Consider the following 144,179-nt stretch of genomic DNA (forward strand, 5'->3'; position numbering starts at 1 on the left):
AACGGAAAGAAATGTTTGGAGGAGTCACCCTAGTAAAGTTGAGTGACACCAAAAGGACAGTCAGAGATGGTTTGTTGCCCTGGAACACCCATCAGCATTTTCACTTGGTTCTGCACACCCGGAAGCGCCACGTCACGCTGCAGCTCTGTCCAGAAGCTTCTAATAATAGCCTGCAGTTGGAAAGGACCCTGAGAGGTCACCGAGTCCACCCCTCCCAGGAGGGAGTAAGTGCCCTCCTAGTGGGAAAACTGAGGCAAGGAGTAACTTAAATTACTAAATCAACATCGCTTTTCCGCCTCCACCCTGAAGTCAGCAAAGGGCACAGAACAATGTGCTGGAGTCCAGGGCCCTGGGCCAGCATGTGGAAAACTGTTTTCACGCTGCAGCCCTTTGCAAAGGAAACAACCATCCACCCCTCTTTCCCAGCTGCAACGCCTCGGTTGAAGGAAGAGTGATCCAGTTGGGGAAATGAAAGGGAGTCACGGTGAAGCCCCTTCTCCCGCAGCAGTGTCTAGAAGAGGAGTGGGGAGGAAGGCTCAGAACAGGCTTGGAAAGAGCAGGGTGTAAATTATTCTTGCATCTCTGGCGTCACACTTCTTCCCGCGACCCCGCCTGGCTCCATTACCACCAGAATCAGGCAGAACGCATTATGAATGATTAAGGGACTTGCAAGGGATTAACAGAATTAACTGTGTATACACCGTCCAGCCAAAGGCTGAAGGATAACTGCTGGGGATTCTCTGAGGAGCTTTACGCATGAAAAATAGAGAATTACTGAAGCTGGTTCTGGGGATTAGGGCTTTGAATAATGAGGATGTAATGAAGAAACAAGTTCTCTGAGCAAAAACTACTCCTCAGTCATGGCTAGTGAGTGGATTGTTAACAGTGAAGTAGGATTTGAATGAAGCTACAATCTGACAACAGCCGTCCAGGAAATAATCATAAGGGAAAGGTTAGCTTTAGGTCACTATTATGAATTCCACAACTCGCCTTGGGTGCGAATGTTTAAAAGACACCCAAAAAAAATCCCTGGACCAAATACGTTCTGAAATGTAGAGGGGCCAGCTTTTCCAATACATCAGCTAGTTCCATCCCTCTATCCCATATTATCGACAGCCCCTTCCAACGTGAAGGAGTTAGAGTGGGCATCGCCCAAATACCCCTAAAGAGTGAGAGAAACATCAAAGGTGATAGTGGAGTTATACAGAGAAGGTAGAGTTTAACAAGCAAGTATGACTGCTGAATCAGTATACTGATATTTCTTTTAGTCTCCGGTACCTTAGATCAGCTAAAAGCAAAAACCTAAAATTTTGAAATTGTAACCCATCTCAAACTCTGAAATCTGTTCTACAACTAATTGTTGCAGTGTACCTTGAAATTTATTCCTTTTTTGTATATATATTATTTTTCATAAAAAAGAAAAAAAAAGAGAAGGAAGAGTATAATAGAGAAGATGGGATTTAACAAATGAATGTGACTGCTGAATCAATATATTGATATTTCTTTTGGTCTCCAGTATCTTGGAGCAGCTAGAGGAAAAAATGAAATATTGTGAAACTGTAATCCATACTAAACTTTAAAAGTTGTATAACTACTTGGTAAAATGTACTTGGAAATTTATTGTTGTTTTGTGTACATGTTAATTTTCACAACAAAAAAAACTTCTAAAAAAAAGACAGTCCCCCAAAAAACAAGCAAACAAAAAAACAATGCACTAATCAAGATAAATAATATTTAGTGCAATATTTTTTAAAACCAAAATTAAGACAAAATGTTGAATAAAGGCCATTGCTGGGTCAAGGGATATTGTGCCTGAGGCACAAGGAGAGATGGGCACGCCTGGATCCAATGAAAGCAAACTCATCAGTCTAGTTTTGAGATCTGCTTCTTTCTTGATCTCACTCCCAATGGGGACCCTTGTCATGTTTGACAATATTTCTTAACCAAATGACAATCTTAAATGATTTTTAATTAAATGGAAGCAAAAATTACATTGCATTCTGTTTGGGTCCAAATAAAATATTTAAATCTAAAGTAATGTGAATTGTAATACATCCATTTTTAAATGTTCCAATTTTTTTTTCAAAATATTTAAATCTAAAGTAATGTGAATTGTAATACATCCATTTTTAAATGTTCCAATTTTTTTTCAATTACTTCAACATTCTGGAGGGGAAAAAAATCAATCATTTAAAAAATGCACAAAGACATGCATATAAGGGGCACAGTGTTCCATCTGCCTCAAGCTGTAACGTGACCACGCAGTCCTCATGGTGGATAAACCACACCCAGTGGTCTCAGTTGCAAAGGGACAGTGTGGCTCTCAAGCGGTGGCCGCTCTGCCTCTCTGGGGCCCCCTTCAGGACAGCATGTGCCATGCAGGGGCCATCCCATGTGGTGCCACAACTTCCTCAGAGGCCATGAGATTGCAGGATATAGAATGACATTGTCCTGCCTGGAGCGCGGGGTCCCTGACCTCTGGGGAGAGGTCTGCCTGGGTGGAAGGCCAAGGACACACAGCACATCCGTGACAAGAACCCATGGCTAACAAAAGAAAGAAAGAAAAGAAATGAACAGACAAAAAGAACCTATGGCTGTGAATTCTGCTCATCGGGTGACTTAAAGCCCTGGAAGTGCTTGATTAGAATAAACTGTCTGAGATAAAGTGGGCTTTTTCTTTTTCAAAATATAAGTGATATGACCACATGGTTCAAAATCCAAAACGATATAAAGATGTAAACACTGAGAAGCCTCTCCTCGAGCCACGCCCCTCTTGTCCTCCTCCCTCCCCCATACAAATAGCTAATGACTTAGCAGTTTCTTGGTCATAAAAAAAATGGCATTAAAATAAGTTCATGAATTAAGTTTCTGAAAGGGATCAGCTGGTGCAGAGTGCTGAGCAGAGTTGTCATATTTTTGCGTGTGGTTGGCACCGGTGGCCTCAAGCCGACATCACGCCAGGGTGGCATCAGACCCCACAGGCCGCGGCAGGCGGGTGTCACCTGCAGACGAGCGTAATGACAGTGCCACTGAATGCCCCCAGGGCCGAGCCAACGGGGGCTGAGCCGGAGGCAGTCAGTCTGATTGGAGTTTTGTCGTCTTTGACATCTTTGGCTTAATAATAACCCCCAAAGAAAAGGTGTCAGCATTTCCTAGAAACACAGGAGGGAGTTCGTGATCTGTCCCCCCACTAGACCGCGAGCAAACTTCTGCAGACTTGGGATGACACGAAACCTCACGACCGGAGTAGCATTCCAAACCACAAACACAACTCTATTTTTGTGGTCGCCGGGAACCCTCAAGATTTCAGTTGCTCCAAAGGAGACCGACTTTGAGGGCATTATTGGGGGAGGGGGTGGAAGGACCCCTCTTACAAGCGTGGGTCCCTCAGGGTCCGCAGCTGGAGTGGAAGCGGAAGCCAGGCTGGGAGACACTGCAGGGCAAACGGGGCAGAAATGCTGACTGAACCACCAGGCCACGTTAGCTTCGTAATGTGTCACAGGCGTCTTCTCCTCACGCCTCTCTTAGCCGCATCCCTAATCAACACTCTTCTCTATAAAGTTGTTTCCCACTGAGTCACCCCGTAGGGCTTGCTGGCAAACTCTCGATGCCTTTTGGTTTTCAGCCGAGGGCCCCTCCCAGACTTACCCATTCATTCCACCTTCCACAGGGCCCTGGAAACTTGACTGAAAACTCATGTGGTGTGTGACCTCCCTGGTGCCAGAGGATGTCCTGAGCTAAGTAATGGGGAAAGCAACATGAACCCCTGTTTTAGTTTATTAATGCTGTCAGAAAGGCAATATACCAGAAAGCGTTGGCTTTTATAAAGGCAATTTATTCAGTTACAAGTTTATAGTTCAAAGGCCATAAAAATGTCGAAGGCATCCAGAGAAAGATACCTTGGCTCAAGAAAGGGCTGATAACATTCAGGGTTTCTCTCCCAACTGGGAAGGCACATGGTGATATCTGCTAGATTTCTCTCCCAGCTTCTGGTTTCAAATGGCTTCCCCATGGACATTTTCTTTCTGCATCTCCAAACATCTCTTTCTGTGTCAGTTCTGAAGCTTTTCCCCAAACGGTTCCCTTTTAAAGGGCTCCAATAAGCGACTCACCGTGAATGGGTGGAGACACATCTCCACGGAAACCACCTAATTAAAAGGTCCCACCTAACAATATTGAATCAGGTTTAAAGAACATGATTTTCTAGGGTACACAACAGTTTCAAACCAGCACAGCCCCCTTGCTCTCTCTCTGCTCTGTCTTACTTAAATTTAGGAGAGCATGGAGGCTCTAAGATAAAGAAAAACAGTTTGTGGTCCACTGTAGGGCAGTGTATTGTTTCTTACCTAGCCTATAGACACATTTTTTTGCTTGGGTCAGCCATCATTAATGAAATATTCCATGTGTTCAGGATAGTGGTGATTGCTCCAGGGGCTGTGGGAGTAAATTTAAGGAATAAGATTCCTCTGTGGGGAAACAGTGGGGCAAAGGGCAGTAGTCATTGTGCAGGGAACCAGAAATATCTAGAGAGCTCTGGAGAGACAGCTCATGAAATTAGGAGGACGAGATTCTGAAGTGCTGAAGGTAATCCACATGTAGGAAAGAGGCGCTATGGGTTGAATTCTGAATGGAGGTTACTGTAAGACAAACAAGATCTCAAGTACTTTCCCCATTTTCCTCAAAGCCCTGGAAGCCTCTCTCCTTCTCCATGGGTTCTGTGCATAATTGTACCTACTTCACTCTCAGGCACTCTGCCAAAGTCATGCACTTCTCTGCATATTTTTTCGGTCCCCTGGGGTATCGCTTCCTCAATTTTTTGAGAAGAAATAACATGGTTTTAAAAATTCAGCTCATTTCTTCTCTGGAAGACTGATTTCACCATTAGTAATTCATTTTCAAAGACATAATACTGCAGGTAACATGTGCCATGTCATGTTATGTGTCATGTGTTTAGGAACACATTACCTAAAAAATTTTCACAAGTCATTTGTATTCTTGAGGGTTACTGGCTGTTCCTTCTGTTAGCGGGATTGATGGTAGGTTATTACTTCCTAAAATTAGACAAAAACAGGGCAGAGGAGTGTCGCTTTGGTTTTCATGATGCTGTTGGACTATGACATTTGCTCTACTTTTTCTAAAACTCTCAAAGATTTTGAGGCCTCACCGACTGGGAATGTTTCTTTGTACTCTTGCTGCTGTCTGGAAATATTTGTTTTCATCTTATAGATTAAAGAGAGCTCAGATTTCTGTCTACTAATAAGTGTGACCTAGATAGTATTACACAGCCCACACTTCACTTCTAACCATTTCCTATAGAACACGGTACACCTCAGTATGGCTTATGAAATTCTAATGAGCTCAGGACAGCTCACTTATAACCCACTGCCAGGAATCTTGCTATTAAAGGAGATTTCTCCCAGACTCGCCCCCACAGACAGAAACCACGGGGATGGGTGTAGGGGGTGGGGAAACGAATCAAGAAATATTTTCTTTTCACAACGTAAGTGGAATAAACCTCTTCATTCGGTGCATGCCACTGTTATCAAATATCTCTCATCTTACCAAATGCCAGTTCCTCCCTCCTAAGCTCTGGGTCTCCCGTCTTCCCAAGGGCTTCATTTCTTGAGATATCCCCTCTTTTTCCCTTTCATTGCCCCCATTTTGAATCATTTCCATTTGTATAAAAAGTAAATATTAAAAATTCCCCTTATTTCCTATCCCCCAGGTGTAACCCGACCACTGTGCTCCCTCTCATACCTATATTTCTGAACATGCCTCCTGCATCCACTCCTGTGGCCTCTGCCTTCACCATCCACTGAAATAGCCTTTCTCAAGGCCTCCACGGACTGCCCTGTTGCAAAATCCAATGTTAGGTTTTAGTTCTACTCTTTTCCAACCTGCGCCCTCCCTCCTCCTGGACTCTTGCCTTCTGGGACAGCCCTATCTCCCAGTTTTCCCCCTCCCTTTTGCAAGCCTGCTTGGTGTGCTACAGTTGGCTTTAAATGTTAAGATTCAGTCTCCGTGGTTGCTCTCCTCTCTCTACACCCTCTTACTGCATCATCTCATTGGTGCCCATGAATGGAAATTCCATCTTTATGCCATTGTAATAGGTAGAGTTATATACTCCAGAAAAAAACCCAAAACACACATGCTTTCAGTCTTAATCCCTGTTCTAGTTTGCTCATTGTGGGAATGCAATATACCAGAAACAGAATGGCGCTTAAAAAGGAAATTTAATAAGTTGCAGGTTTACAGTTCTAAAGCCGAGAAGATGCCCCAATTAAAACAAGTCTATAGCAATGTCCAATCTAAGGCATCCAGGGAAAGATACCTTGGTTCAAGAAAGCCAATGAAGTTCAGAGTTTCTCTATCAAGTGAAAGGCACATGACAAACACAGTTAGGGTTTCTCTCTCATCTGGAAAGTCACATGGTGAACACAGCATCATCTGCTAGCTTTCTCTCCTGGCTTCCTGTTTCATGAAGCTCCCCGGGAGGTGTTTTCCTTCTTCATCTCCAAAGTGTTGGCTGGCAGACTCTTTGCTTCGTGGTACTGCAGCATTCTCTGCTCTCTCTGAATCTCTTATTCTCCAAAATGTTTCCTCTTTTATAGGACTTCGGAAACTAATCAAGACCCACCCAAATGGGTGGAGACATGTCTCTACCTAATCCAGTTTAACAACCACTCTTGATGAAATCACATCTCCAGGGAGATGATCTGATTACAGTTTCATACAGTACTGAATAGGGATTAGAAGAAACGGCTGCCTTTACAAAATGGGATTAGAATTAAAACATGGCTTTTCTTGGGTACATACATTATTTCAAACCAGCACCATCCCATTCCTGTGGGTATGGCCCATTGTAAACAGGACCTCTTGAAGGTGTTATTTTTAGTTAAGATATAGCCCAACTGAATGGGGTAGGTCTCAGTCTGATTACCAGAGTCCTTTATAAGCAGAAGATATTCAGACGTAATCAGAGAAGGCCACAGGGAGAAGACAGAAGTCAGCAGGAACCCAGAAAAGAAAGGATAAGACATCGCCATGGGTGGGAAAGTCAAAGAACACAAGGACTGCCAGCCAACCAGAACACTCCTGACCTCGGGAGACCATGAGCTAGTAACTTCCTGTTGTTACACCAACCCACTGTGTGGTGTTTGTTTTAGTAGCCTGGAAACAAAGACAGTCACTGACTCCCAAACTTCTCGCCCCAACCCAGACCTCTCCAGCCTAAGACTGGCTGACAAATCTGCCTACGTGGTATCTTCCCTATCAATGTCTCTTGTCCCAAGTCTAAGCAGTTCAGGACAAGGGATACCATGCATTTCTGAGCATTTGGGAATTATCCATGGCTGTCTTCATGCTGGATGACACTGCCTGCTGGTATGAGCGTGTATGATGTCTAGAGTTCTAGTCCCACTCACCATTTGTAAGTATCCTTGTTTGCATCTGTATGCCATTTTCCCTGGGTTTATTACTATTGGCCTGTCTTTTCCTACTGATTCTACGATATTTTGAACCATTACCCCCACCCCAATACCAACAAAAGTCCACATCCTTCACATTTGCTGGAATGTTGAGAAATGTCCTATAAACTATAATGTTTACTTTGCTAAGGCCAAGGGACCAAGCCATACACTTTCGGGAAGGAGGGGTGGGTGGAAAGAGGATTTCTTCTGAAAAGGAAAGTGATGTTCTCACTGTCAATCAATTCTGGGCCTTAGATGTAACTGAGGAAAATAGATTTCCTCTCTGTGTTCACGGCCTGGAGAAATGAAAGATTCTAGTGGTGGGTGGATCTCTGAGTTGCATGAAAATAACAAAATATTTAGAAAGTTTTATTTGAAGGTCAATTTACTCTCCACCTATCCCCTGTTCTAGCCATCCAGTAAGGGGATTCCTAGAGGCCCTTCAGGCATGAAGTCTCCCATCAAGGGGGATTCTCTGGAGCAAGACCTCATGACAGAGGGGTTGCAAAACTCTGGTTGGTGCTTCCTAATCATGGCCAACCATTGGAGTCACCTGGAGACCTTTAATTGACTGGGACCTTCCCAGACTACATTTGGTCTAGAGTGTGGCCTGGTCTTTGAATGCTAAGGTGATTTTAACCTGCAGTCAAGGTTGAGAGCCCCAGCCTAGGCCGTGCCTGTACCAGCTTCACAAGGTTTTCTCCATTGCAGCTGATTTCAAGCAGTGTGACTGAAGATCACAAGAGATCCCTGGGCTTGCACCTACCATAAGACACCATCCCATGACGTTCAGCTTAGATCTTGTTTTCCCAATAAAAATAGAACCGTTTTCACAAGTCTTTGTAGATTGAGCCATGTCATTGCCCATCTTTATCTCCAGTGCCAAGAATATCATGGGAACTTAATAAATATTAGATGAAAGAAGGGATAACTGGCCCAAGCAAGGTGAAATGCATGGCCATACCATCCCCATGCCCTTAGGTTCACCTTCAGAGACTGCATCATCAATGGCACAACCAGTGCATACTTTATGTCGCAATACACTCTGAGCTTGAGTTCCCACACAGGGCACTGCATGTGGGATGGTTCTCCTCCACACTTCCCTTGTTCCTGTCCTGCTTCCTTCATCAGGGAAGGAAAATTCACTACAGTGTGTTGGTTTCCTATTTGTTACACCGAGGACTGTCACCCCAGAATGTTTCACCCAGATTTTCCAGGTCTGCTCTTCCACTGCCCGGGAAAGTGGTTACTGGAAGGTTGGAAAATCTGAATCCGATGGGTGGTTCTGAGAAAACTCCTAGAGGCCTTGGAAGCAAGTGTCCTATGAAGGATGGTGTTCTAGTTTGCTAGCTGCTGGAATGCAATACACAGAAACAGAATGTCTTTTTAAAAGGGGAATTTAAGGGTTCGTTTCCCAGTGCCTGCCCATTTAAAAAAAGGGGGGGGGGATTTAATAAGTTACAAGCTTACGGTTCTAAGGCTGTGCAAATGTCCCAATTAAAGCAAGTATATAAAAATGTCCAAATTAAGGCACCAACAAGAGGTTACCTTTACTCAAGAAAGGCTGATGAAGTTCAGGTTTTCTCTCTCAACTGGAAAGGCACATGGCAAACATGGTGATGTCTGCTAGCTTTCTCTCCAGCCTTCTTGTTTCATGAAGCTCCCCCCGGGACATTCTCCTTCTTCATCTCCAAAGGTATCTGATGGCATGGGCTCTGGCTCTCATCATTTTCAAGTCTCTAAAAAAAGGGATTCTTTTCAAAATGTTTCCTCTTTAAAAGGAGGAAAGGATTAGGAGTAAACTAATCAAGACCCACCTGGAATGGATGAGCCCGTATCTCCCAACATGCCGTTTTGAATAGGGTTTAAAAGAAATGACTGCCTCCACATGATGGATCAGGGTTAAAAACCTGACTTTTCTAGGGTACATAAATCCTTTCAAACCAGCACAGATGATTTCTCTGGGATATAGCACCAGTCAACATTGCCACCTGTCATTCTACATATCTCAGAATGACATCCTTCATCTCAGGACATCGGATGTGGTGACTGGTGGTGCCAGCATTGTTTGTGCTTTGCTTTTGTGCAGTTCTATTCCTTGAGATTGAATCCTTCAGAAAGGGGTGTCAGCCTAGGGCCAATAGATGGGTCTCGGGAGGGGGAATCCATGACCCCCTAACATAGGTACAGTGTTGCATCAATAGCCTCTAAGTGCATTTCTTTAAGGAGAGGGAGCCCCTTAGCTTTCCACAGATTCTGAATGTTTTCCCAGTTTCAACTTCCTGCTCTTCCTCGCTGACCTTGAGAGTGCAGGTTTCACCATCCTTCTAACACAAAGGTCTAGACTAGGATTGTCTAAGTTAGATAGGCCTCACTGGGTGTAGAAAGAGACTTTGGGTTTCTGAGAACTTGGAGTTAAAGGATGGTAGTGGCCATTCTTCATCATCCATCTTTGATACTGGCACCTCTTGTGTTTGTATGTGTGAATGTGTGCGAGACAGAGAGTGGCAGACAGATAGTAGATGTGAGTGGGTATGAGTGTATGTATATGAGACAATGTAAGAGAGTTGCATGTGTGTGTGTGTAAGAGAGAGAGAGAGTGAGAGTGGGGGAATATGTGAGTGGGTGTGTAACTGTGTGACACCTGGAGTTCTGCTCACCCCAAACGTGTGTTTAACATCTGGCTGGCAGCTGTCTCATTTTCCTGGACTCATCCCTGCTGGCAGGTCATGGTTTTTCTGTGCTCTATGGTTTTTTTCCAAAATGACAAGAATCTCCTCAGGGAGCTCAGCCTCCTGCCACCAACACTCCCACTCCCCTACCCATGTGAGCTGCTCGCACGATCCCGTTCTCCGGGGGCTTGCTTCATGTATTCTCAGCAAGATGCATGTGACTTTGCATTCTCTTTCCCCCTTTGACCAAAGCACCCTAAGAGCACCCTCTCCTCCCCATCTGTCCTTCACTGGGCAGGGGCTGCAGATGAAAGAAGCCTTGTCTTCCCACCCAGGGTGAAGCAGCAGCCTGTGGAGCAAGCGGGCCCAGTGCACGCTCAGCCCCATTCTCCTTGGCAGTGGAAAGAGTGACAGGCAGGGGCTTTAAACTGGGAAGCCAGCCCAGGGACTGCTGGGGCTCTAATAAGACCGACTCAGAGGAGCTAGAGTGGCCACACCTAGGACTGAGTCATGTCCAAGTCAGCATGGGCTGGCCTGGAAACTCAGAGGAAAACCTGCTCGCTCTCTGACAAGCTGCCACTGTGGCCTACAGCTGCCCCGGGGAGAGCAGAGCACGTGAGGGGTCTTCCCCACTGCCCACCCAGATAGGGTGACCCCCAGTCTTCCCCACCTCCTTCTCCCATGTCTTTGCTCCCAGAGAACTACCCAGGGTCTACTTATCAGACTCTAGGTGAAAAAAGCAGGGCTGGTACCTGGGCCAAAGGGGATACTTTTCCTGGTGGACATCTGCTCTGAGATGGGGAAGGTGGCTCCAATGTGAAGAGCACATGCATCCTGGGCTCTACTGTTAAGCTGATTCTGGGAACCCAAACCCGTTGTCTTTTTGCCAAGATTTTTCTACATACCAACCCCATACATATATGAACATTGACTTAAGAATATAAGCCACTCTAGCTGGTGGCCAACCGCAAGGCAACTGTAGTATAGCACAGAAACTAAGTCTGCACAATTATTTCAAAACAATAGCTAGCATTTATGAAGCAAGTGTCATGCCAGATACATTGCTAGGTACTGTGGACTACCCATTTTAATCCTCACAGTACACCTAAAGTAGGTACAAGTATTATGAAATTCCATTCAGCAAAGCAAGGCTCAGAGAAGTTAAGTAACTTGCACAAGGTCACACAGTAGGTAAGTGGCTAAGTGGAGTTTCAAATCCAAGTCCATCTCCAAAGCCTGTGTCCATCACCACTTCCCTGAGCTAGCTCCGCAAAGTTGGCATGGCAAGATGAGGGCCACGGTGGTGGTACAAATGGCACAGGATATAGCAATTCAGAAGAATAAAAATGCATGTGATGGAGATAAGAGGAAAGAGAAGGGGTCGATTGGAAAGGAGAAACATGATAATTCTGGAAAAGAAGGCCTTGAACCCTGCCATGAAAATCGATTGGTTCCACTAAAAGCTTGTCATTGAGAGGGATTACGGGGAATACCCATATTAACCTGAAAGCTGTACCCAATCTTTCCACTGGGACTGACCGTCCCTGCCGCCAGTGTCGGAGCCCTTTTCCTCCGCTCCTTGGCCTATTTCCACTGATTCCTTGGGGCTGCAGAAACTGCTTCTCCTCCACATGCACTGTGCTCAGCCCAGATCCTCTCAAATCCCTCCTCCTGGGATTTTGCTTTGAACCGCCAGCCTGTGGCTTCTGGGAGTGATCTGCTTTGGGGCTAATGGAGTCACTTCATCCTTCAGAGAACACAGAGAACAGGAAGTGCTGGGACTTTATAAGCCAGCACCTATAGTCTGTAGCCAATGACTGACGGGAGCATGACAGCTCAGCTCCCTTGACACAAGGTGGTACAAACCCTGGAATGTAATTTTTGCTGCAGCGCTCCCTCTCTGCGGGGCCAGGCTGGTGCCAGCTGCACCTGGGGGCATCCCCTTGCTTGGCTCCTTCTCCTCCTGGTCCAGCTTCCCCCACTTCTCCTGGGAGCCCTATCTTAAGAACTGCTGGGTTCAAACCCTCACCCCAGGGTCTGCAGCCAGGAAGCCAGCCCTACACAGTGTGGCTATGAGATTCCATCGACATCTCGGTGAGACCGGTGGACTGGCACTGAGTGGACACCGCACTAAGCCTGAGGCTCTGGTAGCCTTTGTTCCTTGGGTCAAAGAATCCCCAAAGGAAGAGGGGGTAGACTCTTACTGCAAGGGAGAGATTCCAGAGGGCCAGCAGTTTTCAACCTTTCTGGAGACTGTTTGCTACATGCAGTGACTTCTTGGTTGGAAATGCACCAGAAAAGTCCTTCTTCCCTGACCGATGGGCTCCTAGCCTGCTACCCCTGTGCATTCCCACACCAGACAGCGTGGACTGTGCATGCCTGGTGCCGTGCTGGACTCTAAGGGCCAGAGTCTTTGAGGAATGGGGGAGGTGAAGGAGGGGGGAGTGGGGGAGGGAGGGCATTATAGGGTGCAGGAACAGGATGAGCAGTGGGATAGGATGCCTGTGTGGGATTTCCACCCTTCAGTGGGTTAGGGCTGAGCCTCAGTAGTCCCTCACTGAAGGTTAGACCCCTTGAAGTCCACCTACAGAGCCCTTACCATGACACTGGTACAGCCACTCAATAGGAGCCCTTTCTTCCTCCAATAACTCCTACTAACCACAGAACTCTAAAGTGAGAGCAGGTGTGATACCCACTGGTGCTCGCCTCACCTGAGGATGTGCGATCAGAGTTTCAGATAAAGACGTTCCAATGAGAACACAGGCAATGCACGGGAGTCCCTCTATGGGAATTTCACATCACCTCCCACATACACACGCATGCACAACTGCAAACATGGACGCACGCACACACCCTCCTCGTCCATGTGCTGGCCTCAGTCAAGGTCTGCAGCGCCAACGCAGGTGACAAGTAGTTGAAGCCTGTTGTAAAATCAGACTCTGGGGCTCTTGCATTTCCCTGCTTGAGGAAGCCCCCGCTGGCAGTCTGACAGAGATAACCGCCAGCTCAGGTCACAGGAAAAGTGGTGGGGTTGAGAGAAAGTGAAGCTCCCCAGGGCCTTGAGACCTGCCCGACAAGCTATGGGTCACTCCCCTGCTCAAGAGTCATCTCGACTCTCACTCCACACCTGCTGGGGGAGCTGTGACCTGCTGCCTGGGGAATGCAGGCGCCACCCTCCCCAGCACCCTCCCCCCTGGTCACAGGAGAAGAACAGTTGTCCCATCTCTCAGGAGGAGTCTCTCCCATGGTTCCACAGGGACGCTCTCCGCCTGCTCCTTCCCCAGGCCCAAAGTTGTGGCAATTCTCCCACCCTGTGTGACGAACTCCCACGTACGGATGTTTCTCCATCACAGACCAGGAATGTGCTTCCTCCTCTCAGTGTGGGAAGGTCCTGAGGCAGCACACAATTTCCTCCTCTCCCCATCAGAACTTCCACTGTTGCTTCTCGTCCTCTCCATACCCAAGCTCATCTTCAAAGCAGCCTGAGAAAATCTTCAGCAGGGAAAGGTAAAGTTCCTACAGTATATATGCCTCCACTCAGAAAAAGCAGCAAATACAAATTCTCTCAGTAATAACTGAGTCAACTGCTAGGGCCACAGAGGACGGTTGTGTAGGCTGTATACTGCACAAATAGGTCCTGCTGAGGGGATGAGAGAGGCTGAAATACAACCAGAGCTGCACTTGCCATGCTGTGTACTGTGGTGTGGGGTCGTGTCCTTTCATTCTCTACACAGAGGCACCCCTTGTTCAGTGGGCCACTTACTATGAAAGGAGACCCCTTCTCCTGGTTCATACAAAGGCTCCCTATAGGCTCACCTTGGTCATGGTGACCTCGCTTTCCTCACCTTCTTCTACCTAGAGATGTTCTCATCTGTGGCCATTCCCACAAGGCAACATCTTTCCCTTCTCACCTCTTCCCCTTCTGTCTGAGGATAGTCTAATGGCATCAGGGATCCACAGTCTGGCACCAGCACTGAGAATGTAGTGCCCATGTACCTTCTCAAATTCCACCCTTGGAGGACAGCCGCCTCAGTTACTCTGGACAGAACTGTCAGTGCTTGTTTGCCCATTCCCTTAGCCTGGTCTTCCTTCCGAATCTTCCCATCTTCCTTCCTGTCCTCCCACAATATCCAGCAAGATCACCTGGACTTGCCCCCATCCTGCTCCTGACGCCACCTTAAGAAATGGCAGGTGAAGCTTGGTCCTGACCCAGCTCCAATTTCCCCCTGGTCTTCTATGTAATATTTCTTTATCTTTGCTGTGGCATTGGATCTCCCTCAGTGGGGCTTGGCTCCTGGGACCTGGGCCACTTGGTGGAAAGCATGTGTGCCCTGAGTCAAGGCTCTGCCAAGGTCACGGCTGGGTCTCAGCTTGTTTCCATATGGGGTTAGAGGGATGAGGAGGGGGACGGTTAATTTCATGTGTCAACCTGGCTAGGTTATGGTCTCCAGTTGTTTGGTCAAGTACTGGTTTAGATGCTGCTGTGGAGGTATTTTGTAGATGGGATTAGCATCGACAGTCAGTTGACTTTAAGTAAAGGAGATTATCCTCAGTAATGGGTGTGGGCCTCGTCCAGTCAGTTAAAAGCCTTAAGAGCAAACAACTGAAAGTTCCAGAGGGAAGAAGAAATTCTGCTTCAGGACTACACCCTTTCCTCTTCTCTGAATTTCAGACTCCAGACTTCCACAACACTCTTACCAGCATATCCCCGCCTGTGGAATGCAGCCTGCCCTATGGTCACACTTGTCAGCCCTCGCTGTCACGTGTGCCTGGAACTCTTATGCCAGAAAGCACAAGAATGCACTAAGAACCATGGGGATGTGTCAAAAAAAAACACTGAAACCAGTTTTAGGGAGCTCGCACTGGCCTTTCCTGGGACAATCTGACCATCAAAATAATGATAGGAATGGACTAACCCCCCTAAATAAATTAGAAACCAGTGACTGTCTCCTGATATAAATAAACAAATGAATGAACTGAATGTTTGATGGAATATGGCATATTTACACAATCTCAAAGTCCTTCGCCACAAAATACTTAAAAATACAAAGGGAAAAATAATAATTTGCAGCATAGAAGCCTTGCAGACACCATCTAAATCAAATGGTCAAAATTAACATCACCAGTGATGGGACCAGGGGAAATTGTATGCAACCTGAGGCACAGCAAGGAAAGGAACACAGCATCACTTCTGTGATATTACTGCCCGACGTGTGTAACATGCATTTATTTGTGTGAAAGCATGAGACAAACCCAAAGTCTACAAAACAAATAAATGGCCTGTGAGCTTCAAAAGATTTTCAAGGAAAGTTGGAAGAACTGTCCCAAATGAAGGAGACTAAAGAGACTCAGGAACTAAGTATAAAGCTAATCCTGAATCTTTTACTATAAAGAACATATTTTGGACAAGAGGCAAACTTGAATACGGTCTAAGAATCAGACAGAAGTAATGTATCAATCTTAACTTACTGATTTCTGTGGTCATTTCTGGTCATGCTAAAGATTATGCTTGTATGTAGGAAACACTAATATCCAGAGGTGATAGGGTATCATGTTAAAAATTCACTGTCATTTGTTTCCATGTAAAACAATACTGTTTTGCAACTTTTTTGTAAATTGAGATTATTTCAAAATGTAAAATAATTTTTAACTATTAAATGAAACCCTGTACCTAAAATCAAATACAGGAGGGGGACACCTGGTTTCTCAGATGTTCAGGTGAAAAGTTCAGGATTTTATTTGGAAATCTATAAAAACTCAACATCTATAAAAATGACAATGATAGAATCTAGGATAAAAAAAAATACCACTAGGCTGTGAGAGCAGGAAGTTATGTTTTACTTACTGCTACATTCATAGTATGGTATCTGACATTACATAAATAAATAATGTATAGTAAATGATATGTCCTCAGGTAATTATAATTATTGTCGTTACTAGTAAGAATGCAAGTAAACCATATGAGGCTGTCAAAAAGTTAGTCTTAGACTAGTACAAGGTAGATAGTAGCACAAATACACACCACAGTGATCATGCCAAATCTGGAATATCATGCTCAGTTCTGAATGCAACATTAAACAATTTGCAAGATACAATTGCCTTCAGCTAAAAAGAACAGAAAACCTGATTTACAACATCTTCAATGAACAGGGGTTTAATTTTCCCATGAGACTAGAAGTCTGGAAGAGTTGATGGCCCCAATTCTGCAACTCTATCATTTTGTTGCTGAAGTCTCTAGTATATCATTTACATCTCCCTCGTGGTCATAAGATGGCTACCTCAGCTCCAGCCATCACATTGTTTTCAAGGGGACAAGAAAGGATGAAGGGACTATGCCAGTAGCATCTATCATTTCAATTAGAAAAGCAAAAGCTTTCCTTTAACCTCCCATTAGGTCTCAGCTTACATGTCATTGACTGCAACTGGGTCACGCGGTCACCTCTCGTTCCAGTGGAGGTTGGGAAGGGAGTATTTCTTTACACTGAAGATGGTCAAGATGAGAGGACTGCAGATATCTGCTGAGTTAACCAGTGAACAGTATCTGCCACAGATGGACCCTGACAAACCAAAATATGTCCAGAGGAACACAGAAAGCTAAGGGGTATAACTATCATGTCATGTAAGGAATGGTGGAAGGAACTAAAGATGTTTGGCCTGAAACAGATGCTAATTAGTGACTTGTAACAGTCACCTCATAAAATTGTCTTACAGCAAGGAAATTCCCTCGTTCTGCCTGGCTAAAGAGAAGAAGAGGAGGACAGCAAGGGGGAGACAAGAAGAGATGCCCCATGCCTTAGGCTAGCCCTGCCTGAGACTGGAGTTGGCTCCACTGGAACAGGCTGTTTTGTGAGGGGGTGAAACCTGCTGTCAGGGACTGACCAGCAGCAGCTGGACTGTCACTTGTCAGGGGCATCCTCAACACATAGGACACTGGAGGGAAGATCATTGAGGCTCCTTCCAGTGCAAAGTTCATTGACTTTCCAGTGACCCGATGAGAAGCCAGACCCAGTAGGAAGCCGGCTGGTTTCTCATGGTGCATTACCACTACCTTGTCACTTTGTGTTTCGATAGCATCTTAGTACAAGACAGTGCCTTTTGCCCCTGGACCAGATAATCCTGAAATCCTGACCAGAGGGGCCAAGCCTTCCAGAACTGAACTAGTTCCACCCCCCCATTCCATATTATCGACAGCCCCTTCCAACATGAAAACATTAGAATGGGGTAGTGCAAATACCCCTAAAGAGTGGGAGAAGATCAAAGGTGATGGTGGAGCTATACAGAGAAGGTTGGGTTTAACAAATGAGTATGATTGCTGAATCATTATACTGATATTTCTTTTAGCCTCCAGTATTTTAGAACAACTAGAAATAAAAACCTAAGATTATGGAATTATAACCCATACCAAACTCTGAAATCTGTTCTACAATTAATTATTGTGATGTACTTTGAAATTTATTGCTTTAATATATATATATGTATATATGTTATTTAAAAAGAAGGATGAGTTTAATAGAGAAGATAGGATTTAACAAATGAGTATGACTGCTGAATATGGTATTGATATTTCTTTTGGTCTCCAAAGTCTTGGAGCAACTAAAAAAAAAAAAAGAAAAATTGTGGAACTGTAACCCACACCAAACTTTAAAATCTGTTCTATAACTCCTTGTTAAAACGTACTTGGAAATGTATTGCTTTTTTGTATATATGTTACATTTCACAATAAAAGAAAAATTAAAAAAAAAAATAACCTGGTGAGAATTTAGTACTATTTGTGAAAAATCTCACCAGACACCATAACAGTATTAAAATATACCATTAATCCAAGTTAAATACAATTTTATTTAAAATTAAAAGAATTTATATATCTCTAAAAAAAAAAGAGAGAGAGAGAGCCCCTTTCTTCTGAAGAAGTCAAAGCACTTATCTCTGCAGTCACATTCCTACTGGTCTCTTCTCTCCTGCTTATAATATTAGGAATGTTTTATCTACTTCTCCCCTTGGGTTTGGTATATAATTGTGAAAAGAGCAGCTCCTCATAACTAATAAATGTAGCAAGAATGTGCTGCTGAGCAGAAACAAGGATGAACACAATAGAGGACCTGTTGATTCCCAGGGTTGTAAGACCAAGCAATGCAGAAGTGCTCTGGAAGCCATCAAGCGCAGAACTAAGCTGTCATAATAATTAAAATTGATCTAATCATTCTGTCTTCCCTTCTTTCTCAAGAGACAATTGAGCGCCTGGATACCCAGCCGGGGAACCTTCATATTGGTAGAAAAGTCCATCTTCCCCAAGAATAATTGTTTTCTCCTCATTGGGCTTTCATTAGCCCAATTAGCCCAATTAGCAGTTGTTTGAATGTCTCAAGAGCTTTACTTTGAACCATCTAAATTAGCGGTGGTTTTTTTTCTGTCTCTGACTCAGGAGGCTTTGAGAAAATGATCAGTCTGCATCCCTCCTGCCTCTGAACTTGTAGCTACACCTCTGATCCTGTAACCCAGCTAGCCCACGGTCCAGACCCTGACCCAGAGGGGCCCAGGAAATCAAACCACCTTTAGGCAAAGTAGTTTGTCATGATCCAACAGACTAACATCACCTGCAGAAAAGCAATTTAAATTGCTATTGCTAAAGAGATGCAAGATAAGGGGGCTGATGTTAATTGCACATTTAGCATCCTGTGCCAGCCATTGGACTACGTGCTTCTGTGTTAATGCATTTAATTCTCAAAACGATTTGTACAAAAGAAAGAGCACAGTTTTTATATTACACAAAAGGAATTCAGAGCTTCAGTTAAGTAGCTTGTCCAAGTTATGCATCTTATGAGATGGTGATCAGTTTTGAAACCAGTGTTTTTGACTCCCTAGTCCACTCTTTCTTCCCCATTCATTGCACACAGTGTAGCAAGGCTGAGCTTGGACCTTATGAGTTTTAAGGCTGGAATGAAAGGAAAGGAGGCAGAGTGGGTACAGGCTGGGGCTAAGAGCCTGGAAAATGATCATTGTTTTTAAAGGTGCCGTAAGATTTCTTAGCCTCTAGAGACTTGCATTTACATTTGCACAAGAGCACACCTTGGTGTGGGGCCATCACCACGAGGATGGGCTGTTTGGTGCTGAGAATCCCGCACAGGAATTCAGGAGCAGATGGCAGAAGCTGGGGGGAATGGTTTCAGAGAGACTTAGGGACTTGGCTGTGGGCAGCTGCTTCTAGACCCAAGGGAACAAGCTGGGCACAAATCAGAGAAGGTACCAGCGCCACCCCTAGAGTGTGTGGGGTCCCAGGAAAATAGTTTTTTTGTGGAACCCTTATTTATATAAGCAGTTTGATGGAAAATTGTATTACAAAATTCATAGGCCCATATGAGATATGGTGACTTATCAATGAGGATTTAGACTAATCGATAGAAAAGAGATCGTACTGTATTTGTTTATGAATCAATGCATCTGAAGATTCTTTGTAATGTGCAAGCACCAAAGAGGTAGCACTGTTATTACTTATCATCCCATGGATCATTGGAACCCACATGCATTCTTGCCTCTGCAATTCTGGAATACTGTCCACTCAACACTGGTGCCACTGATACTCCTGACCTTGCATCCTCATCCCGGCCTGGCTGTCAATCACTTTTTTTTTTTCTTTTGTCCATCACTCTTGATGATAATGACTACGGATGTGTCTGTCCCAGACTATATCGAAAAACGTGAAGGATAATCAATTTTTTTGTTGTTAAATTTATTCATAGAAATCTGTCTCATGTTAAACAGGGGGAAAAAATCTGTTGGCATTGCAATTTAAGGGACTTTAAATCCCTCCAGGAGATAGGTGAAGCCACCCCAGGGGACTGTCTGACGCGTGGCCGGAGAAGAGGGTGGGGTGACTGTCCTGCGCATCAGTGATGAGGAGGGGGGCACAGAGGGTGCAGGAGGCCCGGGGGCTGTAGCTCCAAGGCCCACGCAGTGAAATGCAGCCCGGGCCCAAGTCAGCAGCGGCCCATGGGGGGCCCAAAGCCCCGACCTTGTCTTTTGTCCAACAGAGTAAGGATCACTCAAAATCAGCCTATCCACACCAATTGTGGTGTTCCAGGGTCCCTGAAAACAATTCTGCACTGGCTGCCGTCCTGGAAGCGAGGCTCTACGACAGGCCCGGGAACACCCCCCCACCCCCACCCCCGCGAGCTCCAGAACGGCGCCCGCGAGCAGGGTGAGGGGGCGGCCGCGCAAGGCGCGGGCCGTGGGGCAGAGGCTTCGCCGGTGCCAAAGGGGGTGGGAAGACCCGCGCTCCTGCCTCTGCCTGGAGCTGGGTGGGCACCGCCGGAAAGCGGCAGCCTGGAGGGGCTCCGTCGGCACGCGCTCGGCACCGGCTCCCCTGGTGGCGTGGAGGGCAGGGACCACTGCCCGAGGTGCCGAGCGGAGAGGAAACCCCCTCGGATCCTGCACGGTGATGGTCACCGACGGAATGGTTTGTGGGCACATGGGCAGTATCTTCTCTAGAGGCTCCCAGAAATTCTTGGAAGACACTTTGGAGTGGGCAGAAGTGATTGGGGAATAAGGGGCGAAGATCCAGCAATCCCCCTCGTTTGGGAATTGCACATTTGTCCTCATTTTATACTGAGCCGTCATGAGGCCTACAAGTTAGGTAATTTTTTTTGTTTGTTTTAATCATTCATGCTGTAGATATTCATCTATATTTATAAAATATGGGTACTTGCACAGCACAAAATGTTTCCAAAGGCTTTTAATGAAATAATACATCGTGATTAACTTCTGAAATCGTTACTTAACCATTTTGTTATATATGTTTAAATTTAGAGCTTGTATTAGTTTCCTTGGGCTGCCATAACAAAATACCACGAGCTGCATGGCTTAAAACAACAGAAATTTATTCTCTCGCCATTCTAGAGGTGAGAAGTCTGAAATAGGGTGTTTGCAAGGCTGTGCTCTTTCTGACGGCTCTGGGGAGGACCCTTCCTTGCCTTTTCCTAGTTTTTGCCCTTCCTTGGCTTCTACATGCATCACTCCAATCTCTGCCTCTGCCATCACGCGTTCTTCCTTCGTGTCTTTATCTCTGTGTCCAAGTTTCCCTCTTGTATTAAGGACAGCAGTCCTATTGGATTTAGGGCTCACGCTAATCCAGGATGACCTCATCTTAACTTGACCCATCTGCAAACACCCTATTTCCAATTAAGGTCATAGTCACAGTTCTAGGTGGACGTGACTTTCGTGGAGGGAGATCCTGAGATAAAATTCACACGTGGAGAAGTACTCAGATCACAAATGCACAACCTGATGATTTTAACAAATAGAGCCCTGTAACTACCACCCCAATTAACATGTCATCAACCCAGAAAGTTCCCTCATTCCTCTTCCAGTCAAATCCATGTCTGTGAACAACCACTGTTTAGATTTCTATCAACATGGCTTGATTTTGTAGGTTTTAGAGCTTGGTATAAATGGAATCATACATTATTTATTCTTTTATGGCTGACTACTTTCACTGAATATAATGTGTTTGAGATTTATCCATATTGCAGATTTTATCAGCAGTTCATTCATTTTTACTGCTGCATGGTACCCTTGTATGGATGTATAAAGTTTGTTTATCTATTCTCTGGTTGATAGAATTTGGGATTGTTTCCCATTACCTACAATTTTAACTATGTTTTAAGGTGCCTTGAGGACATTGTAGGGATCCTGGAAAGGCCACACTTTGCCCAACCCCTCTTCTGCTGTTAAAGTAAAGTTCAAAACCCTTGCTGGAAAAGGGTTGTTTAGCTTTTCAAGGGGCTGGGATTCCTTTGGCTTGTTGCAGCATCTTGTAAGGGATGGGCAATTAAGGCAAGACAGAAACTAGCAAACAAGGTGCAGTCACAATTGCTTGATGGTTGGCTGCCGAGTAGGCCTGTCCAGATATGCCGCTTCATCTCATCCTGGTGAGTAACTCTTCTTCTGGAACAATGGCCCTTCTGTAATTAACAAAGATCACAAACTGAATTGGACTCCAACCATCTGCCACATTCCAAAAGAATGAACCAACTGAACGCTGAGATTGGAACCTCAGTTTTAGTTGAAGTTTAGATCAGACACGTAAATACAAGGGAATAAAATAGAATCTGTCTGGAGCATCTCCTTCTCACCATTCACCCAGAAAGTGGACTATGGAGGATATACCTTTCACAGCTGGAAGGTGAAAAGGGGCCGCAAGTCTGGGGTTCCTGAAGGAGGGTCCATCATCTTAGTTTGTTGAGGCCTACCTTGGAGAACTGGACAAAATAGGTGTGGCCATCCAAAAAGTTGGATTTTCAAAGTTAGTCCTTCCTCTCCACCCCCAAAATATTGGATCCACATGAAATCTTAACTGGGATCCCCCAACATAGCTCCACAGTGGCCCACTTATGTTCCCCCACTCCCCACCATACTCCCCACTCTCCTTTTTGGGCTCTCACCAAGCTTCAAAGGAAATTTAGTGCCTTTCACTGTCTGTCACCAGCAAATCCAAAGGTATATTTACCATCCAAATATGTTAGGTAGATGAGACTTGTAGTCTTGACAATCTATTCTGGCTGGTCCTTTCCTTAGCCCTAATTTTATTCAGTATTTAAATTTCACTAATGCATTGTTCATTTCCTGTAAACAACATCTAATCCTGTATGGAATGAGGTGGAGTATGAATAAATAAATCACAAAGCCTAATCTCTGAGCTAAACTGAGACAACCCCACACCTCTTCTGTGCCCCCACCCAGCAGAGACAGCTGATACAATGGCTCCTTCTTTCTGCAGGGAGAGTGGGAAAAGAGGTGCTATTATCAGACCTTTTCACCAGTACTTTGAACATTTATTTATTCATTCATTCATTCAACAAATATTTATTGATTACCTAAAATATGCCAGGTGCTAGGAGATATAAGCGAGGCTTCTGTTCTCACAGATCCTACATTGTAGTGAGGGAGACAGAAAATAAGCACATGAACAAATAAGTCACAGGATTTCACTCACAGGATTTCTTTATATTATAAAGAAAAATAAAACAGAGTAATGTGATTATTGTTTTAGCTAGAGTGTTCAAGGAAGGCCTCTCTAGAGAGCTGTTGAACAAAGAGATGATTAGGGGAGAGAAATGACCTGGAATGTGCTCTGGGGGAGAGTTTTCCAGAAAGAGATGTGAGCCATGCAAAGGCCCTGTGATGAGAATGAGCTTGGCCCATTCTGGAAACTGTAAGAAAGCTCCAGAAAGTGTCTGGAGCACGGCAAGAAAGGGGCAGTGGGGGGTGGAGGGAGCGATAGGAGATGAGTCACATCATGTAGGGCCTTAGATGCTATGGTAAAGAATTTATAATTTATTAGTCATGATGGAACCTTTGAGCAAGAGAGTGGCATGAACAGAGTTATGACTTTAAAAGATACTACTGGCCGCTGTGTGTTGAATAGTCTGAAGTAGAGCAAAAGTGGAAGCAGGGAGATGAGTCAGGAGGCCACTGCAGTGATACAAGCAAGAGATGCTGGCTTGGATTAGAATGTTAGCGATAGAGATGGCGAGTACAGTCAGATTTCAGTATGGAAGAAAACTGCCGTCATTTAAACTCTAGCATGCCATCAATTCTAAGTTGTATCCTGAATTTGTAGATGTTGTATGTAGAAAAGAAAAGTATGCCTTAGAATCAATGAAACATGGTGTTTAGAAATTTGAACCCAAAGCTATGCTAATGGATTGAATGTGGAGGAGTGAGGGAAAAGAGGAATCAAGAATGAATGGAAGCCCAGAATGAGAGGTGGGGATGGGCAAAGGGATAGAGTGAGGGTAAGAGGTTGAGAAGTTTGGTTTGGCCAAGTTTTATCTGAGTTGTCCATTAGACATCCAAGTGGAGATGTGAGGCATGTTTGGGCAACTTAACCTGAATATGAGTCTGGGAGTTGGGGGAGGTAAAGGTTGGATTTACCAAGGAACAGCATGCAATTGCCTCTTCCTCTTTTTTTGGCATGCTGCTCAGAGACCTTCCCAGCCTCGGCTCACTGCAGGAAGTAGAGGGGAAGAGCAGGAGAGCCCTATGCCATGTTGTATCCTGTTTTCTCCCCAGGACCACCTGTCCTACTTGAGCGTCCTCTGAAAAACAAAGCCCAAGACAAGAGATTTTATGCAAGTACTTTATTTGGAAAAGTGAACGCAAAGAGTCAGAGTGGAGGAACTAGGATGATGAAATGGGGAAGGAGGGAAAGTCAATGCAAGAGTACTTGATGGAGCTGGTCACCTCCATGGGCAGCCTGATGTTTGTGGGAACTTCTGTGGATTCCTGTGGAATGAATCTAGAATTGTCTGCCTGAGTCTCTGGAGAGAGAAGTGTCCATGCGCCCTTCTCCCTGCCGCACTGGTCAACAGTGTGTTAACTCCGTCACACTTCCAGGGGTATGCGTGTACCAGCATGGCTGGACAGGCTCCCTAAGCCTTCCTATTCGGCAGGGGTAGGAAGCCCTAGAGTAGAAAGCAACAGATGCAGAAGCAGTGGAAATGAGGTGCTGCCAGGCTACACCTGCTCAAGAGGATTGCAGTAGTGACCTGAGCAACAAAGGATGTGAGACAGATGTGAAAGGCGTCTGGCGTGGTGCTCTTGAACCTGCTGCAAATCTGAGGCAGCATTTGAGGGAGAATGTCCACAAAGGTCTAGGGACACGTGGAACAAAGAGATGTCTAAAATCAGATGATAATACAAGATCAACTGAATTTTAATACTGTCTAAATTTCTGAGGCAGAAGTCTTTCCAGAACTGATTCACTTGTTTCTATAAAACAGGATTAAGATGTTTCATGTCAACCCCGTCTCCTCACATTAGACACAATGAACTTTTTTTCCAGGATGGAAACTCTCCTAGAGATTGGCAGAATCCCATATCCGGTTACCTGCATTTATGACCTGAGGGCGCGTGACTGTTGTTCCTGGTGTGGGGACCTTGGACATCTCATGCGGAGGAGTAAGTCGATGTCATCTTCTCAACCCAGAGGTGATTTCGTTTGGCCCAGCTCCAGGTCAGATTGCCCAGGAATCGACACTCTCAGTTCCAGCTTGGCTCTGTGCTGGGAACTGTTATAGTCAAGGTGGGGCTCAGCACTAGTGGGTGTCTCCAAGGTGCACTGGGTGCCCTGAGTGAGCTCAGCCCTGGATTGCAAGGACCTGCAACAGGGAGATGGGATTTCCAGTAAACTTGGCCTGATTTTCATGAACTCTTATGTAACCACTCGCTTTTTTTTGTCAGCCTAGTATCTTTTTTTCTGTCGGAAATAACCACCATGACCATGACTGTCCCCACCGTCCCCCCCATCCCCACTTCTAGGATAATTATAATATAGATATAAAGCACCCATTGTGTGCCAGACACTATTCTTGGCATTTTCCACATAATAGCTCATTTAATCCTCACAACATTATGGGGAGAGTACTATTTTTATCATCATCCTCATTTTATAGAATGAAATTGGGGCACAGAGTGGATGGTAATCTGCCCAAGTTTAATCAGCTAGTGAGTGATAGAGCCAGATTCCAAACCCAGGTGGTCTGGACCCAAATCACATGCTTAACCATTATCCGCTGCGGCCACGTTTCTGCCATGTGGCCTTACCACTGATGCCAGGGTTAATGGGCGTGATTCCTGTTCAAGGGAGGGGTGTGCCCTACATCTGCCCTCCCCTGTCTTTATGGTTAGGATGTGGATATAGTGGTAAGCTATCTTGGGCAAAGCAGATGAAGGTAACACCCAAAGTTCAGCAAAGCCACGAAATCAAAGGAACCTGGGTCCCAACACAGAGCCCCTCCATCTATCCTAGACTGCTTATGAGAAAAGGAAGTCAACTTCTGCCTTGTTTAAACCTCTGTTATTTGGGGGTCTTAATTACAACATCAGAGTCGATATCTGGAGTAATACGGTGAGCAAAGTCAGTCTGGAAAGGAAAACTTTGCCAGCAGCACAGCCACCTATCCCTACCTCAGAAGCTGCTGTCTCCAGCTTCAACATGCTGAGAAGCGAGTTCTGTCTCTGTGTGAGGTTGGCATTTTCTGGCTACTAGGGCACCAGGCTGTACAAACCAGCCTCACCAGCTGGAGGTGGGGAGGGGCCCAGCTCCATGATGCAAGATGGTGTTTTTATTTATGTAGAACCATAAATGCCCCGGTAGTTTTTATGAGTTTAAAGCAGAAGATTATCAAACCAGAGCAAGGTTTCCTAAGCAATGAGCTGACACTCCAAAAGAGGCCTCATCTCACAAAACAGGGTGTGTGTTTATTTGGAGAACATAAGATCACAGGAGAAACTAGACAGGCAATCTAATCTGATCTGAAGACTGGAAAAGAGAAAAGGAGAGAGCTGTGAAGAAGGACAAAACGAAGCTGAAAGGGATGAACATGGTAGTTTGGGAAATAAACCGAAAGATTCAACATGTTTTTAAAAATCTCTTTCCCATTAAAAAAAATTAATATAATGGTGAAAGAATTTTTTAAAGCTCTGTCATTTCAACAAAAAATAACTTTTTTCTTTTATGTATCCGTCCCTTATAGCTTTTGTACCCATAATTAAGTGGATAATTTTGTTAAAAATTTTGTTCAACATTTTTTTTATTTCGATGCTTCCCCATATTTCTGTATATTCACTGCAGTTGTTGGGGAAATCACTTAATCTCAAGACCCTTAGTTTCCTCATCTTTAAAATGGGGCTAATAATACCTAGAGGAGTTGTGATAAGGATTAAATGGAAGAAGAAGTAAGGTGCTTAGCAGAGTGACTGCCACAGAGTCAGTATAGCCCAGAGACTTCCCTTCTTTTTGGAGCATTAGATAAAATTTCCTCCAAACTCCAGCTTCAAGGTCCAAATGAGTCCAAAATATCCTTCCCGATTTTGTAAATTCCTAACAGTGAATTTCCTTAGCCTTCTGTCTGCCTCCATGTATGAGGTGCCTCTTTTCTGTCTACATCAAACCAGTAAAGGAGTATTTAAAGTCTTGGGTACATAAATCAATTATGGTATAGTCATTCAATGAAATACTAAACAGTGATGAAAAAGAACATACTATTGCTACACTGAATAATAAGGATGAAACACAGTCATAATGTTCAGTAAAAGACATTAGACACAAAATAATACATACTTTATAAAAAGTTTTATTAAAAGTTCCAAATCAGGCCAACCAGTGTGTGGAGAAAGAAGTCAGGATAGTGGTTATCTTTGGGTTTGGGGAGATGACTGGTAGGGGGCATGTGCTAGTTTGAAACTGTTGTGTACCCCAGAAAAGTCATGCTCTTTTCCTAATCCAGCGGGGGGCACACCTATCATTTGGGTGGAATCTTTTTGACTAAGTTGTTTCCACGGAGATGTGACCCACCCAATTGTGGGTGGGAATTTTTGAAAGGTGGTTTCCATGAAGATGTGGAGTCCTTTAAGAGGAAACTGTTTTAGAAAAAGTGGAGAACTGACACTGACAGAGACCTTTGGAGATGCAGAAAGAAAATTCTCCCAGGGAAACTGTTGGAAATCAGAAGCCAAAGGACCAGCAGACACCAAGCACATGGCTTCCTAGCAGACAGAGGTGTTCCAGATGCCATCGGCCTTTTTTAAGTCCAGGTATCTTTTTCTGGATGCCTTAGTTTGGACATTTTTATGGACTTAGAACTGCAAACTTATAATTTAATAAATGTCATTTATAAAAACCAACCAATTTCTGGTATATCACATCCCAGCAATTTAGCAAACTAAAACAGAGATCAAGAACAGCTTCTGGGATTCAGTTAATGCCCCATATCTTGATCTGGGTGATGGTTACATAGGGGTGTTTTCTTTATAAGAATGCATCAAATTGTTCACCCCTGATTTGTGCAGCTTACTGCATGTTATACTTCAATTAAAAAGTTTATTTACAAAGTGAGCATTGGAGGTTTTACAGGAAAAGATGCTAATGTAGGATATCTTGTTCGTCCTCATCATTCCAGCCCCATCCCTCTCTCTTCAACATCCTCTCTAGTATCCAAACCCATTTTTCCCATTTCTCAGGCAAAATAAATTTTCCGACACTGAAAGTCCTGCTCTTATATGTCATGTTGAGATGCTTCTCTCCGGAAAAGACAGTACTTTCCCTGACAGGAATTCTAGTGAAGATGGTTTTCTCTCTCTTCTTGCATTCTTAATTGGCAAATATGTACATGCATTATGTACTACAATTTACCTAATTCTCTCTGCAATAAAATTTTTAGGATATTTGCAATAGTTCTCTCATTCATATCATTGAAACTAACTCCTTTGTGTGTGTGTATATTTTTACTTTTGGATAAACACTCAGGATTGGGGGTACAACTCTATGACTTTTTTTATTCATGCAGCCACTTTGCTTTCTAATATTGCTACACCCAGTCACAATGCCTAACAAATTTTCTCATATACCCAACAATTAGTTTTCTCTAATGCGTTGACCAGGAAAAAAGTATGGTCCTGTGGGCACTGGACCTATTCTTAGGTCATGGGCCTGCCAGGAAAAGTTCTCCCAAATCATGATGTTTCTCAAGTCCTGAGGTGGCTGTTCATATCAAACATATCATCATCCACAGTCATACATTCCATTAAGTGCCTGCCAGGGGCCTGGCACTGTGCCATGTGCTAGGATAAGCGTGGCAATAACTTATGTTATGATGGACTCATGCTCCCCACAAAGACATGTTCATGTCCCAGCTCCTAGTTATGTGAATGTGAGCTCATTTCTAAACAGAATCTTTGAGGATCATATTAGTTAAGGGGAAAGCAAACTGAACTAGAGTGGGCCCTAGCGCAGTATAACAGAAGTCCTTATAAACACATGGTAGGAGACAGACAGAGGGAGAGGTGGCCATGTGATGGAGGCAGAGACTGAGTTATGGACTGCCTGCAAGCCACCACCCAATGCTACAAACCGCAGAGGAAGCCTGGTCCTGTGACAACCTGATTTTGGACTTCTAGCTTCCCAAACTGAGAGACAATAAATTCTAATTGTTTAAGCCAGTATTTGTTATAGCAGCCCTGAAAAATGAAGATAGAACATAACCAGCACGATGATCTCCACCATCTGGCAAGGTGACCCATGTACCGATAATCTGCTCATAGCCGAGCCTCCGCTTCCCTATACACCGTCATTAGAGATCTGTCAGACTCAAAGTGGGGTCTAGACTAGTCACCAGTGGCCACAGAAATGGAATGTTAGGAACCTGGGTCACCTGTTCATCTGGTTCGGGGAAGGTGTGGCACTGTAATTGGCAATCCTTCCAGAATCACGTAGTTGGAAGTTCAGGGAGCAGTTCCCCGAAGGGCGTGGGGTTCTGAGAACAAGAGTGAAGGAAAAGAGGGCAGAGAGAAATGACTGGTGTCCACTATACCTCTGCATCTCTGGTATATTGTATAATCCTTAAATATAAATCCTTATGGGTTATTCAAGTTCTTCATTTTTTCTTTCTTGTTTTCCATCTGGAACCTTACCTTATGGGCATTTTTCTGGAGCGGTGAATGAAAAAGAATTAAATAGGCATAAGCCGCTTTGCTTATGCCAGGAGTTACTAAAATATGTTGTTGGGAGATAAGATTGAAATTTTTGGCATTTTAATTTCTTCTGTTAAAAATTTTGTTTTGCATAGTCCCAGAGATTAAAAAAAAAATCAAGAGTTTAGCATTTTGGGTTTTTAAATTTCTTATGTGCTAAGGCTTCTCTGAGTGCCTAACATGTATGTTTAATAAACTTACCATATTTCTTGCCAATTTGAACATTTCATTATTTAGATTATATATAAAGGTCAGCATTTTAATGTAACCATTTATTGCCTATACTATATAACTGATCTTGTCTTCCTAAGGCAGGACTCAGGAAGAAACTATATTATCTTGATATGTTAGAAGTTCTGCTTTATTGGTTCTTAATAGAGCATTCTTATATGCAGAAGTAAGCATCATTTCTTTTTACATGGACAGGCACCAGGAATCAAACCCGGGTCCTCTGGCATGGCAGGCAAGCATTCTTGCCTGCTGAGCCACCGTGGCCTGCCCTCATTTCTTTTCTTGAAATAAATATTTGTCAGTTAAAAAAGAGGGGAGGGCCTAGAATCACAAACAAGACACTTAGAGATGGTGAATTACTTCTTGGCAAGAGTTCCCGAGAGGCTCGGCCCCTTTTCTCTTATAATTACAATTACAATTTAAAAATTCTCAGTTTTTGAAAGGTTCTTATTGGCCCTTCCTGGGTTTTCTTCTCATCTCCAAGACCAATCACTGAGGCCATGGTAGTGGAACCATGTCAGAAGACATAGCTTCCCTTTGGGCCACGCAGTTGTTGGGGAAGGAGTAGAGGCACCCCTAAAGAAGGAGGGTATTTTTTTCCAGTGGAAGGGAGGTGTTAGGCAGACAGAACAAGAAATGAGCTTTATGGAAGGATGAGCGTGGCACCCACATGTGCACACACGCTCATATCCACCCAACACACAGAAAGACAGATTCTGTCTCAGCCTAGGAACCTCCGGTAAGAAACCCTAAGACAAAGATTTGAAGGCAAATAGTTTATTTGGAAGATACCTCTGATGTCACAAGTAGGGGAGTAGGGAAATGATGCAGGGAAGGGGAGGGTGTATTTTGAAGGCAATTACCATGGAGGGTGACCAAGCTTAAGCCCTCTGGGAAACTCCAGGAGTCTGTGTAGGATAATCACTTCAGAGTTGTTTTACCTAAGGAGCTATTTCCACACCAGCTTCCATCCACCATTGGTAGAGGGCTGCTGCAGAGCTCTGGAGGTGTTAATTCTCTGGAATGTCTGGATTATCATTAGCACCAGCAGAGCAGGCTCCAGCTTCCAGAGAAGGTCCTCACACAGATGGAAATCTTTCTGAGGTTCCCACAGTGCTAAGGCCTAGAAAAATATTGTTGGGGGTACTCACATAGACACAGACACAGACACTGACACTGCTTCACACATGCTTACGTTTCAGAGGGAAACAACTATGGGAGACCCTCCCACTTTATATATAACATCAAGGGAAACAAGGAACTCAAGTTCTCTCTCAGGGTGCATAGGGGTGAGGCTCAGCTGATCATAGCTCTTGGGGGTGGGCAAAGGCAGAGCTTTTTTCACCTGAAAAGCTTTTGCTTCCATCGGAGCAGCCCACCTGTGGTGCTGCCATTTGCAATGACCATGAGCACAAGGTTCATGGGGGGGAGTCTCATATAAGGGTATACCTGAAAATTTCCTTCCCATGCCAGGTGGAATCCTAAACCTGGTCTGGACAGTCAGTGCATTTCATCCTCTTGGTCATACCAACTGGATCAAAGATAGATTTTTGGTCCAAATTTGTTAGAATTCAGAGTTAATCCTGGAACTCATTCTAGAATGATCGGGAAAGGGGTCCTCTCTTTCTGTAGGGCTTGAAACTAGGAGACTGTAAGCCTGGAGCTAAGGGTCCACCATGTAATTAGAGCCTGCCTGAAGAAAGCCAACAGAAAAAAAGAAAAGTGACAGGGGATGTGGAGAGACTGAGGGCTGATGACATCACATGAGCACTGGATCCAGTTATCCAAAGAACTTTATCCAAATAACTTCTATCATGATTATCATGGTTACATAATATGTGTTGAAATTTGGTAGTCTGAGTCCTCCAGCTTTGGTTTTTTTGTTTTGTTTTTCCCTAAGATTGTTTTGGCTATTCTAGACCCTTTGTATTTCCAAATAAATTACAAGATCAACCTGTCAACGTCTACGAAAGACTATTGAGATTGTAATTGAAATTGTGTTGACTCTTTACATCATTTTGAGTAAATTTGAGACCATGATGATATTGAATCTTCCAACCCAAGTGGTGTATATTTGCATTTAGTAGGTCTTTAACTTCTCTCAGTAAAGTTTTGTAGTTTTTAATGCAAAGGTCCTACACACTTGTTATTAAATATATTCCTGAGTGTTTTAGGTTTTGAAATTAATTCCCAATTTTTGTTGCTATTATATAGAAATGTAATTTATTTTTGTATATTGGTCTTGTGTCCTTAGGACTATCTACATAAACAATCCTATCACAAATAAAGACCGTTTTACTTTTTTGTTTCCAATCTTTAATCCTTTTTGTTGTTGTAGTTTTCTTGTCTTATTGCACTGGCTAAAACCTACCAGTTATAAGGTTGAATTGAAATTATAGAAGCAGGCAACCCATCCTTTTTCCTGATCTTAAGGGGGTAAGTTCGATAGTTCACTATTATATATAGGGTTAGCTCTAGGTTTTTCATAGATTGAGGAAATTTCCTTCTGTTTCTAGAGTTTTTATCCATGAATGGGTGCTGAATTTTGTCATTTACTTTTTCCGCTTCCATTTAAATGACTATAGTTTTTCTCCTCTGTTGTGTTATTGTGAATTACTTCAATTGTGTTTCAAATGTTAAACCAATTTTACATTCCAGGGACAAACGCCACTTGGTCATAATGTATTATCATTTTTATGCATTGCTGAATTCAATTTGTTAATATTTTGCTATAACTCTTATGCTTATGTTCACGAGATATTGGCCTATCATTTTCTTTTCCTTATATTTCATCTTTGAGTATTGTTGTCAAGATTATGCTGACCTCATAAAATGAATTGGGCAATTTTCCCTCCTCTCTTTCTGAAAAAGTTTGTGTAGGATTGGTACTTTTTTCCTTAAATGTTTGATAAATTTCACAATTGCACCAACAAGGCCTGAAGTTTTCTTTGTAGGAAGTTTTCAGAAAGGAATTCAAATTTCCTTATAAGATACAGATTTATTTAGATTTTCTATTTCTTACTATTTCAATTTTGGTAAGTTGTGGGCTTTTTCAAATAAAGTGTCCATTTCACCTAAGTTGTCAAATTTATTGCCATAGAGTTTTTCACTTAATTCTTTTACTATGATTTTACTAACTGTGTGATTAGTAATAAATTCCTCTCTTTCATGCCATACATTAGTAATTTATATTTTCTCTCTTTTTTCTTGTCCAGTCTTGTTGAAGATTTATTAATTTATGAAATTTTCAAAGAAACAAATTTTGGTTTTGTTAAAAACTCTAGAGTTTGTTTTCCAGTGTTTTTATATTTATTATTTTCTTCCTTCTGCTTTATTAGGTTTAATTTGTTTATCTATTTCTACCTTTTTGTGGTGGAAATTTAGATAATTTTTTTAAACCTTTCTTCTATTCTACTATAATCATTTTAAAGCAATTCTCTCTAAGCCCTGCTTTACCAACACCCAACAAACTTTTATATGCAATATTATGTTTTCATTGTCATTCAATTTAATCCCCCTTAAATTTTCTACTTTGATCCATGGTTATTTAGAAGTGTGTCACTTGATTTCAAGATAAGTAGGATTTTCTAGGTGTTTTATTACTACTCATTTTTCATTTAATTCCATTGTGGCTAGAAAACATACTTTATAAGACTTCAATCTTTTGAAAGTTATCATTATAAAACAAATGTGTAACTTACCTTGAAGAAAGTGCTAGAGAGATAAAGTGCTATGGGAATTCAAAGAAGAGGTAAAATGCCAGCTGGGATCAATCACAGAAGGCTTATGGAAGAAAGTGGCATTTAAGCTGGGTCTTGAATGATGTGTCGGATTGGAAATGAGATGGAGGAATTCATCTCCTGATAGGCTCAGCTTTCCTTAGGAGGTTGGTTGTATGGAATCATTTTGAGGACTTGAGTTTATGAAACCTACGACCTCAGAGTACTGCTACTGGAAAGTGATTACAGACCCACGGCCCCAGTACTTTCCTGTAAGCTAATTCTAAACACCTGTTCTCAAACGACCACTTAGACCTTTTGAACTCTGGATCTGGCATCATATACTTTAAAGTAACAATGATAAGGACCAGAGTTCATAACTTGAAAAGCACTTTTTATTTTTAGGGTACTCACCCTTTCTAGAGTTTCTTTTTCTTTGCCCAGATCTGAGAGAATAACAAGTGGGCTACATTGGAAAGTCTGTATTCCCAGTCATAGCCTGTACCTTCTGGGTGTTTAGAATTCACAATGACAGCATTGGAGAAAAGCTTCACTTGTGTCTGTGGTCATGTGGCAAGACTCTTAGAAATGTCATAGGAAGCAGGCAAGTGACATCTGGGGATCTATGTCATCTGAAACTAGCTCCTTGTCAGAGCTCTCTGGGTGAAGGATGCAAATAAGTTTAGGCCTGAGACCATTACCCTTTAGCCAAGCACACGCAGGCCACAATTCAGATTTGTAATCTTTGGGAGTGACACCACCCTCCTAGAGTTCCACGGCAGGGATGGTGTTCTCTTCTCCCCTCCCCGTGCCTTGGCACTCTCGGGTACCATTCATAGAAGTCCATCAAATGATTGCGCACAGCCCGACTGAGACTTCCTCTTCCTGAGCTCCAGCGCATCGCAGGAGCAGCCTTTACCCTGAACTTACCTCTCAGAGGTGAGATAGTTGCCCTGATCTTTGGTGTTTCCAAAGGGGGTTGAGTCCCAGTGTAGAAGGTTTAGTTTGGAATGTTTTCTCAGGTTTAATCTATGCCAACACCCAGATCCCCGCCTAAACTTAATATTCCTGGCAGCTCTGCCAGGTGTCACAGGCTCATATTGCCACAGATACACTGCGAGGAAAGAGGTGAAAGTCTGACCTAGAACAAACAGAAGCCTTTAATACCTGAATTTCAAAAGGCCAAGAAGCCAAACTAAGTAAAATGTGGCTATCAAGACCTCCAGTTCTACATAGAATCATTTAATATAATTCTCGGTGAGGAAAGAGTTGCCCAGTATTAGGCTAAAGCTTAGTCCTCTGTGGGTCTAATGAAGTCTCTTTGAAAAGATCAATTTGCCGTTACATTTGGCCTTGCTGAAGTCCAGTGTCTTTTGGCCAGAGGCTATGCACAGGGCACACATATCTACCTCTCTTGTGACACATTTCAGCCATTTGTTTGCAATGAAACCTGCCCCAACCACCCCATCTCCAATGAGTGGCTCCTTCCTGATTTTCATAATTCTGAGTCTGCAAGGGTTCTCTATCCAGGTTGATGTTGAAGATGAAACTCTTCCTAAAATGCACCTCTTCAGAAGCAGCCTATAGTTCCATGTAAGAGACATCCACAAAGTTAAAAAGCAGGAAGTGCATCTTCTGGGAATGTGCTATCTCCAGCGATGACATCTGGTTGTAAGACTTTCAAGGCTACATGGTCTCACCAAAATCTGCCAGGTCAGTTCTTAACACGGGGCAGAGACTGGGCATCTAGTCCTTCACCCTCCCGGTGAGGACGGGCAAAAATCCAGGAAGCCTATGGGCTGGGGGAACTCCGAAGCTGTCTAGTTTGGATGAGTTTTAGTGAGTTAAATAAATACTTCACACTAGCACCTGGAGCCTTCTCCTGATCAGTTGCTTTACGTTGCAATCCCATGTTAACTTGTCAAGAACTTTTCCACTGCCTCCTCTCTGATTTCTTCTCTCTTTGTAGAGGGGGTCAATATTTGAGAAGTACAGGAAGTAGGAGACATTGAGGCTGAGACTGGAAATAAAGCCCAAGTAAAACAACTAAATGCCTAATCAGGCCCTATGATACTTGTTCATCAATGGAGAAGAGGAGGGAAAACTGATAACCAGAAAAGCCAAGAAAGACCTCTGTGCAAATACCTCCTACAGAGTCTGATAATGTATTTACAAGCCCATCAAATGCCAGAGAGGAGAAACGTTCCAAATGCAATGGGTTTGATGGCCTGGAGTAAAGTCGATGTACTTACTTGAGATGTCTCCAACTTCTCCCCAGAATTGTGCCCAGAGCAACAGCTATTGCAACAGCCTCACCGAAACAGGAGTGCCTTAGAGTTCTCCACCCTCCACTTTGGGGTTAAGCTTTGTGCATTTGCATATATTCCTGACACTTCCTAAACTCCTTGGGTTCTAACATAATTGGTTTGCATTTAAATGCCCAAATATGATTATATAACCTTGATTCAATTAACAGGTCTGACTTGATTCAAGCCTTGCTCAGGAATGAGCCAAAGAGTCATCCAAATAATAATTAGAACCAGACAAACCAGTCTTACTCGTGTCCAATGTTGGGGACTGAAAGTATTTCCCACTCATCAGATAGAATTGATGGATCTAAAAGCTCAACTCCCAAGACTGTGCTCACTTGCCTTGAGGTCCAGAGGTGTGTATCCAGGGTTCTCCAGTAGTGGCCAACAACGGCTGTGACATTTGCTCCTTCTTTCCAACGCAGCTGAGAAAATGGCCTCCAGGAGAGGCAATGTTGCTGGTCCAGATTTATTCCGTCAGCTGAAAGCAGAGTGAGGACTTTAGTTCAGCACAAAACGTCATAGAGCTCATTTGGTCCAACCTCTCACCCAGTTTAAGAACCCCTGGCTGTCTTCCTGCCTCTGTTTGGTCACTGCCAATAAGAGGAAGCTCACTGCTTTTGCCAAACCCTTCCTTGTTTTCATCCCAAATCCATTCTCCTAAAACTCTCATCCAAAGGTCCTTTTATCCTTAGACCTCCAATGCCATTCCTTAACGTCCTCAGCTCTACTCCTTGAAACAAATTCTGGATCCCAAAATGCTTACCCTGCTGAGATATCTTGGCCAGCAGCTTATACTCACAAGAAACCCAGTCATCGAGTCACCCTCACTTCTGAATGTTTCAGAGCTGCCTCACCACTGAGCCCCACCACAGCCCCAGACCTGGTGGGGTCATGGGAATCAAAGAATCATTTGCTTTGAATGGAATCATTTTGAAGAATAGAACAAAGTTAGAAAGGAAAATGAAATAAGTATTTTAATCAAAGCTTTTGCCAATAGAGTGGCATATGTTGATGGGAGTTTTTTTTCTTTCTAAAAAAACTTCTGCGTCAAACTGACAGTGTAATTTATGATTAGGCATGATAATATAGGGTGATTTTCATAACATTACACGTGGATTCCACTGAGGGCCAATTTGGGGTAGGGAAAGCCAGTTAAGCCAATAACTTGATTCGATGTTCAACTTCAAGAGATTAGAATTAGAACTGATCACAGTTTATAGAACACCTGTGATGCTATACTATAGGGACTGTGTACCCACCACCATCTCTCCACTAGACCCTGTGTCCTTGGAGGCAGGAAGCGCGTCTCTTCATCTCTGTGTCTTCAGGACTGGCACAGGGTGGGTTCTCAGCAAATGCCTGTTGGACAAACTGATTCATACAAGATTCTCATTCCCTGGCTGGCTTACCAGTTTGCAGTAGTCAATCAGTGGTGTATTCTCACTTCAACCTCCCACTGTCCATCTCAGCACACCTGTATATGTATGTAATTGAACAAATCCTATGTAGGAAATCCCAACGTATAGATTAGGGAGTGATTGACAGTGCAAGAGAATTACTTACTTTAAAAAAGCATTTGCTTAAAGAAAGAAAAAAAAGAAAAACATACAAACAGAAAAAGCATTTGCCTGGAGTGTGCCAATCGCCGACAGTAAAATTTATGCTAAGACTTACTTTGATAGCACTCTTAGTGATAAAACCTCTTCTCCCATTTTGTGTCTTTCTTTATATATTTTTTCTTATGCTTCCTTTTTTATTTTAAGAGCAATACATCTTTTTATTGCGTCAGTTTCCTTTACTTTAGAGAATTCTAAATCTTGACAAATTAAAAATCCAACTGGCATTTGGCTATGAAATGCATGAAACATAGCCTTATTTACCTAATCCTAACTTTAGTTATACCTTTGTTTTATTTTTCTTCTGAGACTGCTTTTTTAATGTTTTCTTTCTGGGCTATTTTCTTTACTTTTGATCTGAGAGCTAGGCATTCTGCATCGTTAGAACTGCTTCTCTTCCTTTTTCCTGCTCTGACTTCAGATAATTTGGATACTTCAGTTCTCTCTCATTTTTTGTTTTTCTTTGAGGGTGGCTTTTGGGGTTCAGTAATTTCTACTTTAATAATTTCCTTTTACTTCACCTTCATTTATTTAAATATTAAGTAATCAATTTATATCTACTTTTAGGACAGGAATGGGCTTATCTTTTCACTGTCTAAGGAAATATTTCAGGTTTTCTTGATGCTTATTCTGGTGGAATTTTAAGAAAGTGAAATGATTGCAAATTTTTGTTACTATAATTGTTTTTGTTTTGTCTTTTTCTTAGGATCTGGACCTACTTCAATAGCTTTTGCTGCTTGTTCTTTTGTCTCAATTTCTACACGGGCCAATCCCTTTGGATCTCCAGTAAATTTGTAATGCAGGATGCTTGCGTAAACACTGCCACATTTCCCAAATACTCTTCCAACCCTGCTCTGATTAACATTTTTGGGAAGTAATTCCTATGATAAATGGAATGCAGTATTATATCATTTAATCATTACAGGCTTGAAATTTTGTTCACAATTACTATTTTAGAAGGTCAATACATTTCAATAAATTTTAATATAAAAATAAAGCATTTGTGGCTCGGTTCCTGGAGCCTGCCCACGCCAAAAAATAACAATAATAATAATAATAAAATAAGTAAATAAAGCATTTGACACATAGCCATTGTAAACGCTGAACTCTCCTATGACATATAAACTGATCCAATTTACAAAATGCTTGTAAGCAATTCTTGGGAGCATGTATCACAACTAAATACAACCCCACGCAGCTACTAGAGAAACAACAACCCTGACGAACTCAAGGCTCACCTTGATATCTTTTTCTTTTAAATTTTTTTATTAATTTTTAAATTCTTTTAAAGACTATGGCAAGAAAGAAACACAAACATTCTTAACATATGATCATTCTGTTCTACATATATAATCAATAATTCACAATATCATCCCATAGTTGCATATTCATCATCATGATCATTTTAGAACATTTGCATCAATTCAGAAAAAGAAAGAAAAAGACAACAGCAAAAAGAATAAAATGAAAACAGAGAAAAAAAATTATACATACCATACCCTTTATCCCTCCCTTTCATTGATCACTAGCATTTCAAACGAAATTTATTTTAACATTTGTTCCCCCTATTATATATTTTAATTCCATATGTTCTACTCATCTGTTGACAAGGTAGATAAAAGGAGCATCAGACACAAGGTTCTCACAATCACACAGTCACATTGTGACAGCTTTATCATTATATAATCATCATTAAGAAACATGGCTACTGGAGCACAGCTGTACAATTTCAGGCAGTTCCCTCCAGCTTCTCCATTACCTCTTGACTAACAAGGTGATATCTACTTAATGCATAAGAATAACCTCCAGGATAACCTCTCATCTCTGTTTGGAGTCTCTCAGCCATTGACACTTTGTCTCATTTCACTCTTCCCCCTTTTGGTCGAAAAGTTTATCTCAATTCCTTGATGCTGAGTCTCAGCTCATTCTAGGGGTTTTCTCAATCCCTTGATGCTGAGTCCCAGCTCATTCTAGGATTTTTGTCCCACGTTGCCAGGAAGGTCCACACCCCTGGGAGTCATGTCCCACGTAGACAGGGGGAGGGTGGTGAGATTGCTTGTTGTGTTGGCTGGAGAGAGAGGCCACATCTGAGCAACAAAAGAGGCTCGTCACTCAGGGGTGACTCTTAGGCCTAATTTTAAGTAGGCTTGACCTGTCCTTTGTGGGGTTAAGTTTCATATGAACAAACCCCAAGACTGGGGGCTCAGCTTACCTTGACATCCTTTGATATTTTCCACATTTCTGCTCTAATATGCCATCAAATCAAGAGGCCTGAAGTAAAAGCAAGACTTTCAACAGCTTGAGCGTCTTCTATGAGATAAGTTCCATTGCACGTCCCTGAGCTCTGGGCATGCAAAGCTTGGTGAGTGTGGTTGAGGAAGGCCCAGGCTCCCTGACTGTGGGAGCATGAAAGCTGCAACACTGTAATCCAAATGGTCTCTAGAGGCAAGGGAAGGAGACCTACAAGTAAATACCATGAGGCGTTCTTCAGTACTGAAGCTGAGGCATAGAGGGACTAATATCTCCTAAAGTCACAAATAGAGGAAGAGTGAGATTCAAACCCAGGCTGCCCAGCTCCCCAGTCTCAGGGAGAGAAGGGGCACGGCAGCCCTTCGTTTCTCGGGCAGGTAGCTGCTGCTGTTTTCTCACCACTGTTAACCTGCAATTCCTTTGCTTTCTGCCTCTCCTTGTAAATTACTTAGAAAAACATGTCCGAGAACCGCATTCTGGTCTCAGGGCCACAGGGGAGCCAGCTCTGTGTGGGTGGGCTGCCGCAAGCACCTGTCGTGGATGGCCGGACTGGGTTCTAACAGACCCTTCCTCCTTGTACTTGCTCACTCCACTGAGAGGGTGGAAGCCACGGTAGTCCTGGCACCCACCCCTACACTTTTTTGGCTTTGCAGGTGTTAGACAGAGACCTGGGCTTCCAGGCACCCAGCTCGGATTTAGCTTAGTCAGGAAAGAGGAGCACAAGCCCATTACTTACTGATGAGGGGAATCAGGGAAAAGGCATGTGCTCGGCTGGTCTGTGCCCTGGGCTTCACCTCGAGCAGGCCACTTGTGCGGCATCAGGGATGATACCAGAATGGCTTGGGTGGCCCCTTCCCTCCGGGAATGAGTAGGTTAGAACAACATGGGCTATAACTGATTTAATTTCCCATTATTCGCCCACCCAGAGGAAGCTCATAAAAGAGGGCTCTGCTAGGTGCTCCCAGTCAATAATCTCCTTGTTCTATCCACAGAATCACGGTCCTTCCTTCACTCCAGCCCTGCCCAGCCCACTCTTCAAGCCTCGTCCCCCGCCCTGTCCCCACCCAGGCATTGCCCTCCCCTCGTTCTCTTCAGCCTCAAACACACCAGGCTCTTTGTCATTCTCGAATCTTTTTTTTTGTCCTTTCTACATAAAATAAACTCTCCCCCCTCCCTCTCTTAGTTGTCTACACCCAGTTCTGATGTCACCGTCTTGCTGTAGCTTGCCACAATGTGTCACGTGAAATAGTTGCGCCTTCATCAGAGTTCCATAGCCCATTGCACCTCCCTCTGTATTGCTCTTCACGCTGTGTGAAGCTATCTGCTCACGTCCCTCATTGCTTGGACACTGTGCTCTTTGGAAGGGAGAGTTTCTTATTCCTATTTGCACCCCTAAGGTCCGGCACACGGGAGGGGCTCCGCAAATGTTGTTGAGAAGTGGTGGCAGCAGCAGCGGGAGATGTTCTTTGTGTTCCAAGGGGGTTCCTGGGCAGCCCCCCCAGGGCCAGGAACCTAGGACAGGCTCCCTCCCCTGCCACACTCTCAAGGAGGACACCGCATGCCAGCTCTAGTGTGATGAGGTCATTTGCAGAGGACAGAGTTTGGTTTGGGGGTTCAAAGTTTTCTTTTAAGGACTTCAGGGCTACTTTCCAATGCTGTGACGGTTCCCTGGGAGAGGTGTGTAGACAGAGAAATGACGTCATCATTTATGATCTGAGTAATTTGAGCAAGTTACTTAATCTCTCTGAGGTTCAATATCCTCTCCTATACAAATGGGGAAATAATACATACTTCATGTTGCTGGGAAGATTGACAATGACTATTTATTGAATTTGTTGTATAGTTAAGGGTATATATGTGAGTATCACTCAGCTGGGAAGTGATGGAGCCGGAATCATAACAGAAAAAAAGGCTATACAGACATCACTGATAGCTATTTATTGAAAATCTTTTGTCCTGGGAAAAGAACGACGCTTTTCCTGGGCTATGGTGAGTAGCTGTCACAGGAAGTACAAAGGTAAGGGCGTGATCCAAAGAGCTACTCGTCCACCAAGGAGCTGTGCTCTGCCTTCCGTAGGCTGAATTGTTTCTGGGAAGTGGGTGTCCAGCCAGAAATTACCTCTTCCTGCCCCCTTGCATCTAGGTGAGGCCATGGGGTGCATTCTCCTACGGAATGTGATCAGAAATGACGTGTGTCACTTGCAAGTCCAGATGGTTCAGAAGCAGGTGGGACTTTACATCTACCAGTTAGATGGAGAGGCCTTCCAGGTGTAAGGGCGGAAGATCCCACGGTGGAAGTAGTCTGCACCTCTGTTCACCACCTGGAGAAAAGCCACTTGCCAACTAGTGTGTTAAACTCCTGAAAATGGGGTTCACGATTCATTACAGCAGCTAGTAGAACCCTAACTAATTAACGTAACCTGCAGCTAATATTCATAGCTGAGATCACAGAATGGTAGAGAGTGTACAATGGCCCACTGAGAAAGAGATGGGGGATATTTTCAGAGCTTGGCTTGTTTGGTTTGGTGCTGAGGAGACATTGGTGCTGAAGGCCTGCCTTCGAGTTCAGCAGCTGTCAAACACTGAGTCACACCTCGTGGACTGTGACGTGGATTGCAAGGATTCTGTGTCTTTAAGAAACCCAGAGGACTTTTGTCTCCTTGAAAGACATGTCATCCATTCAGTGATAGAAACTGGGTATGGACTGGGAAGCAGGGTTGCAGAGGAGAAGGGAGCTGTGGTTCTCAATCTATAAGGGACAGACAAGGAAACCTGTCCCCACATGCTCTCCAAGGCAGGTCATGTCCCGGGAAAGAAGCTCTGTGGACCAGTTTGGGTGGCGGCACCTTAGCTGAGCACAGCGTTGAAGGGATTCAGGGACTGTCCTGTCTTGTGCTCAAAGTTCAGCTGCAAGTGGGGGTTGCACCAGGGCTGTCGGCTGTGACAAGAGCCCAGGTCCCACAGCCACACACTCCAGGTTTAGCAGCAAGAGGAGTCTGTGCCTCAGGGGTGTACCTGAATTATTCTACAGCTCTGAGGTGAGAGAGACCAGGATGGACTCGGAGGTTCACGCAGGGCTATGGAACTACAAACTAGCAGCAACTTCAGCAGTAGGCTGTGGGCCTTCCCCACTGTCCACGCTCTGCCCCCCTCCCCGTCCCAGCCTCCAAGAGTTCAGGGCTGACCCTTGGGTTTCTGAGAAGCATCCTGGGAATTTCTTGAGTTCATCCCAGGAAGCAACGCCAAGAGCAGGCCATTCTTGCAATAAGGAGATAAGGCTGGAGCCAGCCTGATGGAGCATCTAGAAGATATGCAACTTCGTTTCATTCCTCAAATTTGCAAATCATTTACTGTTTTGATGAGCTAAAGCGATTCAAGTTTACCCTAACTCACATGCATTCTTCCTATGCCTCTAAACTAGAGAAGAAGAGGTAGAATTCGGGATTGGAAGCCAGGAACTGCACACAAATTTGAGGGTGGTGTCAAAATGTGGAATTGTCCACAGGGGTGAGTCATGCAGGCAAAGGTCCTGTGTTATGTGAATTGCATTTAAAAAAAAGGTTTGCCTACTGTTTTTCATAGCTTTTTGTTTGTTTGTTTAGAGAGAGATTCGATGTTTGTTAAATGCATAAATGCCTCCCTGTCCCTCACTATAGCATAAACTCTCCAAAATTCTCCCCCAGTGGGCATCACCTCTGCTCTGAGCTCTTCCCTCTCTTTAGCTTGCCCTTGGCCTGCCCCAGGTGATGTGAACCCCGGCTCTGAGACCTCTCAAGCTGGGACAGCCAAGTAGTCAGAGAAAACATCAAACTCAGGCCCTGCCTTCCTGCACATCCCCTGGCTCTTGGCGTCTCTTGGAGCCAGTCCTCAACCCTCCTACAAGCTAGCATGTGTTTCTTTCTCCAATTCTGGGCCAATGCTGTATTTGTCTTCCCTAGGGCCAAGGTGGGTGGGTTAGCCCCCTGCCTAGGTGTGAGCCCTATCTAAGGAAAGCTATTTCAGCTTCCTAGGCATTTTCTCCCTTCCTCTTCTGCAACTTCAGCCTGGGCCTTGTACGAAGACCCGCTGATAAGACTTTGAAATGGTGCCAAGGTGCCGGGGGTATCCCACCACTGCTTCCTGGGAACTAATCCCAAGGCAGGGCTGAGCCACAGCTCCCCCACCCACCTGAGCTGGGCAGGGCCCCGCTGAGCACGGAGACCCTGAGGAAAGGGAGGCTGACTCAGGGCCGCCCATTCAGAATCCCAGTTCCCACAATTCTCTTCTCCACTCATGCCAGGGGGGCCCGCCCCTCTCAAGGGCTATCAGTGCTCACCTTTGGAGAAGCACTTACGGGGTCACAGAGATATTCCCCATCCTCTCTTCAGCACCAGAGTGGGTGGCTGGTTGTGGGGACTGGAGGTCATTCAGCAACCTGCCTGCTCAGTCTCCTCTATCCCTCCTGCCCTCTTGCTGCCACTCAGAATGGGTCCTGACCCCTGGGCTTGGGAATCCACGCTGGGATAAGCACAGCCCCACTACACTCATCATGTGTGGCAAAATGCAGCCCCACTCCCATGAATATCTGCATATTTTCGGGGTGGAGAAGAGGGCTTGGGATCTCGGGATTGCCTCTGGCTCCACGGAATTCTTTCAGTTTGAGTCACTTTGCCATCCTGAACTCGCTGTTCCAGGTCTGCTCCCACATGTGGTATTTGGGCCCCTTGCCTTGGTTTCTACCAAAACCAAATCCAGCACCTGTCCGAGACCTTTTGCGTCAATGGACTGTAGAGGGCTTTACAGGCCAAAGGGACTTACTCTGCAGCAATGCAAACAACTTAAAATGGATCATTAAGGAGCCTCTTTGAGGCCACCCCCACCTCCAGAGGTTTCTCACTGGTCAGACCACTCCACGTTGTCTCTGGGCTAACAGCAGAACTGTGGCTTATGAAACACCTGCACCAGAGTCCCAGTGAGGGGTAGGGGTCTGACAGGGGTGTATGTGTGTGTGTGTGTGTGTGTGTGTGTGTATGTGCATGCACACGCGTGCGTGAAGGGAAGTTTTTGCTTGTTTGTTTGGTTGGTTTGCTTGCTTGTTTGTTTTTATTTCATTTCTGCTAGGACAGCTGAAGGTAGGTAAACCTTTATATTTGGGGATATTTTTCTAGGCTCGAGCACCCACGCCACACCTCCATATCCACAGAATCCAGAGTTGAAAGGCACAGCAAGTGACATCCCCTTCAGGGGTCTTCAAGCATTTTGCTTGTGGATCTTCTAAGATGTTTTTGAAACATTCTGTATCCCCTCACACATTTTTATGTTGGCATCTACATATTTTCATTAAGTTTAAATTTCATTGTTTAAATGGCTGCATAAGATCAAATTTCCTCTGTAAATATTGACATTTAAACATAAACTAGTATGTCATTCATCTAAATGTCTCTAAATAAAAATTAAATAACCATAATAATTTGACATCTTCCGGCATCTTTTTAAAAAACACCTTGAACAAACTCTTCTTTATCAGTCAGAAATTTTCAATCATTCCCTTTTTCTCCTGGAATTTATATTTCCTATTCTCCTACACAGTACAAATACAATTTTTTTTTTTTTTTTACCATTTCTATGAGTTTTACAGCGGCACCGTCCAATATGGCAGCCACTAATCACATGTAGCTATTTAAATTAAAATTAATTAAACAACAGCCACATGTGACTTGGAGCTACTGTATTGGGCCATCATGGACAGCACTTGGTCTACAGGGTTAAAAGATTTTCCTCTGGAATGGGTTATCATTACAACGACTAAAACAAACAACTGGCCCAAACAACATAAATGTATTATACAATATTATGCATTTTGATAAGATATTATTCTAAAAAAACAAAATTTTATTGGATGCCATTCTTTATGAGATGTTCGGCACTTTTTTTCATTATGTATCCATGGTAAATATTTGGTTTTTAAAAATCGGATAATATCCGATTTACAAAAAAGACTTGTAACCACTTGTTAATTCGCTTTCTCGGCTCAAACTAATACTTTAAATTGTCTCTTTGATTGAAGCTCTGGGGATTTTTATAGCCAAGAAGAGTAAGTGTGAGCCACATCTTCCTTCTGAAAAATGGGCAAAGGGCCTTTATAAGAGCGGGAGGGAAAAAGAGAAGCAGCCCCAAACGGGAGCACTGGCCGGGAGAAAGAGGGCAGAGGCATTTGGAAGTTGAGTAGGTTGTCTGTACCGCAGTCCTCCAGGCTGGCTTCACGGGGCTGAGATATGCTTCTCCCAGTGTAAAGCTCATTGCTCCCAGAATTCCAAATGCTTCGCAATTCACCTCTCACTTTCCCCTCTTCGGACCCATAGGATTTTACCAAACACACAGATTAATTCAGCAGAGCTAAGGGTCTGGCACCCATTCCCTCTTTTTTTTCCTTTTTTGCCCCCATCCCTTCCTTCCTTGCTTGCAATATTTTATACCTACAAAAGACTATATAGCACATATAGTATAACACACATGTGGCATAAGTTATAATATTTAAACCAATACCTAGGTATTGATGGTCTGACCTAATAGAACATTACCAAGTGAGCCCACAGGGCAGGATTGCACCTCCCTACTCCACTCTCCCCCCCACCCCCCACCCCAGGTTACACTGGGCCGTGTGACTTGCTCTGATCAGTAGAATGTAAGCAGAAGCAACAGATGCCCCTTCTGGTGCCACCTTTAACAGCCAGGACATGATTTATCACTCCCGCCCCACCCCCCAACTCACTTACTGGAAACATCCCAATCGCTGACCCTATTAGGTGGCCCACGATGAGCCTTTATTGTGTTTAAACCACTGAGATTTCCCGGGCTGTTTGTTACTGTAGTTTAACTAGCTCATTATAACTGGAACACAAAGATATCGAAATTTTATGATATTCCCTTTCCTCGCCCCAGAGGTAACCACTATTCTCACTTTCCTTTACAGTTTTAATATATATTTATATCCCTAAATGATATATTGTTTTGTATGTTTTTGAGCTTTATAAATATGAAATCAAATGTAATGGGTTTTTTTCCTGTTAAGTATTATTGGTGAGGTTCATCTAGCCTATGAATATACCACAATTTATTATCCATTCTACTATCCAAAAACATTTAGGTGAGATTTTTGCTCTTATAAACAGCACTATTCTAAACACCCTTGTACACATCTGCTGGGCTCTAAGTATAAGCTTTTATCCAGGGCAGCAGTTCTCAAAATATGGCCTGGGGATTCCTGAGACTCTTGCAGGGGGATCTGTGAAGGCAAAACTATTTCATAATGATGCTAAGATGTTATTTACGTTTTTAAGTAAACAGTAGAGTTTCCCAGTAGCTACACATATCACAGCAGACTAATGCAGAAGCAGATATGAGAATCAGCTGTCTTCTATTAAAACCAGATTTGCAGAAGCATAAAACAATGCCACTTTTCTCACTAATTTTCAAAATATTTTTTATTTTTTTTGTATATAGTTATTTTCATAAACGTGTTTTGTTAATATGTATAATGGATTTATAACTGTTACTTACAAATAAATGAATAATTTTGGTTCTCAGTTTTAATTTCCAATATGATAAATATTGGGTGATACAAACTCTCCCAAACAAAAGTTAATGTGGAATCCTCAATATTATTTAGAGCGTAAAGAGGTCCTGAGACCAAAAGGTGTGAGAGCCACTGCTGCAGGACATGCAAGTAGGAATGGAAATGCCAGGTTGTAGGTTTTGCACATCTCAGAAAGCCTTGGGGGGCGGGGGGGGGGCTTTAGAAAGCATTCGCCTCACCCCTCTGCCTCTCCCTCCCCTACACAGGCTTTCCTGTGGACTTCGGAGGTGCCCCAGATTCACAATCTACTTCCTGAGACCAGGGGATGCCTTTGGCTCTCGTGGCCCAGGTGGGCTCTGAGGTCAAAGAAATTGTGGACCTCCACGAACCCCCTGGGGACAGCTGCGGGCTGGGGCTCTGGAGAACACAGTGAGTTGTTGCAGATTGGTGTTAATCTACTCTTAGTAGATCTACTCTGTTTATCTGCTCTTCAGCTTAGACCTTTTGATTTTAGACTTTTGTAGTCAGTAATGCAGAGCTATTTCCCCTCCTACTCAAGGCCCCTGGGTCCTCCCTTGGGCATTCCTTCCCTGAGTCAACCAGAGCAGTTTCTAGACATTCAGACCCTCCACCCCTTCCAGCCTCATGCTTAAAAAGCCCTTAAGAGCCCTTATGGGTCCTCTGGCTCAAGGAGGCTAAAAAGAAACTTCCCTCTCCAACCCTGTCCTAGGAGGAGAGTCCTAGGAAACACGAGAAGGTAGAGCTGGTTTTTCTATCCCATTCTTCCAGAGCATTCTCAGTCAGTGACCATGGACAGCTTGCAATAGTCTTTCTGTGAGTACAGACACACACCTGGAATTAATTGCACTCAGAGGAAGTGGGTGGGCCGTGTGCAAACATCCTGGAAGAGTAAAACCCTTGCCGATCTTCAGAAGCATGTTTACTTCAGAGCAGGTTCCTTTTAACCAGGAAAAATGTTGCTGAGTTGTGTCAACTCCCTCCAATGCCCTCGTCACAGGTTGGCAGGAGCTTGTGTTCCTGAGTCCCGGGAGGCCTGCCAGGGCCCTCCCGTTTTCCAGACAGCGTCTTTCCTGTTTCTAAGCAGAATTGTTTAAAAACCAGGAGCCCAGACTCCTCACACTTCATCCCCTTCCTGACCTCTGGCCCTCCTCCCTCCACTGTTCTTGGTTTTAGAGCCAGCTTCCTCCTGCAGGACTAGGGCAGGCTCTGGGCTCCCAGCCAGACAGGGAAGCTGCCAGAGGAAATTCCACTGGGCAGTGAGGCTCCAAGAGCCACGTCTTCTCTCAGCCCTCCCCTTCCCTCGTCCCCGCAGTGCTGTCCTTCCCGCCTCCAGCTGGCCCCTCAGACAGGGTCCGATAGAAACTATCGCAGACCATTGGGAGATATTTCCAATTAGGAAACCAACCAAAGTAGTGTCTAGAGCCTTCATTCATTTCAGTCTGATAGAGGGCTCACGGTGAGAGGTGTCCCTCCATACATACCTTCATTCATTTTCTGGCCAACAAAGTATCAACTGTTTAGTAATCATTGTTCTGGGTGCTGAAGATATGGCAGAAGATAAAACAGGCAAAAATACTCCTGTGGATCTTCTGTATGACGGATGTTAGAAATTTAATAGAAGGAAGGGAAGGATGGGGAGGCATTGGAAACATGATGATGAAGAGAGTGCAGAAGGCTGCTCAGTTCCCAGGAGAAGGGCAATACCCTTAGATCCCAACACAATCTCAAAGGAGCATCCAGGCCTCATAGGGTGGAGAAGCCCAGATCTCGCCATCTGGGAGCCAAGAGGTGATGGCTAATGGGGGTGGGAAATCAGAAGTGTGGGTTTCGATTTCCCCCTGGAACAGACATGCAGGGGGGAAAGAGGTGAGCCACCTGAGCCCTCGGGGGTGGGCCTGGGCCCAGCAGCCGCAGATCTTTCCCTCAGGCTGGGAGATGGGGTCTCCCTGCTTGGCGCTGCTCTGCTGGTAGCTGCAACAGCAGTGACACCATTGCAAGCACCCAGCACCTGCAGCCACGGAGCGGGAGGACCCAACAAGGAACAACCACTGCCTCCCTCAAGAGGTTTGCTGAGCGATGTGCATGGCCTTGTGCATTAAATTCTGTTCTCACCGAAGCAGTCAGCTGTGGGCAGGGGCACTTCTATCACTGTTCCTGATTATTGTTTCTTGGGCAATGCCTCCAACATTTTCCTTTCAGTTTCTCTGCTTCCGACTTATCTGTGCACGAATAGTGATCTATAAATGCATGTTCATCCCTTCGATGCACACGCACTGGGTGGTGCCCATGGGCCAGGCCCCGTGCAGGGTGCTGAAAAGACACTTGAAGAAAAGAGGCCCAGTCCTGGGAACAGCGCAACCCGGCTGAGCGCCCTCCCCGGCCCGCCAGACCAGTGAGCGGTGCTGGGGATGGAGGGGAGGCAGCCTGACTCTCCTGGGGAATCCTGCGTGCTCGTTCAGCACTCAAAAGGGCTGAACTCAGAAGGGACAGCAAGTTAATCAAGATGAATGAAGAGAAGGTTCCGAGGCAGGTAAATAAGGGGGGGTGGGGTAGAGGAGTTTTCCTCGCCTGTGTGAAGGGACCAGCCTGGGTGAAGGCAGAGAGGTGGGAGGCAACAAGAGGGACAACCAGGAGTCCCCAGTTGGAGCCTGAAGTGTGGAAGTGGGGAGGGGGCCTGATTGGAGAGCAGCTTGGGACAGGAAGGGGCAGAGAGGGTGAAGCGGGTGGTGGCTGTGCCAGGGAATTCGGACTTCATCCTATATAAGCAATCAGGAATTATGGAAGGTTTTTAAAACTGGGCATGACACGACCAGAGAAATACATACATATACACACATACAAACATATGTATAATGCACACATATATATTATATATACATATCATTACCTACAAAATAAATTTAAATATGTAAAGATTCTAAATATATACATACTTTAAACACATACTTTTTTTTTGGCCTCATATAAAATTAAATAAATTAGTTACTGTGCTTTTCTTCCTCCATTTCCAGCCCCTAGCCAATCAGGGACTCTGGAGAGTTAGGGTTCTTTTAGCAGACATACAAAGAGAAAAACACAATCAATATTTGGTTGTCATTTTCTCTACTTCCAAACAATGCCCTGGAGCATTAACAGGCAGGCACTGGGGGAAGGGAAGAGAGCAGGAACTTCAGGAGTGCGGTGGCAGGTGACCCTCGGGGGAGAGGCGTCCCCTCCCCCCCCCGCCCCCTGCAGTGTCCAAGATAGGAGTCCGGGGACTGGGGATGGAGGCCCCGCCCAGGGGAAGAAAGGTGCACAGACAGAGACTGCCAGGACCTCCGGTGAGGCTGCCCTCAACAGCGGACAGCTTGCTGTGCACAGGGGGGCCCACCTGGGCGCCCCCCCACAGACTGCTGAGCCCCACCCAGACAGCCTGAGGCAAGAGTTCAGATCAGCCCCCCACAACCCCTCGCCCCATCCCCACCCCCACCACACCCCTCGCCACACACACAGACAAGAAAAAAACAAAAGACCAGAAGTGCAGTCCCTGACACCCACACAAGGAGGGAAAGGGGAAGTCATAGACATACCAAACACCTTTAAAATGTTTTTTGAGGTGACGTACAAAATCTATCCAATGTAAGATTTTTAAAGTGTGTACAAGAAATCAGGTATAAGGAAAAATAAAGACAAGATAGAAGAAAAAGTTTAACTTCGAAGGAAAGTTAGCACCAGCCATTCACACTGATCTGATCTTATATAATTGCCAAAAGTGGGATAGCCATGAGGCTCTGAGCTTCCTATCAAACAAAGCAAAAAATGAAAATGTGAAAGTTCCAGAACTAACATGGTACAGAAGATAAAAGAATATCAGGTACTCAGTAACAGTTCTCCTTTCCTTGTTCTGAGGCTTGAGGGAACCCTTTCCTCTGAGCCCTCATAAAAGGGACGTTTCACCATATCCTCAACAGCTTTTCCACAAGTCTATAAGATGGCACCTTTTCAATGGCTATTTCCATAGAGTACTTGTAGGCAAAACCCCAGCGCTCCGCTCAGGAGAAGCAGTTCTCCGACGTGCACTGAAGGAAGAAGATCAAATACTTCAAACTCGTGGAAATGGATTTACTTATTTCAGATCCAGAAAGATCTACTTTACCTAAAGGGTAAACTAGTATCCTTCAAGCAGCCTCCTACAGCGGCTTACCTAAAGTTGTGCTGCGGTAGTTAAAAGAGGTTTATCCTTTGGAAAAAGCCTAGTCAGTGTAGAATAATTTTCTATAACTGATTAAAAGGCAGATTGATCATCTTAAAAATCAACCTGGCACATATCCAAAGAAATACTAGACGATCGTTAACAATCACTGTCCAAACTTTCATGACCTGAGAAATGGTTTGTTATACCACAATTAAATTTTTTAAAAAATCAGTAACCACATATGATGCATAGCATGTCACATTTAGGGAAAAAAACAGGATATACAATATTAACTGGTTGCCTCTAAGAGGGAAAAAACACACACATATATACACACATACAAAGAAGAACAGAGGATACAAAATGGTAACTGTGTACGCGGTGGGATTCTGCTGCTTTGTGTTTGTCTTAGTTTAGGGTCCCTTCACCCTGACACAAGGATTTGGGTGCAAGTGCTTTGTTTGGGAGATGACCTCGGGGAGCACTGGTACAGGAGAGGGGCCATAAACAGGAAAAGGAAGAAAGTCAATAAGGAGAACATTGGTGAGTGGGTCACCGCTGTGGACAACTGGAACTGATCCTGCCGGGGGACCTCTGAGGGACTCCATGGAACCTACCTGAGAGCATCCCGCTAAGGGTCAGGACAGCTGGGGCGTTTGTCCACCCACGTTCCTCTCCTGTTGTTGAGGATTACTTGTGAGGGCCTCAGCTCCTTAGCACTCTCAGCCTGCCCTGTTTGCAGGCCAAGCAAACTCCTGCAGTCAGAGGAAGTCCCCCTAAAAGGATGCTTGAGAAAGGAAGTCATAGGCATGTGAGGAAACTGTACACCAAAGCTATAGGACATCTCTGGGTGTGGTGAGACAATATGGGGAGACCACAGACGGGGTCTGCTATAGTGTAGTTTCCAAATATATCTACATCAGCAAAATAATACATATAAAAATAATTTGTCAGAAGCTACCTTTTGGCAACCTGCTATGAGAATTCAAGGTCCTGGCCACCCCTCTCACCTGAGCAGATGGATGACTCCCACATTTTTTGTCCGAAGGTGGACTGGGGCACTTGCTACAGGAGGAACACACTTTTTCTAAAAAAAATGTTTCATATCCAATCTAGAACACAAGAAGTAAGAAGGCAAGTTCTCAAAACTTCACCTAATAGAATATTGGTCTGATTGCTACTGCCCTGAAATTCATTCATATTGGAAATTACCAAGTGTCCACCAGAGCCATAAAGCTCAATTGTGCATTCATGAAGTGTCTAAATTTGAGCATCTCAGTTTCCAAGGGAACATGGCTTTCACTTTAAATTTATAATCACAGACTTCTAATGGGTGCCCAACATTGCCTGGCAACAAGACTATGAAAATCTTCGTAAGCTCAACTTACCATTTGTAACGATCATGAGAGTATGTTTCACCAACCTCCAACCACAGAGAGTATGATTGGCCAAGGGCCCCAGCCATTGCACTCTGAAATCCACTAAGACATGTTTCCCACTGCTGCTTCTAGCCAGGGGCTGAGTGCAGCAGTGACACCACAGCAGGTTCAATGGTAGGAGACACGAGTCCTCTCACAGCCGACTTTGCCTTCAGGACTCCCCACTGGGCTTCTGAAACCTTCCCTAGACTTCATAGCATTCTATGATGTTTCCACCCAACTTTCTCTCCCTGTCTCCTTCACTCAGTGTCAGACTTCCATCACCCTCTGACACTCTCCCAGCCTCTTCTGGCTTCCATCTCATTTTCTCCCACAGTTGTTACTACTAATAAAAGTCTTGCATGTTTATTCATATCTTGGCATCTACTTCTCGAGGACCCAGACTAACCACACCACTCCATACGCCGGCTCTTTCCTGGCTTCTCCTCTCTTCTCAACAACTCCCTCTTCTCTCTCCTTTTCAGCTGAAGGCCAGACCTCCTGCCACACTGAGAAAATGGAAGGCATCAGATGGAGCCTAAACCCACCAGCGTCTCCCTCCATCCTACTATAGTGGAAGAAGCATCCCTCCTCCTAACAAAGCCCAGCTTCTCCAGGGGTGCCCAGGATCTTTCCCTTCCTTCCCTGCAAGACCCGTCTCTCCTGCACTCTCTGCAGTTCTGGCTTTTCAACCCTCCAGCTACTGCCTCACTCCTCTGCTCCTCTTCACAACCACCTTTCTAGGCAGAGATATTTACACATGCTGTCTGTATGACTTCTCATCCACTCCTAATCCACTTCATTTTAGCTCAGCTCCATTCCCTATGGCAAATCCACAAGACAATTTTCTGTCTTCATCCCATTCAACTGTTTGGTAGCATTTGCTGCAGTTTACCATTTCTTCATTCTTTAAGCCTTCGCTCTTGACTGGCACCATAGACAGGTTTGCCTCCTTCCCCTTACTGGCTACTACTCAATCTCTTCCTCCTTTGCCAGACACCTAAATGCTGGTGTCCTCCAAGGCTCTCACCTCATTTTCCTCTTTCTTCTCCCTAAGTGAGCTCATTCACTTCCTTGGTTTTCAATACCACTAATATGCATATGACCATCAACTTTCTATCTCCACCTCTTACTTTTCCCCTGATCTTCAGACATCTGCCTTTCAGATATCCATTCGGATATCTAATGGGCATAACAAACTTACAGGCCAAGAGCTTTTAATTCAGATATCTAATGGGCATATCAAACTTACAGGCCAAGAGCTTTTAATTTTCTTTCTAAATTTGCTGTCCCCAGTAAATGGCACCACCATCGACCCACTTGTATAAACCAAAAATCTCAAGGTCATCTTTAATTTCTCCTTTTCCTTACTCTTAATTTTCGATCCATCTGTCAATTCTTCCATAGGAGCATATCTCAAATCCACCTATTCCTCTCCATCTTCACTGCACCATCCTAATCAAGCCCATCTTCTCTCACTTGGACCACTACAAGAGAAAATGGGGCTGCAAAAGCCTTTCAAATGATCTCCTCACTTCCATTCTTGCCCCCTCTCCAAAACACTCTTCACAAAGAATCTGGGGTGGATTTTTAAAACATAAATTTTATCATGCTGCTCCTCTGCATCAAACTCTCTCCTGCCTTCCTATTGCACTTAGAACTCAGTCCAAGCTTGCCCTTTTGCTCTGACTCCAGTCTACCTCATCAATATTGTCATATGTTCCTCTGCCCTCAGTTACCACCTGCTATTGCACTCAACATCTGAGTTTCTGGGACAATTCAAGCCCTTTCACAACATAGAGGCTTTGAACATATGGTTTGTCTACCTGAAAGTTCCTTCCTGCTTGAAAGTAGCGTGACCTGAACTCCTTTTTAGTTTTTATCTCTCAGTAAAACTGAAATGCAACTGATCCCTGTTATTCTCTATGATAGCAATTTGTTCATTCCTTCGTAGCACTTACTGCATGTAAGTCATTCAACACTTTGTCTATCTGTCTGTTGCCTATTTCTTCTACTGGGCTATAAGGTTCACACGGACAGGAACTTTGTCTTCTTGTTCATAGTCATATCTCCAGCTCCTAGAGGGGTGCCTGGCAACCACAGGCACTCTGTAAACACTAGCTGAATGAACGAATGATCACACCAGGCTAAATCAGATGGAAAATGTACCCATAAGGAACTGAAGATTTTGACCTGTTGCTTAATATAGCTGGACACATGTTGACAAAATTTCACAGACTTCTGCCAATATGATTATCGTGTTTTCAGTATGATTCTGGAGCCCTTCTTTCTGGCAACAGTTGAAAAGCAAGTGCAGTGATCTGTTGAAACCATTTCTTGTTCCCCACCATAACATCACCTCATCAGCAGAGGAGAACACATGCATTTCTCTATGGTAGAATTGAGTGACCATTAGGGTGTCACATTTCAGAGCACAGACATTGGCATTGACAGATGCAGGTTTGAATCCCACCTCTGCTATTTACAAGCTGCATGACCTGGCAAGGTTTCTACATTCCCCGAGCTTACCTGTTGTCATAGGTAGAATACAGATAAAAGTATCTACCTCTCAGGAATGTTCTGCAATTAAATGACAAAATGTATATAAAGTGCATTATATACAACCTCCTGACTGAAGGTGAATGTTAATATATGGTAGCCATTATTTTGGATCCAGGAAGCAATGATGTAGGATTTTGGAGCAGAGGCATGGAGGCAAAGAAGAAGGGATAAATTAAGGTGCTGATTATAAGATTGCATTAAAATAACTTGTGATTATTTGGATTGGCTGTGAGAGATGAGGCAACATTAATTGAAGAGAATTTGAAATTTCTGACTGGGTGATTAGATGTATAGTCATGCCATCAACAAATACTTCCATGCAGACTGTTATGTAGAAAAACTATGAATCATTTTCAATTCTGACCATTCACTGCTCAATGTATAGGTCCAGAAATCCTTAAAGTGGGCTTCCTCTTTATTTAAGGACTCCTTGTGAGGTCTGTTTACTTCTTGGCCACAGTGGTTAGAAGACATTGCAGGCTTTGAGGAAAGTCTGGAGGGTTTTTTCTTTTTTGTGTATTTCTGTTTTATTTGTCGCCTGGCTTTTCTTTCCAAACAGAGCCAAACCTTTCCATTTCCTTCTGTGTAAGTGAGGGCAGCTGCCTCTCACAGTCCCCTCCCAATGTTAAGACTTGGGCTCCAGCTCCTTTCAGATCTGCCATGTGCTTCGGTGGGACTGGAAGGGGTGTCTGATGGCTGGTCTCAGGCCTGTGCAGACAGAAACCACACACTGGACAAAGTATAGAGAAGGGTTTCCCTGAGAGCTGGAAACCTATATCCCACTGAAACCAGACTAGCAACTACAATGCAATCTTCCTCATGTTTAGGGTGGGTGGTTGCTGTTTTATGCTTATTAGTTGCTGAAAGAAATGATGGAGGAGAGAGGAATCATCAGCAAAGCTTTCAAAACAGCAATCAAATCACCACCACCCTTGGTGAGAGGGGAATTGTATATCCTTTCAAGAGTCAACCCCTCCTTTATCCTCCAGCCTAATCCCTAGTCATGACTTTTAAAATTGCAGCAAGAAGGAAATAATATAGATAAGTGCGACACAAATTAAATTACAGAGGGGAAAAAAAAACCACCCAAGCTTAATTATATACTCTAGAGAAATTAGTGCATACAGCCATCTAGATACATGTATGAGAATATTTAAAACAACTTCTAGTCATAATAACTGAAAACTAGAAACATCCCAAATATCCATCAATAGTAGAATGAAAAAATAAATTGTGGTCTATTCATGCAGAGGGCTACGGCATAATAATTAAAATTATGATCAAATGATACATTCATCAGCATGGATGAATCTCTTATAGCTGTAAGTTTGAACGACAGATTGAACCGAACAAGTCAAACACGAAACAGAATGTGGCAGACACATCCTAGAACGACCCCTGTGAGTTGCAAATCTTGTATAATTCCCTCCCTTTGAGAGTTCAGGAAGAATCTATGGCTTGTTTCTAACAAATAGAATGTGGCAAAGGTGATGGGCTCTTGCTCCCTTGATTAGGTTACATGATTTGTCACATCCAATGGGATGTTTCTCCTTTGACTATGTTACTTTCTATATGATTGTTTTAGCAAACTGGGAAGAGAGATTCTCCCTTGCTGACTCTGAAGAACTAAGCTGCCGTGCTGCGAGAGGGCCTGACAGGGCCATGTGGCAAGGAACTGCAGGTGTCTTCTGAGAGCTGAGAGTGGCCTCAGGCTGACGGCCAGCAAGAAAAACAGAGCCCTCAGTCCTACAAGGAAATGAATTCTACTCACAACCTCAATGAGCACATTGAGCTCAGAATTAGATTCTTCCCCAGTCAAGCCACCAGATGGGAACACAGTCAAGCTAACATCTTGATTGCAGCTTGCAAGATTCTGAGCTAAGGAGCTTGCTAAGCCCTGCTCAGACCCCTGACCCACGGAAACTGTAGATAATAACGTGGTTGTTTTCAGCTGCTAGGTTTGTGGTGATTTGTTGTACTGCAACAGAAAACAAATACAGAGAACACACTGAATGATCCCATTTATGTGAGGTCCAAGGACAGATAATGCTAATCAATGGTGAAAGAAATCAGAAGAGTGGTTACTTCTCTTATTGACTGAGGGCTCGACTAGGCATACAGAGAACATTCGATACATTGATCTGGGTAGTGGTTATGTGGGTGAATACATATGCAAAAATACATTAGATTAATATACTTTACTGCATATATGTTATTATTTTTAAATAAATTTTATTTTTAGACAGTTGTAGGTTAACAAAAAAATTGCACAGAAAGTACCGAGTTCCTCTATACACTCCCATAGTCTCCTTATTATTAACATCTTGTATTAGAGTGATACATTTACTACACTTTATAACCAATATTGTTACATTATTAGTATGCATTACAGTTCACTGTCTATGATGTACAGTTCTTTGGGTTTTCACAAATGCAAAATGTCATGGATCCACCACTAGAGTACTAGTGTGTCACCCTAGAGTACTATTTTCGAGTACTAAAGTAGTATCACTGCCCTAAAAATGTCCTGTTGTTCATCCCTCCATCCTCTGGCGACCACTGAGCTTTTTTACTGTCCCAATAGTTTTGTCTTTTCCAGGACGTTCTACAGTTGGAACTGCACAGTAGATAGCCTTTTCAGACTGCTTTCTTTCATTTAGCAATATGCATTTAAGTTTCCTCCACGTCTCTTCGTGGCTTGACAGCTCATTTCGTTTTTTATATATATGCAATTTTATTGAGATATATTCACATACCATATAATCCAAAGTATACAATCACAGTATCATCATATAGTTGTGCATTCATCACCACAATCAATTTTAGAAAATTTTCATTACTCCAAAAGAAAGAAAAAGAATAAAAAGAATACCCAAAACATCCCATACTCTTAACCCCCTCCCATTATTTATTTATTTTGTCTTTATTTTATTACCCATATACCCATAAACTGAATAAAGGGAGTGTCAGTCACAAGGTTTTCACAATCACATGGTCACGTGATAAAAGCGATATAGTTAACTTCACATATTTAGACTTCAATTTAAAAGTTTAAAAACATAAAAAGAAGAGAAAACCAGGAGAGAACCACTGGTCTATCTTCTTATCAGTCTTGCATCCAGCAAAGAGTGTGCGGAGGTTTGAGAGCTTGGATCCTCGTACATTCCCTCAGCCTTCCCCAGGCCGAGATGCACTTCCCTGCCCCACCTCCTCCTTCTCTAGCTACAAAATGAAGTCACTTGCAGAATTCTGGGCAGAATTAAGAGTCGTAAAGTAGACTTGTGGTATTTGTTAGTTTAGCAATTGGGTTTGCCCATCCCCTCATGACCCAGAATGTCCACCATGCGGGTGGGTGCCCTCTGGGAACATCTCCCTCCGAAAGCTTAGTGCTCCCGGGTGTCGCTTTGCTAGTCCATGAACCCAGCCAACTACAGAGTGACCTTATCAGAAGGGGGCTTTATTGTTCTCCATGGTCATGGAATTCACAGTCGTATTGGGTATAATCTATTCTCTTGGGTAATCACATATCTGGAGATTCTGGAAGGCGTCCAGTTATCTGCTTCCTCTTAAAGCCAGTAACCCAGACAGGCACCTTCACCGCCTAACCCCTCTCCCTCATCAGGGCTCCCAAGTCTCTGTTGGAGCCTCCTGCCTGCTCTGCTCCTAGCACATCCTCGTTGTGTCAGCTATATCCTTATGTGGGCCCCAAGTAACTGTTCCTGTTTCTCAGCCCTTATTCATGGAACAATTTCTTTCTCTTCCTCTGAAGGGCTAACCTCACTTTTTCATAGAGGGTTGGTAGAGTGGGGAGGGGACGGAGGGGGTGAGGTGGGCATGGAGGAATGATGGGAATATCAGCTCAGCTACCTGGACAGGTGTGACTCTAACCTTCTTGATTCCCAGCATGGGGTGGGGGCGGGGGGATAGAGGAGGGGAAGGAAGGAACATACGCTAGCCTGCAACCTGCACCATTGCCAAGTCCACAGCACTGCACCCTAAGTGTCTGCCCAACCCTTCAAGACCCCTCAGGGGAAACGTCTCAGCCCTGTGGTCCCCTCAAGTCACCCCGGTCTCTGTCCAGCACCAGGGCAGAGGCTGATCTACCTCAAAGCCAAATGAGCTAAAGAGTCAGGGCCTCTCCTTGCGGGCTCCCGCATGACTCCGGGAGGGCTCTAGCCACAGGATCACAGGACCAAATATTTTTGTAAAATTTGCACATGCACAAACAGTAGGTTAAGATCACTGCCTCTTTTCCACTCCACCTCTCCACTCTATCGAACTTCACCGCGGGTTGGACAGCACCGGCCTGGCCGTGGGCGTGCTGGGACTCCGGCTAAGGAGTTGAGTTATACTTGGTGTGGGGTTAGGGGAATGCTTGCTGTCATTTCCTTGCCCAATTCAGTCTTCACTAGCCATCCCACTGCAGAAATGGCTTCTACAGCCCAGCCTACGAACTCACCTAATGCCCTGACATGAAAAGATGTTATGATGTGACCTGGGGTACCCAGCATTGAAGCCATTTGGGTAATGGAGTAAAAAAAAAACTAGGTTTAAAATGTGTGAAGCCAAAAAAAAAAAAAAAAAAGTACAAAGCCAGAAGCTGGTATATGGAAAAACCTTCCAACTCCCACACTTAAGACCTCAAATGCAATCCACTTTGTTTGGAAACTAAGAGTGTGTGCCCTCCTCTGGTTGTTGAATCTCAGGAATCCCCAGACATCTGCAGCCAGCAGATCAGATCACTATTAGTTAGCATCAAGATGGCATTAAAGGCCTGAGTCAGAAATTAATCACTCTAGTTTGCCTTGTGCATATCCCCATGGTCACTAATGATACTGAACGTGACAAAGTCCAGATTTAAAATTTCACATGGATGACCACTAAGCTTTTAGAAAACCTATCAGGAATTCTATTTCTATATTTCCTGGTATTTGTGGTATATCTGGTATATACCACAAATATTTGTGAGCTCAGGGATTTGTCCTTATAAATAGTTTGCAAGCTAAATAGGTTAAGGGAAAAGACTGCACGATGTGTGTGTGTATATTTGGAGTTAGGTGGGACAGTAAGAGGCTAAGAAAGGAGCTGGTATCCTCACTCCCACCGCTGGATTGGCAGAGCCTAAGAAGAGGGAAGGGATGTAGGATTTGAGGTGTAAGGAGGTGGCCAGGCCCATCCAACGTTGCCTTAGATTCACTTGGAGATGCTGTCCAAAAAGGCAAATTTTTAGGTCCAGCTCTAACGAATCACAACTCTGGGGGCGGGACCCAGAGATCTAAATTTCAAACAACCCAGATGATTTTGATGCATCTGAGGGCTGGTTAGTTTGGGCCTTTGGAGACCCTTGAACGAGATTCTCGTGCCTGTAATAGCCCAGGTTTAGTGAGATCATGTATATAAAATTGCAAATTCTTCAGCGCTGTATAATTGCAGTGTTTCTCTACTCACCATTTTCATAATGCCCAGATCTGGAAGTCCTGGGAAGGTGTTCTTGAGTCCAGAGTAATCAGCTGGCACTCCTCTGAACATGTAAGCCGGGTCCTGACTAGTTGGTCGGACCAAAAAAAATCGCTTGTGGCATTACAATTCTATTTTTATAAAAGCTGCAAGGACAAATATTAATGGCAATGTTTTTGTTATTAATAATCAAGCCTGCCAAGAAACAGTTCCCTAGGATGTGCAGCTCCTCAGATACAACTCTACATGGGATTCCCCAAGCCAGGCTGCCCAGGGCCTCCGAGGGACCTCCAGGGGTCCAAGCCAACCAGTCCTTGGGTGTTGGGCGTTGCTGGTTTCTTTTGCTGTAAAAGACTTCTTGTTCTAGAATCATGGCTATTTAGTATTCTTCGACCTGTCACCTCTGTGTTCAGTATCCTAAAACTAAATTTGAAGAAGGAGCGAAAGAGTACTGGCTTCTATAAATAAGCTTTTATTTAGTGCTCCAATAAGAAATTTTGTTCCTACTTCTCCGACCACGGTGGCTTTGATTACAGAGGTAATAGCTACTAGCTAGTAGCTCGTCCCAGTGGATTAGAAAATTCTTGTCTCCATTTTTAAGATCCAATTTAAAATTAGATTTGCAATTTTTGTCTTGGCAGAAAGTTTGAGAGCTTGGAAACCAAAACCCATTGGGTGAACAGTCATAGGTTTCATTTCAGAATCTCAAATGACAGAAACATTCTCACCAACTGAAAATGAGGAACAGAAGGCTCGGCTAGTTTTGATATTTTACACTGAACATGCCTAAAACAATAATGAAAGCTGAGTCTCTTGGTTTTCCTCATATCAAAATGCGGTCTCAAACTACCCCAACAAATAAAAGTTGACGTTCTATCATTGAGGAAATGACTTCATAAATTATCAATAAACTTATGCAAAGAATTATGTCAAACATTTTGGAGGCCACAACGATAGAGGTTTCCATTCAGAAGAATCTAACAACCCAGCCAGGAAGACAAGGTATGTACACTGACAGATAATAGTAGAATATGAGAAGTACCACAAAAGAGGTACAAACACAGCTATAGGATTTCAGATGCAAGAGATTACTCCTGGCTGGAGGGAATCCACAAAGAAAACAGTAGCGAAAGTGACATTTGAGCTGGATCTTGACGTGTGTACATGCGCTGGCTACTGGATCTGGCCTGAATTTCTCTAATTACTCACCATAAAGCTTCCAGCCAGAGGAGCGCATGGTCAAGACTTGTGTTCATTTTCTATTGCTGCATAACACGTTACCACAAACTCGGTGGCTTAAGATAACACATATTCAATATCTCCCAGTTTCTGTGGGTCCAGAGTCCAGGCACAGAGTAACAGGGTTCTCTGCTCAGGGCCTCAGAAAACTGAAATCAAGACATCGGCCAGCCTGTCTTCTCATCTGGAGCGCTGGCGCATTCATTCAGGTTGTTGGCAGATGTCAGTTCCTTGCAGTTAGGGAAATAAGGTCTCTTTCTTGCTCTCAGTTCCTAGAGGCCACCCTCAAAGGCTAACCACATGGCAACTTGGCAACTTGTTCCTTCAAAGCCAGCAGGGGAATCTCTCTCTTCCAAGCAAGCCTAGAGCCCTCCTTTAAGGGACTGACCTGGTTGCATTAGAGCCATCCAAAATAATCTCCCTTTTGTTTAACCCAAAGTCAACTAACTCGGGACTTTAATTCTATCTGCCAAGCCCCCTCACCTTTGACATATAATATAACTAAATCATGCAAGTAAAATCCCATCATATTCACAGTTCATCGACACTCAACGGAAGAGATTATACAGGGCGTGCACACAGGGGAGCAGAAGTCTTGGCCCACCTTGGGTCTATTCTGCCTACCATATAAATCAAGCAAAAAATGTAAGCTTAAGCCCTCATGTGATAATACAATCCTTACTACAAATCCCATCTCTGTCTATAAATGTCAACCAACAGGATTGTAAGAGGCAAAGAAAGGATGATGTATGATTGAAAAAGACATGGCAGATTGTTATTTTCCAAATGTGGTTGCCACATGTTCACAACATATATACTACATTACTACAATATAGTGCATAGGACACCACACACACACACACACACACACACACACACTACACGATGTGACATTAAACCCTCCTCCCATTGAGTGTTGGGGTCTGTCACTTCCTCGTAGACTTGGAAGAACTTGGTGACTGCCTCAACCAATAGAGAACAGCAGGAGTGACGTGAAATGGCTTCCAAGGCTGAGTCATAAAAATGCCATCTACTACCACTCTGTCTCTCTTGAGACACACTCTTGGAACCCAGCCAGCAGGCTGCGAGAGAGTCAAACAGCCACATAAAGAAGCCACGTGTAGATGTCCCAGCCGCCAGTCCCAGTTAAGGTCTCAGCCAATAGACAGGATCCTCAAATTTCAGATGACTCCAGCCCCTAGCTGTGAGTCACCCCTTACCTTCAAGCCACCCCCAGCATTTGAGTCACCCCAGCAATTGCAGTGTGGAGCAAAGATGAGCTGCCACATTTGAACCATGCCGGAAATGCAGATTCATGAGAAAATACGACTGCTGTTTTAAATCGCTTAGTTTGGGGTGTTACACAGCAGAACATAACTGGAGGAGGTGTAGAAGTGCAAGCTGGACTCCTGGCAGCTCAGGACTTCTCTACAATCAAGAGAAAACTCTGCCCATCACCAGAGGCAGGTGGGAGGATCACGCAAAACTCCGAGACCAGCATTCTAACAATTGAGTAGCATTCTAATCCCCCCTGCCTTAATCCAGGAGCCTCCTGCACAGAGAGGATTAAGAACCCTGAGCCACTGTCCAGAAGGAGTTTCACTCCCTGCTGAGGCAAAAGAGAAGGCAAGGGGGCTGGGAAGATGAATGAAGAGCAATGAAACTGGAGGAAAAGAACTAGATGGAAGACACTGACTAAAATTAGAATCTGAAATGTTAAGTGCACATGCAAATGGAGGAATGCAAAGACAGAGATATTCATGAAAGATTCCCCTAGCCACACACACACACGCACACACACACACACACCCTTAGCTACCTGCAAGAGACAGCCCAGCCTCCACCCTCTCTTGCCCTCTCCTCGGGTTCTGTGATAAGGATACTGTTTTCCAAATACAAACCCAACTGCCATACCACATCCCTGTTTCTCTAAAAAAGCATGTAATTCCAGCTGTCTGTCCCCATCTCAAGAGGCACTGGAATAAGAAAGTCTCCTCACATGTGTTCTTATCTGGTGGGGTGTGAAAGAAGATTTCTGAAGGATCCAGAAATCCACACAAATGGGGCCATGGGGGGGGGGGTGGCTGAGGACAGCAATAGTCAATAGTGTATGACACACACACACACACACACACACACAACTGTCCCCTTTCCACACCACACACACACAGGCTACACACAGACACACACTACATACACAACACAAACACATGACACACATGTATATAGCGATTTAACCTTCAGGAAGAGAAACCCATTGTCAGGGAAGTTTTGATGTAAACACTTATAAGTTAAGGAAAATGACAAATCCTAAAATTATGTTTTGCTTAATTACTTTAATCCACTACTTCCATTTTATGGCCAAAGTTGGGGCTTGGCTTAAAAAAAGAGTGCGTGTTCTCGTTCCAAGGCTGGAGCTGTTCCCTCTGATCCCAGTGACCCACTGCTAGGGATGGCCTCCTGGTGCCTCTTCTAGAATTTTAAGAAAACCCAGGTTGGTTGAGACTTCAAAACTAATCTTCCCTTCTCCACCCCATTCCTTGCCTGTGCAACTGTTGCTTTGACTTGGGTAAATAAAAAGGGGGGAGGGGTTTGAGGGGGGAAAATGCTGCTTACACTTATTACCCACATGAAACCATGGGCTTCCATTTGCTCTGACATATGCAACCTCATCACTCATGTTTTTCTTTGAGCACCAAACCCAGACCGAAAAACACCAAGGATGGAGTCACTGTAGTAGCTGGAGAGAAAGATGAGAAAATATAGGACCAGCCAAGCTTCTCTAGTCATGCAGATGTCCCTCACTTCCCCATACACACAAGTCACCCTTCCCTTTGGAGCCCAAAAGACACAGTCTAAATCTCTGAACTACATACCTCAGGAGGCAGATCTTTTGCTGGATCCTCCACCCAAGGGTTTCTTGGGCATAAATGTCCTGCAAAGCTGTGGGTCAGCTGTGGATGGCTGCTGCCCCAGAGCCATGCTGTTTATTTCCTGTCTCATAGCCAGCCCTTCCAGGCCACAGCTGTCCCTAGCTCTACCCCGAGCTTGGGTAGACAGGCACGTCCTGTGCCCAGTCAACAGAGAGAGCTTTGGATTCCTGGGGCCCAGTGAGAGAGAAAGAAAACCAGTCGCCCTCCTCCCCTGGGGGCTCAGGCTGCTTTGCAGTCGGGTTAATCACAATCTGGAAGAGAGGCAGCTCTAGGCCAGGACGAATCTTCTGCACCCGGGCCCAGGAAGGTTTCCCCATGGCCCAGCCCCATGCCGGATCCTCTGCTAGGTTTCCCCTTCCACACCACCCACTCCCCTCTGGGGACCAAGGACCCTCAGCGGTGGTGGGGTTTACTAGTGTCCTGGACTGTTGCTGGGGGTTGGGAAGTCTGGCAACTGTGGTGCAGATGGACTTTCTGGGCACACGAAGGTGTCTTGTCTATGGCTGATGTCAGGAGAGCTGCCCAGGCACAGCCTCTGCTTGGCACACCAGTGATGAGTTCAGGTAAAGGATGTGAGACAACCCTGGGGGCATGGTACCCCTTGAGTACCCTGGGGTACAGGGGTCCTGGTAAGGGATGACTTCCCCTCCCTAATTCCATTCTTGCTCTGGCCTAAGTTCTGTGCCCAAGGACCCTTGGAGCCTTGTCTTTCTGTTTGCAAGAGCCTAGTTTTGAAGTTAAAATGTAAACCTCAGTATTAAATTATTTTTGCTCTTTATGTTCTTACTATAACAACCCACTAGGAGAAGGACCCCAAATATAGGAGAAAGAAAGAAAAGCACAAAGATTAATATTTCAAGATCTCCTTTCATTACACATTTTAATGTAGGGCTCTTCAGAAATTCATTGTCCTAATTTCAAGGTCCAACCTACAGCACCCCCATTACATCATCTTACTAATGGCCAAAGACCTGAGGGACCAGGAGGCAGAAAACTTTGATCAAGACTAGCTGTGGGAATAAATCAGATTATGACTGAACCTCAAAGTGCCTGGCACAGACTAGAACCTAAACATCTCTGCCCTTCAATGTGCTCATCTATACATTGTGGATCCAGCTAAGTAAATGGGTTTGTAGAAATTCCATGCCTTGTATATAATAAATGCTCAGTAAACACTTTACTTTTGCAGGGATCTGATCTTTGTCCAGGAGTATCTAGGTTCAGATAAAAAATCACAACAGCAACTCTGTAATTCCTCAAGGGTTATATAGTATGCAGTTTTCTCCTTTTCCCTATAGGGTTTGAGCCTTCAACTCAAGTACTTCCACATTTTTTCTCTTTGAGTCTACAAAGGCAGAAGTCCTGGCTCCAGAAGGAAGGGTCAGTTGGATTCAAATTAAGATTAGTTCGGAGGACTTGAAGTTGCATTTGCATAAGAAGCTCATTGATTAATTTAGAGTGTATATTTATTTGGGATGATGTGTGCATGTGTGTGTAAAATGGAAATTATAATGGTGATTGGAGAAAGATATCATATTCCACCAAACCTTTGTACCAAGACGAAGCAAATTATTTTGTCTGACTTTTTCTTCTACAAATAGCCTACATACTTTTATAAAGTAGATGATCCCAAGATAGGATAATGGACATAGATTTAAACATAAAAAGGATAATAGCATTGTACACACACACACACATACACACACACCCCTAATGGAAGCTGCAATTCCCCATGTGCATTTCTGTTGAAATCTTTGAGAATATAGAACCCATCCGAAAACCCGGATTGAACCTAGTAACAGATTAGCATCACTAATTCTTCTCAAGGGGATAGATACAGCAAATTGGACTAACCACATCAATCAGTCAAATACTTCTCTTCATTTGTACCCACTGTTAAAAACACAGATTTCCAGGACCCATCCAAGCTACTGAATCTGAAAGTCTAAGGTAGACCCACTATAATCCGTTTCCTTTCCTTCTTAATATTCTTGGACAGTTTAGGTTTGCTGATCCTTTGTTTTATTACTTACTTCTGAGATTTGGAATGCTTCTTTCTTACTTGCCTCTGAGATTCTACTATAATAAAATTTCCTTCTTGCAAGGAATACATTCTCCTATCCAGATTTCTAAACTGGGTAAAATGGCATTAACATTCTGTTTTGTTTCTATTTGAGAGCTAAATTATGTAAATTAAATCACTTTCAGTAACATTCAAAAGTTGGTGGACCTCACTTAATTAAATGAACTCAGATCCATAATCTTGCATCTATTTGTGAAGTCTCATATTACTAGCCACTCTAAAATATCTTAGCGCCAGAATATCTGTGCAGAATATTCTCCATTTGTCCTTCCAGAGCCACTCATCTCTCTTTCTCATCCTGCTTAGTGCTTCAGGAGACTGTCCTTTAGGGATTGTATCAAATGCTCTCTGGCACTTGGGCTCAGCCAATGGGAGGCACACCACAGGGTGGGCAGAAATCAATATTCATTTCCTCATTCCTTCCCTACTGGGTGTCCCTGGATTGTCTGTGTATCCCTTTCAAAGGCCAAAGCTCCTGTCAGGCAGCCCTTTCTTACAACTCTCTCTCTCTGAGTCCCATTACCTGTGCCCCCCATGCCCGCACTCTTCAGGTCTAGAAATGGCACCATTGTGGCCAGCTCGGGGTTACTGTACCATCTCACGTTAGTTTTCCTTAACATTCACCCACCATTGTAAATGCCCCCTTTTATTAAACTCTCCTCAACCTGTTCAAGGATTCTACCTCTTTCTGCCAAGACTGACTAACAGAATACCCTACCCAATTCTTCCATTCTCTTTCAACATTCCAGGAGAGACACCCATAAACCCTTCATTTTCAAAATGCTGCAAACGTGTCATCAATAAGCTTAATGAAACTAATCAAACAAGCATATGGAAAAATATTCAATATTTAGCCTGAATTGCTATCAAGAAACACAAGGTAAACAACAGTGAATTTTGGTTTTTGCCAGTTGTTTCCCAGCATACCAGCAAAATATAACAGACAATGAAATTATTAGTTTGGGTGAAGATATGGTGAGACCACCATACTCCTACTTTGTTAACAGGTGTAATCCTTGGGAACTGTGTTAAGGGTTATAACTTTTGGAAAGTCATTTGGCAATTGTGGTAGCTTGAAGCTGTTACACACCCCGGAAAAGGCCACGTTCCTTTACTCCATTCCTGTGGGTGCAGCAATTACGGGTGGGACCTCTGGTTAGGTTATTTCAATTGAGGTGTGACCCAGCCCATTCAAGGTGGGTCTTAATCCCCCTTACTGGAGTCCTTTCTGAGAGGACAATAGACAGAAAAAAGCCAAGAGAGCTTAGAGAGAAAAGCCCTGGAGAAGCTAAGAGAGAACCCACAGAAGCTCAGAGAAGAGGCCACTGGAACCAGAAACTGAAAACAACGAAACCCAAGAGCAAAGGATGAGCAGAAACTGGCCATGTGCCTAGCCAGCTATCTGACAGAGGAAGCCCTGATGTCAGTGTCCTTTCTTCAGAGAAGGTATTGTCCTGTTGATGCCTTAATTAGGACATTTTCACAGTCTCACAACTGTAAATTTGTTAGCTAATAAGTCCCCATTGTAAAATCCAACCCATTTCTGGTAATTGCATTCTGGCAGCATTAGCAAACCAAAACAGCAATATATTATGAAAATCATTTGCTATTCATACCCTTTGAACCAATGATTCTGCTGATGATAATTCATCTAACAGGAAATAATTTATAAAAATTACGTGGCTATATCAATGTTAAAGTTAATTAGATCATCATTTAAAATAAAGCAACAAGTAATTTTGGAAACAATTTAAATGTCTACAGATTGGGTAATGGTTGAGTAAGTCAAGTGATAATTAAGAAAATTAAATAACATTGAAAGGAAATGCTTACGATATAATGCTAAATTAAAAAGCATACTTCAGCCCTGCCCTGATCAAGTGGAGTGAGACACTCCAGGCCTCCATTCCCCCACAGAAGCTTTAGACAACCAGCAAAAACTGGCAAAAATATCTTTCTCAGAGCTCCTAAAAACAGATAAAGGATTGCAGCAAAAAAGGCATGCATCCATTTTGTAATGGCAGAATAATCCCTATTCCGTACTATATGTTTGAATCTGTAATCACATCATCTCCCTTGAGATGTAATCCAATCAAGAGTGGTTGTTAAATTTGGATTAAGAGAGACGTGTCTCCACCCGTTTAGGTGGGTCTTGATTAGTTTCTGAAGTCCTATAAAAGAGGAAACATTTTGGAGAATGAGAGATTCGAAGAGAGCAGAGAATGCTGTAGCACCATGAAGCAGAGTCCACCAGCCAGCAACCTTTGGAGATGAAGAAGGAAAACGCCTCCCACCCGGGCAGCTTCATGAAACAGGAAGCCAGGAGAGAAAGCTAGCAGATGACACTGTGTTTGCCATGTGCCCTTCCAGCCAAGAGAGAGAAGCCTTGACTGTGTTCGCCGTGTGCCTTTTCACTTGAGAGAGAAACCCTGAACTTCATCAGCCTTCTTGAATCAAGGTCTCTTTCCCTGGATGCCTGTGATTGGACATTTCTATTGACTTGTTTAATTGGGACGTTTTCTCTGCCTTAGAACTGTAAACTAGCAACCTATTAAATTTCCCTTTAAAAGACAAAAAAAAAAAAAAAGGCATGCATCAAATAAAGAAAAAAACAACTTAAAAACGGTAGGATCTTGGATGGTGTGGTGGTGGCTCAGTGGCAGAATTCTCACCTGCCATTCCAGAGACCTGGGTTCGATTCCCAGTGCTGCACGTGTGAAAAAAAATAAATAAAAGGTAGGCTGTCCTGGTGCCCTTGATGGTCCCTTCCCCAGCCCCTCACTAGCTAGGCACAGAGCCAGACCACACTCGGTGTGGGTCCCTGGTCCTGGCTTTAGAGAGAACAGCACAAGCCCCATGCATGTACTGGGAGCATGAACGTCTGTGCCAATCTATTTGGGAACAGCCTAAAAGACATAACAAGGACACTCATCATGGTCTCGCCATCCCAGAACTTGCCCTGCTTGTAGAGGCATTCACAGAACACTCTTCTAGATACTCTAGGAGAACAGTCAAATTGCCATTGCCTGGGGAAAAAGGTTGCTGGCTGTGGGACACACAGTGCAACACCTAGGACTGTGAGGAAACACTGTTTCTTAGGGGCTTCCAGATTGGTGTGAAAGGGGAAGTCCCAGGGCCACACATGCACATGTAGGACAAGACACATACACAAAAAAGGACAAGGGAGGACCTTATGTTTTCACCTTGAGCTCTTCTCCAAACTCATGGCATGGCTGAGCTCTGAAGGAGAGCACTCACACAGGCAAATCTGCGGAGCAGGAAAAGGCGGCTTCTTTTTCGCTAGCTGCTGGCATTCAAGGACATCTCTGTTATAACTTTAATTGGATACATGCTTGAGGAACAGATGTTCAGAGTCTAAATTTCAGCAATAATATATTAAAATTTCAAAAGGTCCAGGTTTCAACAAAAGATTACAAAACCTACAGAGAAACAGGAAGTAATGGTCCATGCAAAGAAAAAGATTCGTGCATTAGGAACCATCAGTGAGGAAGACCAGATCTGGGACATACCAAAAAATACTTTAAATGGTCCTCAATTCTCAAAGAGCTAAAGGAAAACAGGAAAATGTAGATTAACACACAGACATAGCAATAAAGAGATAAAAATTACAAAAAACGAATAAATAGAGATGAAGACCACAGTAAGAAAAATGTTTAAATTCCCTGGAGGGGTTCAACAGCAGATTGGAGCTGGCAGAAGAAAGAATCAAAGAACTTCAAGATAAGACAACTGAAACCATACAGTCTGAGGAGCACAAAAAGGAAAGCGTGAAGAAAAGTGAACAAAGCCTAAGGAGCCTGTGGGACACCATCAACTGTACCAGTTTACACATTGTGGGGGAGAGGAAAGAGAGAAACAAGCAGAGACAATATTTGAAGAATGATTCAAAACTAATTTAAGGAAAGATATGAATATACACATCTAAGACACTTAATGAACACTAAATAGGATAAACCCAAAGAGGCCCATCGCACAGCATATTTAATCAAACTGTCAAATGCCAATGATAGAGAATTCTGAAAGTCGCAAGAGAGAAGCAACATGTCACATACAAAGGAGCCTCAATAAAATTAAGTGCCAGTTTCTCATCAGAAACCATGGAGGCTGGAAGGCCGTGGGATGATATATTTAAAATGTTGAAAGCAAAAAGTTGCCAACACACAATACTACATCTGGCAAAACAGTCTTTTAAAAAGACAGGGGGAGCGATTAAGACATTCCCGGATTAACAAAAGCTGAAGGAGGCTGTCACCACTAGACCAACGCTACAAAAAAAAGGCTAAACGGAGCTCTGCTAGTGGAAAGGAAAGGATACTAGATAATAGATTGAAGGCACATGAAAAAATAACGACCTACATGGATAAATAAAAAGGCCAGTTCTATTGCATTTTTGGTTTGTAACCACTTTTTACTTCCTACAGTATCTAAAAGGCAAATGCATAAAATGAAATGATAAAACAATGGTTTTACCCAGAGCCTGCCTATGCCAAAAAAAAAAAAAAAAAAAAAAAAAACCACCAATGGTTTTGGACTTATAAAGCATAAATATGCGATTTGTGACAAAAACTATATAAACTAGGGGGATAGAGGAACTTAGTTTGTGTTTGCTGTTGGTTAAGTTGGTATCAAACCAAATCAGATTGTTATAGACTTAGGACATTAAATGTAAGTCCCATGGTAACCAAAAAGGAAATATAGGCAAAGATACAGAAGTAGAAAATAGAGTACAGGTTTCCCTGGGAGGCAGGGAGACAGGGAGTTAATGCATAGTATGCATAGGACTTCTGTTTGGGGTGACGGTAAAGTTCTAGTAATGGGTGTTTGGCGAAGGTACCACAACACTGAGTGTGATTAACCCACTGAATGGTAGTGGAAGTGGTTAAGATAGGAAAGCTTACATTGTGTATAAGATAGGAAAGTTCACATTGTGTTACATTTCTACAATTAAAGAAAAGGGAAAAAAAAGGGGGGGAGCAAGGGTAATTCAGTGGTAGAATTCTTGCCTGTCATTCTGGAGACCTGGGTTCAATTCCCAATCCATGCACTTCCCAAAAAACATACAGAAAAATCAACCAAATAAACAAAAATTCAACAAATGGTGCTGCAATTACAGGATACCCACATGGAAAAATAATGAAATGTGACCCTGCCATACAGCATACACACACACACATATACATACATAAAAATAAAAAAAAGAAAAGAAAGAGCAACTAAAGAGACAGTGACAATTAAGTATCATGTATGATCCTAAACAAGATCTAATAATGGGGGGAAAAAGGCTGTGAAGGTCATTATTGGGGCATATGAAAAAATTGGAATACAAATTTCAATTTAATTTAAATTTAAATTTCTTGAACTTGATAACTGCACATAAGGTCGTTGATAAGGGCATATCCTTGTTCTTGGGGAACGTACATGGAAGTATAACATATTCAAGGGGCATGATGCAAGCAACATACTCTCAAATGCTCAGTGAATAGATGATAGGTAGATTAGATAGATAGACAGACAGATAGATAGATAGATAGATATGCATAGATAGAATGACTGGCAAACGTGGCAGAATGTTGAAATGGTGGAAATAGGTATCAGGAGGTGGGGTAGGTTGGAGTTATTTGTATAGAGGTTATATTACATTCACAACTGTCCTGTAAATTTGAAGTTATTTTGAAATAAAAAGTTTTTAAAAAAATACTGTATGCACATTTCAGAATTGCAGCGATACTGTATCTGTGTAAAATGGCACAGGCACATGGACGAAAACCCTTTGTTCTCTTACTTGAGACCTGCATTTCCAACTGCCTGGTCCACCTTCACGTTGTGCCCTCAAGCTAAACACGCCCCAGATCAAAGCACCCTTTTCCCTCAGGATGCTGTTTTGTCTCCTAATTTTTAATTTCCATTAGCGACGCCATCACTCTCCCCAGGAACCCAGACTCTTGGGACCCCTCCCTGTCTGGAACACCCCCACATTCAGTCACTTGCCCAGGCAGGTGGCGTCTGGCCTCATTCCGTCTGCTGCCTCCGTCCCGTCTTGCCCCTTCCCACCGCTTCTATCCAAGTTCAGGTTCATTAACTCGACGCTAGACGGTCTTAATCCTCCCCAGGGAGCGCAGGCTCATAAATTCCCAACACTAACTTTTCGCATCAAAATCGCACACGCACGCGCGTAGGCATGTACACACACACACACACACACACACACACACACACACACACACACACACACTTTCTGGCCCAACCCATACCTATTGAATCAGAAACTCCGGGTGTGGAATGGAGCCTGGGAAATTTTTTTACTCCCCAGGCCATTCTGATACGTAGCCAGGTTGCAAAGCCCTTGACCCAATTGGTTCCATGCCTCTAGTTTTTAATTAAAGCATGCATGCCCTTCCCCAAACTCTAATCCAGCTGGACCCTGATTTCAGACCCATCTTTCTACAGCGTCTGCTTACATTATTCTTTTCAAAACTTCCAGTAGTGCCCCCACCACCCCTGAAGCACCTTCCAAAGTATTCCAATAATCATTAGGTTCACCCAATGTTAGCAGGTATTATATAGGGATGGTGGGGGGGACTGTATGAAGTTTAAGCAATTACTTCAATGCAGAATTTCTTAAGGCCGTAATGTGTATTATACAGTGTGAATTTTTAAGAGAAAGGGATGTAGCATGTGCAGTTTTGAAATTTATCTGAGCGTTGAACCCTTCTTTATGAAGTAACTGATTGCCCTAGGGTTGTAAGGAAGTGTCTGGGCGAGTCTGGCTTGTGGGATAAATTTCAAGTTCCTGACTCTGACCCCCAAATGCCTTATACTTGGATTTTAATCTGCCCTTCCAACCTCATCACCACTGGTCCCAAACACTCCACTCAGACTGAACTATTCACTGTCCTTCCAGCACTTCTTTCTCTCTCTCTGGGCTTTATTGTGACTGACAAGCAGAAGTCGCCACTCTAGATTCTTGGCCACTCAATCCATAGGTCTGTTTCTATTTGCCAACCTAAAATGTATGTTCACACGATCTAGACTAGTGTCCCAACTAAAAAAAAGTTCCCCTTCTACACTAAAGGGTAGTATCAATCACATACACACACACACACATACATCCATGTGCAATTCAGCACACACACTAAGGAAAGCTTGATGATTTGGTGATGCATGAGAGAAATCTCCTTTTCGTTCCTGCTGTTATTTTTTTACTAAAGAAAGTCACAAGATTAGATGGTGGGGAGGAGGCACGCATGGCATAATGGGCCCAGGAGTATACGGAAGGACTCCATAAAGTTACCTTCTACCACGAAATCATTGCAAAGTTAAGACCATCAGAAAAATACCTTCTTTCCATTGGGTCGCAGCAATCACTGAAAGCAACTCAAATACTAAGAACGAGATTTCAGAGTTGTCTTTCTTTGGGTCAAACAAAAAGGAAAAGCCTTTCTCAATCCCCAACTTGGACAACTGAGCCACTCTTGTTTAGAACCAGGGCTCCTTCGGTAAGCGTCCTACACTGAGGAAGCTAGGCAATCTGTAGTAGTCGGGATTTTGGCTGCATGGAACAGAAACAGGACTACAGCGGCCAAAACAAGTCAGGGGCTTACATGTCGCCGTAAGAGGCCTGGGGGCGAGCATTCCAGGGCTGGCGCAGCAGCCCTCCAGGACCAGCTCCTCCTGCCTTCCTGCTTTGCCGTCCTTAGCAGGGGGCTTCTGCCCTCATCATGCCCAGGCTCCAGTGTGAAAGAAGGAGGAAGAAGACACTGCAAAAGGCACAGGCCAGCTTTGCATGGGGAAAACAGCAGCTTTTCTGAAAGCCCCATCAAGTAGGCTTCCACTTAAATCTCATTGGTCAGAACTACCTTACTTCACTACCCTAAATAGGAAGGAACTCTGGGAACAGAGTTTTTTCGCTGACAAATTGCTACTCAAGTCCAAACGTTTTTTGTTTGTTTTTTTTTTTGTAAGGAAGAAGGAGAGAAGGACTATCAGGTAGTCAGCTGGAAGCATTGGCCACAGAATAGAAACACCAAGCACCCTGCACAGGCAGGCAGAGAACCTGTGTCTTTTCTGTGGGTATGATCCCCAAATTAATGTCTGTGCTCTATTTGCCTACCTGTATTCCAGTGTATATGTGTGCTTAGCCTATCTTTGGGAGTTCTTTCTATACAGAGCATTTAGCAAAGTTCAGACACAGGGATTACCCAACATCCCAGAGACCTTCTAGTTATTTCACATTAAAATTTTAGTGGGTAAAATATAAAGTGCAGTATGTTCTAAAAACTGTACTGTCATAAAAGCTAAAAATACTGATCTGGAAAAAAAACTGCTTTTGCCTGGAGGCCAAAATATTGGCAGACATTTGAATGATGAGTTTTGTCTACAGTATAGTGAATTCCACTCATTCATGCATTTACATCTAGCCTGAAAAGGGAAGGGTTGTCTTTCACGGCGCGTTGTCGCTGAATTCGCTATAGTTCTTTTAGTGGAAATTGTTGCAAAAAGTCCAGTGTGAGTTTACTGCGTTATTAAACGACTTGGATTTATGAACCTGGACAAGTTTCAGACATAACCTTCCCAACAAGGCAGACAAAAGAATTGTTAACTGCAATAACTGGGCCAGTGAAAAGGAACGACTCATTCCTCCTGAAAAGGTCCAAGAGAAATAACTATTAAAGATACGATCACTTTCCAAAGAGCTTTATTACAGTTTCATGCAAGGTTTTCAGGAGCTTTCCGCTCGTGTGGTGTGACAGCAAAGCCAAGGGAATTGAGCTGGCATCTCTCTTCCCCTCTGTGACTCAGGCAGGTAGCTCTTTTCAACAGCACTTGTTAATCTTGTTAAATCTTAAGTGCCTCTTGGTTTTATGAGCCACGCTCACTTTCCCTTCCAGCCCTCGTTGACCTTGCCGTCTTTGTGAGCCTTGAATGTCATATCATGAAAGAGGTGCACAGTTCATTCCAGAACAACATCAGACTGAAGGGCATGTGTGTGGTCAGCAGTCCAGTGGAGAAACACGGGGCTGACCGTCTGTATTGGGCGCCCACTGAATTCATTTTGAATCTATATGCAACCAAGTATCTTTTAGAGATTGAATTGTGGTGACCTGAATGGTTTTATTTTTGTCTTTGTTTTTAAGGAGGGGAAAATGATTTTGTCCTAAGGTTGGTTCAGCCAAGTGGAGAGTCATCAAACATGGGAATAGAAAATACATTTAGTTGGTCCAGTCATGCTGGATGGAAAACTAGCAGGATCTATAAAAGTATTAGATGTGCATCTCCTATGACCCAGGAATTTCACTTCAGTGTGGCCAAATGCTTTGAATTTTTACAAAAATGTGTCCTCATTTTTCCTGTGAGTGTTATCCTATAACATTATAAGGTGGTTCACCTATTGGTAGTGCGTCCGGCTCTTGGAAAACACCATTGCCAGAGAAGCAGAGTTGGTTTCCAAATGCAGTGTCCAAGGATTAAACCTAGATATCCCCAAAGACCTGAAACAGCCCACCTTTTGAGTGCTGCCTAGATTCGGGCTTATTTTCACTGGGGCCCTTGCACTGTGCCCAAGCTGAGAAGTCACTGCAGAAAGACAGTTGCATATCATGAAAGGGCCAATAAGAATCCTGAAGGACTCTGAGACATCTCTTCTCCCTTCTTCCCTTCCTCCTACCCCGCCCTAGACACTTATTCCCGCTTCTGCCTTGAGAGGGCCTGTCAGGTACAGGAAAACATTCTTCAGTGAAATCCTAGGGTCCGGAAAGAAGTCATTTGCCCCCCCCCCCCCACCACAAATACAAACTGTTTACTCCAGAGAACAGGCACTTTTCTCTAAAACCATGCTCATTTTCAAGAGTTTGGCACTAGAAATACGTGCTAGATACATTATATCTCTTTACATTCTCCCAGGTGATTCAGTGTAATAATGAATCTAGGTGTCTCCTGTAAGCAAGATCTTTACGTGCTTGTAGTTGCGGTACATTTCTTATGTATTTGCTTTGCTTTATGAATTATTTAGAATCTTGTGCTGGGGCCAGAGGGCAAGTTCCTAAAATGTCTTTTTGCGTTATGAAGATAGGCAAATGAACAAATCATGCATTAATGAATACATATATATGAATAAATAAAACATCTATAAGAGAACATGATACCCTCTATCACAAAGGAAAGAACCTGTTAACATCAGAGTCAATGAGGTGACATAATCAGTTAAGTAGCAACAATGACCTTTATTCAGATGCTAAGCAGAATCATTGAATCCCATGGCTCAGAGGACACATTTGGTCTGTGGGTAGCTTACATGTATCTTGCTGAGTGTCAGCCCACTGACTATTTTTGCAAGGAGCTCTATCTTACTCCTGAGATAGAGTTCTAGCCGTGACCATGTTGTCATATACAAGTAAGAGTAGCAAGGAATCACAACAGCATTTCTCTAATGGGCCCAGAGAGGGGTTTTCTCCAAACTCTAGATAAAGAATGTAAAACCAATTAATCCCGCTGTAGTTAAAAAGTCTTACAGATAATGACTTGTATTGCATAAATTCTTCTAGACAAAAATAGAATAGTAAATTGAGGAGGCGGGGGGGGGGGAGGATCTGTATTGCTGTCACACATCAGCCAGGAAAATAGTTCCATATTTCTGTATCACCCAAAAAAAAAAGCTTAGCAAACTTGGATTTCTTTCTTTACCTAAATTGGATCTTTAGAACAAGAAGTCTAATTCCATAATGTAGAAAATGAGCTAAAGATATCTATAAGAGGTTATATGTGTATATAAATTCCAAAAGTGGCGATGGAAAAGGGTTCTCCTGCCACTGGATGTCCTCTACCCTCCCCTTTTCGGTCAAGTCCAAACCTAGCAGCTCCGGGGAAGCAGCCTAGACCCTCGTCTCTCACCTCCTCTGCTGCCTTCCTTCTTCTTCACAGTGTGGTTTTGTCTTTCAGACTCTTCTGAAGATTGCCCAAATACAAGAGCACCCACCCTGCTCACGCTGGCTGAATGCTTCCTCTCCCTCCTGCCCCTCCTCCCCCACGGCGCTGCCCTGCTTTCCCCTTTTATCTGGGAACACTTAACTCCCGCGGCTGGCAGAGCACAGGGCTGGCAGACTAGCCCTCAGTTTTACAGCCTTCAGCCACCCACTCACTCCCTTGCCCTAAACTCCAAAGAGGACCTTCTTCCCAGCACAACATAAGAATCCCGGCACATGCCATCTTGCCCTGCAATTCAAACCGTCACTGCCCCCCAGCATTCAGTCCTGCGTGTGAGATTTTTGGATGCAGGATTTAATGTTCTAATTCAGTGGACACACCAAAAATTATCAACTTTTGTTGCTGTTCATAGTAAATGTACCAGAATTAGGCAAACACACACATGCACACACCTCATAAAGAACTAAATAAAAAACTAAGGCAAGCCACAATGTCATAGTGCAGTACCAATAGGGTTGTTTTTATCATCAGGTTACTGTTAGGCTATCTGCAACCCTCTCTATTTAATAAAAAATAGCACAGCTGAGTAGTTGAAAGCTCTGATTCTGGAATCAGATGAACTGGGTTCCAACCCCAGCTCTGCTACCTGACCTAGTTCGGCAAGTGACCTCTCCACGCCTCCTTTCCTCATCGGTGAAATGGGGATAATAATAGCACCGACCTCACAGAGCTGTTCTGAGGGTTAACCCGGTTACTATTTGAGCAGACACAGAGACACACACCACCCAGATCCCTTCCAAGGAAAGACTTCTGTCCAGCTGCAGGGAGTGTGGTCAGCGCACAGCCTCCAGCTCTCAGCTTCTCCACGGTCTGTCTCAGCTGCAGAGCACAAATCCTTCCTGGGGAAGACCACATTTCATGACTCAGCCAGGTGGAGGTTATAAAGGCCCAGCAATTTCAGCCTGATGCTAGGACACTCTAACAGGCAACTCTTGCTTCAATCCCCCTGCTAAGTCCGCTGAGGTTTTGTTGAGCCTGTATAGCAGTTTGACTTGGTTTCTCTCTCTTCCCTTCAGAGTTGTTGATCCCTAATAAGCATCTCACACCCTAACTCTGTCTCAACCACTGTTTGCAGAGCACCCAACCTGCACCAGTATTTGTCAACTATTTAGAGATGCTCCGGGTGCAAAGAGAACACTATATAAGCACTTGTTAAATATAATGAAACGAGTACTCTGGAAAGGCAGCATCTTCATTGCTCATGGGTATTTCGCAAGGATGTTTTCTGATATTTTCAAGTAAGGTTAAAAACCTTTGGCCAGTAAGTACATGGAACCTTGAATTGGGCATGAGATTTTGTAGGCTTGTCCAGAGTGATGCCCTGATAAATCCCTGAGTGATGTGAACAGTGAGTAAAAAAGTATTTGCAAAGTCCCCTTGGGGGAATGGCGAGAAAGGGGGAAAATTCAACTTCCCCAAGTGGAGAATTCTTGATATTCTCACAAGCAGTGGGGACAGCCAAAGCAATAGGCCAGCCCTCAATCTTGGGGTGTGTTCATATGAAACTCATCCCCGCAAAGGATATACTAAGCCTACTTAAAATTAGGCCTAAGAGTCACCCTTTTGTTGCTCAAATCTGGCCTCTCTCTTTCTCATCCAACACGGCAAGCAAACTCACCATCCTCCCCCTCTCTATGTGGGACATGACTACCCGGTGTGTAAACCTCCCTGGCAACATGGGACAGAAATCCTAGAATGAGCTGGGCCTCAACATCAAGAAATTGGGAAAATCTTCACAATAGAAAGGGGGAAGAGAGAAATGAGACAAAATAAAGTGTCAGTGGCTAAGAGATTTCAAACAGAGTCGAGAGGTTATCCTGGAGGTTATTCTTATGCATTTTATAGATATCCCCTTTTTAGTTTAAGGTATATTAGAGAGGCTAGAGGGAAGTGCCTGAAACTGAAGAGCTGTGTTCCAGTAGCCATGTTTCTTGAAGATGATTGTATAATGCTATAGCTTTTGTAATGTGACTGTGTGATTGTGAAAACCTTGTGTCTGATGCTTCATTTATCTATGATATTGACAGATGAGTAAAAACTATGGATTAAAAATAAATAATAGGGGAACAAATGTTAAAATAAATTGAGTAGATTGAAATACTAGTGAACAATGAAAGGGAGTGGGAAGGGGTACAGGAAAAAAAATAGGGGGAACAAAGGTTAAAATCTATTGAGTAGATGGAAATAATAGTGGTCAATGAGAAGGGGGGATAAGGGGTATGGTATGTATAAGTTTTTTCTTTTTTCTTTTTATTCCTTTTCCTGGAGTGATGCAAACGTTCTAAAAAATGATCATGGTGATGAATATACCACTATGTGATGATACTGTGAGCCACTGATTGTACACCATACACAGAATGTTTGTATGTTAAGAATGTTCCTGTCTGGGGCAGGTCACGGTGACTCAGTAGGCAAGAATGCTTGCCTGCCATGCCAGAGGACCCAGGTTCGATTCCTGGTGCCTGCCCATGTTAAAAAAAAAAAAAAAAAGGAGTGAATGAGGAAGGTCTCGCTCACTCTTTATATATATATAAAAAAAGAATGTTCCTGTCTGCATGCTGTTTTGCTTTGATAATACAAAATAAATTTTAAAAAATAAAAAACCTTTGGCTAATGTCTAATATGAATATATATAGCCCACATGCCATCTCAAATCAAGTTTTCAGGGTGGTAAGGAGACCTCACTGCAGTCTTAACATACCTCACTACAGACCAAGGGGGATTGCTTCCAGGCTGCATGACAGGAGGAAATGAGTGGGATCAGCCCCCGGAGCCTGAACCCTCAGCAGCTGTGAGGTTATAGATTTCATTTGCAGATCTGTGGCTTTGCATTATTCATCACTTCATTCATTCAGCTGACACATCTTTACCAAAAGCCTACTTTGTACCCAGTGCCCAGTGGCAAGAGCTGTGAAGAAGAAAGAAACTCCTGCTCTCAAGGATTTTACCTGCTAGTGTGGAAAGGGCCTATCGGGTAGCAGACAGGACAATTAAAGTGGAGATACTGTGTAGATTATAAGACTACATCAAAAAGCAGCCGGCTAGGGCCTCTGACAGGAGGTGACATTTGAGCTAAGAATTTAAGGATGAGAACCCACAAAAGTGCCGAGGGAATTCCAGGCAGGGGAACCCCCAAACACAAAGGCCCTGAGGAATGGATGCGTTTGGCCTGGTGGGTGAACACCACGGAGTCCAGTGAGCAAGGCAGAGTGATGCTGGAGAGGCAGGGCTGGGTTCCAGAGGACTTCGAAAGCCATGGAAAAGAATGAGGATTTCATTCTAAATATCACGAAAACCCAGTGAGTGCTTTTAAGAAAGAACGACATTGCACAATTTATGTTTCTATGTTTAAAAGTTCACGCTGAATGGACCAAATTTCAATTTACTAAAAGATGTGGGTCCTCTCAGCTTCTCGGGAGATGCTTGCTTTTTGCATTATATAATAATGACGGGCGGGACACGGTGGCTCAGCAGGCAAGAATGCCTGCCTGCCATGCCCGAGGACCTGGGTTCGATTCCCGGTGCCTGCCCATGTAAAAAAAATTAATAAATTAAGATGTATAATAATGACTAAGAGCTTTCGGATGAACCTATGGCTGTTTTAAGTTGCTATTAGGAAACTGAGCAGGAGAAATATTGCAGATTAAAATCATCCCTAGACCTAGAGAAACTCTTCTTCTGCCCACCCTCAGAAATTCCCCCTATCGTCTCTCCTCGCTGAGCTCATTCCTTCTTACTTCTATTAATAGCATATCCCCTGGTATTGGATAATCTGGTGAAATCATCTGGGGCCAGATGCTTCAGTTGTAACTTCTCTAGAAGACCTGTTGGCTATTTTACTTTGGCTTGAAACAGTATAACACTAATTTTTCTGCCTGTCCTGGTTCTCCCATCAGTCACCAAAGATGACTAACAGAGAAAAAGACGAGTGGTGGCCTCCTGAAAAACAGAAACTCATCTGCTCTTGACTCCAAAATAAGGACCCTGTGTAAGTGGCATGTGTTTATTTTAAATTGTGTCTTTCAGGCTGGGTGAAACCAACTCTCCTTGGTGGGAGAAAGAACCTGCCCAGGAGGAAGAGGAAGCACTAATCTACTGGAAGGGACAGGAGGAGTCCAAAGGGCCAGGAATGAAATGGAGCAATCTGTCAAGGAGAGAAGCTGGGATTACTGGGGAAACAAGCCATTTTCTATCATTAAGTGTCCATGTGATTGATGTGCAGGTAGGTAGAACTTGCTGGGAATTGAGTCACGTGTGGTAAGATTCCAGGTGAATGTCAAGGAAAACACCTAGTAGCAGAGAAAGCTTCAAGGAATAGAAATGTATTACTTGAATCTTTGCCTCACTTATCTCCAAATATATATATATATTTCCTTTCTTCCTCTTGATGGTCTTTTCCCTGGCATTAAATGAATGAGATCAAAAACAAATACAGACTTTGCTTCCTCCTCTGGGTTACTTTTCTTCATTCCTAGTCATTAAAAGGAGCATTAACTTTTAAGAAAAACTGAACTTTTCCTACCCAGAGTTCACACTTACACACATAAAGGCAAACCTACAAAGTCCTGTAGGACTTCCTGAACTTCTGAAGTTCCAACGAATACTTAAATTTAGGGGTACCAAATAAGGCCAAGGATGTGAATGAATGCAATGTGATGAATTGAATCAATGTAGACAGCCAATTTGAACTTCATCAATTCCAAGCATTTTCTTAAACTTTTCACTTGCCTTTCTCCATAGGATAAAACAATCATTTTGCTAATTCAGGCCTGAAATCAGCATGTACCAGATAAACTGAATTTAGACAGAACATGAATTACCTGATTCGTGGGCGGGAATGAGCACCTTAATTCAAAATGTTTCATTTTTATTTTCTGGGGTATGTTTCCATGTTGGTGGAGAGTTTTTAGATCCACTCGGACAATAATCAATGGGAGAGACAGTGTGCAGAAGAGGGCGTCTCAACAGGAGAATCATAGCTCTCACTGTCTACGAGAAGGGCAAGTATTTTAAGTGTAAGTACGTTTTTGTTGTTGTTGTTTTAATTAAGAAATAGTAATAATGGCAGCTAAACCAGAGCTTGTCTCATTAAATATTTGTTGAATGAACATAAATGAGTTGTGCTTTCTGTGAACCACTTTGGGCAGTCAAATTTGGGTGCCAACTTTAAATTCCTAGGTCACTCCTAGTGGTGGTGGGTGCAGAAGCTGAGCTGGGCAGTTCATACTTTAAGAAGAACACCAAATACGTTTCCTCTCAAAATCAAATGTCTGCATGGCAGCCTGCCTCCTGTTTTTTCCTCCTCATTCAACAGGATTTCCAAGTATCCGCGATACTTGACTCCTGTCTCCTTCCACCCAGCCAACCCAGGCAAGTTTCCATAAAACTACAAACTTAAGAAATCCTTTATACTACTTGATGACAAAAAAAAAAATCGAATCAAATCAACTCATAGAGGCAATAAAAAGGAGGACTATAAACCATAAAATGAAAACAGGAATGTCAGGCATAAGAAAGAGCGTGTAATTAGGCCAGGGGCACTGCCATGCAGCCTTGTCGTATTCCTTATTGGGAAAGGCACCGAGAAACAGACCCGCCTCTTGGAATTGCCTGAAGGTGAGGCTGGAGCCAGGAAGGGACAGAAGCACATCCTCATCTATCAAAATGTGTACTAAGCCCTGGAAAGAATCTTAAAATGCCCTCCTTCACGCTGCCAGTTCCCGGTGTTGGAAGCTGTGTTCTCTGCTTTCCTCCTTGCACAAGACAATCCCTGTCCCCACTGGTGCTGGTGACAGCTTTTGTCACCATTCACTCTGGGGAGGTGGTGCGTCCAGGCAGGACGTCTCAGACTTGCTAAAGAGCAGTGGTGATATATCTGGAGAAAGAAACAGCTCAAACCTTTGAGCTGTGAACTCCCCCTGGGAATGGGCTCATTATTATCTTCTCAAGCATAGAGGTTGTCTGAAATCAATCCTTCCTATGCTAAGTAATTAAAACACAAGCAGGAGGCTGGTTCTAGTTTCCTCATAAATAAACGGAAAATAATGAAATGTTAGGAATTGGCATTGACTGCCAAGTTTTACGGCTGTGCCCTAATTACTTTAGTACAACACAAATTTTTTTCTTAGTTTAACACAATTATTTTTCTAACCATTGCAATACTTATTAAAATAACTAAGAATTCTGATCACATATTGAAAAATTTTTAAAACTAGCTTGACGAATGTTTGCTCTCTACCCAACTAGTAAACAAAAGAATGCTGAGTTTGTGTATTTTGTTACCTCCACAAATATTTGTCATGAGCAGAGACTGGACTGATGAAACCAATTATGGAGAGCTGAAAACCGGGCTGGGCTTATCCTAGTGTGTGTATAAGTTTTATGCCTGAAAGTTTAGCATGACCTTTGGTCCTGGAGGTGGGGGGGCTAAAGTCACAGGATAAACAAGGTAAACCCTTAGGATGCTGCAATGTAACTAGATTTAAGGGTATGGGGAGCCCATTATGTTTCTAGCAAAACAGACATGGCTATAATGCGGAACAGAATGCAAAATTCAAACAAATTTCTCAATATTACGAAGACATTCTGAGCTGGCACCTCCACCCACAGGGCCCCTCACAGGTTCTTCATTCTCAGGGTTCTCCATGGAACCGTTTGCAAAGTGCTCCTGTAGTGCCAGAAAACAATAATTTGCCAAATGAAAAAGAAGATACTTATGACATGCAAGTTCCTACTCAACATTAGACAGGGTAAATTTAATATCACGTACAGGCACACCCTAGAGATATTGCAAGTTTGGTTCCAGATAACCATAATAAAACAAATTCACAAAAAAGTGAGTCACATGAATCTCTTGGTTCCCCAGTGCTTTTTAAAGTTATGTTTACATTATATTATAATGTATTAAATGTGTAATAGCATTGTGTATAAAAAAAACAATGTACATACCTTAATTAAAATATGGCACAGAGACATGAAATGAATACATGCACCAATAGGTTGGCTCAACATAGGTTTCCACAAACCTTACATTTGTAAAAAATGCAATATCTGTGAAGCACGATAAAATAAAGTGCAATAAAGCAAGGTATAAGAAAAATGAGAATCTTAAAGCATGAACATCTCCTACATTAGTGGTTCTCAACAGGGGGTGATTTTGTGTCCTGCCCTGGGGGAGCATTTGGCAATGTCCGAAGACCTTTTCAGTTGGCAGATGTGGGGGGGTGGGGCAGGGGATGGAATGTCCCTGGCATCCAGTGCTCCACATTTTATAATGCACAGGACAGACTCCCACTACAAAGCATTTCCCGGCCTAAAACATCAACAGTGCCCAGGTTTAAAATCCTGCTCTAGATAACGAGTCTACACATTCAGACAGACTCCAAGTGGGGGATCAGCGTAGCTAAAGAAGGTGGTGAGGGAAGTGTGGGGGGAAGGAGGCACGTATCTACCTGGACCAGAGCAAAAGACAAATCCCTGTTTCTCTGGAAACAGGTGTTCAGCTGGTCGCCACCCCAGGGGTAAAAGTGGGTTTAGATTTCAAGTCAGGAACAGAGTTGCAATGCAGTTTTTGAAGACTTGCTTTTGTGGACCTGTGCTTTGTTGTACATGTGGGAACAGGAATGCCACCTCCACCAGGAAGCCGCTTTAATCTCCAAATGGGGGTGAATCTCCCACCATCAGTGGGCAGGCTGTATGTGTGAAGTTTTTATTATTTCACGCACTGTATCCTGTCATAGCTCCCAGAGGGGGTGGTAAGTTCCTCGAGGACAAGATTCATGCTTGTTCAAATATCTCTCCTTGGGTCACAGTCTAGCTCATAGCAGTACTCCAAAAGTGGTTGCTGAATTGATGCAATGCTTTATTCTCCTCCCAATATTAGAAATTCTGCATGCATACATTTGAACAAAACATAAAACGGAAAAAAGAAAAAGGGATGTGATGTTTTAATCTGCGAAGATCATTTAGCAAAGTCTTTTATAATTCTTCTTCAATGCTAAGCATTCTTTAACTGCCCTCTCCCATCTTCAGCCTTTTAAAGAGTTTCCATTAGTAATGCAGTTTATGTTGGAATTTCACTGCTGCATTTTATAAAAGGGTCAGAATCTTGGTTAATGTTTTTTGGACACAAATACCTGTAATCAGGCATAGAGCAAAGTTTGCCCAACCTCTGAACAACTGAAAAAAAAACTTTTTAATTTAAAGCTCTCCAATTCAGTAATTTGTTAATGTTTTTTTCCCCCTGTAAGACGTAGTTTGACTCTTCTCAGCTTTTAGTTCTAGCAAAAATTTATTCAGCTTTTCTCTCTGCTCTCCATATTCAAAATGAACCATTCTGTAGACTCATTGACACAGAATCAGAAAAAAACAGCAATTTTCCATGTTAAAGCATTCTGGGCAGATTCAGTACATTCTTGTTCCTTACATTCCTAAAATGTAAGAAACTCATCATAAACAATCCAAATATCTTCAAGTCCACTTACAAAACAAATCAAAGAGTTATTCTTCACCCTACCAAACCGCTTATCAAAAGATTATTTTCATTCAGCATCACCCACTCTCTACCTCATTTAGATGGAATTTACAAAGCTTTTCAGGAATCATAATAGGTTTGTAGGAACTAAAAGGGAATGATGAATGAGCCCAACCCCTTATATTTTGCAGGTGAGGAAACGAAGGCTCAGAAGGTAAGAGCTGTAAAAACTACATACTGATAATTGCTAGCACTTACCAAAGGCCCACTGCATCTCACATCTCCACCCCTCCCACCAGTCTAAACCACCATAATATCATACCTCCTGACTCCTGTTTCCACCCTCCCAGCCCAACACTACCCTCCTTCCAAAAGCCACTCCACACAGCAGTCAGAGAGATGCATCTACAGCAGAAGGCAAATTATGCCGCTCCTTTGCTCAGGAAATTCCAGCGTCTTCCCATTCTCCCTCAGAGTAAAAGTCAGTCTTCACCATGGTCTATAAGGACCATCCATTTCCAACTACCTGTCCCTTCAGTTGTTCCATCCCAGCCATAACACTTTCTTCATACGCTCTACCTCTGAGACCTTGAATTTGCAGTTCTCTCTGCCAGTAACCTTTTCCTGCAGACATTCAAACAGCTTCCTCCTCCCTTCCTTCAGGGGTCTTCCTAAATGTCACTTCACCAGAGATGGCTTCCCTGACCACCTTATTTAAACAGCACCCCCATCTACTCTCTCTCCCCTTCATCTGCTGTATTCCTTTTTGTCTTTTTAACTACCGGACATATATTTATTTGTTTATTGGCTATCTTTACCCACTAGAATGCAAGCTCAAGTATGAAAAAGTCCCTGCTGCATCCCCAGAGCCTGGCCCATGGCAGGCACTCAGCATTTTTGTAGAACAAACGTTTATTATATGACAGGAACTGTTCCAATGGGGGGTAGAAGACTCAACTTAATTCTCCCAATTACCCAAGATAGGTATCACCATCTTCATCACCACTGATGTACAGATGAAGAAACTGAGGCACAGGGAAGTTAACTAACTTGTCCACGGCCACCCAGTAGTCAATGGTCAAACCAGAACCTGACCCTGTCACCTGGTTCCAGAGCACAAGCTCTTCAACCATCACAATGTACTGGGTCACTATTAACTAATGACAAAGAACAACAGCGACGCCTCTTCCCTCTACCAGATTCTTCTAAACTGAGATACACTAATAGGTGCTTTCAAAATTCCAATCGTTTCCTATAACTGCCTAAAATTTCATATAATGAATGAGGCATGAGTCTGGTAAACAGGAATGAGCACGTGAGTCACAGCTGCGCTGCGCGTCCATCTCCAATTCAGAGAACCACTTCCAGGGAGGATGTGACCCAGGCTGCAGGATCAGGTCATTCTCCCTCCACAGCTGAAATGGCCATGACCAACGAGTAGCTCTGGTCCGTAAAGGGAAAATGAAGACACAAAAGTTGTAGTGATGTTTCCGGCCACCACAGAGCCAGCATCGGCGCCTGGAAGGGCCTCTGGGGGCCACTCTGGGACGGCAGTGGGTCACACAGTCCCTTTGCTTATTAGTGCTCGTTAGTGTAAAACACCCTAGTGAGTCATGCAGTGGAATCTTCAAGCCAAGGATGTCACCTAATGGAAGGTATGGCGCTATGTCTTTATCTGAGAAGTTACACCATCATCCTAATATGGAAATGCCATAAAAGAATTTGTGCTTTTGGAAAAAAGAGGGGTGTACCCCTCCCCCAGGAATTACTCCAGAAAGGACATTTGGAGATTTTCAATGAAAAACGTATCACACCAGGCTGGACAGGTGACGTGCTGAATATCAAGGTGGAATGGAGGCTCCCTGAGGACAGCCACAGTGTCCAGTTTAATTCTACAAGAGTTGGCTAGAGCCCTGCTCCAGAAAGGCCCCAGGGACCCCAGACCTACCCATCCTCCCAAAAGAAGAGAGATCTGTTCTGTATCTACCCTCCTGAGATATAACAGTCCCTACCATGAGTCCTCTCTGCCTCTTTCTTTTCGGGTCAAATATTTATTTCTACAAGCCTCAAGCTCTTTCAACCCTAAAAGCCGAATCAATCTTTCCTTCCACTTTGCTAGAATTCTCAGAAGGGAAAAACTGCCGTGCCTCGCGCTCTGGAAACGCCCCTTCACCCCACCTTTCTTAGACCTCGGCCTCCCACCGTGCCACCTGCCTGCCCACCTGGAAGAGAAGGAAGAAGGGTTAACGATTAGGGGATTCGGGGGACGACGTGTCACAGGCACCTGTCACCTGGCAGGCCCCGGGCCGCACTTCCCCGGCCCTCAAGCTCCACCCATCCTCCGCCAGAGAGCGCTAACAGGGCCCCCGCCCTCCCGCACGCCCCGACCCGGGTAGGACGGTCCCTCCCGCCCGGGCCTCCCGCCACCGTCCAATAGCGGAGGCGCAGGGCAAGCTGAGCAAGCCGCGGCAGCCCAGCCGGGTCCCCGCCCTGGACCCGGTTCCCGAGCTGGACACCGGCGGCCTTTAAATGCCGCCCAGGGCCGGCACGGCGCGGCCCTCGCCACCTTCCTTCCCCGGGCGGCGGCAGCCACAGCCGGAGCCGCAGGGCCGACCCCGACTCCGCCGCCGCGGGCGGTACCGCCGCCGCCGCCACCTTCGACCTCCCGGCTCGCGCCGCCTGCCCCTCCTCTCCCCTCCCCTCCCCCTCCTCCCCGGCTCTGCCCGCCGGGTCGGCGCCGGGCCCCCGGGCGTGCGCGCGCGCGCGCTCCCGTGTGTGTGCGCGCCCGAGCCAGCCTCGGACCCGCGCCCCCGCGCGGCGCAGGACAGCCCCGGGATCCTGTAGCGCGCGCCGCGTTCCTGGTCCCCCTGGGCCGGGCCGCCCTCCGCGCTGCCCCGCCTGGCCGTGCAGAAAGATGGCGGGATCGGTGGCCGACAGTGATGCCGTAGTGGTGAGTATGGGGGGGGCGCGCACGAGGCACCCCATTCCCGCGGCCCCGCATGCGGTCGCCGGCTGCTCCTGCTGGATTGGGACCGAGAGGAGGTGCAGGCCCGGCCCGGCGCTCCCCTCCCCCCGCGTGGAAAGGTGTCTGGGGTACCTGGGAGCCAGAACCGGCTGTGCACCGCCAGTGTCGGAGGCAGGAGGGTGTCCCCGGGCTGGGAAGGCCACTGGGCTGAGGGGTAGGGTGTTTGGGGGTGGACGGCGGGGGCGGAGGCGACCGACAGCCCCCGCCGTGCTCTGCAGTCGCTGGCCAGGTGTGTGCACGTTGCACGAGTGAGTGTGTGTGTGTGTGTGTGGCTAGGGCGCGCGCCTCGCGTCCGCCCCCGACGTCCCGGGGATTTCCCCCCCCCCACCCCCCTTGGAAGTGGGTCTGAGCCGCGGGCTCCCAAGAGAAGTTGAGCGCGGCAGCTCGGCTCGGGCCGACTCCGGGACCACAGGCCTGGGCTACGGCGGTTCCAGCAGCATTTGCGGTTGGAGAGGGGCCTCCCCTCCTCCGCGGCGGGGTTCTGAGTCCCGGGTGGCCCGCGACCTTGATTTTGATCTGGATCTGGAGGGTCTGGGGATCTTCAGAGGCTTCGCTTCCTTTGGTGAGGGAGAGGGGGATTTTGTTCAGGAGGATCGTGCGGTTATTTATCTCTGGGGAAAGGTAGCAACTGCAGACGGTGCCTGTGCCAGCGCAGGGCTGCTGGATTCCTCTAGATTTATGTAGGGTCTCTCCCCACCTCCCAAAAAGAGCCTATGGAAAGCCAATCTGTGTGCTTCTATTTTTAGAAACTAGATGATGGGCATTTAAACAACTCCCTGGGCTCTCCGGTTCAAGCAGACTTGTACTTCCCACGACTGGTAAATGATTTTTGTTCCGTGCTCTGTCTCTCTGCCCTCTTCCTTTCTCCTCCTTGCGTTTTCTAATGGGTCAAATCCTCAGATCTGAGGGCTTGACTCTGCCCTGGCAGCACGTAAACTTCCTGTTTCTCCTCTCATCCTTTGCAGATAGTTCCATTTTGTGGGCACATTAAAGGTGGCATGAAACCAGGCAAAAAGGTGTTAGTGATGGGCATCGTAGATCTCAACCCAGAGAGGTAAGGTCGAGAGTCCTGTCACCCACAGAATTACCAGGCAGTCCCTTCCCTGCCGACTCCCGGTGGTGGTTTAGTGCCCCTCCCCTTCCTCTTCTTGTGGACTCCGTGGCTGGTTGGAAATACCAAGAAAGTACCATGTTCCCATGAAAAGAATGTGTATGAATCCCAGCCATCATTTCCACAGACAGCTATTTATAACAGATTATAAATATAGACCCACATTTTCTCTTTGACCCTTAGGAACGCCAAAGGATTTTTTTAAATGGTCTTTAAACATAGAGCTTGAAGCTAGAACTGCTAGTTTGAAATCCCTCATTTTATTCATTTTTAACTCCACCAAAGTTTTCACCAGAGCCTCCTTTAGGCAAAAAAAAAAGTAAGCTGATTTGAGTGTAATCCTACTTTTCCTTAGTCTGGCCTCTGGTAAAGGGACTAGCAACCGTTACAAGCAGACAGACCCAGAAACAAAGAAGGAAATGAGGGAAACTGTGTCTTTTTTTTAAATGTTGCTATATGCAACCCTGACTAAATGAGACTTTTCTCTTCAGCTTTGCAATTAGCCTGACCTGTGGTGACTCTGAAGATCCTCCTGCGGATGTGGCAATTGAACTCAAAGCTGTGTTCACAGACCGGCAGCTACTCAGAAATTCCTGCATATCTGGGGAAAGGGGAGAAGAACAGTCAGCAATCCCTTACTTTCCTTTCATCCCAGACCAGCCATTCAGAGTGAGTACCTCGAGAGCCACAACCCCAACCACTGCCAGGGTGATGGTGCTGTACTTGTCTATTGTCTGCCAAGAATGCTTTAAGCAGCCAGAATTTCTGCATGTCCAGGAAATTTGTCACCTAGTGGTGGAAAAAGAAAAAAGTATAAGAGCTCCATTTGCTGATACATATTAAAGCATCCCATAATAGCTCTGAGTTTTATTTATCAATACATTTAATAAATAGACACATATTTACATGTGTAGATTGTTGAAAATAAATATTTTTCTAGGTAATACCCAACACAGTGCTTGTAATATCTACCCCAAAATATCTGATTGGTTAATATAAATTTTTAATAAGTATCCCAAATTTTCCTCATTTTTTTTTCTCAGCCTTGAAGTAGCATTTAACCTTATTTGTTGTGACTTTTTAAAGACTATAGCAATTGTCTTTTCATTTTCTCTGTTCCTTTTGCTAATGAGGCCATGTTCAAGATCTTGTCTCCCCCTTGAGTTAATTAGTCTCTGTCTATTTCATGGTCACAGGCCATGCGGCTGGCACATGCCTTCTCCTGGCCTGGATGAGTATAGAAATGTTCCCCACTGGCTAGTGGGGCGGGAAGTACAACTTCCCATCCAACCAGGCATCCATGGCAGCACCTTCTTCTGTGGAGGGCAATATCAAAGAAGAAATGCAAGTCAGTAATCCAGCCGGAAAGGATTTACTGAAATAAAAGAGCTCGCGATGAAATTGTCTTCCTTCCAGCTTGTTAACAATACATCATTATAACAACAACTCAGCTAAGAGCCCTTGCCACAAATACATCCCATACAGAATTACCCTTAACCTGTTGCTCTTCATCTAGAAATTTGCAAGAACCTTGTAAAGAAGCAATTATTTCTCTTCCCATCGTACAGTCTGGGAAGAAAATAAGAATCCATGACTTGCCCAGGATTGCATAATCATATCAGTGATAGAATTTTTTGCCCTTCCAATCAATCTGGTTAAGACACCCCAGACCCAGGAGCCCTCCCTAACCCCTACAAGGTAATGTCTTCCTCTTGCCTGACAGTTCCTTTATGATGAATTTTAATGCACGGCTCATGAGTGTGAGTAATCAGAGCTTCTGACTGCTAAGAGAAATGTAAATGCTCCCCAACAACAAAATTGAAGAGGAATCGGCTTTTCTTGGTGATATAATTTTAGTAATAATATAAATTAAATGTGACTAATATCATATATGGAGTCTCTCCTTACACGATGAATACCAATCCTCTTAATAAATATATATATGCACAGAACTAACTACTAATTAAGCCCTATGGTGAATTACTTAAGTAAACGGAAAGGAAAAATCTTTTGTCATATTGAATCAGTATTTCTGTTTGGCTTAACAAAGCCTGGTTAATTACACCTCTTTGGGCCAATGGTAATTACTGTACAACCTTCTCTGCTTTAGTGTTTACCGTGTGTGAGAGTCTAGACTATTATTACATGCTATTGATGGGCATGAATTCTGCCTCGAGAATGGGATAGAAGCATTCAGGGGCTGAAGTAGAGGTATTAAATGCCACATAAATAAATCTCTCCTACTTTACGGTACTTGCTAGAGTGCAGAGGGAAGGGAGAAATGGTGAAAGCCTAAGCAATTTTAAATTATAGATTAGTGTAAGGCAACGGTTCCCAGAATGTGTTCCCCATACCGGCAGCATCAGCGTCACCTTGGAACTTGGTGGAAATGCACATTCTTGGTTTGCATGTAGACCAACTGAATCAGATATTTTTGTTTTAACAAGCCTTCTGAGTGATTTCAGTGCACTCTAACGTTTGAGAACGACTGGTAAAGACGTTGCCGTTCTTTCTCTAAAATGAAGTGGTGGTGGTTCTCCAGCAAGCTTTCAGTGAAATTATGAGCTGAGATTATTACTCTGTTTCTTGCAGGTGGAAATTCTTTGTGAGCACCCACGGTTCAGAGTGTTTGTGGATGGACACCAACTCTTTGATTTTTACCACCGCATTCAAACATTATCTGCAATTGACACCATAAAGATAAATGGGGACCTCCAGATCACTAAGCTTGGCTGATGTTGCTTAAACCACCTCTGTTTCACGTAGGACCAGGTGCCACAACCATCTGAGTGTTGGTCTGAAAGAAGTGTCTTAGCGAGATCTGGAGACTTAAAAAGAAAACAAAAACAAAAGGCAAGCTTTACAGTCTCTTTTCTGTGCAGCTTAAGCCCAGAATGACAACCTCAACTGTGGTTTGCCCTTCGGAAGGAAGCTGTTCGGACAAAGACATGGAGCCATTATTCCCAGAACAAAATAACACATTTATACTGGATTTTATTCAGACTACACTAAAATAGATTTGTGATGATTTGTGATTTGATAGAAACTTATTCATCTTTTCGAAGCTAAACAAAAGTGCTAAAGACTTTCAAAAAAAATCGGTACACCGAAATCAACTATCATTTCTGCACTGAAGTGTAATTGTGTAGCACAACCAACATTTTAGTCAGGGTATTTACATAGAATGTAGGTTGTTCAAGGATTGTTTGATTTTGTTTTGTTTTGTTTTGGTCGAGTTGGGTTGTTTTTTTTGTTTGTTTTTGTTTTGTTTTCTTTTGCACAGCATAATGTCAATTCAGATTTTTAAGGCTGTCTTGTAGTTATTTATTTATATTCAATGTATGTATTAGAGAGTGAGCATTGTCTCTGGGCATCAGAAACGGCAATTTATGAACTTTTGAATGTATAAATATCTTAGGTCCCTGGGGGAAAACTATGTATTACAGTCATGAAACAGGTAAATTTCTACCTTAAAGAATTCAGTGTATCCTCTATACCCCTAAACTTAGGATTTATTGATATAAATTGCTCTTTGTCCTTTTGGGAAACTTTGCAACATTTTGATACAATTGCTTTTCAAGTTATTGATCATTAAGTAACATTCTATTTACATTTGCTTTTTCACCTTACTGTGAATTAGCACAGTATTGGCTTCCTTAAGGCTAATTAACTATTTGTCCCTAGATTTACATAATAGCTCATTAAGTTGTTTTTAAATTAGTTGAGAACACATAAGAGGTGATTGCATAGACAATTTGTTAAATAACTACTATATAAACTTTTAAAAGAGTAATATTAAAATGATTCTGGAATGCAGTATAAAGCAGAAGCAAATAGCCCCAGATAACTTTCTTGGAAATGGTTTATATTAATTTAAGCTGTTAGCTCATTGTATAACTTTTCTAATGTGACCCTCACCAATATCCCTAAGCAATGCCTTTGGAGCTTCAGAATAGAAGATACTTCCTACTGTGTTGACACTGCTGAAATGTTAAGGGAAGATAGGGTCCAGATCAGGAAATAATCCAGTTTATCTGTGAGGTCAACCCCCCCAGGCCTCTGGGTCTTTGAGTTCAGCTGAGAGTGCGATGCTTCCAATTAAGCTGGAGGAATTTCCCTGCACTTGTGGAACTGATGGTGCAGTGGAGTGCCCTGCTCCAGCCCAAGCCTGAAGAACTGTAAATATCACTGCAAGGCAAAGGCTGGGTAGAGTCCTGGGTGCTGGACTTCCCAAACTGCATTGGCTTTGGAGCAAAGGCCCCTTGGCATTGCTTTGGTCACATAGTGGAGGAACAAGGGGGTACAGGGGTGGGGGTGTATTTCTATATCATTTAGATTTGATTTGTACAGCATACTGCGTCTTGCTATGACATGTTCTTGTCCTGCTTTGCTTATGAGATTTTTACACAACGTGCACAGGCACTGAAGTGGCCATGTCATTTTCACGTGTCGAGAATGTAGACAGTGTTTCAGTACCAAAGTTTAAGAAAAACAAAGCAAACGAACATTTTGAATTTTTTTGGGAGGTGATGTGTTTGGATTCCTCTCAACTTTGAAACCATTTAGCACAGCTCCATTGTGTTACATAAGAGGATACTTTATTCCACAAGACACGCTGTGCATTGAAAAGCTTTACATACCAGCTGAGTGATTCAGCCTTATTCGGTCATCAGGGCTGTTCTGTGGCTCCAGGTATAGCCAAGTGATTAATTTCTCATGGGCTTGTAGAGCCATTAAATTTTGAGAAGTATTTGTAGACAGATTTAGAGGGCACCCTGAGAATATATTTATAGGGGTTTTGAGCCTCCTTATAGGGGAAGCTCCTGTGGAAGGTCTCCTTTGAATAGCCAACCTTTCCCACCCACTGCATAATTCAGCAGAAACTATCTGAGCTTGGAGTGGAGCTGACTGGAACTGACACTCAGGAAGGCAATGAGGCAGCTTCGCTTGAAGACACTGGGTTAGTCCTTTCATTTTTCCATGAGATCTATGGGAACCTTTTGGCAAAGCCTATTGGGATCCATCTAAATGATGTGATAGTTTGATTCAGGTACAGCTACATTAGTAGAGGGCTAATCTGGCTGCACTAATCATTAGTTTGTAAACCAGAAACAATTTTCACATCCTCTCATTGGCCTGTGAAGTCTAAGGTGAGAACTTCAGGATAGAAAGTGCAACTTAAAGTTTCACAGGAAGGCATTTGGGTTATTAAGCTATTTCTGACCAGAGCCCTAATTTTGCAATATAACCAAAAACAAGGGGTATAAATAACAATCAGGCTCTGGTGGAATAAAAGGCAGGCTTTAGACAATCTGTCTGTTTCTGCAGCAAAAGTTAAAGTGAATGTGTGTATCTCCTTAAAAAGTTAATAAAAGTGACTTCTACTTTCTGGGTCATCTCAGAATCGTCTTAAAATTCTTTTATTTTTTGAAAATCTTGAAACCCCATTTCAAATCATGCCAACCTTGGTTCAGAGTCTCTGAAGAGTTCACTCTTAGAATTGATGGCGATTTGTTAAAATGGCAAATCCTTTCATTTTTATTATTTTTTTTAATCCGAAAAGGGAGGAAGTCCTATTGCCTTGACAGGACCAGCCTTGGCATTTTCAGTATTAACGCAGAAATAACATTCCTATGACATATTTTCAAAGAAACACTTTCTTATTTACTGCCTGGTGTAAAATGTTGCTAAATGTGTTCTTACATGATTATGTCACTGCTGAAAGTTATTTGCACTATAATAAAGAAATTTTCTAAAAAATGGCTTCCCATTTTTTAGCACACTAAATTGGGCACCAAAGACCATATGGTATAACAGTGTCCCCTCACTTTCACACGCCTGTTCCACAACTATACATCTGTGTTTCCCACATTGTTAAACTGTTAAAGAGATGGAAAGTGTCTCAAGGACCTTCAGAGACTCCAAGGAGCTTATACTGTGTGTGTAGTGGGTTCTTTTTAATATTTCCATATAGTGAAATCCACTTTGGTATAGAGTTATATGTTTTAATACATGCATAGATTCATGTAACTATCATTTCAGTCAAGATGCAGGATCCATCACCCCCAAAACAATTCCCTTGTGCTGCCCTTTAGTAGTTAAATCTGCCTTTCACTCCTAACCCCTGGCAACTACTGAGCTGTACTGATCCCTCCCTCCAGTTTTACCTCCTCCTGAGTGTCATATAAGTAGAATCACACAGAATGAATTTTTTGAGGTTGCCCTCTTTCCATTGGCATAATGCATCTGAGATTCATTCATATTGTTGTGAGTGTCAGTAGTTTATGAGTTGTCTTCCATTTTATGGATATACCACAGTTTATGTGTTCACCTGTTGAAGGATGCAATATGCAATTTGATAAATCACTAAATACAGTCTTAACATAGTATATAAACAAAAAAGCAAGATTATATTTCTCTTGCCTTTTCGTTCTTTGCTGGGGCTTAAATGATTAGGAAAGAAACCGATTCTTTGGCTATTTGGCCTACAAGTGAAACTCTGTGGCATATAGAAATGTGCCCACCTTTGGTTAATGGAGGGTGAACAGAGATGTACTCACACACTAGATTTAGGGTTTTACTTATTCCTTAATTGATTTTATTAACTCCTTCCTTTTTATTGTTGTTTTTAAGGGTTACAAAGCTACGTGGTTTGTTGCTTGCTCCGTCATAGCTTTTGCAGCTAAGTTCAGGCAGGGAGAAGTTTGTTAATGTGGGGACAATTTGATGAGGCTGTTGGGCAGAGATAGGGGAGCTTCCCCAGCCCCCCAGCTTAGCTAGGCAGGTCTCTCCAGGAATCTGCCACTGTACATGTTTCATGGCAGCATTTTGGATTAGATAGTCTGGAAGATCTCCAGAATTGGAACTTCTGAGTGCCATAAACACTTAGGGCCTTCATCCATTCAACAGGCATTGGTTGAGCTGTGCCCGTCACTGCTCTAGGCTCTTGGATGTGAGTGAAATTGATAGTTTCAAATTTTAATGTGCTTAAGAATCACCTAGGAAGCCTGCTTAAGAGGCAGATGTCTGACCTCACCCCTGGGAGATTCTTCCTGTAGGCCTGGAGTAGAGCCCAGGAGTCCATACTTTGAACAAGCTTGCTAGTTGGTGCAGGTGATCCTGGATCCCAGAATAAGCAACTCCACTTTCAAGAACTCCATATACATTCACTGACTCAAACCACTGGATTGCACAGGGCTTTGAGGTTCAGATCTATGGGCATCCGTCTGTGAATGCTGCATTTTAACACAGCAGATTCCTGCTCTGCCAAAAAACATGCCACTAACAGAACATTACAATTCTGGGCCATTATCCCTGATTTAACCTTCTCCTGTTCCCACTCCCGCCCCTCCTCAGTAATAAAAGACTGTAGTAAAATTGCCTTTCAATCGAGTTTTGTAAAAAACAATAACAACAACAACTTACTTGGGTTGGTGTAGGACCCAAGTAGCTCTCTGGTACTTGTTCAACAGGTGGTGAATGAGCTCTGCTCTAAGATGGGGATTCTGGGGAAGCCCACCTTCCTTCTCGGTAAGCATTTTAATGAGTTATTCATTGAAGAAGCACCCAACTGTTCTCTGAGGCAAATAAGTACAGTTGATGGCTTTTAACTTGTAAAAAAAAAAATGCCGAGCACGTGGCAATGGCCCAAGTTAGCTGCACAAAGCATTTCGATAAGATTTTAAAGTCCCCGTTTCACAGGAAAATGCAAGAGTGCGTACATGATGTTGCATGATTGGTTGCTTTGAGCCAGTTGCTTCCCAATCACCAAATGAGTTTCACAATGGTCTTCTCTTAAAAATAAAATAAAGTCCTGCAAAAGGAAGTCAATTCCCTTGCCGAACATTCATGTCTTAACTAATTAAAATGGACACATCTAAGGTGCCGAAACAATGTCCAACTTAGAAGAAAGGGGAAGAAATAGCCCCTGTCGCTTTCTGTTGCATTGATACACCCTTGCATCTCCCAGAGAAAGACGGTGACTGGGTGGATGCCCTGTGAGGGCAGGGAGGCATCACTGGGTAATAGGGCAGCACAGAGAGTTCCTGAATAACAGGCCCTGTGATGCCACAAGCCTGCCCCGGGCCTCTGGGATGATGGGTTGTCAGGGCCTTCCAGGCTTGCATGAGTAAGAATGAGAACAAACATTTGCTAATCATGCCAGCACCTCCCTTTCTATCAGCACTGGGTTCTTAATTCTAAAAAGACAACATGCAAATAAACATTGCTGACAGTTGGCCTTGGAAGAGAGGAAGTGACAGGGCAGTCTGTGGTGAGGACAAGGAGCAAAGGGGAGTGGGACACCCATGCCTTCTGGATGTGCTGTCTCTGCCCCCACAGGCACTTTAAACCTCTAGCCTCAGTTTACCTTACACGAGAAACTGAGATAAGGACACTTGTGAGATGTGTTTCCAGATCCAGAGATGACAACAATTTGTACAAGAGTAAAACATTTCTTACAGGTGATAAAGGCAGAGCTAAAATAATCATGACACCAATTTCTATAGTAATCCTCCATAATTATAAAAAACTATATTAAAAGTGCTAATCCCTGGGACTTCCGGAGAAGATGGCGGCTTAGTAAGACGCGCGGGTCTTAGTTCCTCCTCCAGAAAAGCAACTAAAGAAACAGAAACAATACGAAACAGCTCCCGGAGTCACGAAAGAGACCAAAAAGACAGCGTACCCCATTCTGAAACGGCTGAACGGGCAGGGAGAATCTGCTGCGGTGAGATACCCGAGGGGCGCGCGTTTTCCCGGCCTGGGCGGCTGGCGACTGGGGTCCCCTCCACGCACGTGGCTCCCCGGTCTGACTGGGAACGTTGGATAGCGGGGCCCTCCCGTCACGCTTGGCGTTTCGGGCCAGCTGGGCAATTAGGACCGGCACTCTCCCAAGCCGCGGCAGCCAGCAACCCCCGCCTCCACACGCGGTTTCCCGGGCCGAATGCCGTGCAGACAGACGAGCGCCACGAGCGCCACCTACTGGGCAGGAAAAGAAAAACAGAGCCCAGAGATTTCACAGAAAAAGCTTTCAACCAGCTGGGTCCCACACCCAGGGAAATCTGATCAAATGCCCAGACACCAGCAGAAAATAATGGATGACACTTGGAAAATTGAAGATATGGCCCAGTCAAAGGAACAAACCAATAGTTCAAATGAGATACAGGAGCTGAGACAACTAATGCTGAATATACGAACAGAAATGGAAAAACTCTTCAAAAACCAAATCAATAAATTGAGGGAGGACATGAAGAAGACATGGGCTGAACAAAAAGAAGAAATAGAAAATCTGAAAAAACAAATCACAGAACTTATGGGAGTGAAGGACAAAGAAGAAAAAATGGAAAAAACAATGGATACCTACAATGGTAGATCTAAAGAGACAGAAGCTACAATTAGTGAACTGGAGGATGGAACATCTGAATTCCAAAAAGAAACAGAAACTATAGGGAAAAGAATGGAAAAACTTGAGCAGGGGATCAGGGAACTGAATGACAATATGAAGCGCACAAATATACGTGTTGTGAAAAAAAATATATATATATACGTGTTGTGGGTGTCCCAGAAGGAGAAGAGAAGGGAAAAGGAGGAGAAAAACTAATGGAAGAAATTATCACTGAAAATTTCCCAACTCTTATGAAAGACCTAAATTTGCAGATCCAAGAAGTGCAGCGCACCCCAAAGAGAATAGACCCAAATAGGCGTTCTCCAAGACACTTACTAGTTAGAATGTCAGAGGTCAAAGAGAAAGAGAAGATCTTGAAAGCAGCAAGAGAAAAACAATCTGTCACATACAAGGGAAACCCAATAAGACTATGTGTAGATTTCTCAGCAGAAACCATGGAAGCTAGAAGACAGTGGGATGATATATTTAAATTACTAAAAGAGAAAAACTGCCAACCAAGACTCCTATATCCAGCAAATTGTCCTTCAAAAATGAAGGAGAAATTAAAACATTTATAGACAAAAAGTCACTGAGAGAATTTGTGACCAAGAGACCAGCTCTGCAAGAAATACTAAAGGGAGCACTAGAGTCAGATACGAAAAGACAGAAGAGAGAGGTATGGAGTAAAGTGTAGAAAGAAGGAAAATCAGATATGATATATATAATACAAAAGCCAAAATGGTAGAGGAAAATATTATCCAAACAGTAATAATACTAAAAGTTAATGGACTGAATTTCCCAATCAAAAGACATAGAATGGCAGAATGGATTACGACCCAGCAATACCACTGCTAGGTATCTACTCAAGGGACTTAAGGGCAAAGACACAGACGGACATTTGCACACCAGTGTTTATAGCAGCATTATCTACAATTGCAAAGAGATGGAAACAGCCAAAATGTTCATCAACAGACGAGTGGCTAAACAAACTGTGGCGTATACCTACGATGGAATATTATGCAGCTTTAAGACAGACTAAACTTATGAAGCATGTAATAACATGGATGGACCTAGAGAACATTATGCTGAGTGAGTCTAGCCCAAAACTAAAGGACAAATACTGTAAGGTCCCACTGATGTGAACCGACATTCGAGAATCAGCTTGGAATATGTCATTGGTAACAGAGACCAGCAGGAGTTAGAAACAGGGTAAGATAATGGGTAATTGGAGCTGAAGGGATACAGACTGTGCAACAGGACTAGATACAAAAACTCAAAAATGGACAGCACAATAATACCTAAGTGTAATGTAACTAGGTTGGAACACTGAATGAGCTGCACCTGAAATATGGTTTTTTGTTTGTTTGTTTGTGTGTTTGTCTCTTTTGTTTTTGTTTTTTTCTTTTTCCTTTTTATATATATATATATATTATTAGTATTATTATTTTAATTCTCTTCTCTATATTAACATTCGATATCTTTTTCTGCTGTTTTGCTAGTTCTTTTCCTAAATCGATGCAAATGTACTAAGAAATGATGATCATACATCTATGTGATGATACTAAGAATTACTGAGTGCATTTGTAGAATGGAATGATTTCTAAATGTTGTGTTAATTTCTTTTCTTTTTTTCGATTAATAAAAAAATTTAAAAAAAAAAGTGCTAATCCCTGAGACTGTGGTCTAATTCATCAGAATATATTTTTTGTATAATTTCATCAGTCTATTTTATTTTTTAAAAATGTAACCGAGTCCCCACTCTGGTCAAGATGGCTGAGTCAGATGCTCCAAGATTCTGTCGCTCTACAGAAACTTTGAACAACCAACAAGAAATGGCAAAAATATCTTTTTCAAAGGTCAAAAAAATAGTCAAAGATTGCAGTAACAGGGCAAGCACCAAATGAAGAAAAAGGTCATTTAAAAGCAGTAGGATGGGTAGTGTGATGGTGACTCAGTGGCAGAATCCTCGCCTGCCATGTTGGAGACCCAGATTCGTTTCCCAGTGCAAGCCCATGTAAAAAAAAGAAAAAACGCAGTAGGATCCCACTGGCTGGCCTCTACCCCCACAGGCTGTCTGAGGTCAGACAGCGCCTTCTCACTGGCTAAGTGCAGAGCTGGCCCATGCTACTGGAGTGGATCCTTGGCCACAGTTCTGGAGAGAACAGAGTAGCCATGGTGCTCATACTGGGAACATGTATGTCTGGCCCAAGCTTTCTGATGGTGGTCTGAGGAATTCACTACCCCAGAACTTGCCCTACCTGTAGAAGGCAGCCCAGACCACCCTCCTACAGAACACTGCAGGAGAGCTGTCAAGTTGTGCTGCCTGGGGCAAGGGATTGCTGGCTGTAGGACATAAAGTTTACTGCTCAGGACTTGTGAAACTATTTCCTAGGGAAGAGGGGATATTTATATCCATGCAAATAAGGGAAATTTCTAGGGTCACATGTGCATGCCCAAAACAAGAGGCATGTACAGAAATAATCAGAGAAACCCCTATGAGTTGACCTGGAGCTATTCTCCAAACTCATAGTATAATTAAACCCTGAAGGAGAGCACTCTCACAGATCAATTTTCAAAGACCAGGAAAGATGTTTTCTTTTCCTTTTTTTTTTTTTTTTGTTAGCTCTGTCATACACTAGTTGGAATCAAGCTTAAGGAACAGACACCTCCGAGTCTAAATTCCAGCAATAACACACTGAAATATCAAAATATCCAGATTTCCACAAAACATTATAAACATACAGAGAAACAGAAAGTGATACCCTGGCACATGCGAGGATTAAAGCCATTGAGGGACATACCAAACAATGACTTTTAAAAATGGTTCTAAAAATGCTCAAAGAGTTAAAGGAAAACATGGAAAGAGAACTAAAGGAAATCAGGAAAATGATAGGTGTACACAAAGATGGTATCAATAGAGAAATGGAAATGATGAAATAAACCAAAGATGAAGACCACAGTAACAGATTTAAAATTCCAAAGTGGAGTTTGAGAGAAGAAAGAATCAAAGGACTTGAAGTTGAGAATCAAAATCATCCAGACAGAGAAGCAGAAAGAGGAAAGAATGAAGAAAAATGAACAGAGCTTAAGGAACCTATGGATACCACCAATATATGCATTGTGGAAGTTCCAGAAGGATAGGAAAAAGAGAAAGGGACAGGGACAATATTTGAAAATATAATGACTGAAAACTCCCCAAATTTAACAAAAGACATGAATAAGCACAAGACATTCAACAAACTCCAAACAGAATAAACCCAAAGGGACCTACACTGCAACATATTATAATCAAAATGTCAAACATCAAAGGTAAAAGAGAGAATACCGAAAGCTGCAGGAGACAAGCAACATGTCACATACAGAGGAGCCTCCGTAAGATTAAGTGCTGATTTCTTATTAGAATAATGGAAACTAGAAGGGAGTAGGAAGACATATTTAAATACTGAAAGCAAAAAATTGTCAACCAAGAATTCTGTATTCATCAAATTTGTCTTTCAAAAATGAGGAAGGAATTAAAATATTACCCTGTGCGCTCATTTGAAACTGTTTTGTACCCCAGAGAAGCAATGTTCTTTAAGCTTCATCCAATATTGCTGGGTGGGATCATTTTTGTTGTTTCCATGGAAATGTGACCCATCCAAATGAGGGTGATAGCTTTGATTAGGTGGTTTCCATGGAGAGGTATCCTCATCGTCAAGGGGAGGTCACTTACTGGAGTCCTTTCAGAGGAAACTGTTTTGGAAAAAGCTTCAGCACCTACAGAGCCCACACAGCCAGGGACCTTTGGAGATGCAGAAGGAAATGCCCCCAGGGAAGCCTTATGAAATGAGGAGAGAAAGTTAGCAGACATCTCCCTGTGCCTTCCCAGTTGACAGAGGTGTACTGGATGGCGTTAGCCTTTCTTGAAAGAAGGTAACCTCTTGTTGGTGCCTTAATTTGCACATTCTCATGGCCGTAGAACTGTAAACTTGCAACTTAATAAAGTCCCTTTTTAAAAGCTGTCCCATTTCTGGACTATTGCATTCTGGTGGCTTTAGTGAACTAAAACACCTAGATAAACAAAAGTGGAGAGAATATGTCACCACTAAACTAACCCAACAAGAAATGCTAAAGAGAGTTCTGCAGATTGAAAGGAAAGGTCACTAGGCAATTGACTGAAGCTACATGAAGAAATAAAGATCTCCAGTAAAGATAATAACAGGGGTAAATACAAATCCCAGTACTTTTGTATTTTGATTTATAATTGTACTGTTTACTTCCTACAGGATGTAAAAGGCAAATGCATAAAATGCAATGATAAATCAATGGTTTGGACTCATAATGTGTAAGAGCGTACTTTGTGACAAGAACGGCATAAAGGTGAGGGGATGGAGACGTATAGAAACATATTGTGGAGGCTGGCCACCACAGGTAGCTAATTCATAACACATCCTTTGCAAATTCTTGATTTGCAACATATCCCCTGAAAATCCTCAGAATTATTTGGGTGGTTCTAAAGTTCCTAGAAGTGAAGTGGGAATGGAGACTAAGAAATAATAATCTGGCCATTATGTTTCCTAATATTACTCACACACTGCTGTGGTGTGGGGAAATGTGTGTTCCCTGGGAACGTCTTTCCTCAGGGCTTCGTCCATCCAAATTCTTAAAGTAAACTATAGCAGAGAGAGCTATAGTTTAGCTCTCCAGAAATTCCTCCTGAATCCAATATAACACAATTTACATTTTTTTAAAAACTATGCAAATTCTTCCTAAAATTGTGTGCAAAGGGTAGGAAATTGGTTCTTACTGGGTGTGCTGGTTTGAAATGATGTATGTACCCAAGAAAAGCCATGTTTTAATCTTAATCCCATTTCGTTTCTTGTAATCCCTATTCAACATTGTATGTTTGAAACTGTAATCGGATCATCTCCCTGGAGATGTGATTTAATCAAGCATGATTGTTAAACTGGATTAGGTGATGACATGTCTCCACCCATTTGGGTGGGTCTTGATTAGTTTCTGAAGTCCTATAAAAGAGGAAACATTTTAGAGAATGGGAGATTCAGAGAGAGCAGAGAATGACACAGCCACAAGAAGCAGAGTCCACAAGCCAGCGACCTTTGGAGATGAAGAAGGAAAACACCTCCCAGGGAGCTTCACGAAACAGGAAGCCAGGAGAGAAAGCTAGCAGATGACACCTCGCTTGCCATGTGCCTATCCAGCCAAGAGAGAAACTGTGACTGTGTTCACCATGTGCCTTTCAAGAATGAGAGAGAAACCCTGAACATCATTGGCCTTCTTGAACCAAAGTATCTTTCCCTGGATGGAAAATATAGGGAAAGATATATTTGATTGGACTTTTCTATAGACTTGTTTTAATTGGGACATTTTCTCAGCCTTAGAATTGTAAGCTAGCAGCTTATTAACTTTCCCTGTTTAAAAACCGTTCTGTTTCTGGTATATTGCATTCACCAGCTAGCAAACTAGAACACTGGGAAACTCAAATAAACAGAACTGTAGTCAATAGAACTTACTCAGTTTAATTTTTTAGGTTAAAAAGAAATATAAACTCTCCTGAGAAAATGCATGAGTTTCCTTATTTGTCTTCACTACCTAGAAAAGTCTTCTTCAACTGGTTGGATGATTTGTTTTAATGGAATTGGATGGGAAGACAGACTGAAGTGGCACTATCCATTAATGGTATAAATCAGGCGTCACAAATTCAAGGTCTTCATGGGACCAGCAGGTGACATAAGGAGTAAAATGGGCAGATGGGCAGCTGCCACTCAGACCAAGTCATTGGTGCCATTCGGGGAGGTGGGCCCTTTATTGGCAAAGCTTCTGAAGTTTTATTTTAAAAGTGAAGTCAATATCTACTAAACGTAGGCACTAAGTCAAAATAATATTAGCTATGTAGACCAATATGGCTCCAGATCTGGCCTACAAGCTGCCATTTTGCAACCTCTTGACACAAACATGCCATGAATTAAAGAGCAGGTGAAGTCACAACCACACATCTGATTAGGTGCTTTGGGGGCCTACTGAGAATTCCTACTGGAATCATTTTGGGTTCCTCAAATGTAGTAATTCTTCCATTCTTCTTTCCACAGGCATTCTCTGCATGTCCATGGCTGAAGTAAACCATGACAAAAGGAAGTAAATGAGGCTTGTACTCAAAGGATATGGAAGCTGAAAGAAACACAACATTCTGGAGCATTCTTATACCATCATTGAACCTCCTTGTAGGTGTGACCACCTTCCAAAGTATAATCCCTTCTGTGGACAATAGCAGGGCAGCCAAGTTCTTGCACAACCAATGGGGGAAAAATAGCCTTTGGCCTCCCTCTCTGTCTACTAACAAAATCATCTGTAACTCCTTCTCCTTTCAGTGAACTTTGCAGTGGGGGTGCCTTCTTGGTACTGGCAGTGTTTCTGGGGGGATTCAGCTTCCCTCAACGTAGAGATCTCATGCAGAGAAAAGAGCATTAGGACCAATAGATTGGGTTCAGATCTTTCCACTTACTATCTATATGACCTCCTTGGGTAAGTTTGACAAGTCTGAGCCTCATATTTCTCAGTCGTAATATAGGGATGCAAATATTTTCCTTACGTGTTGTTATAGGACTAAGCAATGGAAGGTACACATGGGACACAGCATAGTGTCTGTCACATGAGAGTTCAGTAAGTGGTTTCTGCAAGGGCTACATCAGAGTCGTAACCCCCGAACTTGATATTTTAAATTTTGGACCTCAACTAAGCGGTTCATAGTAGTGCGTGCCAAAGTTCTCATGTTGCAGAAAAACAAGTCTAGAGAATTTAGGTGACTTGTCTACCATGTGTATCTGCTGCTCATTACTTGTCAAAATCCTAAGAAAGTGTTTCTAAGAAGGCACATATGAGAACAGCTCACAGAGTTTGATGGGTAGCCCTAGACAGCATGGCCTTCTGGGTTCCTGGAGGCCATTCTGCGGTGAGCTGGCACCGTGAGTACTGTCTCAGGTGATTTTTAGGAGACGTTCGTATCCCAGATCCACCTTCCAGTACTAGTTAGAAGGGATTAATTAATGGCTGGTAAAACATCAGTGACAGGACATCCTTATTCCAATAAGCCTCCCAAGTGCATCCAGAAGCTACAGCCAGATGGAAGACAACCACTTAAGTCTTAACAAGCTCCCTCAGCTGTAATTCTGGGGAGTCCTGCAAGCCTCACTAATTACCACCTTTTTGTTGTTGTCGGGGTGTGTGTGTGGGGGTTTGTGGGGCTTTTTTTTAAAGTTTTTTTTCATGTTGGGCAGGAAAGTCTCTGGAAAGTCTTTTGCTTTGAATATCTTGCCTCTGTCATGCATACTGCCAATCCAACTTTCTGGATAGATTCTAAGTCATCTGCAAATGAAAAATTATAAGACTTTTCATTTTTCTGGTTTCAAGCTCTCCTTAATTCACCTAAGTTGCTTCTGTCTTTAACCCAAAGGTTAAAGAAATACATCTTTTTTTTTTAATCCATTCTAGAACCTATTACAACCGGCCCAGGGCTCAGGTGATGAATAGTGTGCCCGATTCTTTATAGGTCAGGAGGGTGGGACATCGTGCCCTGTCACAGGATTTTATTAAAAACTCTACAGGTAAGACACCCCTCACTCCTTGATCATGAAAGTAAAATAGGCTGTTCCGCATTCACACTACAAGTTTAAGGAACACCCTGCCCCACCCCATGATGAAAAAGAAGAAAGTTTTTTAAGCATTAAATTTGCTATAAATGAGGTGCCTGGATGCAGGAGAAGTCCAATTAGACAAGCGAGTTTTGGGTGGCTGATTACTTGCCATGGGTGGCAGATGCTACAAAATCCTCGTCCTGAATATTACTCACCTGCCTGATGCAGCTGTGGCGTTCCCACCAGAAGTCACACTTGGACAGGAAACCTACCTTGAGGAGGTGCTGTGAAAAATGAAGAGAAAATATCAAGAAGGATAGCATATTAGTCCAGTGGAACAGAAAAATAGAAGGTTAGCTCTAAAATTAGAGAAGGGGTGAACAGGGGACAGAGAGCTCACTCTTAAAATGATCCAATATTGTCATTTTACTTATGAGGAAATTGAGGCCCAGAGAGATGAAGTCAATGGCTTAAAAATCACACAGTTTGCAAAGGTCAGAGGCCCCCTGGTTGCTAGTCTAGAGCACCTGACAGAAGAAAATCCAGGAGCAGGAGGAGGCAGCATGAGAAGTTGGGGTGAGAGGGGTGTTTCCACATCTACCAGAAGGGCACTGGAAGGAAAGGAGTTGGGTGCTCCAAATACTTCACATGTTTTCCAAGAATTATCCCAATTTAGAGATTAACAAAGGTGACCCTAAACAACTTGAATTTTCCTTCAAGGGTAAGAAAAGCAGAGATGCAGAAAGAGAGAGGAAGCCTATTCAATTTAGTCAGATGCCCTGAAAAAGAGAAGGGCTGAGCTGAACGAAGCTCTGCCCAATGAACTAGGAAAAATGAATGCAAATGCAGTGGTCTGCCAGGGTATTATAGACAGTTTAGATCAATGGAGACGTTTATAGCAGAAAGTCTACTAACAAAGAACAAAGACAAATTATCATCCACGGTGTATGAGAATGGCATAATTATCCTTAGACAGATGCCAAGGGCCAACTTTGCTAGGGTGTGTCCACTGTCCACACTCCAAACAGGAGTTAGCTTGCAGGGAGGGTTCAACTTCACAGGTCCTAGGATTCTCCACTTTGTGGAGGGCATTTCATCTCTAGAAATGGGGATAGGGCAAGGATTCCCAAGGGGTCTTCCAAGTTAGGTCAAGCATTCACCCAGAGGAATTCAGCAGGTGGGGACATCAAGGAAGATGGGGTGGTGGACCCCACGTTTCCCTAAGTCTATTGGGGCCTACTCTTATCCCTAAAGCAGGGCCATGAACAGCCCATGTGGAGAAGGGGACAGTGCATGTATCTGGCTCCCTGGTGAGCAGAAGACTGAGTCTAGCAGGCTAAATGGCAGGGCCACTGCATGCAGGGGTCTAGCTATGTCTGCCTATGTAGCTGAGGTGGAGAAGAACAGAGAGGGAACACTCAGCTCTGCAATTCCAGACACCTTCTTTTGGAACTTCTGTTGCTCTGTGAGATAAGTAACGTTTGTCCTCACAGCCAGATCCTCCTGTTTCTGGCCTCCTCTTCCCCATCCACACTCCAAGGAGAGAAGCTTTTCATTCTCCTTCCACAGGACAAAAATGATTAATAATATACTTACTGTGGGCATTCCAGGTGGTAGTTGACATGTAGGTCAAATATATCCTGGGTCTTGAGGGAAAATGTGGTAAGAATAGCCCAGTACTGCTAATGGGTAACTTCCTCTACATCACACCCCACCAATCTTCCTGAGCTCCCCTTCATTTTGGAAGGTATGCTGCAGTCATAAACAACCCTTGGATCTCAGTAACTTAAAACAACAAAGGCATATTCCTTGCTTCTTGCTACATGTCCATCTCAGGTTAATAGAGGGTCTCGAGCTCCACATACACCCTCACTCAACTATTCAGGCTGATGGAACCTATGTCATTTGGAAAGTCACTAGTCACCATGGCAGGAGAAAGAGGAACATGGAAAATTGCAAAGAGGATTTTAAGCCTTCCATTTGTATTTCCATTTCCATTTCAATGGCTAAAACAAGACACATGCAATCACACTTGAGTTCAAGGATACAAGGAAGTGCACGCCAGTTTACGCCCAGGAGGAAAGATAACCAGCAGACTTGTGAAGCACAAGTGACCTTCACAATCATGCCCTTTGAGTTGATTGCAGATAGTGACTCTATTTTCCTGGAATTCAACTCTGACCTGCTCTAAAGGAATCTCCCCCAGACCTAGAACACAGCAGCTTTACATCTCCCAGACATTCTGCTCTTCTCCCTTGATGCCAACTAATGCTCATGGTCTTAGGTCTTAGCTGAGCCTATTGAGCCTCCCAGGAGCATCTTCATTTTAATGGGGGAATTTCAAAACTGAACATTCTGTAGGACTCCAAAAATTTCTCTCTTAACAGGAACACTTCAATGAGAGGGATTCTGTCTGAGCAGACAAAATCCTGCTGTGAGCTACTTTAAGATTTTACCATTTTATTTTTCACTTGTTTGAGACACTTCAGTAAGCTTTTTTTTTTTATTTTTTTTTTATTTTTTTATTAATGGAAAGAAAAAAAAAAGAAATTAACACAACATTTAGAAATCATACCATTCTACATATGCACTCAGTAATTCTTAACATCATCACATAGATGCATGATCATTGTTTCTTAGTACATTTGCATCGGTTTAGAGGAACTAGCAACACAACAGAAAAAGATATAAAATGTTAATATAAAGAAAAGAAATAAAAGTAGTAGTAATAGTAAAAAACAACAACAACAAACAAACCAACAAGCAAACAAAAACAAAAAAAACCCTATAGCTCAGATGCAGCTTCATTCAGTATTTTAACATGATTACTTTACAATTAGGTATTATTGTGCTGTCCATTTTTGAGTTTTTGTATCTAGTCCTGTTGCACAGTCTGTATCCCTTCAGCTTCAGTTACCCATTGTCTTACCCTGTTTCTAACTCCTGCTGAACTTTGTTACCAATGACATATTTCAAGTTTATTCTCGAATGTCCGTTCACATCAGTGGGACCATACAGTATTTGTCCTTTAGTTTTTGGCTGGATTCACTCAGCATAATATTCTCTAGGTCCATCCATGTTATTACATGGTTCATAAGTTTATCTTGTCTTAAAGCTGCATAATATTCCATCGTATGTATATACCACAGTTTGTTGAGCCACTCTTCTGTTGATGGAGATTTTGGCTGTTTCCATCTCTTTGCAATTGTAAATAACGCTGCTATAAACATTGGTGTGCAAATGTCCGTTTGTGTCTTTGCCCTTAAGTCCTTTGAGTAGATACCTAGCAATGGTATTGCTGGGTCGTATGGCAATTCTATATTCAGCTTTTTGAGGAACCGCCAAACTGCCTTCCACAGTGGTTGCACCCTTTGACATTCCCACCAACAGTGGATAAGTGTGCCTCTTTCTCCGCATCCTCTCCAGCACTTGTCATTTTCTGTTTTGTTGATAATGGCCATTCTGGTGGGTGTGAGATGATATCTCATTGTGGTTTTGATTTGCATTTCTCTAATGGCCAGGGATATTGAGCATCTCTTCATGTGCCTCTTGGTCATCCGTATTTCTTCTTCTGGTAGGTGTCTGTTTAAGTCTTTTTCCCATTTTGTAATTGGGTTGGCTGTCTTTTTGTTGTTGAGTTGAATAATCTCTTTATAAATTCTGGATACTAGACCTTTATCTGATATGTCGTTTCCAAATATTGTCTCCCATTGTGTAGGCTGTCTTTCTACTTTCTTGATGAAGTTCTCTGATGCACAAAAGTGTTTAATTTTGAGGAGCTCCCATTTATTTATTTCCTTCTTCAGTGTTCTTGCTTTAGGTTTAAGGTCCATAAAACCGCCTCCAGTTGTAAGATCCATAAGATATCTCCCAACATTTTCCTCTAACTGTTTTATAGTCTTAGACCTAATGTTTAGATCTTTGATCCATTTTGAGTTAACTTTTGTATAGGGTGTGAGAGATGGGTCTTCTTTCATTCTTTTGCATATGGATATCCAGTTCTCTAGGCACCATTTATTGAAGAGACTGTTCTGTCCCAGGTGAGTTGGCTTGACTGCCTTATCAAAGATCAAATGTCCATAGATGAGAGGGTCTATATCTGAGCACTCTATTCGATTCCATTGGTCGATATATCTATCTTTGTGCCAATACCATGCTGTTTTGACCACTGTGGCTTCATAATATGCCTTAAAGTCAGGCAGCGCGAGACCTCCAGCTTCGTTTTTTTTCCTCAAGATGTTTTTAGCAATTCGGGGCACCCTGCCCTTCCAGATAAATTTGCTTATTGGTTTTTCTATTTCTGAAAAATAAGTTGTTGGGATTTTGATTGGTATTGCATTGAATCTGTAAATCAATTTAGGTAGGATTGACATCTTAACTATATTTAGTCTTCCAATCCATGAACACGGTATGCCCTTCCATCTATTTAGGTCTTCTGTGATTTATTTTAACAGTTTTTTGTAGTTTTCTTTATATAGGTTTTTTGTCTCTTTGGTTAAATTTATTCCTAGGTATTTTATTCTTTTAGTTGCGATTGTAAATGGGATTCGTTTCTTGATTTCCGCCTCAGCTTGTTCATTATTAGTGTATAGAAAAGCTACAGATTTTTGAATGTTGATCTTGTAGCCTGCTACTTTGCTGTACTCATTTATTAGCTCTAGTAGTTTTGTTGTGGATTTTTCTGGGTTTTCTACATATAGTATCATATCGTCTGCAAACAGTGATAGTTTTACTTCTTCCTTTCCAATTTTGATGCCTTGTATTTCTTTTTCTTGCCTAATTGCTCTGGCTAGAACTTCCAACACAATGTTGAATAATAGTGGTGATAGTGGACATCCTTGTCTTGTTCCTGATCTTAGGGGGAAAGTTTTCAATTTTTCCCCATTGAGGATGATATTAGCTGTGGGTTTTTCATATATTCCCTCTATCATTTTAAGGAAGTTCCCTTGTATTCCTATCCTTTGAAGTGTTTTCAACAGGAAAGGATGTTGAATCTTGTCAAATGCCTTCTCTGCATCAATTGAGATGATCATGTGATTTTTCTGCTTTGATTTGTTGATATGGTGTATTACATTAATTGATTTTCTTATGTTGAACCATCCTTGCATACCTGGGATGAATCCTACTTGGTCATGATGTATAATTCTTTTAATGTGTTGTTGGATACGATTTGCTAGAATTTTATTGAGGATTTTTGCATCTATATTCATTAGAGAGATTGGTCTGTAGTTTTCTTTTTTTGTAATATCTTTGCCTGGTTTTGGTATGAGGGTGATGTTGGCTTCATAGAATGAATTAGGTAGTTTTCCCTCCACTTCGATTTTTTGAAGAGTTTGAGGAGAGTTGGTACTAATTCTTTCTGGAATGTTTGATAGAATTCACATGTGAAGCCGTCTGGTCCTGGACTTTTCTTTTTAGGAAGCTTTTGAATGACTAATTCAATTTCTTTACTTGTGATTGGTTTGTTGAGGTCATCTATGTCTTCTTGAGTCAAAGTTGGTTGTTCATGTCTTTCCAGGAACCTGTCCATTTCATCTAAATTGTTGTCTTTATTAGCGTAAAGTTGTTCATAGTATCCTGTTATTACCTCCTTTATTTCTGTGAGGTCAGTAGTTATGTCTCCTCTTTCATTTCTAATCTTATTTATTTGCATCCTCTCTCTTCTTCTTTTTGTCAATCTTGCTAAGGGCCCATCAATCTTGTTGATTTTCTCATAGAACCAACTTCTGGTCTTATTGATTTTCTCTATTGTTTTCATGTTTTCAATTTCATTTATTTCTGCTCTAATCTTTGTTATTTCTTTCCTTTTGCTTGCTTTGGGATTAGTTTGCTGTTCTTTCTCCAGTTCTTCCAAGTGGACAGTTAATTCCTGCATTTTTGCCTTTTCTTCTTTTCTGATAAAGGCATTTAGGGCAATAAATTTCCCTCTTAGCACTGCCTTTGCTGCGTCCCATAAGTTTTGATATGTTGTGTCTTCATTTTCATTTGCCTCTAGGTATTTACTAATTTCTCTTGCAATTTCTTCTTTGACCCACTTGTTGTTTAAGAGTGTGTTGTTGAGCCTCCATGTATTTATGAATTTTCTGGCCCTCCGTCTATTATTGATTTCCAACTTCATTCCATTATGATCCGAGAAAGTGTTGTGTATGATTTCAATATTTTTAAATTTGTTAAGACTTGCTTTGTGACCCAGCATATGGTCTATCTTTGAGAATGATCCATGAGCACTTGAAAAAAAGGTGTATCCTGCTGTTGTGGGATGTAATGTCCTATAAATGTCTGTTAAGTCAAGTTCATTTATAGTAATATTCAGGTTCTCTATTTCTTTATTGATCCTCTGTGTAGATGTTCTGTCCATTGATGAGAGTGGTGAATTGAAGTCTCCAACTATTATGGTATATGTGTCTATTTCCCTCTTCAGTGTTTGCAGTGTATTCCTCACGTATTTTGGGGCATTCTGGTTCGGTGCGTAAATATTTATGATTGTTATGTCTTCTTGCTTAATTGTTCCTTTTAATAGTATATAGTGTCCTTCTTTGTCTCTTTTAACTGTTTTACATTTGAAGTCTAATTTGTTGGATATTAGTATAGCCACTCCTGCTCTTTTCTGGTTGTTGTTTGCATGAAATATCTTTTCCCAACCTTTCACTTTCAACCTATATTTATCTTTGGGTCTAAGATGTGTTTCCTGTAGACAGCATATAGAAGGATCCTGTTTTTTAATCCATTCTGCCAGTCTATGTCTTTTAATTGGGGAATTCAGTCCATTGACATTTAGAGTTATTACTGTTTGGATAATATTTTCCTCTACCATTTTGCCTTTTGTATTATATATATCATATCTGACTTTCCTTCTTTCTACACTTTTCTCCATGTCTCTCTCTTCTGTCTTTTTGTATCTGACTCTAGTGCTTCCTTTAGTATTTCTTGCAGAGCTGGTCTCTTGGTCACAAATTCTCTCAGTGACTTTTTGTCTGAGAATGTTTTAATTTCTCCCTCATTTTTGAAGGACAATTTTGCTGGATATAGGAGTCTTGGCTGGCAGTTTTTCTCTTTTAGTAACTTAAATATATCATCCCACTGTCTTCTAGCTTCCATGGTTTCTGCTGAGAAATCTACACATAGTCTTATTGGGTTTCCCTTGTATGTGACGGATTGTTTTTCTCTTGCTGCCTTCAATATCCTCTCTTTCTCTTTGACCTCTGACATTCTAACTAGTAAGTGTCTTGGGGAACGCCTATTTGTGTCTAATCTCTTTGGGGTGCGCTGCACTTCTTGGATCTGTAATTTTAGGTCTTTCATAAGAGTTGGGAAATTTTCAGTGATAATTTCTTCCATTAGTTTTTCTCCTCCTTTTCCCTTCTCTTCTCCTTCTGGGATACCCACTACATGTATATTTGTACGGTTCACATTGTCCTTGAGTTCCCTGATACCTTGTTCAAATTTTTCCATTCTTTTCCGGATAGTTTCTGTTTCTTTTTGGAATTCAGATGTTTCATCCTCCAAATCACTAATTCTATCTTCTGTTTCTTTAAATCTGTCATTGTAGGTATCCATTGTTTTTTCCATCTTTTCTACTTTATCTTTCACTTCCATAAGTTCTGTGATTTGTTTTTTCAGTTTTTCTATTTCTTCTTTATGTTCAGCCCATGTCTTCTTCATGTCCTCCCTCAATTTATTGATTTCGTTTTTGAAGAGGTTTTCCATTTCTGTTCGTATATTCAGCATTAGTTGTTTCAGCTCTTGTATCTCATTTGAACTATTGGTTTCTTCGTTTGACTGGGCCATATATTCAATTTTCTGAGCGTGATCCGTTATCTTCTGCTGGCGTCTGGGCATTTAGTCAGATTTCCCCGGGTGTTCGACCCCACAGGTTGAAAGATTTTTCTGTGCAATCTCTGGGTTCTGTTCTTCCTATCCTGCCCAGTAGGTGGCGCTCGTGGCACACGCCTGTCTGTGGGTTCCACCAGCGAAAGTTGCTGTGGGTCCCTCAACTCTGGAAAACTCTCGCCGTAGGGGAGGTTCGGCAGCCGAAGCGTCTTGGAAGAATGCCAGCCGGCCCGGGGTTCCAAACGCGGGGAGGGTCGCCGGCCGTCGCAGCACAGGAGAGCGTCCGGCCAAATTAGCCAGTCGGCCCGGGGCACCAAGCGTGGCGGGAGGGCGCCAGCTGTCGCAGCCCGGGAGAGTGCACTGTTCCCAGCCGACGGGGGAGTCACGTGTTTGGAAGGGATCCCCCGGTCACTGTTCTCCGCAGTCTGGGGATTTCCGACCCAACTATCTCAGTTGTTCCGGGGGGCTTCGTGCGGTGGGGGCACCAGCCGCCACGGCCTAAGGGGACCGCCTGTCCAATTCTACCAGCTGGCCCGGGAAGGTGGAAGGGAGGGACTCCGGTCGCTTGCCGTCCCACCCAGGAAAGCCCGTGCCCCTCGGTGATCTCACCGGAGCTGGTTCTCCCAGATAGTCAGCCGTTCCAGGATGGGGTACGCTGTCCCTTTGATCTCCCTCGTGGCTCCGGGAGATGCTCTGTATTATCTCCACTCCCCCAGTAGCTGTTCTGGAGGAGGAAAGGTGAGGGCGGCAAGGCTGTCAAGGGTGGTGGCGGAGGAGCACGGTGAAGGCGGGGGAAGAGGGCACCGTGGTGGTTGGAGAGCAGCCGGAGCAGGAGGGGGAGGAGGGGGGAGAAGGAGGGCGGGCGGCTCGGCTGCTGCGGGGTGTGGGCGCCGCGCGGCGGGCCGGCGGAGAGAGAGAGCGGAGAAGGAGGGCGGGCAGCTCGGCTGCTGCCTGCAATAAGCTTTTTAATGCATTATATCATGATGCCAGAAACTGTATTTTGTATCCCGGTACATGTTCAGTATGCAGTAGAATGTGTTAAATTCTGTTTATTGAATGAATGACAACTTTTAAAGTGGGTATCATTGCAGTTTCTATATTCATTTTGTAATAATTTGAGTGTTCAAATCCAAAATAGTGTTCTAAAGTGAAGATTCTGTCTCAATAAGGAAGAACCGGGAGGTATGTAGTTCTTATTCATCTTGTTTCCCTGTTATCTGACACCTGATATGGAATCAGGTCCATAGTTACCCTACAGAGATGTTAAATAAACGAATAACCATCTTACCCATCTCATATCTTCCCTCCATTGGACATTGTGTTTGTCTCCCCAGCATCCTTTTCACCTTCACTATGCATCTGCCAGAAGATTTTAGGAAAGAGTTGATTCCATTCTAGTAATTCCATCTACTCTATCCCATGAGTTGTTTAGGGAATCTAAACCTAAGTCATCAGAGACGATGCATGTGACCAAGTCACACAAATGAAGGGCAACTTCTTTTAAAGGTTTCTTATGCTTCTGAGAGAACAACGGGAGGCCAGCTGTCTCTCTCCTGGATGGAGTAGAATGCAGATAGGAACCTGGACCTGCTGCAGTCATTTTGCCACCATGAAGGAAGCCAGCATTAGAATGAGACTGACACCACAGAATGCAGAACAGAGAAATGGAAAGAAAGGAAATCCTTAATGATATTGTTAAGGCAATTTTAAATAATTTCCATTGAACCTGAAACCTGACCAGGGGCAGATCTAGGATTTAGGTTTTGCATGGCTTGAAGCTTATACAATTTTGAGAGTTCTCTTTATCAAAAAGAGTGCAAAATTAAAAATGCTAAATTAAGTACAAATGTGAATATTTCATTAGAATGATAAAATAAATCACATCATGGTGATGTGGGAGATGACTCCCAGGGATGAATCCAGACTTGGCACCATGGGATCAACAATTCCATCCTGACCAAAAGGGGGAAAAGAAGTGTAATTAATGAAGTATCAGTGGCAGAGAGAGTTCAAATAGAGTATAAAGGCTACTCTGGAGTTTGCTCTCACGCAAGCTTCAGTTTGAGTTTGCTACCTATCATAACCTGCCAACCCCCAACCGGGACCATTCCAGCCAATCCTAAAGAACACCTAGGGCAATATATAGGATTCCAATATATAAAACAAAATTCCACAGGGGTTCTTTGCACTAGAGTAACTTTTCAGAAACCTACAACCTCCAGATGGGTCCCTGGTCCAGGTAAGTCCTGAAACCTAGCCCAGCCTCTCCAGAACATCAGTTAGTTCCATCTCCCTACCCCATATTAGTGACAGACCCTTTCAATATGAAAAATTTAGAATGGCCATAGCCCAAAACACCCCTAAAGAGAGGGATAGAAAGATCAAAGTTGATGGTGGAGTTATACAGACAAGATAGGATTTAACAAATGAATATGAATGCTGAATCATTAAATTGATATCTCTTTTAGTCTCTAGCATTTAGAGCAACTAGAAGTAAAAACCTAAAATTGTGGAATTGTAACCCATGTCAAACTCTGAAATACGTTCTACAACTAATTGTGGTGCTGTGCTTTGAAATTTATAACTTTTTTGTATATATGTTATTTTTCACAAAAAAAGAAGGAAAAAAGTCCATTGTGATGATAAAAAAATATTTAAGCCTTTTAGCCTTCTACATTCTGGAGCAGCTAGAAGGAAAAATCTGAGAGGGTCATATGGCAGCCCATGACAAACTCAGGGATCTGTCCTGTAACTAGAAGAGTTGAAGAGTGCTTTGAAAACTACTGTTTATTTCTTTCCTTTGTATATATGTTATACTATACAATAAAAAAAGTTTTTAAAAAATCCTGCTGTGATTATAACTTGGCCACTGGTCAGAGAAGTTGAGAGCAAATTGCATCTATCATTAAGGATTTCTTCAGTCCAGCCTGAGTTTGTCTCCCATTCCCCTCTGAAACTATCTCAAATGTTTTAGTCACACACAACCTATGGGTGATATTTGTTTTCTTAGACTTCTGTTACCCTATTTCTAAAGCCCTTTAAAGGATCAGTATTTCCTAATGCTGAGATCACAGCTTTGCTAGTAAACAGCCGGGGGAGGGGGAGGGGGGTTAATCCCAGTTCTGATATGCCCTTGGGCAGGATTCTAACTATCTGTGAGCCACAGAGTCTTGATCTGTCAAATGAAAATAATGATACAGGAAGATAATATAATATGTACTCATCTCAAACAACAAGCCAAAAGAGAAGAAACGATAAATAATTAAAATATGTAATGACTTCACTTAAAACAATGTGCCCTAGTGAGAAGCGTGGAATGGAGGACATGAACCTTTGGCTGCGCCCTAACTCCCACGGTCCTCTCCTGCTGTGAGCGTCTCCCAGCTCTGAGATCTAGCCCTTGTTCTATTGTTGAAAGATCAAGTGTGTGTCTTTCATGTCGCGGGCCTCTAAATGTAAGAAGCCACCCTCCTCATCTGGTACTTGACTGCGCTGTGGCAATCTATTTCAACCCTGGATGAGGTAGTGTGTTGGTCTTCAACGTGGTGCCTTCCAAGGTTAGGCTAATTTTGACTTATGTTATAACCCAACCCCAGGTAAGGTCTGACTTCACTATACTTAACTCACAGGATCACTGTGAGGATGAAATTCACTAATAGGCTGAGTACAGTGGCTGGCTCAAAGGAAGCACTCAATATCCGAGCACAAGTCTTTTTTTGATAAGGGAGTCGAGCTTCCCCCATGACACGGTTCACTTGAAGATGGCATAACCCGGGGTTGAGAGAATGAAAATATTCATCACAGAGCAGTGGAAAGGCCAGAAGATTAAGATTCTGGAAACCTGATTTCCAATTTTAAAGCTGCCAGTTCCTAGCTGTCTAACCCAGGACAGTTCATATATACATATCTATAAAATCAGCAGCCTTGAATTTGGCCATTCTGACAATTACATTATCCTGTCTGTGATGTGCTCTAAGGTGTAGACTTTGTCACCCGGCAGAATGAATTTCGGTTGTCTGATGGTTCTTGGGTCATTGACAGTGAGCTTGGTTACCCAGGGCTTTGTCCCAAGCAGGACTTGGCCCATATCATCTGCTCTCCCTTCCTAGGTGGTAAGGAATAGCCCACGAAGGCTCTCCAGAGCAGCCTCAGGTGGTCCTTGGATTCATACTGCACGTCCCTTGGCTGACGTTCTGCTCCTGCAGCCATTGCATCCTGTGGCCCCTCATCGCAAAAGGGTGCTGTTCCTGGGGGAAATGCAGAAAGAAGTTCCTCTGCTTGTCAAACAGCGTGAAAGCTGAGACACCCTTTTTTCTGTCTTTATCTGAAGTGCCAAGGGTGCCTCATGGGCCAAGAAGTTCTTTCAGAAGAAAACTCTCCTGACAGACTTCCCAGGTAACTGCCACCATGTCGCCTCCTGAAGCACTAAGATGTCCAGTTCAATCGCTCCTGGCAGGATTATCCCCCCGACAAGAAGAACTGGACAGGCTTCCTAAACGCATTAAAGAAAGGAGAAGAGAGCACATTTGAAAAAAAAAAAAATCACACCTTTGAGAACAGAAACTGTCCAACACTGCCAGCAGAAGCATGGATTGGTGGAGCCTTTCTGGCAGGTCCATTTGGCAAAATGCATCAAAAGCATTAAAAATGCATTTGCCATTTGAGCCAGGAATTCCACTTCGAGGAATTTACCGTAAGGAAATAGTCTGAGATATGATATGCTCAAACATTTAGATATCAGGGAATTGATGATAGCCTTGTTTAGACTACAGAAAAAAAAAAGCCAGAAACAAACTAAAAGAGGAGAGCAGCTTCAATAAGTCGTGGTGTGATTATAAAATTGAATCGTGTGCCATTGCTAAAATGATGTTCCTAAAATATTGTAAAATGAAAGAAAGGAAGAGAGAGACAGGGAGAGAGGGGATAAGGGTGGGCAGGAGAGAGGGCAGGAGGAAAGCAGATAAAACAGGATATACATAGGGTTTAACAAATGAATATGATTGCTGAATCATTATATTGATATTTCTTTTGGTTCCTAGTATTTTAGAGCAACTAAAATTAAAAGCTAAAATTGTAGAACTGTAACCCATACCAAACTCTGAAATCTGTTCTACAACTAATCATTGTGATATGCTTTGAAATTTATTGCTTTTTTGTATATATGTTATTTTTCACAAAAAAGAAAAAAGAAGTCTATTGTGATAAAAAAAATATTTATTCCTTCTAACCTCCTGTATTCTGGCGTAGCTGGAATAAAAAATCTGAGATGATGGTAAGGTAGCCTATGGCAAGCTTTGGGATCTGTTCTGTAACTACCTGTTGAAGAGTGCTTTGAAAACTATTGCTTTTTTCATTCTTTGCTTTGTATATATATTATACTATACAATAAAAAAAAGTTAAAAAGAAAAGGGGGGGCTTAGTATTTGTCTCATAGGGTTGTGGCAAGGCTTAAGGGACAGAACAATTAGCGGGATGCTTGGCACAAGTGAAAGCTTAATAGTGCAATAAATATTGCCATTATTATCACTCTACACACCTTCCTTGGGTGATCTTATCTACTCCCTTGGATTCAGTAATCAGCTAACTCCTAAATATTCATCTCAAGCCTAGGGGATAACATCACATGGATTTCCCACATTCACTTCGAGCTCTCTTGTCCAAAATGAAATTCATTATCCCTCTCCACAAAGTTGCTTCTCCTCTAGTGTTCACTGTATCAATTGACATCACCCAATATAGTGCCCAGGTATACACACTGAAACCCTGGAAAATAACCTTCCCTCCTCTTTCCCTCACTTACCACATATAAGCAGCAATCAAGTTCTGGTTATTCTACCTCATCAATGTTGTTGTATCAGTCCCTTCTTCATTCCCCACAGCTATGCCTTAGTTTGTCTATCATCAGCTCTCACCTGAATTATTGCATCATCTCTGAACTAGTCACCCTGCTCAAACACAAATGTGATTATATCACTCTTCTGTTTCAAATGCAACAATTCCTCATTGCCAAACTCCTTGACATGGCTTACAAGGATCTGTGATCTGGTCCCAGAATTTTTCCCTAACTTCATTGTTCAGGGTGCCCATGTCACATCCCATGTTCTGGAAATCCTGAACTGTTTGTAGGTCCCTAAATTGGCCTTACTATTTTATTCTTCCATGTCTTATCTTCCATTGTAAGCATTGCTAAAATATCCTTGATCAACTGGTGAGCACCTCATCTTTGTTGTTGTTGTTTTTTTTCAGGATTCAGCTCAACCATCACCTCCTATACAATATTTTTCTGATTGCTTTCCCATGTAAAATGGATTAATCCCTTCTCTATATTCCCACTATTTCCTGAACATAATTCTAGAAATGCATCTGTAAAACTTCATAGCACTTACTTATTCATATAGCTGTTCACCAGATTGAGCTTTTTGAGGTTGGGATCATGACTAATCTTGGTATCTGTAGACCTGGTGCATAGTATATGCTCAATAATTATTTAATGGAAGAAAGAATGCACGAAATTCGAGGTGCAAAAACATGAGTTTATTCCGTGAGAAAAATCAATCAGTTTTAGAGATGGAAACACAATCTAAATCTTCTGCTTATGAGTTTCCCACTGCTTTCATTAAACAGTAATTTTTAAAGTTCCAAAATAACTGCTTGTGTACATGTTGGCTGCACTAATAGTGAGAATATATAAGCTGCACTTTTTGGTGTACCAGCATACTTCTTCAAAACATTAAGATCTTAACTAGCTTGTTTGTTTGTTTTTTGCATGGGCCAGCACCGGGAATTGAACCCGCATCTCCAGCATGGCAGGCGAGAACTCTGCCTGCTGAGCCACAGTGGCCCGCCCTTAACTAATTTGTTTTTGACATTTTCCAAATATATCTAAAATGTTAGCACTGGCATTTGGGTCTTGCAAATCTTTTGAGTGAAAGCCCAGGACTTCAAATCGTGTGCCATTCACACAGCTTTAAAATAGGAACATGTTCCATGTTGACTGTGAGCTATTTGGAAACTTTAAAGACATTAGGGGAGAATAATTTTATTTGGGGGAGGAATGTTGAAAGCCAAGAGTTCTGAGAGATAACCTATTTATCAGAATGTACTACATGCACATTTTATTACTCTCAAATCAGAGAAGCTCAGCAAAAGAGTCCAATGTATAATCCAGAGGCCAAATCTGGCCTTCAGGTTCCTAAAGGGAAGTCTGCTTGAAATTTTTACTGGAAAAAAAAGTACTTTTAGAGTACGCAAACAAATAGGACTATTTGCTGTTTTAAAATATGGGAAATTTGGACTAAACATGAATAGCTATGTCCATTTGCCACAGATGAAATATTTGTAATGAAAGGAGAAAAACAAGTTTTCAATGGTTTCTTCAAGTCATAGGAAATGATTGAGGTGTCAAATTTCTTCTGCATCATTTACAAGCAAATTGGATTTTTTGCATGCTTTACAGAAAGGTATCAATTTTGTGATTTTTCCTTTGATCATATCCCAAATACTGTTCTCATGTATTTTGAGGCAGAGAGCAGAAAGAGAGCTTTTGTTGATTTTTTTCTAGTCAGATGATGGAGGACATGCTGAAATTTACTGAGCTGCTTCCCCAAATCCAAAACTTTTTAGAATTTAAGAGATTCCAAACATTTAATTTATTAGTACCCCAGCATTGATTTTCTTATGAAATGACTAGATTATACCAAATTTGAAACTGCAGATAAGCAACAAAAGGATAGCTGCTTTGCTTGGTCAAGGAAATGTAGGTGTTAAATGAGATATGTAGACTGAGCAGATGATTAATTGGAGCACATTCATTTTCTATGACTAAACTGCCCTGAATCCAAGAATTACAGATTTTGAAGAACTATTCAGAACTGTATGATGGAGATAAAAATCACAATTTCAAAAAGATATTTACAGATTTTAATATATTATTTTTTCCACGTGACTTCGGAGTATAAAGTCCAACATATGTCTAAATTGTGGTACATCTTTCCTATTATTGTAGCTCAGTTTCAAAGTTCTCTCTCTATATATATACTTATATATAGACTTAGCATTTCCTGTATGTCAAGGACTGTGCTAAGCACTTTACATGTATCTTCTCCTGCAAGAAAAACTGATTGAACTAATAGTAAATGATGCTGACCTTGGAATTTTAGCTACAAATATATGAGCCCCCCAAGTTATGTTGAAGTTGCTGGCAATATGGGGAAATTCTGGACAATATGTGGGTCTACCTGATTCTGAGAAATATAGTCTCTTTAATGAGACTATGTGCAGTTCTGTTGGAGACATTTTCTCAGATTTTGCTTTCCTTAGCCTTTACTTTTGAAAGGTATTTTCTCTGGCTATAGAATTCTACATGACAGACTTTTTTTTTTTTTTAATTTCAGCACTTTAAAAATGCCTTTTCGTTGTCTTCTGACCTGCGTAGTTTCTCATGACAGGGCTACTGAATTTTAGTCCTTGTTCTTCTGAACATCATGTGCCTCTTTTCCTCTGGCTGCTTTTAATAGTTGCTTCTTACCATTGGTTTTCAACAATGTGATGATATCTTTTGCAATGGTTTGTGCGAGTGTTGTTGTATTTACCCTTTTATGAGTTTCTTGACCTTCTTGAATCCGTGGGTTTATCATTTTTATCAAGCTTGAAAATATTTTCAGCCATGTAACTCCAAATAATTTTTGTTAAACCACCCCCCCCATCCTTCTCTCATCTGGAATTCCAATTACAAATAAATTAGGCCACTTGATACCCCATAGATCACTGAAACGCTGTTCTGTTTTTTTTTTCTTTGTGTGGTTTATTTCAGTGAGATTTTATTCCTATGTTTAAGTTTGCTTATTTTTTTCTTATGTGTGTTTAGTCTTCTGTTAGTCCTATCCAGTGAAGTTTTTGCTATTTTTCAGAACAAAAGTCGATTGTGATGATAAATGCACAGCTCTATGATGATAATGTGAACCATTGATTGTACACTTTCGATGATTACATGGTATGTGAATATATAATATATATCAATAAAAATTTAAAAAACAGTTCATACAATCAAATCCTACTTTTATGAAAATGTATGAAGGACATATTTCAAACATAGGCATGGGATTATGTATAAACGTTATTGTTTTCCTCGTGCTGGCCAGTATTTTCTAATTTTTATGGAGGAAACAAACATAAATTCTTTCAATCTTTTAATAGATATTTATTGTGGAACTAGTAGATATCAAGGACTGTGCATCTTAGTTTGCCACAGGCTGTTATGACAAATACCACACAATAGGCTGACTTAAACCGTGGGAATTTACTGTCTCACAGTTTCAGAGGCCAGAAGGCTTCCTTCTGGGGTCAGTAATGTTTTGCTGCTGGCTTGTTGAATCCTTGAGGTTCCCTGGCTTGCCTCTCTGCCTCCCATCATATTGTAACTAAAAATAACACCCTCAAAAGGACCTATCACAATGGACTCCCATGCCATAGGGATGCGGATTAAGCTAGGAATATTGTTGGGGTACATAATTCAATCTATCAAACTGTGCTAGGTAGATACTGAAACTGAAGATTCTTGCCCATCAGAAGTTTTCAGCCTATTGTTATTTATGCAATTTCTTAAATTTTTTAATTGTACTATTGAGGAAATTTTTAGTCTGGTGTCCAGGAGTTGAGTCATGTCAGAGGCTCCCGAATACTTCCAGTTCACAAGTCAACTTAGTAGTGCTAAAACCCCCCATGGGTCTGCTTGGCGCTTTCTCCCATACCCTGCTCCTGCTTATCATGGCAAACCAGGCAGAATCTTTAGAAGGATTTTAGAAAATGATATACTCCTGTTAAACATCAAAAGATAATTACTGATTTATGCTGGAAAAAGAAGGTCACATGTTGTGAGTGGATGGTGCAGCTGGCTGAAGGGCAGCTGTTATGCAAGCAATGCTGTGGAGTCTGGGCGACTTCTCAGCAATTCAGCAAGCTCTCCGGGTCATGCTGTCCTCTGCAAAAAAATGAAAACAGTAACGTCTGCCCTGCCTGTGTCTCTACTTTGCGAAACAAGCTAAAAAATATCTGTCCCGCCTACCTGCAAAGGGATTCTGCCCAGCTTGCACTGACCCTCTTGAGACCCACCTTCCCCCAAGGAGGGGGGGGGCCTCTGCTGCCCACAGCTGTTTGGACAGGGGTGGACACCAGACCCAGGCAGGGTGAAAATCAGCCTTTCTCACTCGGGACTTTGGAGGTGGCACCAGGAGACTCAGGATCATACCCTTTGAAAGGAAGCATTTAAAACAACAACAACAATAAAAACCTTAGTTGCAGATGCTTGGCCATCTTCAGGCGAGGAAGCTGGATTGCAGAGGAATAAAGCTTCTGGCAGAGAGGGGCAGAATCGAGAGGCAGAGCTACCCTGGGAGTTCTGATGGATTTCCAGATCCAGGATTCCCGGCCCTGCCTGAGGCTGGGCTGCATTCCTGTCTTCAAGTCTGGGGAAATCCCCAGTGTTTTTTTTTTAATCATAAAATCTCCCAATTTTGCTTAAGCTAGCTTGAGAAGTTCTAACTACTACCCTTCCTCACAAAGCTTCTGTGAAAATCAAATAGACTGACTGTCCATGAAACTTTTGAATATTCCTTTAAAAAGGTGGTCTCTTGACTTTGCAGAGTTGGGACAGGATCTGAGGGTCCGGCTGAGTTTTTTCATCCAAACCTTCAAACAGTCCACCTCACCCCACATGTGGCATCCAATTCCTGGGCTTTCTGGGGATCAATGGCACAAAGTAACTTGATCCTTGGATTTTGTACTGCTTATAACACATAATGGAGGTTTTTATAAAAGACAAACCTCCAATCCCTAGGGACTTAGTAAAATAAAAAATTCATGTTCTAGCTCATGCCAAAGGCCAATGGTTTTGGCAGGGAAGCTCAGTCCCCCACTGTTATTTGATGAACTGGGTTTCTTCTACCAAGTGACTTTGCCATCTCCAGGGCCTCAAAGTCCTCCGCTAGGTCCTTTGCACCCAGCTAGCACAAAAGGAAGAGCAAGTAAAAGGTGCGGATCACTGGGGAAATTTTGAAGGAACCAGGCTTGAAAGCGCCATGTCATCTCTGCCTGTACTCCACTGTCAAGAGCTCGGTTATGTGGCCCCACTTAACTATGAGAGAGCCTGGAAAAATGTAGTCTGCCTACAGGTCCAGAAGGAAAAGGAAATGTCAAAGGAGACCTTGACTCCATTTTCCAGCCACATTCCCTACTTCTGTTTTTAGTTGCCTCTGGTCTGCTACTGGAATCTGCCAAAAATACCTGTGAGCCAAATCTGGGGCCTTTGCCTGTTTTTGTAAATAAAGTCTTATTGGAACATAGCCATGCTCATTTGCTTACATGTTGTCTTTGGCTGCTTTGAGGTTATAAGGCCCACAAAGTTTAAGCTATTTATTCTCTGGTCTTTATGGGAAAAGAGTGAAAACTCCTGCAAAAATGCATCAGATTCCCAACCTCCAAAAGAATGAAAATGACCATGTCATTTTCTCTCGCATTTTCTTTCCCCTCGTGGGTCAATCACCACGCTACAGTGGGTGAACCACTGGATGAGATGCCATCTAGAGAAGGAATTCCAGTGTGCTAAGGAAGAACTAGGTTTTCACGTTTTCCTATGGTTCACTGGGACATTCAGTCATTTTTGTAACATTCATGTTTTAAGTGTTTAAGGATATTCTTTCTGAATATAATGCCTTTCTCTATTTCAACCACCAAAGGAAGTTCTCGCATTCACTTGGTAGTTTTTGTGTTTTGCATGAATGGAACCAAAAAGAAACAATGTAAGTGTGGTCAACTAAAGGACAGGAAAAAAAATTGTTCTAGAAAGAGCAAAATTAGGAAGACAGAGGTTGAGAAATTTTATGATGTCTCATAGGCTGCAACCCCATTTCTACTTCTGAAATATCATCTTATTATTGTTACTGAAAAGAGACTAACTGTAAAATACAATTTATTATATATATTGTGCTATCTTTGTTAATTCAGAGATTACATTGAACTTTGATCATTTTAATCAAGAAAGACTATATGTTGTTTCATTGCCCTTTACTATACATAACATTATTAAACTTCACTATCTGATCAAGGTTTCCTGGATTTTTTCTTAAAATAAAGATCTTGAGACTATAAAAGAACCTACATCCCCCCTGAGGCAGCCTCTTCCTCCCGGGATTCCTGGGATCCACAGCAAAACCTTCCAACTCTTGGTGGCTCCACCAAGCCCTTCTATGGGGCTTCTGAGGATGTGGATTTGATTTCAAAAAGAACCAACACCTCCCCGCCCTTCCCAGAGCTCAGAAAACAAGTTTCCAGCTTCCTGGTTTGCTGGCTTTGGACGGAGCCCACGCCCTGTGCTCAGAGGTGCCTGAAGGGAGCTGGGACGTCTGGCAGAGACTTTCTCTTCTCAGGCCCATGGGTGAGTTGCTGCCGGGTCCTGCCAAGGCTGCCCTCCCACAGCCATGGTGAGACTCTGGGGGACTGGGAGACCTGCAGGCTTGTCCTCTGGGCCCCATCTGAAAGACAGGTCTCTGAAGTATGTTAGGAATTCTACTTCCTGCCTTTCAAGCCTTTTTCACAAATTCCCTTTTTCATGGATTATTGAGTCATCTGAGCAGAGTCGCCAGTTATCAGCAAATCCCTCCTGCTTCACCCCTGTAAAGGATCCTGCTAAGATGTAAGCTCCTTGAAGACAAGGACCTTTATCTGGTTCACTGATGGATCCTAAAACAGTGCCTGGTACATAGTAGGTGGTAAAACAAGTTGGTTGAATGAATGGTTCTTAAATAGATGATTACATGTATGACACTTGAGAACACCTCCATGTCTGCTTTACTGGTGTTTCTTCCGAACTATGCCCTCTGTTTCCTCGGACAAAGACATTTTATTGAGTAAAATATAAACACTGAGAATACAGGTTTTGAGTGCACATTTTGATGGGTTTTGACAGATTATCTCTACTTGCGCAGAGAATACCCCAGTCAAGATTTGTAACATATCCATCACCACCAGAAAAGACAATGCCGTCTATTAATCAACTTGGGCTCCCATCTCACTTTTCTTGTTCCTCTTGAGAGTTCTTATTTCATTTTTCCCTGTTATAAGGATCCACGTCTGCCTTCAGCCACTGAGTGAGGTGAGGGGCACCATGAACTTCCATGGCCTTTCCAGAGCCAGGCAACTAAATAAACATTGTAGGACACACACATGGACAGTCTGGAGATACAGCTTAAAGTAAAAGGTGTGCTGAGTGCTTATGACCTTTTTCTGAGGGTAATGCTGGGAGGGGGATAAAACTTGAAGAGAAGATCCCTGGGTGGAAGGGAAGGAGAAAGAGCTTCCTACATAGAAAAAAGGACAGGGACAGAATTCAAGAAGTGTCAGAGAATGGGGCACAGAGACCTCACAGTTTTGCCTCATAATAGATCTATTATCCTCTCAAACAAAATGACCCCTGTGCTGGTTTGAAAGGATGTATGGACCCTAGAAAAGCCATGTTTTAATCTAAATCCCACTTCATAAAGGCAGACTAATCCCTCTTCAATACTGTATGTTTGAAACTGTAATCAGATCATCACCCTGGAGATGTGATTTAATCATGAGTGGTTGTTAAGCTGGATTAGGTGACGACATGTCTCCACCCATTTGGGTGGGTCTTGATAAGTTTCTGGAGTCCTATAAAAGAAGAAACATTTTGGAGAATGAAAGAGATTCGGAGAGAGCAGAGAATGCTGCAGCACCACAAAGCAGAGAGTCCATGGGCCAGTGACCTTGGAGATGAAGAAGGAAAACGCCTCCCTGGGGAGCGTCATGAAACCGGAAGCCAAGAGAGGAAGCTAGCAGGTGACACTGTGTTCGCCATGTGCTCTTCCAGCTAAGAGACAAGCCCTGACTGTGCTTGCCATGTGCCTTCTCACTTGAGAGAGAAACCCTGAACTTCATCGGCCTTCTTGAACCAAGGTATCTTTCCCTGGATGCCTTTGATTGGACATTTCTATAGACTTGTTTTAATTGGGACATTTTCTCAGCCTTAGAACTGTAAACGAGCAACTTATTAAATTCCCGTTTTTAAAAGCCATTCCATTTCTGGTATATTGCATTCTGGCAGCTAACAAACTAGAATAATCCCCTTCCCAAGAATTCAATGAACAATTAATTAGCAAGCTTAGTCTCCATACCAGAACCCACATCCTGGGTTTACAGAGTTAGCATGGTGACTTGTGTCTGGTAGATGCTCAACAAACGGTTCTTGAAATTATTGAACACCTTTCTTTTGTCACATACAAAAAAACTGCACCTAATCCAATTAATTGTGATTCAAAGGCCCTGCAGGAAACAGGCTAAGATCTGGAACCAGCCAATAACCTCAGGATTAAGGACACAGGCTCTGGAGCCAGGCTGACTGGGTTTAAGTGCCCTGTGCCACCCCTAAACTTGCGACACTGTACATGCTACTTTTTCCGGTGTCCTTATCTGTAAAATAGAGACAACAAGAGAGGCAGTCTTCTAGTGAGAATTAGTCAAGATTATGCGCATAACAAGCTTTGCACATGCATGGCAGGTAGTAGATGCTCAGTAAAGGTTAGGTATCATCAATAACCTCTCCTGGAGTGGGGTGAGCCTTACAAGAACACACCCAGCTACAGAAGCTGAACAAAACGATCTAACCCACCCAAGGGTCAAGCCACAGTATTGGAAAGGTGTAGCTTCAGCAGACCAGGGAGCTCTGGAGGAGCCAGAAAGAAGGAGCAGAACATCCCAGCAAGGAGTGAGGACAGAACAGCTTGGAATTCAGAGGCAGAGGAGACTTAAGACTAAGGTGGGAGAAATTCTTAAATTGAAGCTGGGAATTGAAAATGGGCGACTTGTTCCAGAGATGGGAAGGCAGAGGTTCTGTCTTCAAATCCCATACATCCAGTTCCTTTCAAAAAAAAAAATTATTGGACTAATAGAACAAACCAGGTATGTGCTGAATATTGATGCACAAATACAAAAAGATCATGGCAAATAATAAGGGATACTGAAAATACAAATAGTTAGAAAAAAGAGCTTGTGGTGTATTTCCACATTGGTGTTCCCTGCTAAGAAGTGAGTCCTGGCTCCATAAAGTGAATTTATACTTAAACACAGTTTCAAGTTGAAATGAACTTTGAGAACCAGGGCCTGGAAACCTGAGCTAGGCAGTAGGGCATCCTCAGATCGAAGCAAGGCCCAAGGAGGGAAGCTCATCTTGGGCAAGAAATTGGTTCCAAGTTTTGCTTTGTTTTTTTACTTTTTCAAGCTACTTTCTCAATATCACAATTATTAATTAGCCATCTCTGTAGACCCTATTAAAAGTACCGTTTCCTTCAGGGAAAAGGCAGTTGGCATTTAAAAATGCCGTTTTTTAAATGTTTAGACCTATGGCTGACCCATGTGTGATGTTCTATAAATGATTCCCTTGGCTGTTCAGCTATGACTCACAGACACAGAAAAGTTTCAGGGAGATTATTTTTCTCTGTCTCTGAAACCAAACTGTACATTTAGTCTCAGTCATTGGTTTCTCCTATTCAACTGATGAGTCTTTATGGAGAAATCTTGGAGAAGGGATCAGAGTCCTATATCTGCAAATGGAAGCCTCTCCACTCGATGAGGTTTCTCAATTTGGTGTGGCAGGAGAAGCCAAGACTGGAGTTTCCTCATTTGGAACACGGAGGCCCAGGGCCACTCTCTCTGGGCTCTGAAGTTCCAGGCTGGACTCCTCCCCTGGGATGGGCAGCCCACCTTGACAAATAAGAGCTGTCACAGGCCCCTATAGGAGCAGTGGCACTGTGCCCTCACTGGCACGCTGAGCTTTTGGTTACCATACAAGTAAGTAAAGAAGGGGAGCTTGGTTAGCTGGCAGCAGATCTAGTTAGGCATCTAGTTGTTGTCATGGAAAGGAAAGAACAGAGTAATTCAGTGAAAGTTGTACAATCAAACTGGTCAGCCCTCTCTGAACGAAGGCGTGAGGTTAGAGACAACTCTCACCAGCAGGTACAAGTGGGCCAATTATTGGAGAAAAACAATTACCAGTCTGCCAGGAGGCAGCATGCTGCTGTGGAATGAATGTGCTTTGGGGTCACACAGAGCTGTGTTTGTGTCCCAGAGCGGCTCCTGGGCAAATGACCTTAAGCAAGTTAAGTCAACTCTTCCAGCCTCAGTTCTCAGTTCTCAGTTATTAGAGTAGAACAGAACTAATAAAGCCAGCCTCATTGGGTTTGAGAGAATGATTAAATGTGACAAGTCATGGAAAGGAAGCATGTGTTTGACATTCATTAATGTTAGTTTCTTAATATATTTCCTTAACATGATTCCTTTCCCTATTCTTTTCCCTTTCCTGCTGGTTCTTAAGAAAACATGAAGGATGGGAAGAAATAAAAAGCTCAATCCAGGCAGGGAGGAGGACAGGGCTGGAAGGAACAATTAGAAAAGGAAAGCTTAGGACATTTAGAAACTAGGACAATGGTTGTATTTTGTGTTCTAGAGAAGGCTGTTGGTAGATATGGGCGATTTTTTTTATCTGCCCAATGTCCTTTCTCCCTGTATTGCATATTATATTATCTATCATCTGTTGCTGCATCACACATTACCTGAAAGGTAAGTAGCATAAAACAACACACACTTATTATCTCACAATTTCTATGGGTCAGGAATTTGGATGCAGCTTACTTGGATCCTTTCACAAGGGTGCAATCATCTCATGGCTTGAATGGGGAAGGATCTAAGTTTAAGCTCACTAAAAAGGTGTTGGCAGGATTCAGTTCCTTAAGTGTCTTGGACCGAGGGCCTCACTTCCTCACTGTTGGCTGGAGACCACCCTCAGTTCTTAGCCACACGGACCTTTCCATAAGGCAGCTAACATGGGAGCTAGATCAGAATAAACAGGGGGGATAGAGAGACAACAAGACAGAAGTCAGTCTTTTAAAATAATCTTGGAAGTGACAGTCCATCACTTTTGCCATTGTCTGTTAGAAGTGAGTTAGTAGGTCCAACCAACCTTCAAGGTGAGGGGAGTAGGAGATTACATGAAGGCCTGGATACCAGAAGGGTTGGTAATCATGGGGGACCATCTCAGGAGGTTGGGTACCTCATTGCCCTTCCAGTAAGAACAACCTTCCTTCCTTGGTGAAGCCCATATGATTCTGGCACGGCTGCTCTCCACAGCACTTGCCACCTCTGCCCCACCCCACATACTACAGTGGGCATGAGGCTCAGATCTGGTCAAGCATCATAACACACCTTGCTGACCACAGTAACTGACCCAAGATGTGGCCATGTAACCCAAGCTTAGCCAATCAGAGCCTTTCCCTAGGCTTTATATACTGAAACAAAGAGGGAGACATTCTCTCATCTGAAATAACCAAGGAGCATCACGTCATCCTGTGACTTCCTGTGGTTTATTTTCTACCAATCATATAAAGGAATTCCAACTACACTAGGAATAAGCAAAGCCACCACACACTGAAGCAGAAACAAAAGACTTGAAATTGAAGAAAGGGCACAAATAAACTAGTGCGTATTTTTAGTGCATTTTTTTAAATCCCTGCAAGTTCCAACTCTGAAAGCTAATATAGCTCCCTTTTTTTGCTTGAGATAGCTTGAATTGAGTTCAATTGCTTGCAATTAAAGAATCTTGATTCATTCAGCCTCAGTTTTTACATCTATAAAATCAAGGAGTTGAATTAAAGCACTCCATGATTTTTTCTATATTTCAAGTTCCAAGATTTAAACTGTCTGATCCTTTACTAAGAAATAGATTTTTGAAGAGCAGAGAAAGAGCAGGGAGAGCAGACTGAAGCCAGAGAAGTACATAAAAGGGAGACAGGATCACTTCTGTGACTTACGGGAACCAAAGCGCAACTCTGCCTTCTTCAAAATTTAGGTGACTCAGAACCATTTGAATGCCACCAAAAAGAATTCATGCCTCTAGTGGTCCAAGATAAGGCCAGACATGAGTTTCTTTCACATATTGTAGTATCCAGTATAGCAGTGGTCAGGAGCACAGGCCTTGGAAACAGCAGCTTTGGATTTAATGATCATGATACATAATAATAATACCTAACATTCAATGATTGCTATGTACCTAGCTGTGTCACCTTAGACAAGTGACATAACCTCCTTAAGTCTCTGCTTCCTCCTTTGTAAAATGGAGAAATAATAGTTCCTATTTCACAGGGCTGTCATGAGTATTAAATAAGTCAAGGCAGGTAGAGCGCCAGGTCCATGCTGTTCCTAAAGAGTCCTTCTTTGCCTTTTATACCTAGCTCAAATAGCAACGCTTCCACAAACCCTTCCTCAATTACCCTCCACCTCCTCTGTATTCTCACAGCACTTTACTTCTCCCGCTTTTCTATTTCTATAGCCCTTCATAACATATACCTGCTTACATACCTGTCATACCTGGCAGGCTATACCTTATTAATTTGGGAGCTCCTGAAGCCCAAATCAATGCCAAACACACAGTAGGATCTCAACAAATTCAAATGGACTGGGAAAACGTAATATTTCTCAATCTCTCAAGCACAAGTGCAGATAGCCTGATCGGCACAGTGACCACACCTTTTGGTTTTACTGCCTCATTGAACATTAAGGACTTTTGTCAGGCGAAACTGTGATGCGCGATTGTAAAGCTGCTCCTGGAATGAAACCACCAATTGCTCAAGCTAAAAGTAGCAATCCCTCACAGCCAACCGGCCAGCCCATCAGCAAGCAGCCTGGAGCCCAGTGTTAACGGGTGCGGTGCTGCTAGATTTTGGAAGTTGGCCAAGGAGACAGTAAACACAACGGTTGCCTGGGTGTGTAAACACAAAATTAGGTCCTCATCACCTCATCCCTGAGACACTCCAGTCACAGCTTTAGTGACACCCACAAGTGGTTACTTGTCAGCTCCTGTCAAGGGCAGTGGCAAAAGCCAACCATGCAAAATTCAGACACTAAGAATGAAAACATAGTAACTGCAGTTTTTGTAAGAAGCTAAACAGCATGTCTGGGTTTGTGTGTGGGTAATCAAAGAGAGAGAGATTTTCTGAGGTTTGTACAAAACTAGTGTTTTATACTTGTGTCAAATGATAAAATATTTCCCTACTTCTAAGACCACATTCTTTTCACCAGCTAGAGGCTGTGTACGGCTGGGAAGGAAAGTTCAGAGGAGGCATCCACCCAGTTGATTATAGAAAGGACCACTGAGGGAGAGTCTGCTGGGCCACTTGGGGCTAACCAGCTGGCACTTCTTTTCTCACTAGGTAAATCTTAGGGAAGCAACCCGAAGTGATTTTGGAATCTACTAGGAGAGTGGGGAGAGAAATGAGAAGTAAAAATTGGAATAAAAGATTTTAAGTACAATTTTTATTCCCCTGTGTTGATTGGTTTTCTTCAGCTTTGGAAGCAGCACACCAAATGTAGCTAACAAGAAACCTCTCCAGGTCACAGTCCTTACAGGAATCACAATGAGTGGTCTTCCCTATATGACAGAAATTCAAGAAAATCTCTTACCCCCCAATCCCTCTTCACCATCTTTTTGTTTCTATTTATTCGCTCATTCGTCCATTCCTACCCTGCCTCATTCTCCAAAGCAATGGCGCTTTTTACTCTATAGGCAATGGGGGAGCTACCAGTGATTTTTAGGGAGGGGAACTCAATGGCCAAATATGATTTGTTGGATCATCTGGAATCAGTGTTGAGGATGGGATTAGGCAAGGCAGAGGCTGGTAGCAGTGAAGACAGTCTCACAATCCAGATGAGCTCCGAAACATGGCCTTGGAAGGGAAAGCAAAGGAATTATTTAAGAGGTGGAACAAATAGGATTTCTTGCCTGGATAGATGTGAATGGTAGAGAAAGAACAAAAAATAACTAGGAAATGTCCTGTTTAGATGACTTCGTAAATGATGACACTGCTGAAACAAATTGACAATACAGGGATGCGGATGGGTGAAGGTTTTGGAGAAGGCGTGATAGAGCCCTTGAGAAACTGCTTTAATGAAAAGTGCCATATACTGATGCTAAGATCTCAATTATGTGTCCAGATACCAAAGAAGGTGATAGAACCTGTTGTTTACAAGGGTTAGTGGTTGCTCCAATGGTGCTTTGTGGGTTGACCTCCAGCAACATCACTTGAAATTGCTCTCCCCAACATCTGGAGCTTATCCTACATCCTGATTATGTCCCATTGCTTGCTAAGGAAACTTTTAGAGAGCGTGAGAATGGAAGCAGTTCAAGACTGGGGCTATCCTTAACCAAAAGGCTTCACCTACTGATGATGGGTCCTAAGTGAAGGTACACCTCTCTACCTTTAATCAAGAGGAGCATGGTGCCACTACACATCTAAATATTTGGGGATTTAACAAACAGCAGTGGAAAACTGAGTATACTAAGGGAGATGATCCAACTGTAGTATTGAGGATGGGATTAGGCAAGGCAGAGGCTGATAGCAGTGAAGACATTGTCACAATCCAGATGAGTTCTGAAACATGGCCTTGGAAGGGAAAGTAAAGGAATTATTTAAGAGGTAGAACAAACAGGATTTCTTGCCTGGATAGATGTGAATGGTATAGAAAGAACATTCTCACACTCTCTAAAAGTGCCTGGGTAGATGTGAATGGTAGAGAAAGAACAAAAAATAACTAGGCAATGTTCTGTTTAGATGACTTTGTAACTGTAGTGTGATTATCCTTAAAATCCTACCTTGAGTATTTCTAGCCAAATCTGGCTTCGTAGCTTGAAGGGTGGGGGAAGAATCGTCCTTTGCAATCAGCCTAGCCTTCTCTGTTTTCCCCTCCAAAGCTCTTCTGCCCATCTCAGAGCTTCTGCTGCTCCTTCCATGTCCCCCAGAATGCCTTCCTTACTCCCCAGGCTGACTTCCCGAATGGACCTGTCAGAACAGTTCACCTCAAGTCTTGGTAGGCAGCCTTTGATTGCTTCACAGATAGAAGACTTTTTCTCAGCCTGGAATTGTGTATTGCTTGTTTATTCTCACCTGGTTTGAAAAGAGTTTAAGACATCTTGTAGCGTAACAGGATGCCTTCCTTGGGACGTCTAGGGTGCAATGTTGCTGGCTCCCCCTACTGGCTTGATTTTGCTCCTGCAGCCCTCTGCCTCTCCAGCGGCTTTAGTCTTTATGAACTCATTTGTAATTTAATAAGAGAGAAAGATAGGGTTATTCAGCTTCTGATGAGATGTTCTTGCTTTCAGAAACAACGGTTAAGGTGTCTGTTAGATCGACCGTGCTTAAAACTTGCCCTTTTTCTTTCACGGCTCTCGAACAAATAATATTCAGCGCCTTAATTTGCTGACTTGTGGAAAAATGCATTGGTCCCTAACGCTGGGCCAGGCATTTTGCTAGCCCTGGGACCACGAAAGCGCGTAAGACCCACTCCCCGCCTTTGGGAGCCGAGCATCCGCAGAGCTGCCGTCTTTCAGGTGGTAAAACTACAGCCCAGGTTGGAAAGACCCAAACTAAAGGAGCTCGTCGGTCCCAGGCCACAGACTCAGACCCCTTGGGCGGCCTTAGTGTCTAGCTAGGATTTTCAGGAAATGGGAGGATTTTATCAGGAATTAGCTTTGCAGTTATCCTGGTCCTTCTCCTAGGCTGAAGCAGAACCAGGCTGACCCCTACAGGTGAGAGAGAAAGGAACTCACTCTGAAGGCTGCTACCGCGGTTGGCGCCGCTGCAGCCGGGGTGCCCGTCTCAGGGGGCTTCCCTCCGCTGGCGGAAGAGAACCAGAGCAGCGGTGCTCAACGCCTGGTCCGCGGACCACCAGCACCGCCTGGAAATGCGTTAAGAATGCAAATTCCCAGGCCCCACCCCAGACCTCTTGAATCAACAACTTTATTTGGGGGTGGGGGGAGGAAGGGGTAGGGGCAGCAATCTGTTTTAGCAAGTCCTCCAGGGGATTCTGGTGCATCCTCAAGTTTGAGAACCACTGGTTTAGAGAGCGGCGTGGCATCCGCTCAAGCCCTCCTTGGTAGCTCGACCTTGCCTGCTCTACATCAGCTTCAAATCCGCGGCCTTTCAGAGGGTACCTTTTGCACACACTTTGCATTTACAAATGAGAAAAAACGAGGTGTGAGCCTAAGTGGCTTGCCCAAGGTGGTCCTGTCAGGGCATTTTCCGCACCAAGGCTCCCAAATTACTCCAGGGGAGAAGAGAAGTCAGTAAAAGAGACCCTCTCCGGGCTCCTCAGACCTACTAGCTCTGGGTTTGCTGGCTCTGCAGCAATGCAGGCTCCAAGGGCCTCCGCAGTGTCTTTCCTCTCCTTGGGGACGATGTAGCATTCAGCTCTCTCCTCTTTGATCACACTGGTCCTGCCTGCCACTCGCTCAGAGATGAAACACGAAGGGCACAGCTGTGAAAGGATCACCACAGGGTTTGGTTTTTAATCAATCTCCAGCATCTAAAAATATTTGTCGGTCACAGGGAGATAGGAAGTCACTAGAAAGACAGGAATTGTCCAAGGATAGAAATGCATCCTGTCCTCAGACTGGTCTCTTCAGCTAAGGGTCAGGGTTTGTTAGTTGAAATGAAAAGGGAGCTCTGCCTTCCCTTCCCACAACATCAACAAGTGTTGATTTTTTAGGAGGGAGGTTGAGGAAGGAGAAAAGAACAGCATCTTTATTAGTATTGATCTTTTTATGAGCATTGTCAGAGGGATTGGGTCCCAAAGGAGAGCTATTGCTTTGAAGACATTTTTCTGCTCTCAGAGAAATGATTCACCCACAAAAGGTGCTGCTGCAAATAAGACACTGACTCAGCCACGGCAGGCCTTTCAGTACCTCTGTACTTATAGTCTTTGCAACAGGTCCTATGCTCGTTTGTTTCAAAATGATCACCACACTCAGTATTCTATCCCTTACCTTTCAGTGGATGGGGCTGGGGAGGGGCTGGGAGAGTAGAAGGGGCTTCACACAAAGGAGAAGCTATACTTTCTCACCAGATGTGGGGGAGTCACTTTTTGCAGGAGGCTTTAATCAAATGCTACACCTGAATGTATTGAGGAAGAGCTAGGTGAAAATAATTTAGAAACAGGCCCACCTTCTTTCACACCTGCAAATGGGAGCTCCACTCCCTCCAGCCCTCTTGATAGGTGGATTTGGGGCAGGGCTGTTCCATTCAGCATGTTCCAGCAGGTATTATTAGCATGGCTGGATTTGGGGATGAGAATTAGGAGGGAAGGAAAGGATCTTGGAGCTGGTGTAGGAAGGGAGTTTGGGGTACAAAAGGAGCACTTATCACACACACACACATATATACACACTCACACACATACACACAGTCTCATACGCACACACACATACACCCCTGAATTAATTCCATTTTGTTTGCTGGATTTCCTCATTCCAAGGAAATGGCCAACCCTTATAGTCCTTGATCTCAGAGGCATTTGTTAAGTGGGAAATTACTTTTCCTAGAAGTGGGGGCTGTTTGGGCAAAGGAGGTGGGTTGAGTTGAAGCATCAAGGAGAAGGAAGATTTCTGGGGTCAGTGAGATTGGGACGGATCCTCTGCTCCCAGGGAGACAGCAGGGCCTGTAGGAGGAATGGCTCCTTGGTGTCCCTAGAAAGGTTAGCTATAAGGCCAGGATACCCAGTTCACACAAAGAGAGCATAGTGCTACAAAGAAATCCAACTACCTGGATTGGAATCCAGGCTCTGCCCTTGCTGCCACGTGACATGGGATAGTTTCACTGCCCTATATGTGCCTCAATTTCTTCATCTATAAAATAGGGATCATTTTTTTTATCCCACAAATGTTTATTGAACTCCATGTCAGGTGCTGTCACAGAGGCTTGTGAAACGTAAGTAAACAAAATGAAAAACCTACTTTTTTGGAGCTTCCATGGACAGGCAGACAGAAACCACCCTAAGTAAGTAAATCTCAACGCGCAGCACACTAGGTGAGAAGGCAGTAAGCGCTATGGAGACAAAAGTGAGGACCAGGAATGGAAGTCCTGAGGGAAGGGGTAGGCATCGTTAAGAAGGCAATATCTGAACAAAAACTCGAAGGGAATGAGGGAGAAACACGAGTTTTCTAAGGGAACAATGTAAAACACTCAGCAGAATGCCCGGTGCTTTAGGAAACATTCCATAAATTTTCGTGGTGGTGGTGGCTACTGTTGTTATGATTTTCACGCGTACTTGGCCCAGCAGCGACCAAACCCTGGGGCCCCACGTGGGTTGGGAAAATGAGCCTCTCCACAGTCACGGTGCGCCCTGGAGTGCAAGGGAGTCCTCCAGATGTCTCACTCTGGATGCGATCCCCAGGCCCTCTGACTGTAGGATAAGGGGGAGAATATCCGACAATGACTGAGGTTGAACTTCCCTCCAGCCCTGACAAATGGGGACTCAGAGTCAAATTCCATTGTGATTTAAAGAAAATAAAGTAGTATAGCTTTCCGTTCTTACATTAACTAGAACAACCTTTGTCACTATTACAACATGTTAATAATAGAGTGAGTATATGGGGAAAAATACCATTAATATAAACTAAGATCTATAGTTAACGGTAACATTGTAATATTCTTGCATTCATTGTAACAAAGGCACTATACTAAAACTAAACATCAATAATGGGGGATATAAGAAGTATGGAAATTTGTTGTTCAGAAGAAATGAGAATGTTGTCATTTTAGCAGTGGTGGTGAATACATGACTATGTGATTATACCAAAAGCCATTGATGGTACACCTAGAAATGATTGTATGATGTGTGAATAAAACTGTTAAAATAATAATAATAGGGGAAAATGAGATATGGAATGTTTTGAGTTATTTTATTTTATTCTATTGTATTTTATTTTATTGGAGTAATAAAAACGTTCTAAAATTAATTGTGGTGATGAATGCACAACTGTATGATGATATTGTGAGTCATTGATTGTATACTTTGGAAGGATTATATGGTGTGTGAATATATCTCAATAAAATTGCACTTAGAAATATATATATATATATTTATATAAAGCTATATATATATAGCTTTCTGATCTGGGCTGGTAAAGTAAGGTCCCTACCATCCCAGAGAAAAAGGGAAGGAGGCAGAGAAGGGAAGAACAATCTAGAAAGGCAACCTTGGTCCTAGAATGAACGATTAAAAAATGTCTTAACACTGCAGATTAGCACATATCTTAGTTTCTTAGTGCCCTAAAAAAGTACCACCAACTGGGGCACTTAAAACAGCAGAAATTTATTCTCTCACAGTTCTGGAGGTGAAAAGTGGGAAGTCAGTGTTGACAGGGCATTGCTTCCTCCAAAAGCCTCTGGTCTCAGAGCCACAGCTTCTGGGTGGACGTGAATTTTTGGAGACACTCTTCAGCGAGTACAGAGAAAAATATGACGTTAGCAGATTACGGAACAAGCGGGTGTGTTGGGAGAGGTTGGGGCAAATGGAAGGTAAAAGAGGAATGAGTCAGACAGTAAAAAATACGGCAACAAGGATTATATCAGAGGACATATTTAGAGATGTTAGAAGTGAAATGCAAGTACTTCTGCCAATGGGGCAGGTCCTGAACACATACGCACCTTCTTTGGGAGGAGGGCTGTAGACACCATAAGTCAGAGGGGTTGGTGGTGCTGGGGCAGAAAGAGCCATGTGGTTCTAGGGAGCTAAGTTCCTCCATAGCCAAAAAATGTCTGGGTCCCATAGATTGGGGTCCTTCAATGTATTAGAATCCTTAGATGTTAAGATCCTGGAAGAGACGTTAGCATCCATCTAATGCCTCTGCCTCCTTTTTGCAAATGAGGAAACAGATTCAGGAAGGTGAAGCAGTTTGTCCAGTCACAGTGTATGTGTCAGGACTTGTTCCAACACAGTGACCGAATGCAAACGAGCTTAATAAGCAAAACAGAACGTCTCGTGCACGTGACTGTAAAGATCAGTGATGGTCCATGAGCCAAGACAGAAAGTTGGGTGTGACAACTGTGTGATGATACTGTGAGCCGCTGATTGTACACCATATATGGACTGCATTTGTGTGAAGATTTCTCAATAAAAATATTGAGAAAAAGAAAGTTGGGTGTGAACAAATCCAGGATTTATAGGAGAAACAATTAAAAGCAGACGGCTATCCATTTCCCGGTGCCTGCCCATGTGGAAAAAAAAAAATGCAGATGGCTATCACAATATTCTGTGAAGACATAGACAGGCACAACACTCCCTAGAGTTTACAAGATTGTTTTAAGACTGATCATGGTCCATTTCCCAGAACAAAATAAATCAAACTTGTCCTTTGTGAAGGAAACTGCTTGCAACTCTAAATGGCACTTTTTTCCAAGAACTGCTCAATAAGCGTCTAAAGCACGAGTTGTAAACTGATGGCCCAGGAACTGTATCAAATCTCCAGGTGTGCTTTGTGTGACCCCCCACAGGGGGATGTATTTTCTAAAATTCATTTACTTAACAATATTTCATGAGTACCTGCTATGTGCCAGGCACTATTCTAGGCGCTTGGCATACAGCAGTGAACAAAACAGGGTAGAGAGACAAGAAATGGGACAACTAATAATTTTTTTCCATTTTTAAATAATTTTTAAAATTTTATGACTTTAGAAGATGATAGAGAATAAAGACAGAGAAGAAGGGAGCACAAGGTGAGAGGGAGAGGGTGTGCACTTGTTAAAAGGGTGGTCAGGAAGGGCCTCGCTGAGAAGGTGACCTTTGGGCAAAAACCTAAAAAGGAGAAGGAGCAAGGCTTCCAGGTAAATGGGGGAAAGCATTCTGGGCAAAGCGACAGCAAATGCAAAAACCTTGATGCAGAAACATACATATGAAGTTTGGGAAACAGCAAGGATGTAAGTTTTGTTTTGATGTGTATTCACTACTAACATTTAAAAACTGGTAGATTTCACTTCAGAATTCAGAATTCCATCTTTTCTTGAAAATTAAATCTGGTAGGATCTCTCAATGCTGGCCCTAATGTCTTAACAATAATGAGTCTTGTCTGAGTAGCAGCCATTCTCCCATGACAGGACATGCATCACCAATTCATCATACTTCCTCCACTCTCAGTATCAAATGCTTTCGTGCCTCAAAAGACTTTGTCAAAAAGGGGAAGAGGCAGCCAACTCAATGGGAGAAAATATTTGGAAGCCATGCATGGAAAAAAGTTTAATATCCTGAACACATAAAGAAATTATAGAACTCAACAACAACAATAAAGCAATTATAAAATGGGCAAAGGATATAGATAGAAACTTTTCTGAAGAGCAAACATAAATGGCTAAAAGCACATGAAGAGATGCTCATCTTCATCATTAGCTTGATCTTCAAATGCAAATCAAGACTACAATGAGATACCATCTCACACCTATACAAATGCCTACTATTAAACAAACAGAACACTACACATGTTGGAGAGGATGTGGAGAAATTGGAACACATTCACTGCTGGTGAGAATGTATAATGGTACAACACTATGGAAGACAGTTTGGTGGTTCCTCAGAAAACTAAATATCAAGTTGCCCTACGACCTGATGTGTTAGTTGGCAAGCTGCTGGAATGCAATATACCAGAAGTGGAATGGCTTTTAAGAAGGGAATTTAATAAGTGACAAGTTTATGGTTCCAAGCCTATAATAATGTTCAAACTAAGGCATTCAGGGAAAGATACCTTAATTTAAGGAAGGCCAGCAGACCAGGAACACCTCTGTCAGCTGGGTAGGCACGTGGCTGGCATCTGCTAATCCCTTGCTCCTGGGCTCTGTTGCTTTCAGCCTCTGTGCCCATGGCTTTTCTTCTCCAGGGCTGGCTTTTATCTCTTGGCTTCCCTTGGCTCTCTCCAGATTCTGGCTGGCTTAGCATCTCATGGGGACATCTGCAGGGCTCCAAGCATCTGCATTAGCTCTCTCTCTCTCCGTCAGCTCTGTCATTTCTGTAGGCTCTCTCTCTGTTGGCTCTGAGGTTTCTGTCATTTCTAACTCTCTCCAAAATGTTTCCTCTTTTAAAGGATCCCAGTAAACTAATCAAGACCCACCTGGGTGGAGTCACATCTCCATCTAGTCAAAAGGACACACCCACAAATAGGCGTGTCACATCTCCCTGGAGAGAATCTAATCAAAAGTTTCTACCTTCAGTACTGAATCAAGATTAAAAGAAACATTGTGGGGGAGTAAGCATAGTTCAGTGGTAGAATTCTCGCCTGCCATGCAGGAGACCCAGGTTCTATTCCCAGCCCACGTACTTCCCAAAAAACAAACAAACAGACAAACAAAAAACAAACCAAGCAAAAAAATTCCACGAATGGTGCTGCAATAATGAGATACTCATGAAAAAAGAATGAAATGTGACCCCTGCCATACAGCATAAAAAAAATAAAAGGAAAAAAGAAATGTTGCCTCAGGATTAAAACATGGCATTTCTGGGGTACATAATACTTTCAAACCAGCACACCCAGTAATTCCAAAACTTGGTACATACCCAGAAGAGCTGAAAGCAGTGACACAAACAGACATTTACACACCGATA

General features: G+C 43.0%; 1 protein-coding gene and 2 long non-coding RNA genes across 4 annotated transcripts; 2 read left to right on the plus strand and 1 right to left on the minus strand.

The window, feature by feature from the left end:
• The first annotated feature begins 35,105 nt into the window (after window positions 1–35,105).
• Window positions 35,106–38,465, plus strand: LOC143660905 (uncharacterized). Its single transcript, XR_013164312.1, has 3 exons — window positions 35,106–35,331; window positions 36,095–36,283; window positions 38,253–38,465. It is a non-coding gene; the product is annotated as an uncharacterized LOC143660905 (long non-coding RNA).
• Window positions 36,225–89,984, minus strand: LOC143660904 (uncharacterized). 2 transcript variants are annotated; one of them, XR_013164310.1, is made up of 3 exons: window positions 89,810–89,984; window positions 37,190–37,289; window positions 36,225–36,408 (listed from the first exon to the last, which is right to left on the minus strand). It is a non-coding gene; the product is annotated as an uncharacterized LOC143660904 (long non-coding RNA). The 2 variants fall into 2 exon arrangements; XR_013164311.1 differs by having other exon boundaries at window positions 37,190–37,301.
• On the plus strand, window positions 89,493–96,235 carry LGALSL (galectin like). Its single transcript, XM_077134388.1, has 5 exons — window positions 89,493–89,662; window positions 90,484–90,555; window positions 90,703–90,791; window positions 91,340–91,517; window positions 93,441–96,235. Exons 1-5 carry the CDS (start codon window positions 89,627–89,629, stop codon window positions 93,582–93,584), a joined length of 519 nt encoding a protein of 172 aa, XP_076990503.1. The 5' UTR covers window positions 89,493–89,626; the 3' UTR covers window positions 93,585–96,235.
• Window positions 96,236–144,179: the final 47,944 nt, after the last annotated feature.

This window comes from Tamandua tetradactyla, chromosome 17, assembly GCF_023851605.1.
Source record: "Tamandua tetradactyla isolate mTamTet1 chromosome 17, mTamTet1.pri, whole genome shotgun sequence".
In the NCBI taxonomy this organism is placed as follows: domain Eukaryota; kingdom Metazoa; phylum Chordata; class Mammalia; order Pilosa; family Myrmecophagidae; genus Tamandua; species Tamandua tetradactyla.

Excerpts from the sequence above, each read along its gene's own strand:
- LGALSL (XM_077134388.1), top strand. The coding sequence starts at position 89,627 with ATGGCGGGATCGGTGGCCGACAGTGATGCCGTAGTG. Across the intron at positions 89,663-90,483 it reads CCGACAGTGATGCCGTAGTG|AAACTAGATGATGGGCATTT; the intron begins GTGAGTATGGGG and ends TTCTATTTTTAG. Across the intron at positions 90,792-91,339 it reads GTAGATCTCAACCCAGAGAG|CTTTGCAATTAGCCTGACCT; the intron begins GTAAGGTCGAGA and ends TTTTCTCTTCAG.